The following is a 144,179-nucleotide window of genomic DNA, read 5'->3' on the forward strand; positions in this document are numbered from 1 at the left end:
AAATTCATTCTTGCGGCAGTTGTATTTTTATTGTTTAAAAACATAACCAAGTGAACTTTGTCTTAGATCTGATAATCTAGTATTCCGTTTATTAAAATTAAATGTTAGGCGATAACCCAATTATTAGTAGATCGCTGTCTATTGTACCAAAAACTCGTTCTAACAGTAGATTGGAAGAACTACGAAAACGAAAGATGTTCCATACACATGAACGACTTCTGCTCGAATATATATTTTTCTACATTGTGGACAAGGTTCAAAAAACAGACGCCAACCTGATAGGTCCTGAACTGTCATCTAGGCTTCAGCCTCTGTCCCATCGTCCAGATGTTGCATACCTCAGCCTGTTCTACAAATACTTTTATGGTGAATGCTCTGACGAACTGCAAACACTTGTACCTCTTCGACGTAACCATTCCCGACAAACCCGACAAGCTTCTAAGTATCATCCCTTTACAGTAGAGATCCCTAGGTGTAAGACAGCCTTTTACTCCAATAGTTTCTTCCCCAGAACTGCAAGTCTTTGGAACTCCCTTTCCGGGATTCTGCTTTCCCAACTGTACTGATATGCAGAAGTTCAAGTGTACTGTGAACAAATATCTTTCTACTCATCTCCCTTCATAATGCGCATGCAACTTTAGTCCCTGATAGTAGCCCCTTGCTTCAGAGTGGCACTTGGCCTTGTTTTGGGTGAAAATTGTAAAAAAGATTGTGACCCTCATTTTAATGCACTTTGCCAGAGATGGGGTTGTGCCTGAGTAATGGTGTCTGGAGCGCAATTTTCACTCACATCTCCGCCGATACTCTGAAATAGACGAAAGGTTGCATCCCTCTGTTGCCGCTACTCTGTCCCATCGACGAAATGTTGCATCCCTCAACCTGTTCTAAAGTAATTTAATAATGAATTCTCTAACGAACTGCAGCCAATTATACCCCCACGACGTGAACCCCCTCGGGAAACCCGACAGGCAGGTAAATCGCACTCCCCACACAGTAGAGATCCCTAGATGTAAAAGATTTGTCTACTCAAGTAGTTTCTTTCCCAGAACCGCTAGACTTTGGAATTCCATTCCAGGTCCCTGATTCCCCAACTGCATGGACATGCAAACGTTCAAGTGTAACGTGAATCAACATCTTCTGCCCAAATCCCTACATAGTACCCCAGTAGTTGTTGCCCCTGATAGTAGCCCCCTACACCAACGTGGGAATGTTTGGGGTGAAAAAGTAATAAGAAAAAAATCGACGAAGTTATCTCTTAACTGAGTGGCCACCTGCCCACCTACTGCATCTGCTTCGTAAACGTTTGACGGGGGTTGGTACATTTTGATTTGTTTGTTTTTCCTGAAAAGTGTTTTAAGTTCCAGAAGTGTAACGTTGTCAATATCTGCCACAAAGAAATCCATCTTTGAAGTTATTAATGTATATATTCAGACATTAGAAAACTGCAATTTCTTAATGCATCTTTTTTATAGCTGGCTTAAGACAAATTAATTCCGTAAATACTTATTTACATAATTGTAAGCCACCACACACACACACACACACACACACACATACACACATACACACATATATGTGTGTGTATGTGTGCATGTATATATAATCAATAATTGTGTTGAATTGATTTTTAGAGACATATATGTTACATCTTCAAAGAATCATCAGTACCTATTAACTCTCTCACCGATAGCACGATTCGTAACGCGAACATTAGCATCGTTTAACCTCAATCTGGTAATTCAACAGAAGCGATATTTAAACAAGGGTGAAATAAAGAATTTAATTTTATGTCAACCACAGTAAAGTTTTCGACAAATTCAGAAGAACAGAACTGGTATATAAGCATTTACACAGATCGCTATTTTCAAACAATTATTAAATAAGAAATATTTTTCGCATCAACAACAACCGCTTATATTTTATCCTAAGAGCCTCATCAGTGTAGGTATAATTATATCACCTTCGTATACGTGCAATATTCTAAGTGAAATCAGCTCCCTAACAACTCTGTAAATAGAACAATAACAACTCTCTCTCAAAGAAAATATATGTCAAAACTTTTTATGAATTTTCCAAAGAAATAAATAAATGCAACCCGTGTTTAAGCATATAACAGATATTTATTACTTCCATTACTATTAAAGAAACAAGATATACAACCAGTATTATGCAATAAAAGTATGTATTAAAATTCACCGGCACACGGGGTAAACTCATAAAAATGTTTCCCTAGAGAAGATGACATGATTTTATTTCAGTTTGATGAAAACCTATTTTTTGTTGCAAACCATCTATTAGTTGACTAGTTCTGTGCAAATGCCAAGAGCGATAGAAGCCTTCTGAAAGTGACACAATGTTAAAATAGCGAGATTGAAAATGCACTGCTGTACAACTCATGTTCTCTATTGATCCATGTTATGATTTCTAGAATCCTCAAAATAATTCTCTCGATTGCCACGAATAACTAGGACGCTCCCGGCGCAATGACAACAATGTTTGTTTCGACCGCGGTTATGGCTTTTAGTGTGGTAACAATTCAAGGGCACACTATTCCACCTCAAATCTTCGAAGTCTTCTTGAAAGACAACATAAAATCGTACTTGGATGTGCTGAAGAATGTGGTGGTACCTTAGTGCAATCAGATGGGTGTTGGCAGACCCACGGTGGAGCAGCAGACACAGGCTCGTCTTCAGAAGAAGTGTTATGAATGTGTAACCTTTTCTCACTAGTCACCTCCTCTACGACCTAACGCCCCTGGATGATTTGTTTGGTCATATGACGAGAATATTACCGACATGACACCCATACACACCAACTCCAGTCTGATCGCCGTCATCCGTCGAGTGCAGGGTTTAACGATATATGTTCCGCCCTAGAAAAGACGCCATTATTACATTTCCAGTTGATGGATATCAGTGTCCTTTTTTGTTACCGACCATCTACTAGTTTGCGAGTTATGTAAAAAATATAATTATACACTACGATAAACAAGCGAGATGCGAGATGTGCCGCTGTACAACTCATGACCTCTAATTGTGAACAAAAGAACCAGTTCCAGCACAACCAAAATGCATTGCTGGACTGCAACGAATAATAGGGACGTGCTTAAAGCTAAAAGAAAAAAACGGGTTCCGGACAAGAAACCCTGGCTTTGCATCAGAAGAAATACTACGGCTTTATACCATTCTCTTTCTGATCAACTCCTCCCTCAACCTACACCCGCTGGAATACGTCGTTTGGTCATACATCGAGAACATCACGAACATGATTGTTCACAATACCAAATTTATCATCCGAGTATTCGCCGAGCTCCAAAGAGTAGGAATTAGCAAAATGAGGGATTATTATGCCTCGGCAGTCGTGTGAAAGGCATATCTTATTTTTCTTTTATTAATATTATTGGAATGTCCCGCTTTTCTTTTCTTTGTACATATTTGCGAATTATTCCATTGATTTCAGCCTTTTGGATTATTTTTACCATCTTCCAATTACGTGATTTACTTGTGCAAATGGAAACTCAATTAACTTTATTGGAGTTATATTTTTGGATTATACCGTCATTGGATTATTTACCTTTCAGCAGACTATCCATTTACGTGTAATCACCTTTTTCTTCACCATATACCCTCTGCTCAACTTTTTGTGTAAGATCTTTGACAAACTTGGTGTTTCATCAAATACTTTTGTATGCAAAATCCGATCCCGTATGTTTGCTAATTCCTACCCTCTGATGAGAAGAAAAGTATTTCTTCAAAACTCCACGGATTAAGGACTATCCACTTATCAAGTGTTTCCTTTTCAGATTACATATGTTTTAACTCTTTTTCAAAGTGTTTTTAACATGTTTTATTAACTGTTTGCTCCTATACAAATATATATATATGTGTGTGTGTGTGTGTATATATATATTCACATACACGCACATATATATATATATATATATATATATATATATATATATATATATATATATGGGGGAGGTATCTCCTGTGTTACAATCCTTGTAATCAAATCTCACATGCGTTGGCCAGACCACTTGGTTCAAACGAAAGATTGTAGGCTGCCAACACAATTTTGTTTTACAGGGGGCTGGAAAAAAACAAGCGCCCTCAACACAAGCCTAAGAAGAGCTTCAGAGATTCTACAAACAATAATTTGAAAGTATTACAAATCGACATCGAGTCATGGGAAGAACTTACTCTGCAATCGCCGAAGTGGCAAAAGTTTGTACGTGGATTTTGTGATGCTCTTAAGAAAAGAAAACATACTCACAGCAATCTGAAGCGAGAGCTTCGCAAAGGTTTAATTGACGGTCTTAACCATGATACATAGAGCTAGAAATGCGACATTAGTGACCGAGTGGTTTTGTCAAATGCTGGCTACATCAACCACTTTAAGTCGCAAAAAACACCTGTTCACGTAAACTTTGCACCTATTAGTCCAAACCAAACGATCTCTTTAACATGCAGCAAAGTTTGCAAGTCTACTGCTTGTATGATAAAAGGTGATTATTCATAGGTATACGCTTCGACCTGCAGTAGAATTTAGCTCGATTGAAATTGCTCAATTTATATGTCACATCTGATTCAATATGTGCAAATCTCTAGCGGGAGTGCAGAGTCATCTGAAATTGCATGGACGACGAGATTAGGAAACGTCATTGTGGCTGCGATCATTTGGAATGATGCAGCAATCATCACACACACACACACATAGACACTCGCATATATATATACATATACATATATATATATATATATATATATATATATATATATATATACTTACAAACATAAAATTTAGTATTACCACTGGAAAATTATTTATGGTTTTCTCATTTTTATTCTTCCTCTTTTTCTTTATTCTCGTTGATTATTTCTTTCCTTTTATTTTTTTTTACATGGTTGTCACCACTTAACAAGGCCCGGGAGCCACTCAGTGATAAGGGTTATTGCAAGTACAGTACGATAGTGTGGAGATTTGATGAAGTGTTTACTGAAGGGGGCGGTTCATTAGGTATTTGTTAACGTTGGACTTGAAGACATCCAAGTTGTAGCCAGGTAGGAAGCAGGCGGACGGAACAGAGTTCAACAGGCGTGCAGTTCTGAGAAAGAAGCTTTGTTCATGGAATGCACGTTTTGATTTAGGCACAGATATAGAGTGGGGGAGATTTTTCAAAGTGGATTCAGCTATACGGGTGTTTTTCGTGAACGATTGGCGAGGGGAGACCAGAGATGGAGTTCAGACTAGCACCTGCCATGGAAATAACGATAAAACAAGGAAAGGCTCGCAACGTCTCTTCTTTGGGAGAGGGATTGCAAGGAAGAGAAAAGGGCATCCCCCACTAAGCCACGAAGTCTATTTTGTACACTGTCAAGGCAGGACGGGCTGTTTTTAGCAGCTCCTACCCAGATATGGCAGCAGTATTCCATCCTTGGGCGTAGTTGGTATTTATAGAGATAGAGAATTGCATCAGTAGTGAGATATCTTATGGAGCGGTAAAAGGATCCCACCATCTTTCCAGCGACCTTGGCAACAAACTTGATGCACGTGTTCCATTTCAGATCAGGAGTAAAGGTCAAACCCAGAAGCTTGTCAAAACACGGAGCCTGTCCCAGACGGAGCCATCAATCCCAATTGATGTAAGATGGGGATCACAACGCTGATTATATAAGAATAGCAGTTTGGTTTTAGATGCATTAAAGGTAACCAGACACCTTTTCCCCGACTGAACCACGCGCTCGATATCAGAGGAGAGAGAATCACAGAGAACTTTGTCATTTACAGCCTTTGATGTGTTGCCGTAGATGGTCGTGCCATCAGCATAGATGTCAACGAATGATTTAAGTATGTGTTTAGGGAGATCATTGATGCAGATCAGGAAGAGAGTTGGGCCCAGGATTGACCCTTGAGGGACTCCAGCATTAATACCGCATACCTCTCATTTTTGTCCATCGACCACTACTCTTATGAGCCTATCGGAGCCAAATGATCTAATGATTGAGAAAACATTTCCAGTCATACCGTAGCTTGAAATCTTGTGAAGTAGACCCTTATGCCATACCTTGTCGAGGGCCTTTTATATATTAAGAGCAATTGCCCTAGAAAGGAAAACTTTTTAAAGAGAGTCACTAATCCTGTGTGATATAACCGTTAGCACATCTGCGGTAGATCTTGCAGAACAGAAACCATATTGTGTGTCACAAAGAAGTTTGTTTCTGCTGAAGTGGTTGACTATTTATCTATTTAATATGGATTCCAGCTACTTACTCACAAGACACAGGAAACTTATTGGTCTGTACTGAGAGGAAGATGACTTATCACCTGAATTCTTAAATACAGGGCAAACTGATGAGGTCTTCCAGGGAGTCGGAAAGTATTTCTTTCCTTCTAGTCTTACATGAGTTTGTTTATTTGTGTATTCTTCCTTCTTTACTAACGTATATACGATTATATATGAAGGATACTGGATGGACGATGGGGGACCGTACGTTATAAACTCTTTAACTACGTAAAAGAATGTTAGGCAAATTAAAAGCATTTTCATAACTTAATTAATCTGGTCCAATCTGAAACCCTTTTTAGCAGAGATATGTTTACATTCACAATCCGCTGCTGATTAAACATATACACACTATTATATTGAAATCTAGGTTGGCATTCATAAAAACATACGGATATTACTTTTTAGTCTTCCATTATCTCTATCAAATATCTAACGCCCCATCCTTTCTCAGTAATTCTTATATCTCAACACAGACCCACACCTGCACGATTTGATATTATTTACATACAGACACACCTTATTTTTCACAACATTCGCCGAAACTTACTGATTTTTACATTAAAAATGAGCCATAATATTTTCCTTGAAAATTTTTTTTCGTATAAGCTATATCTCCTATACTACTATAATTGTAACTAGCTTTACTAAACATGCTCATAACTGTGTAGCAAACTATTACGACTTATGTAAAACAAAATAAGAGTATATATATATATATATATATATATATATATATATATATATATATATATATATATATATTAAATGTAATCATCCGTCTACGACTTTACAGAGTGGCTATATCAAGCAAAATTCGAAATCGGGGCCCATGGACAGAAGAGTAAACTATGCAATTAAGCTACCTCGCAAAACTGCAAGCCTAACGGTAGAGGTAAACGCTACTGATAAGCGGGTCTCGATTTCGAATCTCGCTAGATTCAGACACTCTTATGAGTGGTAGCCGACGAAACGCGTGTCAATATATAATTATATTTAAAAAGAATAATACATTTTCCGGAAACCAATATTGGTCAAAGGAAAAATTATTCCCAACTTGCATTTTGGTAAAAATGTTCTTTCGTATAATTAATTTGAAGACAAGTATCGAAAAATATTTAAATGTATATATATATATTGAGTTCTGCATGTTTGGATTTTACCGTCATTGGATACATTACGCGTCACTAGATAATCCATTCACATGAAATAACTCTTTTTCGCCCTATTCCATCTGCTTCATTTTCGGTTATCAAGTAAGATCGAGGACTTGTAGTTTCACCAAATACTTTGGCATTTTGCTAAATCTAACCCTCTGATGAAAAGGAAAGTATTTATTCGAAACTCCGCAGATTAAGGACTATCCACTTATTTAGTGTTTCCTTTTCAAATTCAAGAAGTAACTCTTTTTTCTAAAGAGTGTTTTAACATGTTCTATTAACTACATTTATTAAATATATATATATATATATATATATATATATATATATATATTAAAGAATCTTATGTTGTTTACTTTCTGCTAGTATATTATTACACTAAACATATATAATGTAATAATTTGCTAGAAGCCAGTAATGAACATAAAGACGCTTTTGAAAACATTCTGATTACACTTGCATGATGAATGTTATCATGGATGAAAAAAACATTCAAAGAAGGTAATATACTATCATAAAATTTCTGATACCTACTCACCACATGCTGAGACCTATTAAAGAAAATATCAAAAAAATCTTATAAGTATATATTACACTATAGACTTAAGCCTATATACACTGCTTATAATCATATACAAACAACCACACGCGTGTATATATATATAAATATATATATATATATATATGTGTGTGTATCTCTGTGTATTTATATGTGTATATGTATATATGTGCATGTGAGTATTCCAGTGTATTGATATATCACTATTTCCATTCACTATTGTTAAGAACATGTTTTTACTATAGGCTTTTAAAGTAAAGGTACAAGGTTCAATTTGAAATTTATTTATCTTTATAAATTTTACAATATACTAGGATGAAAAAATTAATGTATATTAAATCAGAAAATTACCTTGGATTTATTTTATGTAATGTACATTCCATTGCACTTTTTAAAAATCATTGAAAATTTTATATCTATATGATTAATTGCTAGATGAAAGATAATGTTTATAAATTACAACAAAATGTATATTACATGAAATAAATCCAAGGTAATTTTTGGATTCAATTTAAATTACATTTTTATACCTTACTTTGTAAAATTTACAAAACTGCACTTTAAAGATAAAGAAATTACAAATTGAATCTTGCGCCTTTATTTTAAAGCCTATAGTAAAAACATTTTGTTTAACAATTTTCATGCCTTGGATGAAATGCTTTTCTAACATGAATCTATATTTTTAAGATTATATTTTAAAACTCTCCTTCTCTCTATTTCAGTAAGTATTTCTCCTCACACCATAACTCATTTTTGTAATCCCCTCTTGGTATTATTACAAGTCTGAATATTCTCTTTGTTTCTGTGTGTATTTCTCCTTACACAACAACTCATGTTTGCAAACGCCTCTTTGTAATTCTGGTCTGAATAATGAGAAAATCTGAGGGTTTTTTTTTTTTTAACAAAAACTTTTTACAAAATTTTAAGATAAAATATTTTAAAACTTCTTTCAGAATAGAAAATATTTAAAATATAATAGGGAACATATTTCATATAGGTTTCATCAACAAATTCTCAGTACATAACGAGAAAAAAGTAGAAATGAAAATTTCAAGTTGAATATATCACTGGTTACGGTCACTAGTAGGCCTTGTCAGCGAAAGTATTTGTTAGTGTTATTCTATTATTATTACTATTTAAAGCATTTTGTGCCCTGCTCTTTCGCGCGAGGACTGATTTATATATATATATATATATATATATATATATATATATATATATATATATATATATATATATATAATTTAGTAATTTAAATTTTATGATGTGAAGTGGTTAAATTTAAAATCTAGACATTTTATTATATGTATGACAAAGAATATATTTCAATATTAAATTATTCTGAAGTAAATATATATATATATACATATATATGTATATATAAGAATACATTTAACTATTATATTATTCTGAAGTATATATAGATATATACATGTATATATATATAAAGATATATAATATATATTATTACATTGCATTATTCTGAAGTGTATGCATATGCATATACATATCTATATATAAATACATCCCTATAAATATATAAAATGTACTAATTTCCCCCTGTTATTTGGGCCTTAATATAATAGAAATAAAGATATTTCATGCAAATGTAATAGTAACAAACTGCAGCAGAATATCTGTGGTGTGTTATAGGAATATTACCTCTCCACTTCCTTTATAACCGTAGATTCCTATATTTTTTTCTGTTGAGAGTTTACTGTCACAACTAGTTAAAGTCAATGGAAGTAGTAAAATATTTGCTCTCTACTTAATTCCTCCTTCCCCGCCACCATTTACAACGTTCCCGGATCGTTCACAAGGGACACTTTCGAAGGAACACCGGTGTAGGTTTTCTTTACTTCGTAGTTGTTTACAAAACCTGGAATTATATTTTAACATTCCTTTTCGTTCTATGGTTTTTAAGGGATGATGCTATTCTTTTCGCTTTATTTCGTTGTGTAGTTGCTTTAGAAAAAACAGGAATGGAATTCTAACGTTCAATTTCGTGCTATGCTTTCTACTGGGCGAGACGAATCAAAGGGTAATTTATGTCATTTTTATCGCTTTTCGCTGTGTTTTCTGTTATTCCGAACACATTTATAATTTTTCCATTTATTTCCCCTTTTTGTTTTTCTGATTTCTTTTTTTTAAAGATGGTTTACGTTGTTCGCTGTTTTTTTTTCTTTTTGTTTTGGTTTGGTTTTTCCGATTTTTTAAAGAAGTTTAACGTCGTTTTTTTTTTTAATATTTAAACAGGATTATTACTTCGCTTATTTTTTACTTTACCCGCTCCCCCTTACACACACTTCAAAACACCTGGGCAAAAGTGGATACCCCTGCTAGTATATATATATATGTATGTATATATATATATATATAAATATATAGATTGATAGATAGATAGATAGATAGATTGATGGATACCAGTTTGTCGACACCCATTCCTTTATCTATCATGACATGTTCTTTTCTATATGTCTACTTATGTTATCTGCCAATTCATAACTGCTCCAACATAAGTACACATATTTTAAGGTCGCATATCTAACGTCTTTTTATGTTTGTTTATTTGTTTTGTTTTTTTTGTGAATATGTTTAGGTTTATCTTTTTGCTTGGCTTCATCTTTCTGACTGGAACTCTTCCGAGCTACTTCTGACGCCCTGTTTTGGAATGTCTCCAGCCAATGTCCATTACGACTCACCAAAATACATTGCGACCTTTTTTGTTGGTCATGTGCACATTTCTGCCAAAACACTTGGACGACACACTTGGCGATTTCTACCTTCAAGGCAACGCAAAATAACATATAAGAGTATGCAAATTGTATAAATAAATAACCACGAATACATCTTTCGCATGATGTGTCCATTTCAATATGCATCACTTAATAAAATAGTTTGATGTATTCCACTTCAAACTTAACTGAAAAAAACAACATAGACGCCATTTTAGCTGTTGCTTGATCTATGACTGACTGATAGATCTTTTAAATTGTAAAAGTTTTGATACAGACGTAGGAAAACAGATCATACGTTGTATCTATAAAATCTAGCATTTATCGATAATCAAGCAAATTTTAGTAGTTTTACAGATTGATTAATTAATATTTAAGTCTTTTCCACTATCTGCTGAAGAAAATATTATTCCAAATTTCAGCTACATTGCCGCCAAAAAGGAAAGTCCAAACTTGTCATTCTTGACAAAACCCGCAAATTTTAGCTAAATTGAATTTAACTGTTTAAACTACCTATAGCTGATTTCAGTAGCCTTTTATTCCTCTATAATTTTATCAGTTTATGTGTGATATTTAATTCAAGCATCCTGTGTAAACATCAATTTAAAATATTAACTTACAATGGGGAAGGGAAGAATAAAGTCCGCACACTGAAACATTGTTTTTTAAAACATAAATTTAGAACATTAATGCAACACAAATACAACAGGAACATAATGAACAAGTTCTGCATTTCCATAGCCTGCAAAGTTTTATGCTGTTTTTTTAATTATTCTGCGGCAATACTCCGGTGAAAGGGCCTGCAATTCCTCTTTACCTTTTGCCCAAAGTTCTTCCAGATTTGAAATTTTATCATTGCGTAATGATTTAATTCCATACGTTTTCGATAGGATTTAGTCTGGATATTGTACAGGCCAATCCAAATACAGAATATCATGATCTTCAAAGAACTTCTTTACATTGCCAGATGTGTCAATGGGGGTGGGACTGCATGAACACGGGATTATCATTCAAATTCCGGCATAATTATGATGGAAACTTCTCAGTGAACATATTAATGACCTTATTCGAATTAACTGTAGAAAGAGAGCACGTTATTGCATTTTGGAAACCGTTTCATGCCTGTTTCTGAAGCTGCAGATCTTGATAGAATTTTTGTCCCTATGAGAATAACTCAGGGGTGACCGAATTTAGGGGAATCACGAACGCTGCCTGTGTCTTGGAGATATTTCAAAGTAATCAGTACGGTTTTCCCATCACATTTCGATATGCGGTCGATTTCCCGATTGGATAAGCCAGAAAGCTTGAGAATTATAAGCTCCTGGTGATCACTAAGAGAACCTCGATGAATATGGACTAAATATTACGTTGTATAACCTTGGGACCGCAACAGGGAGGATCAGAGATGTTATTCGGTATGTATTTTACGATTAAAGTCTTGATGTTTTCACCTGATATTAAGTGCATATGTTGGTGCCGAGTATTATATATATATATATATATATATATATATATATATATATATATATATTCCAAAGAGTTCTAGTATGTTATAACTCCGCTCTTTTGGACATAGGGTTCGATTCTGAATATCTCTGGCATCAAATGAACTTCATACACTCTGACATTTACTTTATGTATGAAAACCAAAGAGGGGAGATATAATATATCAGAAATATATGAAAGAAAATTATAGCTCGCTTTTCTTTCAGATCATTTGAATATATAGCCTAAAGTATTAGTTTTAGTGAAAAGGTTTGTGGGAGGTATCAAATAAATTGTCATTACTATTTAAAACTGGTAAGACAAATGACTATGACTGAAACACCAACATATTTTTTTTAATTGTAGGTTTTCGAATGGTGCTAAAAGCAAAAATAACGTTGAAGATTCTAGGAAAAAAAATTCCCTAATAGAATGAAAAGTGCTTCCAAAAGTAGGGAATCACTTATCTATATTTACGATGTAAATTTCATATAAAACAGCCACGTAATAGCATGTTTTTTAGGGAAATCTACATTTTTCAACCAATAAAACAAGCCCTAATTTGCCTATATTTTAATATGTAGTGCTCTGGATAACAACTTCCCTACATTTGTCGGCTTTGCTGCTTCGCAGCTTCGCTTGTTACCCAGTGTCCATACCAGTAAACTAATATACACACACACACATATATATATATATATATATATATATATATATATATATATATATATATATATATATATATATATATATAAATGTGACTGTTGATTCGTGCCCAATTAATAGTCTAAAAACCACTGGGCCGATGGCTTCCACGTTTTTGTATAATATGTTTACTATATCAATGTGTGTTTTTATATATTTCTTTTTAATTATAACATTATACTTTTTTTTCTATGATAAAAAGGCGTTTTTCTTTGTACTGATATGCCATTTTTTTATTTAGCGGCAATTATTTATTACCGCTTCCTGTCACGTGGCCAGTGTTTCCAAATAATGATCGCAGAATATAATGAACTAATTATTTTTACTTAACTCTTAGTGTAAATGTTTTATTTTGTTTAAACAAAAATACCTTTACTAAAGTTATGGTTTTCAGTAATAAATAAAAAAAAACTCAAGAATTTATTTTTGCTTTTTTTTATATAAATAAAGCATCGTAATTTGTAACAATTAAAAATAATTTTTACAGTAACATTATCAAAAAAAAGCCCCTAAAGTCCGTATTAATGAATTCGATATAACTCGAAGAAAAATGAATTCTCGCGTACTATTTAGGAAATTAAAGATTCACTTAGATTCCTATTTCAGTCACCTAAATTATTTAGGGTGAAAGGAGTGTAGGAATTTATAGCCAAACCTAAATATTGTTTTGCTTTAAAAAATAGCATTAATACAGTAAGTTAGGTAAAATTTGCATAGAATGCATTGTTTTACGGTTGTAAAAATGGAACGGAAATTTGAATTTCGTTCCCTTTAAAATTCGGTACATTTTTACCTTTCGTCCAACTCATCGTTCACATTCGACACGTAAACTTTTATAGCTTTTCGGGTATTCTGGCAAGGTTAGGGGTGTCTATTCCGAAAGCCGTTCTTAACATGGGTAAATTTGTAGGTGTGTCAGAAATTTCGTGAAAAATAGTGTATAAGTCCACCCTGTCTTTCCAAGCTCATAACTCCTCGAAAAATGTAACTGAAGCCCTATTTTTTCCAATTAAAGGAGCAAGGAGCAAGGTTTCATTAAAAAAAAGCAACATGTTTAAAAAAAAAGGGTTTAACTTCGGACTTTACAGGTAAATTTCTAAAAAAACACTATTTTTTTGTTTTAAATTTGAATATATGATTAATTGTCCTTTTCTCTTCAATGTGGGATATATAACACTTGTGTGAATAAATTATTTACTTTTTAATAGACATTTCAAAATGGGAGGCTTGAATTATTCTACCCCCTGTATTTAGAAGCTTATAACTACTCGGAAAATGTAACTGAGGCACTAAATTTTTTCAATTAAAGGAGAAAGGACCAAGGTTTCATAAAAAATACAAAAGAAGAAACAAACAACGTGGTTTAAAAAAAAAAGTTTTAAACTTCGAAGTTTACAGGTAAATTTCTAAAAACACACTACTTTTTTATTTTAAATTTGAATATATTACTTATTGACCTTTTCTCTTCAATTTGTGATATATACACATTTGGTGAGTAAATTAATTATTTACTTTTTACTAGACACTTGAAAATGGGGGGGCGTGAATTAAAAAAACGTTTTTCTAAAATATTACATTACGTTTATTTTAAAGATCATAAAATTCCACCTTCACCCTGAAAATATCATAAAAATAGAATCAATACAAAAATTTTTATAGATTTTTAAAATTTAAAAATTGCAAAATATTGAGTTCGTAAAATTCATTACTGGTTTAACACAAAAAATATTTGTTTTACTTTGAGAACAACTTTAATAGTTTATTTTGGAAGTATAATTCATAAAGAAAATAAACAACTCACTTTTAAAAGATAAATTACGAGATTTTTATATTTTATTCGCAGTTTCGTAATAGGGGTGTAAAAATTCCTACAAAAATTCTGATACATCTACTAGATTGGAGTGGTTATTCGTTGTAAACGTACCATACAACCTATAAATTTCGACATTTCCAATGTGAATGGTAAGCTGGACTTATGTAAAAAATAACAAAAATATATACCAAACTGACATTTTCGTTTAAAAATGGAATTTTTCCTTTCGTTATTAACTTTGTTTTTTTTTTTATTTTTTACAAAATAAATATTGTGAGTTTATATACATAAAGTACGATTGATGAATGCTACTGTTTTGATTATATTCGTTTGGAGGGGCACAATTAAAAAAATAGAAAGATTAAAACGAAGCGAAATTTAAGTGTCCGTTCCATTTTACAACAACCGTACAACAGCACATACTCAGCAAGTTTTATCGTAATTTATAAGCATAATATTGAAACACTAAATCAACATTTTATTTATTTTTTTTGCATAATTAACGATGGAAATATGTTTCTGTTTATTTTCTTAACATCTGCTAAAAAATAATTTGTACATTCTCTTGAAAACAAAGAATCAAACATTTCTCTACTTTCACATGCGGTCAATTTTAATAAACTGAACCACAACAACGCGTGGCCGGGTACAACTAGTGTATATATATATATATATATATATATATATATATGTGTGTGTGTGTGTGTGTGTATGTGTGTCTGTGTGTATGTGTGTGTGTGTATGTTGGATATATATATATATATACATGTATATATATATATGTATGTGTGTTTATATACGTGCGTCCGTGCATATTTTCGTGTGTGTGTGTGTGTGTGTGTGTGTGTGTGTGTGTGTAAAATTTGTCTTAACTGTGTGTTGCACGATTTTTTCCATTTTACTTTGTTAAAGTTTAGTCGATACAAAAATATAGCGGATTCAGAATTGCAAGATTAATTTGATTTAATTTTTCCTCAGAAAGTATAGTTCTGACGTAGTTTGAATGAAAGAAAATCGAAATTTTAAAAGTATAAGTCGATTTAACACGTAGTTCTACACATGAGCAACACTATATTAACAATTTTAACCATTATCATGTAAGTATTAATATGCACTTGTCGTGTGTTTATATAGGAAGTATACCGGGAAAAGGCGGGTTAGACTTTGGAATTACCTTTAGGGCCCCTACTCACTTAACTGTCCTGACATGCAGAAGTTCAAGTGTAAAAAAACTGACATTTTCATGCCCAACTGCTTACATTGTACCCCTGTAGCTTTTGCCCCTGATTATAACTTTTTACATCACCACTTTACTGCTTTGTTTGGGATGAAAATGTAATAATATATATATATATATATATATATACATATATATATATATATATATATATATATATATATATATATATTACGAGATTTCCTTTGTTTTTACTTGTACAAATGGAAATTCTTTAAACATTTTTGAAGTTTTACATTTGGATTTTACCGTCACTGGATTCTTCCACCAGACTAGCTATTCATGTGTAATCACCTTTTTTCTTTATCATATTCCCTCTGCTTAACTTATTTTGTTTTCAAGTAAGATCTTTGACTTATTTGTTATTTCATCAAATACTTCTGCGTGCAAAATCCGATCCCGCATTTTGCTAATTCCTACCCTCTGATGAAAAGGAGAGTATGGCTTCGAAACTTCGCGGATTAAGGACTATCCATTTATCTAGTGTTTCCTTTTTAGATTAAATATGTTTTTAACTCATTTCAAAGTGTTTTTTTAACATATTTCATTAACTGTTTGCTCATATTATAAGCTGTATTTCCTATTTGGTATTATCGAGTTTTAGATCTGGCTGAGATAATTTTATAAATATTAATTCTTTAATATTTATAATTTACTTTAATTTTACCATCTTGAATCATTTTGGTAAATTCAATTGTAATTTTCAATGGAAATAGTATTCCGACAAAATAGAGAAAATAAAAAGGAACAGACCGTATTATGTGTTCATCAACGTTTCGTCTTTATTTCGAGACTTCCTCTGGATGAATGAGATTAAGACACAAAAAAATATACCAGTACAAAATATTTGAAAATGTTTCACGTGCACAGTGTGACGCAGTTCTATTTCAGAGAAACAGAAAAATGATGTTGGAAATTCAAAAAAGGAGGGGGAGAGCTGGCGCTATTAAAGAGAAGGAAATTTTACTGACGTCATATAGTCGTTAATGTAATTTTAAAACTATGAACGCAAGTTTATATTCTTATTGGGAAAAAATATATATCTGTTGACATTCAAATATAAGTTTGTAACAAAAATGAAATGAGTGTTTTTTATGTAATTTATTGATTGAGATTATGTGTTAATTATTACAGGGGGTGATGAATGGTGTGAGAAAGTTTATCTGTGTCCACAGTTAAATAATATTCTTTTAATAAAAGTTTACTTATTAGTGGCGCTATGTTATAGAAATTTCCACGTTGTTTAATAGTGCTTGAAATTACGATGAGCATCGGAAACTGATTTGTTATAGAGATGTTTCGTAGTTTTTAATATATGTCTTATGGTTAGTGATGTGGTTTGTACGATAGGAATTTTTAGTTTGTTTAGTGTGTTATAGATTTTTGTATTATTGGTGTGTGTAGTTAGATGGAGGTATATACACTACTCCGTGCCATAATTGCCATCATAAATACGTTGATGAAACTCAGCGTAAATTGGAAAAAAAGGCTCAATAAACACAAAAGAGATATAAAAAATAGCAATTCTCTAAGTACATTATTCTCTCATTCATTGAAACATAACCACACCTTTGACTTTAAAACAAGTAAAAGTAGTTAAATTTATTTCAAATAAACCGCGCCGCAAACTTCTTGAATCTGCGCTTATCGCAATTTCAAGCAGTATTCAAAAACGTGGAGGTTTCTATACCATAGCGCCACTAATAAGTAAACTTTTATTAAAAGAATCTTATTTAACTGTGGACAAAGATTAACTTTCTCACACCATTAAACTGTAATAATTAACACATAATCTCAATCAATAAATTACATAAAAAACACTCATTTCATTTCTGTTACTAACTTATATTTGAATGTCAACAGATATATATTTTTCCCAATAAGAATATAAACTTGCGTTCATAGTTTTAAAATTACATTAACGACTATATGACGTCAGTAAAATTTCCTTCTCTTTAACAGCGCCAGCTCTCCCCCTCCTTTTTTGAATTTCCAACATCATTTTTCCGTTTCTCTGAAATAGAACTGCGTCACACTGTGCACGTGAAACATTTTCAAATATTTTTTACTGGTATACTTCATCCAGAGGAAGTCTGGAAATAAAGACGAAACGTTGATGAACACATAATACGATGTGTTCCTTTTTATTCTCTCTCTCTCTCTCTCTCTCTCTCTATATATATATATATATATATATATATATATATATACATATATATATATATACATATATATATATATATATATATATATATATATATATGCGGGGTGTTGTTTGTGCGTGTGCGTATTAATCACAGTTTCTTCATAGCTTAATATCTACTAATGTCTGATATCTTATTCTGTGATCATATATTAATCTATCACGTCTCTGTTATATTTCAATAGAAATAAAAACGTTCGCGTTTTCATATTCAATCTCATTTCATTTCCAATCCTTTTTTAACACAAAACTTTGTTTATGTAAACACTGTCACTTGTTATTTTAGTTTCGTGTTCACAGTAAACACAATCAGCCATTTTGTTTTCCATAATAGCTGTAGAGTTTTTTTCATAACTGCACCGTCTTCTCCGTCGTCTTTACTACCGTGTATTATTTTCGTTTCATTCACTTTTTCCATTTTTCAAAATTAAGGAAAACACACATAAAAACAAAATAGAAATTTTACATTTTATCACAGTGTGATTTGCGTCCAAAATAAAAGTATGTTTTTTTTTTTAACTCACAAGATTGTTTCAATATGTTTTGTGGGTTTTTATAAAAAATTCCGATTTTAAGCTTTTTTTTTTATATTATTTTCTCCAATATTTGAAATCTTGTTTGTCCAATGGTGTTTTTTTAATAGTTTAGTAAAATATTATGGAAAACTTTAAATTCCTCATTTTTTCTTATATTTATTCATTATCTTCTTCGTCTTTTTCATCATCCTCTTCTTCTTCTTTTTTTTATTTTTCATCTCATAATGAGATAATAATAATACTATTGTTATTATGATTATTATTATTATTAGTAGTAGTAGTAGTATTCTGATTTTAATAATAAAAATAATAGTATTACTACTATCACTGTTATTATTATTATTATTGTTGTTGTTATTATTATTATTATTATTATTATTATTGTTGTTGTTATTATTATTATTATTATTATTATTATTACGTCATCCTTTTAAAGCAAAATAAGGCATATTACCACTTGATTGTAAGGGGTCACTAGTTGCACCTATTGGGACAGGGTTCATATTAAGCTGAAAGGTAAATGTCAGGTTATATTACAATTTGTGCTTGTTAGTTGAGTCAGAGAATCATGGCGTAGAAAGAATTTCAATCCGGCAATATGAGAGAAAAAAAGTTATAAGAGCAGAAGGCTTTCTGGCATCCAGACGACACTACATTGGACAGTAAGGATTTCAGAGGGTTGCGATTGTATGTATGTCGGGAAGTCTTAGTGATCTGAGTTAATCAGAAACCATTACACACATATACTTGTAATACAGACACAAATATTCAGCATTGCGGCGAGAGAAGAAGGGTTAAAACTTATGTATTAGTGCGGGAAATATTAGAAGGAATGCTTGGATGGAGAGACTTTTTAAATACTCCATAAATGAACGAAGTATATATTTATACATATACATGATACTCTAAGGTGTGTGTAATTTTCTAGCACGGAAGAGAGAACCCGCTTTCTTTACAGCAGCTTTGAATGCCCGCAATATATGTGTGTCAGTTTATATTAAGTATGAATGCTACGACAGTTCGTTCTATAGATAAGTTCGCAGTGCGAGTCATTTAAGTCATGAATATCGTGGTTGAAAACTATTCTTGTAATTGTAAAAGGAAGAATGTTCAGTGTAATAATATTTACTATTAAAATCAATTTACCCCTCTATTCTACCTCCGTTTTTAAGGATTCCGATTTGCCTTTAATAGGTGTGCCTTCATTTTTTCTCATGCATATTTCAGAGCCTTGTTTTTTTTGTAAATACATAAAACAATTACTCGGGGACGTCCTTCATAAATATCAGAACCTCTGTATGGTCGATTTTTGATTTTTTCCACATCAAGATTATGCTGTTTGAATGTACATCATTCGATACAAATTTGATTTCTCTATTTGTCTGAGAAGAATCTACTTATATTTATCATTCCTCTAGATTAAATTTTCATTACGATCCCTTTATGCCAGATTATTTCAAACAATTCGCATATAAAAATAACGACATATAGTTTTATATGTCTTATAAGGCAGTGTATATGCAGTAAGAGATCACTGTGAAAATGGCTAAAGTGGAATTGGATTGCCTAAATTGATGTAGTCGGGCACAGAGAACATTAGCTTCTCCGAAGTGATAGACAAGTGCTTGATTTATCAATGACTCACAGATTTTAGAGAATTACTGGAGGAAATTGACGAAGCGATAAAGTGGTAAGTGTTTTACACTAGAATTAATGTACACTCGTACAACAAACGCAGTTTTTCAAGCTATCACGGAAGAATGGTTTAGCAAGGGATTTGTTGTTTTAACATTTTAGTATGTTTGGAAGGTATGATAGAAGATTCATACGTCCTGAATCTGTTCAAGTTTTTAACATATCCCGTACATGTGGAAGGATATCTTCGAGTTCATAACGCGTCGAGTCTCCCGTACATGGGTTCATACTCAATTCAATAACGTGTCGATTATCAGTGTATTATTATTTATTTACATGCCATTATGAAAAATGTCCCTTTGAAGACAACTAGTGGTGACCCAGCAGTTTGAGTGACAACAAGTCTCCCGTTATTTCCTGTACTCTCCGTTACTGTCGATAATGTTTGGCGATGGATTTACATAATTGCAACAACCATATAGCAGGAACCATTGGTCCTCACTAGAATGTGGGTGCCAGTAAACTTACTTAAATTATGTAGATTGAGTTGTTAATTATTTTCTGTGCTGATTCTTTGTGTTTTACAGCTGAAGCAGTTGTATATGTACTGTTAGTGTCCGTAGCTTATGTGTTAATGTCAGCATTCTAAGGTTTATTTTATATTTTAGCCATTTCTATTATTGTTATCCGTTGTATCCTCTCAGCCATTCCACTGATTTACATCTCTCCCACACTTTTTCACAGTTTTTTCGGGAAAATTCCTAGCGCTTCTACAATTATTAGTATTATCTTGACTCCCTTCATCTTCTATATTCCTTTGAGCTTTCTGATCAGTTTCGTTTTCTGTTCCCATGATATTCACTCTGTGCTCAGCTGCAATTGAAAAATCTACAATCTGGCACGGGTTTTCATTTTTGTTTATTGCTATGACATCTGATCTTCTTGCTTGGATGGGTGTATTTTATTCTTTTTTTATTATTATATAATAATAATAATAATAATAATTATTATTATTATTATTATTATTATTATTATTATTATTATTATTATTATTATTATCATTATTATTGCTGTCATATTTTGTATCTGGCTGTTGTTATATCCGATTTTAAAGTCAATGAGCGGATCATAATAGGTGATTGTAGGCTATCAAAATCTTTTCACAGCATTCCACAAAATTCTGACACTTCTATTAAGGCAGTCTTCGAAAGTAGGCCAAAATTGTGATTAACCAATGTATTAAATCCATATGTCAAACAGTGTTGTTATACTCCCCAGTGCCCCTCTTACAAGTACAACTTTTACTTTCTTTAACTTCCAAAATCTTTTATTTTTATCTAATTTTCAAGTCGTGTTTTCTTTTGTTAGGGGGGGGGCTAGCATTATCTCTTTCTTTTTCGTCTACGTTTACACCTGCTAACACTACTATACCAATGCTTCTTTCTTTGTGTATTATTACTAAAATAGTAGTAATATTAGTTATTTTAGTAGTAGTATCAGTATTGTTATAATTAGTAGTAGTAGTAGTAGTAGTAGTAGTAGTGCGTCAATCCGGGGTTTTAAAGTGTACGCGTATGACTTATTATACTCTTAATTCTGCCGTCGATTTAATTTTAATTCTTTCTTTATGAAACGGATTTACATTAATTTTCTGGCCGCATCAAATTCGATTATTTTTACTGTCATATTCTTGCAACTGCTGTTCATAATGTTCGTCTTCGATAAGCAAATTCTCTTATTGTTTTTGATTTCTATTCTCGACATTCGCAATTCTTTTCATTATCTTTTATACTTATTTCTTTGCTTTCGCGATGCGTCTTATCAATATTCTTATAATTCCAGTCGCCAACTTTACTTTTGTTTTTGGTTCATGCAAAATCGATTCTTATTTAATTTACGCATTCGAATCTTCTGATATCTTATCCTATGTATTGTAATTTATTGTCATTTTGTTATTTCGTTTACTTGTTCAATTCTTATTGTTGTTGATAATTATTCCTGCAGGATTCGTGATCATACTCGAATATTAATTCGCTTCCTGCCTCCATTTCATATTCGTACTTTAAAACTTATTGTCCATATAATTTTATTTCCTAGGACTTTCGTTGGAATCTGTCCAAGCCAATATGTAAGATCGTCTGTCCGTTGGTGCCCCAGGTTTAAGTTTAATGTAATATTTTATTTGCTATAGATTATCGTCCGTCGGTCACATTTGAGTTTAAAATGGCATTTCATTCGGAAACATCTTTATAAGAAGCAAGCTTGTCAATATGTAAGTCTCTCACACTTAATTACCTCTACTACGCTAAGTTTCTTAATAGGAGTTTTATGCCTGGTCACGATAATCTGTTAGAGGCGAGGTGAATCGGCCCGTCAAAATGATATGAGTATGGCTCCCCCCAAAATTTTTATCGAAAGTTAAGTAGACGTTTCTGATGTTAATACGTCCTTGCATATTAATATAATTTTATGTTGGTTGGCGCAGCCTTGTTTTAAAATAATACTATAAAACTAGTATGTATACTATTTGGATATATGCATCGTTTTAATAATTCTGTCTAGGTGTCATTTTGCTGTGTGTCAATGACGCGGTTAACGCGGTACTAGCCTGAACCAATTTGCGCGGAAGGGTAAATGGATAAGTCTGACAGACTTCAGCCTCGTTGACTTTGGTTTAAACACGCGTTACACGTGCGTGCTGCCAGGGGTCACAAGGCAGGTCAATGCATGTTGAATGCAAGTTTTGTTGACGGGATTTTCCACCGCAACACACACGTTTTTAATCAGTACGGGAGTCATTTGCTCTATTCCAGGTCCCAATCAGTCGAGTTAAGACGTGTTTCGTAAATATAAATAGGAAAAGTGAAATTATCGCTTTTTTACTGCGTTCTCATAATTTTATTCTCACAAGATTTCTCTGTTCCAGCCAAGTTGTGATTTTTATAGCTGATATAGTTTAGTATTTGTTTTGATACTAAACTTAACCTTTTCTGTTCTTGGTCAGTCGAGAAGAAATTCTTTATAACTAATACAAGTTTTAATTTTGTTCCTATCCAGAGTGCCAATATTTAAGAGTGCTGAATTTTCGCCACATGAATAACCGACTTTGTATGTAACTCATCCGTCGTGGCAAGGCAACTAAATAAGGACTATTTATTGCTGCATCATGGTTTCCATTCACATAACTTTTTGTCGCTATGTCTTTGTTCTCTCATGATTTTCTTTCAAATAGTTTTTTGTTGTTCTGTCAATGCTTCCTTTAAAGCAGGCTGTTATTGGTGGCATATTTCATTTCAAAATACCCTATCTCCAGGTTTCATTTGGAATAGAATTTATCTATCGACCATATGGTTTCCTTTCAATTAGGTTGTTGTTGCTCTGTCAAAGATCCTTTAATCATCCATGTCTTACTCGTTCGTGGGTTTCATTTGAAATAGCATATATACTGCTCGTTTCATGTTTCCTACAAAATAACATATTCTTCATTGTCACGCTTATGTTCATTTCAGCAATTAGTTCGTGCGTTATATGTATGCTTAAAATTGCGTGATTTTCATCTGTAACTATTGAGCATACCGTAATTGAACATACGGTAATGCAATTTTAACATGAAATGATGAAAATTGTTGTTAGAGATTTGTTGTAGATATTCGTTTTATCGATAAACACACGATAAAAAATGTTGAATGAATTTAATATTGTAGTTTATTATATTTTCACCATAATACATCGCTGTTTTCAATTTCAGTGTTTAATTTGAAATAGTGTTTTTTTTTGCTCTGTAAATTATTGAAATAGTTTGTTCTCATACTAAAATTTTGAGTAAACTTAGCATTCTTGTAGGTGTTTACAGTGTCTGCTTCATATATCGTTTTGATATTTTGCCAAGATGTTTAAATTACGATGGTGTGGACCTTATGTCACAAACATAATTCTCGTTATAATTATCACTTTTGTTTTATATCACTGTTATAAACCGCTTTTGCACAGTTAATTAACCCAACGAAATAGAGATATGTCAATAATATTGTTGTTTATAATATTTTTTGCGATTTGATTCCAGTTCAACTTATATGGAGCATTGATTTTCGTCAAGGATGAACTGTGTTTTTTTTTATTTTCGTTCGTTTATTAGATATTTTCTATAATATAAGAAAGAGAAAACAGAAAAATCTAATTCTTACAACATGCATATAATTTACAATATATGTTCCCCATTATTTTATCCTAATTTAAGCATAATACCTGTTATTATTTTTAATTCTAATTAATCTTACGTTTTACATATATGGATTCATTTTAATTATATACCTCCGTTACTAAGGAAGATGACATATCTCTGATTATGAACCAGGGAACATAACGCCGGCCGAGTTTAAAGCTGGTTGAATTACTTTAAAAAAATAACATATGTTAAGGGAGATCTCATAATTTTATTTAGCAGAATAATGTACTAGCACAACTACAAAATACCACGACAACACGAGAAAAAGCAGAAGTAATAGCTGTGGTAGTAAACCAAAATTGCATTGCAACGAAAGCTTTCACTTAACGATTATTATTCCTGTTTTTTTTAAATAGTTTTTAGGATCTAAAGCCATTTCTGGCTAATCATAGAACCTCCATAAATCAAGATGACTACAAAACTTAAGTTGAAAAAAAAAACGCTTGACAGTCTTTATTTGGCCAGAGAATCACACTGCAGGTTTATATTTTCAATGTGTTTTTTTTTTAACTTGTAATCTTATTTCGTCAGAAAAAAAAATATGACTAGGCTGAGTTGTCCCCTCGTACCATTCTACAAGAAGAACAAAGATTCCGACATGGTGATCATAGACAAACGTTGACTAAATAATGAAAAACACACACGCACATATGAAAATATATACAGTATTAGTTCTTACCTTATTCACATGAAACATTTTCATATGTTATTTCTACTCTGTTTGTATAAACAGGATATTGGTCTTATATAGCATGTGTTTTGCACCACGTGAGTCTCTTTTGATTTTCGTCTTTGTTTATTCTCACAAGCGTACTTATTAGTTTATGTCATTCGCCTTCATTTTCTTTTATGTACATGTTAACGAATACGATTCAATGAAGTTTCAAATCGTGAAATGAGGCGTTTTTGTTCTACTCTATATCTTAGTGACAAGAGAGGCCTAATATTCTTTACGACTTTGTGGGACAATTCATTCTACTTATTTTTGTTAAGTACAAACACATTTTCAAGGTTATTAAACGCAATTCTTCAGATATATATATATATATATATATTTAGTTTATAAACATGAATACAAATAAAAGTGTGTGATTGAAAAAAGCAACACACTTTTCTCATCGGATATATTTTCACTAAGGCTCAAATAACGCACTTGAAACCAGACGTTTTATGGAAAAAGAAAGAGAAGCTAACCGCCATGTCAGTTCTAAAAGAAAAACTAAAAGAAAACAAATTACACTTTTCTTTCTTTAAAAAATATTTCGCGAAAGCTTTAACATTTTCTACTGTCGATTATTAAATAGAAACGGAAAAACAATTCTGATCATTGCGTAAGCGAATACTTTGTTTTTCTATTACGCCGGAGCATTGTAACGAAAATTAATACGTATCTACTCTTGCATTACGAAACGCCTATTTTGAATCACATGCAAAAACTGTCGAGGGTTTTATATTACGCCCGAGCATTATTTCCTGCTGAATGTACTTTTAAAATGGATAGGAGTTATACCCGTCTGTATTCCTCCCTCGTAAAACATTTTTTTAAACGTAGGACATAGTCCTTTACTGTAGTCTTGTTGGCTGGTATTATTATACACGACAATAAGCAAGTAAGCGTGCCGTAAATTAATGTTAACAGTAAAATATTATACTATGTTTTCTGTACTATAATACAGGGTGGAACGATAAATTTGTAACGATAAGGAAAACAGCATTACTTTAGAACATTTTATTGAAATATCAATTCAGCAAACTTTATTATATAGCAGTAATAGCATGTATTCGATATAACCGCTTTCAGCCTCTAATACCGCCTCGTCACGAGTGCTGAACTAGGAGCATGCCTTTCTACGAGTGCCGCCGGGAGCACAGCGATTACTCGACTGATGGCTGAGATCAGACTGTCTTGGTCTTCTGTGAGATCATATTGATAGTCTTTTTGACGTATGACAAAACGAAGTAGTCCCACCGGTTCAGATCGAGGAAGGAGGGCGCAAGTGATAAAAGGATACAAATCGTAGCTTTCCTTATGATGCCATGCCTGGATCTCGTTGGACTACTGGACTGGCGGCAATGCGTACTACCACGCTCTGGGTCTGCCACCGGCCATCTGACTGTACCAGGGTATCACCACACTTTTTAGCAAATCCAGGCATATCTGGGTGTAAACTTCCAACCCGATCTGCGAAGATGTGAGGTGAAAAGATATGGTTTTCACTTGAAATCCCACAAAAGACCATGACTTAGGCCGGAAGCTTCATTGAGTTTTGCATTTTAAGAATGCGTGAAATGATTTGTTGCCATAACTTGGATTGTTAGAGAGCATGGATTTCACAGTGGCGCATCTTTTATCTCGCTCGTTGAACATTGTATTAATTTTAAACAAGATAGAAAGTTCTTATCGATCTTGATGATCTGCAACAAGAACAAACAATCGGGTTTCCTTAAGCGGAAATGGAATTATGCCGTCTTGTTTAGGAAGATAATTTTATTGTTACATTCTGTATTGTTACAATTCCATGTAGCTGAGGTATTTATTCTCTGTAAATTAGACGTATATTCGTAACAAACTATCTACTAAAATCGACAACTTCCCCTGTAAATGCTTTAATAGAATTTTACAACATAGCGTTAGCAACATTTATTTTTACGTCATTATCCTTCCACCCAAGATTAAACACTCATACACAGTGACTTTGACAGCAAAAATGCATCATTAATTATTTATACTAGCGCTCAAGTAAATGTGTTTTATGACATTACTGCCCTCCCCAGTAATTAACTGTTTTTCCTAAGTTTAGCTGGCGCACTTGCTAGCATCACAAATAGCGTATTATATCCCATCTCTTGACACAGCCAGTTACGTTCACGATCAGTTTCTCAAATCGTAAAAATCAGCAAACATTACTTTTAACTCTATTTCCTACTATAGTTCTCGCAATCCTGATTACGTTTTGATTTTGGAAGACATTACACCAAACAACCGACCTCAATTTGAAGTTCCATTGCTTTGAACGATGGAAGTCATCGCGGATCACTTTAGCCATGCCCTATGATCAGTGTGCCAATAAGACCACTAATTATTACAAATCACTAATTGAAACATGTTTCTATTTGGAAGTGGTATTGCAAATTCAATTCTGCCCAGGGGTCCGATTATTGCGCATTTATCCGTGATAATTCCATTGCAAATAAATAAAACTATGTAGAAGCTAGAAATAATCGTAATAGTTAAATAACCGCATCCAGGAGAACCCACAACGGAATCATCCGAAAACGCACTGAGTCGCATAAATTAAGAATTCTCGAATTCTGCTAAATTTATTACTGTGTAGTAAATAAAGTAAAAACTAACAATATATGTACTACCCAACAACCATGATGTTTGATTCGCTAGGAGGCAAACATGCTCTGTGAATTCCGTTAGCAGTAGCGGCTGCCAGGTGCATTGCTTAATAAGCGAGAACATGACAACGCTTTACCAAATATCTACATGAATACTGTTTGCCTTCTTTGGAAGTAATCTTTACGTTTTCTGATTAAATATTTGGTCCACTTTATTTACTTTTTATCGTTAAAATTTGTTAATACAACATAAAATAAACACTAGTGAACAACTACATTTATATATATATATATATATATATATATATATATATATATATATATATATAAATGTAAATGTTGGTTCGTTCTAAACGAATAAAACCATATTTCTTCGTTACCAATTTATTTGAAATTTTCAGACTACCCATTTTTAGAGTTGAGGTATGTTTTTATGTTATTAAAATAAATTTACCTCGCGAATTATTAAAATTAAAATATTAAATAAAATAAATATGTTTTTTTAACCGTTACTGCGAATCTGTTCTGTTGATAAAATTGAACTTCCGGTTCGATTCATTTCGCAGCCACGAATTGACGAAAGATTTCATTTTCTGTTTAGTAAGTAAAAAAAACAATAAAAAACATAATTCATTTGTTTATCTTCCAAATTTTTTAATTTACACATTTTTTCTTTATTATATGAGGCCAATAAAAAAATGTTGTCGCTTGCTGTTTGAGTTTTTTTTTTTGTTTTTCGATATAAGATTTGTTGGAATAAAAAAAACACGATTTTAAAAATAGCGCGGATAACTCTCTACATTAGCACCGAAAAATGTTACTAAACATTTATTAATATTTCCCATGTTTACAACATTTCATTTTAAATTCCTTTTTAAATGACGTGTTTTATCGACCTTTTTTTTAAATATCACCCCAATGGTTTTTATTAGCCCCCCCTTTCCAAAAGTGATGTTCATTCCGGAAACTGTTCTTAAGATTTGGAGGTTAGGGGGGGGGGGTGATTCCAAGGTGGACCTAATCTAAAAAAAAAAAGAAGTTTTTTTTTATGCGCACATAAGCAACTATTTTTTTGTTAACTTTTTTTTTGTACTTTTTTATTTAAACAAGCGTCTACCCCGGAACTAATTTTGACAGTGACATTGAACATTCACCGTTTCCGGAGAGCTAAAAAAAGACAACAAAAAGCCGTGGCGCCAAATTCGAAGAGTCTCTCGCCCTCTTTTTGCTCGCGCACCTAAGAGGAGTAAGACGCGTTACTGTCACGCTCTGTCGCTCGTGCGCGACACACCCTGTCCCGTTTCCAATGATGAAACCACACAAAAAAGAAAATACATTCTTCTGATCTATTCACGCCGCTCCTTACCCGAACGAATTTTCTAAAGAAAATTAATTTATCGTTTCATCCCAACTTATCGCCAAAAACATTTGACCAGTCGGGAAGGATTTCTTTTTCTTTATTTTCGGACTAAAAATAACACGAGTGTGATACACCAGGACAAATAAATTCACACCTATTATAACAAGCTAAGTCTGATTATTTGTTTTTAATACATTTTTCTAAATATTTATTTTCGTATTAATGTTTTTTGAAAAATTAATTTTAAGTAGGCTGTTTGTTGTTTTGCCCAGCGAGCACCTCGCTTCACAGTAAATACAATAATAAATCATTTATCAGTTAAATTTTGCAAATAGCCCACCCTCCACAAGTGGTGTTTATCCGGAAGCTGTTCTTAAGATGAGGAGGTTGGGGGGGGTAATTCCAAGGTGGACCTAATCTAAAAAAAAACAATTTTTTTTATGCGCACATAAGCAACTATTTTTTATTAACTTTTTTTTAACTTTTTTATTTAAAAATTAGTAAATTTCAATGAATAGAATAATAAATCATTTATCATAATATGTGTTTTTGGTTTTGTGTTGAATGAAATTTTTTTTTCATTACAACAATAATGAACCAATTTAAATCGTCCGGCATGCGTTTAAGGGTTACGAAATTATCAATAAATCGTTTAGTTACTAAGCCAACGTCAGTAAATGAAAAATGTTACATGCGCATGCATTAGCCTTGACTAGGGGGGGCCTAAGGGAGCGACCATTAAATAATTATTCTGGTCGCCATGGAAATCAACGCCCAAGGAGTACCTAAAGTGGCACTTATGCACTTATGTTATCGTGCTATTTTTTAAAATAGTATTTTCATATTAAATTCAAATTTTACAATATGTTTTTCTTTTATTACTTTGTTTATTGAAAGTACAGATAACCCGGTCGGTTTCTAATGTGATGAAAATCTACCCCCCCAAAAAAAAGGGGTACTCTGGATAATAACAAAATATTCAAATTGCCTCCGTCTCGAAAGATTTCTTCTCTACTGAACGTGGAAAACAAACGTGAAGTGCAGTCCACCTTCTGTTTCTCTCCCCCTCTTTCTTCCTCTCTTACTATCTCTCTATCCATCTCTCCCTTTCCCTCTCTCAATCTATCTTTCTCTCTATATCACCCTCTCCATCTCTCTTTGAGCCCCTTTCTTTCTCTAACTCCCTCTTTCTCTCTCCTTTCCCCTGTCTCGTCCCTCTCTGTTTCTAACTCTCCTCCTCTCGCTGTTTATCTATCATTCCCTTTATCTCTCTCCTCTTACTCTCTCTTTTCTATCTATATATCTTCCTCTCTATCCGTCCATCTCTAATCCCTCATCCTATTTTAGTCTCCTAAATTTATTACAGTGAATAAGGCATTGTCAAAACATGGATAAATCCTTTTTTAGTCAAGTAATTTACTGACTGTGAGAATAGAAGTTATTTGGAAATTACTGCTACCTTGAACAGCACCAGAAGTAACTGGTAAAACCTTTCTAATTAAATTGATTTTGGCAGCCATTTGGTAACAAAATGACATAGGCTTAGCCCTTGGTGCATGAGGAAATCTCATGTTCGACATCTCCAAAACATCCAATATGGGGAAAATATTGCAGAAATGCAAACTTATTGTTTAGGATGAATGCACAGGGGTACGCAAAAAAATCACTTGAGGCTCTTGTTCGATCCTTGCAAGATTTGCGTGGCAATGTAAGACTATTTGGGAAGCAGTAATATTGCTTGCAGGAGATTTCAGACAAATGTTACCTGTTATTCTTCAATCAACACGAGCAGATGAAATAAATGCTTGCCTCAAATACTCTACTTTTTTGTTCAATGTGAAGCTATTAAACTTAACTCAAAATATGCATGCCCAGTTGCCGACTGTTCGATCCACACAAAAACTATTGCATCACTTGTGGGAAATTGGGTACGAAAAAGTGCCAGCTGATCAGAGTGAAGGGCAAAATTCTTTGACTTTTACCTTCTGTTATTTCTGTAATTTTATTTCATCAAAAGAATAGTTTAAAATGTTTTTGCAGATATTCAAATTATAAGAATTCCATTTGACTGAGTGAATAAGCTATTCATGCAGGTTAATACAAAGGTGCCCATGAACTTAACGCTATTATTCAATGTAAGATTCCAAGTGAGGTAGTCAAATACAAATCCATCGACACTGTTGTGAAAGCAGATAAAGTGGTTATTATCCTGGTCACGGCACCAAAGTGGATATGTTATATATTCGTTATCATCGAGGTTATCCTTGAGGGGTACAAAATTGAGCTTTGATTGTCTCTAATATAAATGGTTGTGTGTTTGATTATGATAAAGGGAATCGTGTGTGTGACATGTAATTTCTGAACCTACCTCTGTTTCTTCTCGCTGTTGAACCATCTGGAAATTTCTCATCCTGTAGGGAGACTTGATACCTGTTGGACGAAGATTTATCACTCCAAGACGATGAATGTTTTTACACTTTAGGAAATTGCACTTTCCAATTTTATTGTCATTTGCAATAACCATCAACAAAGCACAGGGAACAATCTTTACAATTGTGGGCCTTACAGTTACACACTGACTGTGTTTTTCACATAGACAATGTATATTACGTATTCAAGAGTCATCTAACCGGAAAATCTCTATATCAGCTAAGAAAATCGAACAACAAAAACTGTACCGATGCCAAATGGAAAATTAAACCTATTGTTAACGAGCATCTCTCCCCCCTCTCTGGCTTTCTTACTCTTTCTGTTTTCTCTCTCTGTGTCTCTATAAGAGAATAGAGAAATAGAGAGGGAGAGAGAGAGCTGAGTAAACGTGGAGGTAGACAGGTTTACCAGAACCAAAGGTCAGCTGACCAAATTACGTATGTGTGACGTGGTTGGCTAGATCTGGGAGATTTGATTTGAGCTTTGAAGAAGACGGACGTTTTTTCGTGGTCTCCCCCTCTTAACTGGGGAGGATGGAGACGAACGCTGACGTGTGTGAAGAAGAACCACACAAGCAGATTTCACTTTACACCTGTTGCAGGACCTCTGGAGAAAGTGAAATAAAATCTATAAAAAACATTCATCGTCTTGGAGTGATAAATCTTCGTCAAACAGGTATCAAGTCTCCCTACAGGATGAGAAATTTCCAGATGGTTCAACAGCGAGAAGGAACAGAGGTAGGTTCAGAAATTACATGTCACACACACGATTCCCTTTATTATAATCAAACACACAACCATTTATATTAGAGACAATCAAAGCTCAATTTGGTACCCCTTAAGGATAACCTCGATGATAACGAATATATAACACTATAAGAAACATGCTTTTTTCTCATTTTGGAACTTTTTCCATTGCGCCAATTTGAGCCACAGCAACGCGTGGCAGGGTACAGCTAGTATATATATATATATATATATATATATATATATATATATATATATATATATAACTACTTTCTCAATATTCAATCTATTCACCCTATATTTGAAATAAGGCTTATTGAGATTTTGGAAAAATTTTAATCGAATTTCGGCCTGAGAGTTGCGTGTAAAAATTCAACGATTTGACCTTGAAAAAAAATTATCGAATTTCTTCGCTTATTTAGGATCTAAACACTGGAAATTTTTTGAATACTTTTTTTTGGACATAGATCAAACTTTGTAATTTGATTTGAGCACAAAACTATAAATGTACAGGGGTTAAAAGTAGAATCAAATGGAAAAAAATTGACTTCTCAACCGAATTACTCAACTAATTTCTGGTTTAAACATAAAATGTTTACATAAGATATATTCAAGCAGGGTACAAGCTTTTTAATCGTTTCTTGGCTCAGAATCTGGCTGCCAATGGGTCAAAGTTTTGAAGATTTGATCTTTGCGGTTTCTAACAAATTATTCAGTCAATTTTCAGTCTAAAAATTTGAAATTTTATATAAAGGTTATTCAGACATGCAGCAAGATTTTTAATTAGTTTTAGGCAAAAATTGGGCTGCCAAGAAGTCAAAGCTGAAAGTTGACATTTGAAGACTCTACCAAATTCCTTCGCAAATGTTGTATCTAAACACTTGAACTTTTAAATGTAGGTCACCTGGACACGAGTCAAACGTTTTAATATATCTATACCCACATAAACATAAAGTGAGGAATAACATAGGGCCATAGCAAAGCCTTCTGAGCTGCTTGTATATTATATTTTAAAATGGTCTTGCGGAATAAATTATCTTCGATATTGGTATATTTTTTAATGCTACCGGTCTATAAGTAATCTTCGTCGAAAACGAATAAACACATATCTAAAGGAATATTCTTCTAGTTTTCAGCTACTGTAAGTATTTGGGGGATGCAAAGTGTTATGAGTAAAAGTGTTATTGTGTTACGAACAGATTAATAATTTTTTAAAATCATAACGCGGAACTTAATTCGTGTCTAAACAATATCAGGTAGTCCTAACGGCATGATAAATGCTATTAACCGCCAACCCTTTCATTTTTCAATTTTATTAGGAATCAACATTAATCAACATATTACTCAGAACACTTACCGTAATAAAAATAAAATATCTTTTCACCCTATATTTTTTAGATTCTATGGAATATTACTGCAAGACTACACTTTGTAAAACGTATTACGTATTCCTCTGGAAGTGTTGAAACTAAAGTTTGTAATTGCGGAATACCGTTTTATGGAAAAAAAATAGTTCGTTCTTTTCTCTCACTAACACACGAATTAATCGCAACAGAAAAAGAAATGAACCCGTTCTTCTATTGTTCCACTTACTTAGAAATTGACCGTAAGAAAAAAATTGTCGTTCTTTTTTCGCACGGACACGCAAATTAACCGTATAAAATGATTCCGAGTGAGCAAAACATATCCTGTTTTAGAAATTGGAAGTTGGGCACACATGCGTGCCGTTGATACGGCCTGACATTTTACAAAGTACATTTGTATTCGATCTACGAACTACTGTCACGCGTCTTTCTATCGAGAGAATGTATAGTTTCTGTCTCCTATCGGTCGGGGTTCGAGTGTGAGTGTCGCACTAGTAACCCTTGGACACTTGTTTTTATGAACGTATTCACCTTTCTACAATGGGGGTGTATTACCTATCCCAATCATAAAATTTACAATACATGTTCTATATTTCACTATCAACATGGATTGTTCTCCTCGTTGACGGGATTCACTAGTCGAGTGTACACGCTCGTTTGATATTCACGGTTTTCATCTTACCTCATCACAGGCCTAATATTCTTTTTTTATATCAAGTTATTCGAAAAGTGTTTGCGCGTGTTGAAAAAGAAACATATGATTGGAAATGTAAAACGTCTATGAGGTTTATTCATTCTAAACAGTCTAATTTGTAATGGTAAAAACAAGTCCGACCACATTCGCTAAAATAAGACTATGACAGGAATATTGATGGAAAATTTGCTTAAAAACATTCACTGTGCCATGTAGCTTTCTTTTAATCGTAAAATTAAAATTCTACTAAACGTAATTGTTTGACTCGATGTTAACATTTAATATAGTCTACACAACTGTTTCTAATATTACTACATAGAAATAATAAGTTTGCACAAAATTCTATGAATTGATTCGTTTCTGAAAATAATGTACGTTGTCGTCGTATGATAATCTATATATCTATAAAAGTGAACGTGTCTGTCTGTCTGTGGGTCTGTGCGTATGTCTGTCTGTGTACATTTCCCTACGCAATAACTCTGTCAATTTTTAGTCTCTAGACTCGAAATTTGAAATACCGGGTACTGAGATTTGGGAAAATCGATGTGACGGGTGTCAGCCAGAAATTTGGCTGTTAAGGGGTCAAATTTCAACGAGTTGACCTCTACCAAACTCCTCCGACAATTTTGGGTCTAGACACTTGAAATTTTAGATATAGGTTTCTTGAGCCTGGATCTAACTTAATAAAGTGATTTGATCCCGAAACTATAAATTTTAAGGGGTCATAATAGGGGTCAAATTAAAAAAAAATGTACTCTGTTTTTTTTTTTTTTGCTCAGCATACACCTCCAAACACCCGGGCAACGCCGGGCTGAAATGCTAGTGGATAATAAACGAGAAAGTATTCTTAAACGGCCTTGTGCCTAATTTGCTCAGTGGGGAAGCAAATAAATCCAAAAAAAAAATTAAACGGGCAACGTTTAGGAAATTATTTTAAACTAAATTTCCTTATTTTTTTGTTTTTTAGACGTAATTTATTCAATAAACTAGCAGGGCGACCTTTTATTGCCCGGCCGTAAAATACGCTTAAATATGATATTTCGTTTTATGCAGCTTTCGTATTTATTATTATTCAAGCAGTATTCGACGGTGTTGCTCGGGATTTGCTTCGATGCCTTTTATGCTGATTTTGATCTGTAGATTTGGTTATTCCGATATTATCTTCATTTTTTTAATTTTTTTTGTAATCGAACTTTTTTTTAGTAATTTTCGGTTTCCTTGACACCTTACTGATCAACTATGCCCCCACACAGTGGATTAAACGTGCCAGCAAAAATCCAACTTCTCTTATTTATTCCCTTAGCAGTTATTTTTCCAGTTCTAAACCAACTACTTTGGCGTGGTTCGGGGGACCATGATGTCTTGAACCGTATGCGGAAGACACCACAGGATTTACGTCCACTAATTATTCGTTGGGGGTTGTCACTCTATAGCTTTACATTTATTAAACACTGTCGAAAAAGTCATCATGTTTGTTCACATACTGCTTGTGCTTAGTTGTTGGGGGCAGATGTCTTATTAAACCAACATATAAGAAACTTTCGAATCACATTTTCACTAAATCTGTGTGCAGATTTCTTTGCAATTTCTTTAGGATCCGTTGCTTGTCAACTATAAAGTTTAATTAAACTACCGTCATATTGCAGCTTGCTATTGTAAAAATAGTAGATATTTTAAAAATATACAGGCACAACCTTATAAATCTTCTTTCTAGTTAACGAAAAAAAGAAATTTAGAGATTTACGTGCGGCTTTAAACCTACAGCAACGTCATGCAAAAAAAAAAAACACGTAGATTTTCAAGTCTTTTAAAATTCTTTGCGGTTAATGAAAAAAATAAGACGTTTACGTGCGGATTTTGAACCTATAGACCACGTCAGGCAACAAAAAAAAAAAAAAACACGCTATCAAATTACCCACAGTAGAATTTTCACGACCCGTTGTTCTATCTTTTTTACTAAGCGACGACATGGAAAAATAGCTTTACCGAAGATAGATAAATTAAAATAATGTTTTCGATTATCAAAAACTTTACGAATATCACTCCCAGTTCATAGACTAAGTTCTGCAAATTTTAATTTAAAAAAATTGTTCAGCTAATTCTGGGTCAATAGGAAACGAACTTATATAAACACACGGACAAATCTGCATTTATATAATTTTAGGGATTATATTGGATCGAATATATAGTAATGGTTCAGTAAGTTATAAAAAGTGACTCGTGCGCAACAACCGATAATCGAAACCAAATCGTATACCTTCTGGTTTCTATTTGCCTCTGCCGTTTATGACTGAGCAATGAAGATAGTTTTGGTCCATGAATCAATTGTATAACTAATTTCCAGGCTACAGCTCAGATATAAAGTTTAGCATTCGTTCAAATACTCTATGTCTGGAGATTCTGTAGACTTAAACGCTAGGAGGAATTTGATAGGGAAAATATTTTTAACAAACTATATACGTATACATAAATGCATATGGAAAGATATTTGTGTTTACTATAAACAGTTTACACATATAGTACACAAGTATAAATCATGTCGAATATCTGCATTATTATAATTATACGTTATAGTTAACTAACGATGATCCTCTCATAAGAACATCGAAAAAAAAACTAATAATATTAAAATGAATGGGCAATTGTACAGTTAAATCAAGACCTTAATAATGAAAATATAAAAAAAAATGTTATATGGTACGTACTTGTTTAGGACTGAAGATTTCCGAAAAATATTTCACTTAATTTGACCGAATAGTTATTTTTTTCACATAACAGAACGTTGGCGGTAGGCATTTGGGAATTTTTTGAACACGCCATGGAGAGGTAACTCAAGTTAAAGCGCCGACACCCCCTTCCCATATTTAATACTAGCTTTTCCTCCCAAAATCCGTACCATAAGAATTGTTTTTTCGCTGTACCATAAAAAATGTTATTTCGCAGTATCATAAAAAATGTTTTTCGCTGTATCATAAAAATGTTTTTTCGCTGTATCATAAAAATTTTTTCGCTGTAAAAAAAACCAAAAAAACTAATGATGAAAGTAAGTTTTTTTTAGAGAACTTCATTCCATACCAGATAGAATTTTTTAACATTTTTTTTATTTTTTCATGTCTTCACTAAACGGTACAAGTTCCAATGGGTGTTAAAGACTATGCAAATTACCTAGATCTTTAACTAGTGAATGTAATATCGTGACCCATATATATAGAAGTTATAGTTTTCTTTTAAACAGGAATAGCTTTTCACTCCATTGTCTTCTGTTGCCGGCCGTCTTTTTACTCACCAGAAATATCGGTTGCTTTAACGTAATATTTCCCGTATCCATCTGCGTCCAATAGTTATGCTATGACAGTCGCAGACATATTTTAATTTATTTGTACTATCTTTGTTAATAAATCGAAACTACTGAAAAAAATAAGAGAAGCAATTTCAAAGAACAATAAGTGAATCTTATTTTCTCTGGCGTTTGGTTTAGTTTTTCTGGAAATCTTTACGATAATTTACATGTTGATATGCTATATCTTAACCTTCTAACTAACAGCGGTATACGTTCCTTCGATAGCTTTATAGTTTATACTCCGTAAGAAATTACATCCTGTTGTTACGGTAAGAAACGTATTATGGTTGCCAACACCCCTAATTAAAGTGTTTCTGACGAACGAACTTAATTCCCTTTTGGCGCAGGTGCGTTCACTTTCCTAACGCATTTCTTTTGAAAAACTTATTTATAAAAAGCGAACTAAAACAGAAATATTCGAAACATGACTAAAGGCCTCCTAACATTCATCCAGTCAGCAACATACCCATTCTGTTCGAAAAGTTTCGGTAATCCATGGTAAAGGGATACGAAAAATAATCATAATTTCAAACGGTTAATCATATACATAGGACTTCATTCAGATTTTTTTCGAACAATCGAAAAAAACCATGAAATATATCAACATTACTTGTTATTAGAATTGAAAAAAATAATCGGAATTGAAATCCGGAATCAGAAACAATTGAAAAATGTAGGATATTGGAATTAAGTAAAATGTGTATATTTTTCGATTCCAAATACGACTCCTTTAATTATTGTTTTCATTTTATTTAAGAATTCAGGTGATAAGTCATCTCCCTCTCAGTACTGAGCAACACGTCTCCTGTGTGTTATGCGTAAGTTGCTGGAATCCATATTAAATAGAGAAATAGTCAACCACCTCAGCAGAAACAACCTTCTTAGTGACAAACAATATGGTTTCCGCTCTGCTAGATCTACCGCAGATGTGCTGACGGTTATATCCCACAGGATTAGTGAATCTGTTGACAAAGGCTTTCTTTCTAGGGCAATTGCTCTTGACATATCAAAGGCCTTCGACAAGGTATGGCATCAGGGTCTACTTTACAAGATTTCCAGCTACGGTATAACTGAAAATGTTTTCTCAATCATTAAATCATTTCTCTCCGATAGGCTCATAAGATTAGTGGTAGATGGAAAAAATCGGAGGGCTGCAGTATTAATGCTGGAGTCCCTCAGGGGTCAATCCTAGGCCCAACTCTCTTCCTGATCTACATCAATGCCCTCCCTAAACACATACTTAAATCATTCGTTGACATCTATGCTGATGACACGACCATCTACGGCAACACATCAAAGGCTGTAAATGGTTCTCTCTGATTCTCTCTCCTCTGATCTCGAGCGCGTGGTTCAGTGGGGGAAGACGTAGCTAGTTACCTTTAATGCATCCAAAACCAAACTCCTATCCTTACATCATCAAGGCTCTGATCCCCATCTGGCATTAATTGTGATGGATGGCTCTCGTCTGGGTGAGACCCCGTGTTTTGACAAGCTTCTGGGGTTGACCTTTACTCCTGATCTGAAATGGAACACGTACATCAAGTCTGTTGCCAAGGTCGCTGGAAAGATGGTGGGATGCTTCTACCGCTTCAGAAGATATCTCACTACTGATGCAATTATCTATCTATATAAAAGCCAAGTACGTCCAAGGATGGAATACTGTTGCCATATCTGGGAAGGAACTGCTAAAAACAGCCAATCCTGCCTTGACAGAGTACAAAATAGACTTCGTGGCTTAGTGGGGGATGCCATTTTCTCCACCCTGCAACCTCTCTCCCACAGAAGAGACGTTGCGAGCCTGTCCTTGTTTTATCGTTATTTCCATGGCAGGTGCTAGTCTGAACTCCAATCTCTGGTCCCCCCTCGCCAATCTATCACGAAAAACACCCGTCTAGCTGAATCCACTGTGAAAAATTTTCCCCACTCTATATCTGTGCCTAAATCAAAACGCGGATTCCATGAACAAAGCTTCTTTCTTAGAACTGCACCCATGTGGAACTCTGTTCCGTCTGCCTGCTTCCCACCGGACTACAACTTGGATGGCTTGAAGTCCAATGTTAACAGATTCCTAATGAACCGCCCCCTTCAGTAAACACTTCATCAAATCTCCACACTAACGTAATGTACTTACAATAACCCTTATCCGTGAGTGGCTTCCGGGCCTTGATAAGTGGTGATCCCTGTGTAAAAAAAAAATTAATTCGGTTAAAGCAAAAAGTCCCACTGCCGCTAGTAATAATAAAATATTTCATCTATACTGATTTTTAAACAACTAGTAAAACTAACATCTATAGATACTCCTCTTTCACAAGTGTGATTTTACGTTTGAGAAAATACCTGCACATTATTACGGAAATCGGGAAAACAGCGGTTTGATTGTTTAATATTTAGAAGTTTAGAAAAGATCGGCCATTGTATTAGAATCGAGAACTTAGTACGGAATCGGGAAAAATATTGAAAATCTTGCACTTCTTTGGTCGAGTTTATAAAAAATGTAGGAAAGTCATATCTTATACATTAATATGAGTGGGTTTTTCGAATAGGCATTTAAAATTAATGTCTGTTACAGTGTCGGTCTTAATATATATCCGCATGGCGTATATATATATAGTACTGCCCTAGTAACGAACATCTGCTTCGAAACCAAATCAGTAACATGAAAGCAAAATAAAAACTACATAGTGAAAATAGGAAAAGAAACGGCATCCGCTGAGTTTCCTGTTGCTAGACAAGAAATATACATGTTTACCGTTTGTTTAAAAAGTTGTCGTCATTTCATCTTGCGATAATAAAAAGGCAGCAATGAAAAGCTACATTTTGCATGCGAAAAATGACACGTTTCGAAACAGTTGTGTTTGAAATAATTATTGAGACGAACCGAACACGTTAGATTCGCAAAAGGAGGTGGTGGAGTATTAAGGGGTGTGGAAGAAATTGAAAGGAAGAATCGCACATACAATAGATTGGTTAATTACAGAAAAAAAAACGAACAACGAAAAAAAAAATCAAAAGCAAAGACTTACTAATATCTTTTTCCAATCAGAGGAAATGTTCTTCGCGAAAAAAAACAAACAAAAAAATATGATAAAATGTTGGAAACTGAAAATACAGGAACTCCAATCAAACATAAATGTGATTCACTGAACCAAACTATCATCTTTGCGTTCAGCGGCTGTCTACATAATGTTATAGTTGTTTAATGTTCTCATTGGTATTAACAGTTTTACTATAAACCAAACATTTTCCCCGTAAACTAGTCAAGTAGAAGTAAAATAATCACTTGTTTATAGGTAAAAAAAATACTATAAGTGTAAACTAGTACATTTTAATCAGAACGTTAGATATAATATGAGGATTCTTCGGATTAATTATATCATTATGAATGTTTCGGTCGATGTAACCTCCGAACTTCTTTAGACTCGGGATTATTTCTGTCAAGCTCAGAAATCTTTCTGTCGAACTCGGGAATCGGCACAGTCATTTTCAAGAAGCATTCATTTAATCCAGAGTGTAGCATGCTCCCGTTCCTCAGTCCTGTTTGAGCAGATGACATCCGTAAAAGCAATTGTATTTGAAGCGTTACCCACCAAAACATGTGACTTAGGCACATTTCTACAGGGAGGGGTCGCTTTTGTCGCCGATATTTTCCAAAGAAATACCCTCTTTTCGAATGATCAGCCATAATTTAAACCTGCGCCACTTCTGGTTTGGCGATGGACGCAATTGCAAAGACGCCAGATGTTTTTCCCGTGCGCACTACGGTTTTAGCCTGTTTTTTACTACAACGTTTTTTTTAATTTTTATTATTGTTCAATACACCACACGTCCGAACACTCGGTCAACGCCGGCCACCAGGATAGTTTTCTATAATATAAATCTCAACTGTCTGTTTGAATGCATGCGTATATGTATGTATGCATGTATGTATGTGTGTATGCATGTATGTATGTGTGTATGCATGTATGTATGTATGTATGTATGCATGTATGTATGTGTGTATGCATGTTTCCATGTCTGCCTAAAACATTCGACCGAAGCGATCGATTTTCACCAGATAAGGATCGTTTTGAAGCCGACCCTTCAGACGACAAATATCCAAAAACTAGCCGAAAACATTATTTTCGTCACCCTTATCTAGGCACCTTTTAGAAGGGGGGTCGCATTTTGACAGATATTTTCGAATGTAATCCCCTCTTTTCGATTGACTAGTCACATCCGGTTTTGCGCTGGACGCAACAGCAAAGACGTCACGTTTTCTTTTTCTCCTTAACAGGATTTGTTCGAGTCTGCCTGCCTCTACCACTTTTTTCTTTTTTTTTTGGGGGGGGGGGGGTCAACACACACCTCCAAACACCCGGGCATTCTTTTTGCATCGGGTTTCGTGCATCAATTATACACTGGGAAAAGTGTTCGCATACTTTCCTGATCGTAATATATCACATTCACAAACGGACATACTTTCTTTCCTTTTTTGATAAAATTAAAAAAAATCCCTACCGTGATAGTTTTTTTTTTTTAAATCCCTGCCGTGCCGTCGTCTCCAAGATTTGGCTACCTTGTTTGTATAAATAAATCGAACATATTCGAACGCTATTACCTGATCTCCGGGCAGGTTTAAACTCTTCTCTAATTTTTCTTTAGCCAATGTAGGGGGAACCCTTCATACTGAGAAAATAAGTATTTATTTTGACACTGACAGAGTGATTCCGTGTTTGATGGCTGGTTTTCCTCGACATTGTGTCACACTTTGCTGCGTTGAACACTAAATTAATATCTAGCCTCATCAGTAATGTAGTAGGGGTGATTCTCCTTGCTGCTTAGGCGGATTTAGGACTGGGTAGAGTGCTCATAATGGATCCGTTCTTGAAATAGCCCGACGGGTGCCGGGCCTGGAACTGACCCAGTACCTTTCTGACTAAGGTACACAGTCTGGGTATCAGTCAAGAGCTCGACCCTTCCAGGCCTCGCCACGCGGCTTTCTGGTGTAGCATTTCTTTTTATTGTTGTTTGAGTGGCCTCGTCTCGTGGGTACGGACAAGGATTCCCAGCCAATTTTTTTTAATAGCAAGAGTTTCTCCCCTCCAGGGAAGCTTACCTCATGCCACTGTCGGACCTTATGGGTCACTCTGCTGCGGTGGACAGATAAAAAATTGTACCCTCATCAGTAAGCAAAAACTGACCATACAGAAAATGTATGTTTTTCCTCTCCTTTAAAAACTTACGTAGGGGTAATAAGTTAGGAGTTATTTATGTCTACTTGCAACAATTTACAAAGTTCTGAAAATATAGTGAATATATACAATAAATATTGTACATTTGGTGCTGAAATATTTTTTGCGGAAGTGGCATGTATGTAGTAGTAGTATTTTTGTGAATAACATTCGTTCCATAACATGTAATCCCAATGGCTAGAATACATGTGACATGAATAAGCATTTAAATGGCTGTCTTCTCGCTGACCGCTGTACGAAAAGATGTAGTAAACTCCTGAACACACTACATTACACAAACTAGACTGGTAGGACAACCTTTGCAAGAAGGTGGTGCTATCATTTCACTCTGGTGACAAATTTCTAACATTGCTCTTGGTCAGGACGGCGGATGAGGGCTGAGGCTTGGTCATATCCTCTAATCATTTAAGACCCCCATGCTATTTAAAAAGAGCATACGGATTTTTTAAGGTAGGTGTGCCATCTGCAGTGCAACGTTGCGTACAATTGCAATAAATCCATGCACAGAGGTATGCTTTCTTACTACAGAATAATAACCTTACAACAACCCTACAAGACTTTCGGCGATCAGCGAGTGGCGACGCGGATAGGAAACTTTATGGCAAGGAGGGTTTACTCAGGAACCGGCACGGTGAATTTGAGTTTCAGTCGTTGAATTTCTGGAACAAAGCGAGGAATGTATTTTTGAGTTCCATTCAAGACTGAACTAATCTGCTAAGGCTAAATAGGAAGGAAGCTAGGAAATATGCTGTAAACATTTTTCCAATCTGGAAAACTGTATCGAAATATGAAGACAATGGAAATGATAGTTAATGTTTGAAACATTGGAATCGCTCGGAACTGCCATAACTAAACTATGCGAGGAAATTTTTGGCATTCAAATCGGAAATATCAGGACTGGTTTATTCATACAATCTTAACGACCCGCCGTTAACTGCAAAGAGACAACGGTATCATGAATGCAATATCGCCACCCTAGTGGTAACACGCACCCTTAAGAACCATTGGTGAAGGAACAATGCAAGGGTGGGCTAACAACTCACAGAACAACAAAACATTCGTTGTTTCTTAAACGCCAAAAAAGCAATGTTCGGATTCTTAGCGCAGATTCTATCCCCCTCAAAAGCAAAAACATATCAACACTGCTCAAGGATTATTTCACCATTAACTCCAGATGGAGAGAACACTTTAAATTACAGCTGAACCCAACGAATCTTTTGGCAGTGTTCTGAAATTACAAGATGAATCTTTTAAGAGTAAGAGGCTTTTGGACAATTACCTTCCACTCGCCGCTGTTGGTGCGTTAATAATTGTATTGCGTTACTTGGGCGTCCTCACGTTGTCATGAATGTCACAATCCTCTGTGTTGACAGCAGAAGCGAATCTTTCAAAATAAAACGGATGTTTAACATGGTTGCGTCATGACCTCCAGTCTTTTCCTCAATCTTGTAACAGCCATTACACACACGATCAAGAAAGACCTTCTTAAAGTACTCGAAATTACCTACCAGGCTAACGGGCGAGATTTAACTTCTTTCATTTCAGATCAAAGAAATATCCATAACATCTTTGATGGAATTTTAGAACGCAACATTCATCTTAGAAAGACACTTTCCTACGAGCCCGCCAACACAAGGTCGATATCGATCATGTACCAACCTAGTTATTGGGACATAGCGCGCCGCAGATCATTACGTAATCATTGACTACAAACACCTGAAGAACGTGAGTCATCTACCATACCATGGAAGTCACCTGTCATCTAAGGTTGACAGACAAGACAGAGTTCATTGCTGCCGTCAATGCTCCGAGGCCGCTAATTTTGGACAAAGACATCTGCAGAGACACCAAACTTGTGATGACGACGCTTCTGCACTTTGACTACGTATCCTATGATACACCAAATAACCCGAAAGGCCTCTCTAATGCTGCCGCGGAGAATTCTGTACATTTCCTGGGATGAAAAGCATAGCAAACTTTAGCGTCCTCCAGAGGAGCAACCTAATCACCGTTGAAACTATATTCATTTGAAACCAGCATAGGTTGTCGGGCCACCTCACTAGGATGGCAGTTACGCGTTTGCTGAAACAGTTCCATTATGAGCAGAAACCAGAAGGAAAACGCAGTCGGGAAGGTTAGAAATAGCGATATTAGACTCTTTTAACAAACTTAAAGATGTATCGAATAAACATCGACACAAGAGAGAGGGCCAGGCCAAGGACAGGCTAACCTGGACTTAGAGCATGATCCAAGCCGAAGATATCTTTGAGACCAACAGACGTGCAGACCAAGATGGGAAAGAAAGAGCTATAGAGAGAAAGAATACTCTTTGATTCCATCTTTTCAAATCATGTTGATAAAAGGAAAGGCACTCTCAGGCCAAGATCGACCATCTACGCACTCACCAAAACCCAGAACAGGCTTATCATCCACACGGCTTACGAGTCGGCGAGAAAAGTGGCGTGTTGTGTTTATCCGCGTGTGTTTATTTTAATATGACGTCTCGATGTAAAATAAAAACTGCTACACATGGCGTCTTTAGGGCACTACCTTCCAAGAATTAATGAAGCCGACAGCGGAAGAAACTCACATTCAGAAAGCTATTTGCCTGTTTGTATTATTATTATTAGTAGTAGTAGTAGTAGTAGTATTAGTATTATTATTATTATTATTAGTAGTAGTAGTAGTAGTATTAGTAGTAGTATTATTATTAGTAGTAGTAGTATTATTATTATTAGTAGTATTAGTATTAGTATTATAATAATAATAATAATAATAATAATAGCAGCAGCTCTTCTTCGTCAGAAAATTATGAGGTCGCATAAAATAAAGTTCACAAAGTGATAAACGTTAGTGCATAAAAACCACGTGTGTGTAACATTTTACTCTCCCTTATAAGAATAGTTTTTTTTTATTTATTTCAAAAGGAAACTGTAAAAAAACACCATTTCATTTTTCCACTATAAAGTTTGAACGGCTTCTTTATACTAACATGAATGTAACGATTTTGCAAAAAATTAAGACACACTGCTCTTTTGGTATTAACGTGTTTTAAACATTTGTGTATTTATTCAGATGATGAATTGTCTACGGAGCTTTTTGCGGTAATCAAAAAGAAATATTTAAGGAAAGTATTGCCTAATGGATGAGCCACATTTTCAAAAATACGCCTAAAACACAAGAGATCATAAGAAACGTGTCAATACATATCATTAAGTCAAACAACTATGAGCTAGGTTGGTACCAAACGTCGGAAAGGGAGTTGCTAACTATATAGCTTCCACACTATCAACCAGTCTTCTACCGCTGTCCCATCTACGATATCTTACATCTTGCTGCTTGTTTTACAAGTACTTTAATGGATGTTACTCAGACAAATTACCAGCCTTTGTATACCCCAACATATATACCACTACAAACAAGCAACAAAATTCCACCCCTACAAAGCAGAAATCCTAAGATGTAAGAAAACTTTCCATTCTACTAGTTTCCTGACTAGGATTTATAGAGGGCATGCATAAGTTCAAGTGTAATGTAAACAGATGTCTTACTGCTAAATTTCGTACATAGTATGTCCCAGATAGTAGTTCCCTACACAAAAGTCGCACTGTGCTTTGGTTGGAGTACAAATGCAATAAACATGTGAACACATTTTAAAATGATAGGCACTGTATTTGCTCTTCGCTTTCTTCGGCATTGATTCCAGTTTTTCTAAACTTGAATAAACACAACTGGGATTAACACAGTGCCGACTCAGTGCCGACTCAGAAGAAGGGTTTCTAGATATTGCCTAAGTTTTGGCAGAAGACAATGACGCCCAGGCATCTTTCAATGGGCATCTATCGCTTGTCAAAACCGAACAAACTTTTTATATGACGCATTCTAATACTCACCTTTCAAACTAGCCACATCGACTGGTCAAGTGAAGTTAGTCAGATAGCTAGGAAAAAAAAATCTGATCTACAGAAATAAGTCCCCCGGGTACGATATTTATTTCACACTTAGGTCAACAGCTTATAATGCATACTTTCAATCTGAATATTAAATTATCTCCGTACAATAGTAAGAAATGGACCACACTCGCGATGTGGATGAGTTAATCTTATTAAGTAAATCAACGAAAATAATAGGTAGTTTTTATTAAACAGAACATGTAAATATTGGTTTCTCACTAATTTTTTATATGAAAAGCATGTAGTCGTGAAGTTTGTCAATAATATCGTGAGTATCGTTTATCTTCCTATCTTTATTAATCGTATTTTCCGCCCTGCTTATATTTATTCATTTTCTTCCTTGCTTTTTTTTTAATGCTGTATCTTTTTTCTACTATTTTAATTATTTCACGTCTTCTTTCGTTCTTCCTCCAACGTTTTTCTTTTTTATTGTGATATACTTTAAAATATAGAGGGTAGGATGAGAAAAGGTAAAGGCAGGAAAAAAACACAAAAGGAATAAAGTAAAAACTGGCAATATAAAATACAGTAAAAGGTAAATAGAATATACTACGTATTTGCCTAATTTAGTCAAAAATATAGTTAATGTGTACATAAAAGTACACTTATTATTAATATGTGAACAAGTATGAAATAAGATTTAAATAGAATTTAGTTCGTCTATTATGATGTTGACTCGCCGATATAAAGAGACTTTACGTTTGGGATTATGATATGGATGAAAATAATGTTTTATGACGTAAAAGGTAATATACATAATGTTAACATTTTAAGATGAGATATGTCTCCTACATCATCAGCTTCAAGTGTTTTTTTTATTTATCTGTTTGAAAGAATTTGATTTACTGGTAATTTCTGTATTATGACATTTCAAATTATCAAATGATGCGATTAATTGATATACGAGAAAGAGACGGATTTGTTGAACTAATAGAAGTAATTTACATGGCTTCAGCTGACTGTTTTTGTTTGTATTTTGTAACCGTAAAATGTCCTACATGTTTTGCGTCTATATTTATTTCTACTGAAATAAATAAGAACACTGAAACCAATTTACGTTATAATCATAAAATCTTTAGATGAATCAAATGGCACGCGTGTTTGAAGGCTTGTCAATGCAGAAATTAATCAGTTGTTATAAATATATATCAATAAATAAATATATACAATTCAATAGTTTAAATAAATGTTCATTTATTTATCTGATTGAAGGTACTAAAATACTCAGATATTATCGGATGCAATACCCATTTGTTAGGAGATGGACAATATATGTCCACTCTATTTGCTGTAATTTCTGGTTTAATTTAAAAAAAATGGCTGTTTTTATTAATTTCGTTTTGGATCGCTTGTTAAAGTTTAAAATTACGTAAGTTTTTTAGGAAGGATTATTCTGCTATCTTTTTCTTACTTTTTTATAATATAGATAAAGTAATTTTATAATTCTATCTAAATTTTAAAATCTAAGGGAAATAATTATACATTTCCGTTCAGGGGGGATAATTTATCTGCTTGTATTTTATAGTTTTTGTTTGTTTTTGTTTTTGAAGTTTATGGATTAAATCGTTTCAATTTTTTTGGAAACCAATAGTTTAATCCGCTAAGAAAATAATTAATGTGTTGTGTTTTATGAGGAGGATTTTGGATATATCCGATGTATTATACAGTTTTGGTTTTTAATTTTTATATCAATATCGATTTATTCACTCTGAGAATTGGTGGTTACGCTCAGTTGCAAGTAGTTTAACAATTATGTATTTATTAGGGTTGGTCGTGTGAGATACGATACATGTTTTTGTGACGATGTGTTCTTTAATTCGGATATGCAACGGCCTGATTGTACTTCCAACATGAAAACTATTTTCATATAGTGCATAAGATTTAATACACTACCTGTGTGCGTTAGCATAGCTCTTTTTTGTGGGGCAGTTTGTTTATTGGTACCTATTTTTTAGATATGTGTTGTTATAATGTTAAACCGGTGTGTGTGAGTTGTATGCCATTTTATATAGCCTAGCGTATGGGTGTTTTTATCCTATCCTTAAAATATGGTATTAAAGGAAGCAGTTGTTGGATAGTGTGGGTTCTTGTTTTATGCTAGATGTCCTAATGTTCTGTAGGAATTGTGTAGATATCTACGTCGTTCTATATAATAACCCCTCCTTTATATTAGATTCAATATAATGCCTCCAAAAACATCAATACTTTTATTGATTTATTTCGTTCTTGATTAATTTCTCGCTATACGTGAAATTAACATTTTACTTAATCTTTTGTATGTGAAGCACTAGGCTTGAAAATTCCTTGATATAAAGAATCCCCATTATATCACAACTAAATGTGTGTATATCCTTACTAAATAAATGAACCATTCTATATTTACCAATATATAGTTTAGTGCCTTCATTTTCCACTCCTATTGTCTCCTATATAAGCTCTATTGAAATTTGTTGAAGCTTGTATTATATTGATAATATTATGATATAATAAAATAATGATATTATCCTGACCTTATAGAATTGAATTTAATCTCTTCTGCTAGCTTACCTATTATATATATATATATGTATATATATACTATATATACATATATATATATATATATATATATATATATATATATATATATATATATATATGTGTGTGTGTGTGTGTGAGTGTGTTGGTGTTTGTGTATTTCCTGATAATTTAAGTACGGAAAGAGAATATTAGCATCACCCCATTACCAGGCAATAAACTAAAAAAATACAAGCATATTCTATGTTTTATGAAGAAATTCATGCATTAGCATTGTTGTGGTGGCACACATTTATTTGCATACGTGGATAGTAATTACACATAAATAGGAAGACTCAGTTAGTGTGAGCGTGTGTTCACCAGAAGCCACAAATATGTTTCTCCAGCAAAGACTCTCTTATTTGACACAATTATGTAAATATCCTATAAATATACCTTGTCCTAATACACTTCTTATTTGACCTACCTTTTTTTGTTGAGTCGTCATTTGTATTGCTTTCTACGTTACTTGTTTCAACCTGCAAACTTAACAAGCATAACACTAGAATGAATGGGTTAGGCTGCTATAAGAAATGTGGTGTATGTGAGAAAGCGTAAGAGAGAAAGACGGATGTACAGATGGAGAGAGGTATACATATAGTAAATGGCACACACGCACACACATGTGTATTTATTCTGTATTAGGCACTCAGACTTCAGAAACTATCTAAATCTATTTATGTTATATTATTCTATTTAACATGTATATAAGTTTAGACAATCTTGTTATTTATTTTGTTTTTTATCAGTAAATTTCTTCTTACAGAATCAATATTGCATTTTTGCGTAAAAAATAAAGAAATGTAAGTCGCGGGAATAAGAAAACAGAGGAAGCAAAATAAAAAAAATTAAGAAAAGTAAAGGAACAGTAAGAGAAATAATAGAATAAAAAAGGAAAATTAAGAGAAAATTCAAAGTGAAAAAAAGTAAAATGAAGAAAAAAAAATAAAAGGATAATGTTGTTAATAATTCCAACTTTAGTTTTACCTGGGTTTCATTTTTTAGTTAAATACAAGCGGAATAATTCGTTAAACAACTCGATCTCAATCAGTTGTATTATATTGATCCGTGAGAACATGAATACAATTTTACTTCTTTACCAATATTTGTTATATCATATGCATATGTAAGGACATGCGTGCGAAACATCGAGTTATTACCGCTTACGTTTACACCCGACATCTCCACATAGCGCAGCCAAACACGGTTCTCCCTCGAGGTGAAAAAAATTTCTCAGCTAGCCTGTGCCGTACAAATTCAATCCATCTTGTGATTTTACTAATAATAAAACCGGCAGTATTTTAGAGTAAATCAAGTCATTTATAAAATTACAAAAAAAGTAACGAAACGAGCGGAGTTTATTCGTTAGAATAATGTTCTCAAGGTATATATTCTATTCACCGTCTTTAATGGATGATAATTTTGGTGTATAGATTTATAATTTGTGTATGGATGTATTTAGATTTTTTAGCTTATTTATATCATTATTGTTGGCATTTGTTTCCGAGAAGTATTTTAGCTACAATACCTCCCAGAAAGACATCAGTAAATTACAGAAGAACCAACTTGAAGTTTGACATAATAATAGAAAGTGTTTCTGTTGGACGTACTGGATATACCACCTGCGATACCACTTGGCAACCCTCGCTCATCTGTTGATTTTTTGTGCGCAGTTTGTAACATGAGACCTGGAGACGCGTCGAAAGCAAGAGTGCAAGGATATAAAATTCTTCGTACTGGAGTAGCACGTGGGGGTCAAATGACCAACTCACTGAGTAGAATTGGGTAAACAAAATTCTGGTACATTTGCCAATGAGGAGCCAGTGTGATTTCCTGCCTTGATCATAATTATTCAGCCTAATTAATTGATCAGCCGCAAAATCATGATTCGTTTCATTTCATTTTTCTTTAGTTGCTTCAACAACTTTATGTCCAGGTATTGTACTTTTAGCATAAACAATCATATATTTTTATACATAACGAATGAAAAAAATGCAACACATACAAACAGCATTCTTCATAATAATATTCTCATTAATAATATTCACCAGCCGATACACACGCCATCCATCCCTGGGTGTGTTTTTTTTTTTTACATGGAGTTCACCAATTATCAAGGCCCAATGACCACTCGGGGATAAATGTTATTGTGTGTACAGTACTCAATGGGATAGTGTATCTATAGTATTGGAGAATTGATAAGGTGTCATTAATTAGGGGGGCGGTTCATCAGGACTTTCTTTGTGTTGGACTTGAAGACATCCAGGTTGAAGTCGTGAGGAAAACAGGCAAGCGGAACAGAGTTCCACAGGCATGCAGTTCTAACAAAGAAGCTATATTCGTTGAATCTACGTTTTGATTAAGGCACAGATAAGGAGTGGGGTAAATTATTGACGGTGGTTTCAGCTAGTCGGGTGGTTTTTGAAAAAGATTGGCGAGGGGGACCAGAGAATGGAGCTCAGACGAGCATTTGCCATGGAAATAACGATAGAACAGGGACAGGCTCGCTACGTCTCTTCTGTTGGAAAGAGGTTGCAGGGAAGAGAGAATGGCATCCCCCACCAAACCACGAAGTCTATTTTGTACTCTGTCAAGGCAGGATAGGCTGTTTTTGGCAGCTCCTGCCCAGATGTGGCAGCAGTAATCCATCTTTGGACGTAATTGGCTCTTATATAGATAGAGAATTGCATCATTAGTGAGATATCTTCTGGAGCGGTAGAAGGATCCCACCATTTTCTCAGCGACCTTGGTCACAGCCTTGTATGTGTTCCATTTAAAATTAGGAGCAAACCCAGAAGCTTTTAAAAACATGGGGCCTCCCCTAGACGAAACCCATTTATTTCAATCGATGCCAGAAGGGGATCAGAGCGTTGATGATGTAGAGATAGGAGCTTGGTCTTTGATGCATTAAAGGTAAACAACCACCTCTTTCCCCACTGTACCACGCGCTCAAGATCAGAGGAGAGAGAATCAGAGAGAACATCATCATTTACGGCCTTTGATGAGTTGCCATAGATGGTTGTGTCATCAGCATAGATGTCAACGAAGGATTTTAGTATGTGTTTTGGGAGATCATTGATGTAGATCAGGAAGAGTATGGGCCCCTGAGGGACTCCAGCATTAATACTGTGGGCCTCTGATTTCTGCCAATCAACCACTACTCTTATGAGCCTATCAGAGAGAAATGATTTAATGATCGATAAAACATTTCCAGTAAAACCATAGCTGGAAATCTTGTGTAGTATGCCTTTATGCCAAACCTTATCGAAGGCCTTTGATATGTCGAGAGCAATTGCCCTAGAAATAAAGCCTTTGTCGGGAGATTCGCTAATCCTATGAGATATAGCCGTTAGCACATCTGCTGTAGATCTAGCAGACCGGAAACCATATTGCGTGTCGCTAAGAAGGTTATTTCTGCTGAGGTGGTTGACTACTTCTCTATTTATTGTGGACTCCAGCATCTTACTCATGACACACAGGAGACTTATTGGTCTGTACTGCGAGGGGGTGACTTATCACCTGAATTCTTTAATACAGGGCATACTGATGAGGTTTTCCATGGTGTTGGGAAGCACTTTTCCTTAAGGCAAAGCTTAAACAGTTTGGTTAGTATGGGGGTTGTATTTTTTTACACTATAATTGGGATACCGTCAGGACCAGTTGCTTTACTGGAGTCAAGGTTCTTGATTAGCTTGGCGACCTCATGCACAGATATTTGTATGTTGCATAACCTGTTGTCTCTTATAGGAGGGAATACGGGGAGTCGATGACCTTCCTCGCACAGGGTAGAATTTGCTGCAAAGAATTTGGAAAATAGTTTGGCCTTGTCGGATGCTGTCGAGATGTCCATTGATAATCGTTGGGATAGAACGCACGTTTCTCTTCAGGATCCTATTTGTTATTTGCCAGAACTGGTGGGAACCAAGCCGCTGTCAACTACTTTGGATTTAACAGATTGAGCATATTGTTCTCTTGCATTTTATTACTCTTTTACAGTGGTTCCTGGCGTTCCTGAAAGCAGCTTTATTTTCAGTGCATCTATTACGTTGGTAGCAACGGAAAAAGTGATTTCTGTGTGCGATGGCAGTAGCACATTTAGGGGAGAACCATGGCTGGCTGTTAGGTTTTTGTTGGAATTTTTTGGATGGTATGAATCGATCTATGCCTGCAAGTTTTTCTATGCATTTATTGTGTGTTTTCAAAAAATTATTACTTCGCTATTTTTAAAAACTGTATCAAACTAAATCAACGTTTTATATTTGTCCCTGATTCTAAGTAAACATGTGCTTACATTGTGTCAATTATATAAGGCGCTTAACTGAAAATTCTATCTTTGCGATTGTTAATAACATTTATCATACAGTACATAATGAAAATGTATTTCGTGCACACAAACTTCAGTTTACCTCTGACTAAGACTTGATTCCGAACGCTCAATACATGTTTATTGCTGTGCACCAAAAATATCTGTTCAGTCGTCGAAAAAAGAAGAAAATTTGAATCTGAATGGTCCTCACCGACAAGTGTCCCAAACCTTCACAATCAGAATTCTTAAAAGAAAATGTCATTCGATACAGTTTCTAAATCATTCCACATATCATAGTCTAAATAAAACATGGTGAAGGGTGCGAATCACGTATAATAATTCATTTAGATTATATTCTTGAACAGAGATAAAGCAAATATTGTTCGTGAGAAATTATTTAGAAGGTTATGCTTAACTTGGACATTAAAGGCAAACATTTTTTTTCTTTAAAAGCATTTATCTTTTTTCGGTAAATGTAGTGACAAACCAAACAAAGGCAATTACTGCGTTCAGTCGAATATATATTTAAATTCATTCTAAATACAACAATATTTGGTTACTTGTGTGATTTCTGAAATACGATTGCTCTGGAAGGTGGTTTCATTGTTTAGGAAAGTCAGTTTAGCAGAGGTGAAGTGTTATTTCGATTTTTTTTGTTAATCGATAATATTTTCCTCCAAAATTTGAGAGTTCATCCTAGTGAAAGTTCTTATATATAAAGGGTTCGAAAAACAACATAAATTATAATAAACTCACTTATGCAGATTGTTTAACATCTCATAAAGAACACTTCTAAAATTGTGTACAGTCATTATAAAACTGGTTCAGATCAGAGGCATATTAAATATGTTTCGGTTTCAAAATGGATTGTGATTTATTTTTAACTACTCATTGGCGAGCCGCATGTATTATTCCGAGTAAAGGTGAGATCACTCCGTCCGTAAGTTATATTCGTCAATATATTATGTTAATAAAATGTATATTTTTGTAATTTATTTGTGCAGATTAGTAAAATGAATATAAATAAAAATCATTCGAATAAAAAGGAAATCCATAGAAGATAAAATTTGTTGTCGCTTTTCTTAAAAATAAAAATACGACATCCTAATCACGTGTGCAATACACACGACAAAAGAGAATTATGCACTGAATTGTATTCTGCACTTCCATGCGCATGCACGTATTGATTCAGGTTTTATTTCAAGATCCGCCCAGAAACGTGGTTTCCTGTATTTGCATTCAGAGGATATTTTTAATTCCTTTTTTTTTTGTATAAACATTTCCTTATTTTCAAATTGGCTTCTGACAAATAGAATTTTCAAATGAGAGAAATCGAATTTTTCTTTAGAACTTTTCGCTTCAAATTACTGTCAGCATTTAACATTTATTTCGAAAATCAACGAGAGTGTGTTATTTGTTGTACTATATGCGAAGACGAATTGAACATAGTGGCAGTCGGTCTGTTTTTATGGCATGTTGTGAAATGCACAGATTGAGGGGACGCATCTTAATTATGATACATACAAAGATCTCGATAAAATACAGATCGTCAGTCGATCTAGCCCACGTCTGCAATGTCATCATTATAGTCTGGTTAAAATGTGACTCATATTTTATCGGTAAACACGCATATTTATAATAATAACCGATTCTTAGATAACGAATAAATAAAGAAATAAAGAATACCTGTTTATCTACTAGTCTATCCAAATATGAGCTGGAAGTAAATTGTTTTATAACCTCTATTATTATACAACAAATCACCGAAGTTAAGCAACGTAGAGACTGGTCAGTGCCAGAGGGGTGAACAATTTGGGAATCCAAGTCTCTGTATGTAAGAGGACGTCGACACCTTCTTGCAAGAATTGTAAAAACCAAACGTTGTCATCTCCTCTAATGAGGATATACATTCGACTGGGGACCGCTTGTTAATTTCACACTGATGTCACTCTCTTCTTTGGGTATAGCCGATTAAACACGCATACGGTAGTTCTGTTTCCATTTTTCTATAATCTCTATTATACTCATCAATAGTTTCCCACTAATGCTAAAGCATTAATTTTAATGATTACTATATTCACCAATTTCTACTGTACACTCTTTAACCCTTATCCTTGAGTGGCCTCTGGGCCTTGATAATGTGGTGATGCCTTTGTAAAAAAAAAAAGAAAAAAAAAAGCATATTGATGATAAAGATTATTAGGATTGTCAGTCGTCAGATTGACATAATTATAGGGATAAACACTATGAACAACTTGAGAAACTTTGATTATATCATATGCCGCTCGATATCTACTTCTTGGTATTGGACTTTAAGTCGAACATAATTTAACTTGAAGGCAGGCAGACTCGTGTAAATGTGTTTCACGGAGAGGATTCTCTTTGAAAGAAACACAGCTGATTAAAATTTAGTTTTACTGTAAGGACGATGTGTGCACTAGAAGTAACGTTCTTGCGTTGAATGACATGTCAAGGCTCAGTTTAATAAAGTCTTTTAGTCGGCATATTACGATGTTATTTTAGATATGAACTGTCTGTCAATTTAGTTTTTAATGTATTCAAATCTGTATATTAACCTAAGTGGAAATATTATATTAGTTGGCCTGAAACTGTAAAGATGTAAATACATAATTATATAAACTGTTTGTCACGCTAAAACATTGAAAAATAATTATATTACATGTTAGTTTCTCTTACCCTGTGTCTTTAAATAAATAATTATATAGCCTGTGAATGTGTCACGTACAATAGTTTTAATAAATAAAATAATATATATATGTTGTTATGTAACAATAAAAGCTCAAATGAATAATTATATAGGATCTTGAATCCGTCACACTAAGTCTTTAATAAGTAGGGCTTTGACAAGAGAATATTTTTGTCATTGTTTTGACTCTTGAATATAGTTCGACACAATTAATCAATCGAGAACCACCTCCCTCTAGCTAAAAACCTATAAGGTAATTACTGATATATACTCGAGAGTAAAAATAATGAAAAGAATACTCTCTACTCATAACTCTATTAATGATACTGATTAGTTTTCATGCTGTTTTCGATTAGTATAATTATGTTTGGGTTGTAAAGGAAATGAATGACATTAGTGGTGGTAATGAGCTCATAATCACACAGGTTACCAACATATATAATTTTTGGGTGGACGTAATATTCGTTCTATTGTCATGAAACCATGCTCCCGGACATTTTAACTGTAGTGATAATGCCGTAAGTATTTTTCTAATAATGATATTCTTATATAATTATATAGTCTATTGTTTGGTATAATAAACTAAGGGGTAAATTAAATAATCGTATAGGTGTTTATATGCTATGCTAAATGTTTAAATAAATAATTAATAAGACCTGCTTTATTTCTCACGTTTTTAAACGTGTAAATACCTCGTGATACAACCTGTTGTTATGCCAGTCACATTAAATTAAAAAAAAATAGCACTTTTATCGGTTAACATATAGACCGACTGTACGTATTTTAATAATATTCGTGTTCATTTTAACGATGCATCTACATCCTGGCGCATCTATGTGTAAAATAGCATTGCGATTCGTGGTGGAAATTAGTGTGCGTATTTGAATAATTTTATTTATTGTTTATTACGTAAGTCTATGCATCTCTATTAGAAACCAGTCTGCCAATCTGTCGCGTTTGATAGTAAAATAATATTTTTTCGGATATGCACATGTTTAATGGACGTACCTTATCTAGAGATTTGTTTATGTATTTTAAATGTGTTTTTGTAGCACTCCAGCGACTCACCTCTAAGTGCTCGTGCTGTTATTGAACATTTATGTTCACAACTTTTGCTTGTTTTTTTTTTCTTATGTGGAAAAGAAAAACTAAGCACACGTAATAAAGAAATGCGGGGAAGCGTTCATTGTAGTCGTTTGAAGCGTGCACTCATCAACATCACCGCGAAACTTTTGGATTTTGTATTTTCCGATCTTGATTGAAGCCTAGCGAATGAGTGTGTGTTCTGTTAGCGTTTGCCTATGGTAGAACAACCCAATCCCATCTCCTGCCGGTCCGCTCGATTGTTCTAATGAAGAACACGCACACCTTCTTCATCTATCTCTTTTCACCATCTCTCGATTCCATAAGCTCAGAATTACTCGATGTCATCCGTATTTTACAGAAATACAAAGAATATGACAAACTATTAACTAAAAAATACATCAGATATAAATCTTTTGTAAAACGAAACTGAAAAATTGTATTTAGTTGCGTCCACTTTATCTACACGGTTAAAGTTCCCATTTAAAACATGAATTGGGTAAAATTGTATTTTAACTATGACCGTGACAGATCAACGAAAGAAAAGTGCATATATTTTAAGCTTAACAAACTCAATTTACTCGCAGAGGATCCAGCATTGCCCGGTCGTAAAATATAGGTAAATAGGTTATATTAATTAATGTAAATTCCATATGTAATATTATAGATCCGGTTATTTATTGATAATTATATTGTACCCAATATATAGCAGTACCTCTATCGGCGTAGCAAGGTCGTGAATATATTCTAAAATATTGAGCAATATTTACTTATTATTGTGGTGTACCCAGTCTATTATAAAAAAGCTTTAAAAATATGACTTGCGTGCAATCAGCTAGAACTGACACAAAACATACAGCTTCCTAGCCTTATTTGTTACTCTTGATCTAAATACATACACATACAAACTTTGTTAATGACTTAAGAGTATATTTAATATTAATAATATATACATTATACATGATCATAACATGTAAAATCGATTTGCGCCTGCTAATTGTTATATCGTTTTCTCAAATGTTACCATTAAGTAGATGGCAGAATTTGTCCTTCATATCCAAAACCTCTATTCAATAAGCTTCAAGGGATTAGCCTAATAATTGACAGAAAAGTTTGGAACAACCGTGTATCACACAGACATACAATCTTACTTTTATATATGGATATAGATATATGTCTGGCAGCACAGCACAAATACAATTCAAACATGTAAATAGACAAAAATGCAATTCCATATCTAATTACGACATACGGATCAGAATTGTAGTAAATGACAAACGTGAAATATGAGTGAAAATTAAGCATGATAGACTTACAAAGAAATACTAATTTATATATGAAATACAAATATATTAGCATGTTATTCTATAAATATGACATACATATCCATAAAAAATGTTTAATCTTAAGCCACACAATTCGCTCCGATCTTCATGTTAAATATAAGTACGAAAAACGAAAAAGAAATAAATACATGTGGATGAGATATCGACGAAAATGCTATTTCGTACGCAAGTAATAGACTGATAGAAATTTTATTGAAAACTAAAGTCTAACAAATGAACAAAAGTATGATTTAAAATATAAGCGTGACAAACCATCGAAAAGTGTATTAAAATTATTAAGCGATGGAAGCATATATATTTTATGGAGCTTGTTCAGAGACTCAAACCGTAGAAGTACTTTATTCAATACTCATTAACCACGATGATCGAATTTCAAACAAACAAGTGCGACAGACAACACTTCACGCAGGCAGCCGATGAAGCATCTTAAAATCGAAATTCATTTATTAGTATTATAAATTCTAATTGATTAATCACATTGACTCCGATAATATCGAAAATCACGTTATATTGCCTTTCTTTTAATTGACAATTCACGCAGTTTATGTCACGAAATACTGTTTAATAGCATGGAAGCCAAAGATCATCACGTACAATGTTATTTTCTATGTACACGGATTTAATAAGATAGATTCTACTTTATGCTTCTTACAAGTATAAGTTGAGTTTTTAATTAAGTATATAGAAAATTAACCCTGGCGTTTTGTGTGCGAAACCTTCTCTAATAAACAACTATACATTTTTGATCTTCAAATTTAAAAATTGATATATAAATGACTAGATTAGGTGCCCGGCGGTTCCCGGATGTTTGGAGGTATTCCTTGTACACCCATCCTCCCCTTAAAAATCATGGTAGTAGGCATCCCTAAACCCTTAGAGCGAAGGAGGAAGAGAACTTAAAAAAGTACCGTCTTTGACATTGAGTCTATCACCAACGCAGATGTGGATAATGTTGAATTTAATGATGGTCAATCGAAAAGAGAAGATGAATTTCGAAAATATTGGCGAAACACGCGACCCCTCCTTGTAGAAAAATGCGCCCAGCAGCGGGCGATGGAATAAATGTTTTTTACCTATTTTTCGATATCTGTTGCTCGAATGATCGAGCATCAACACCGTCTCAATCTCGTGACAATAGGTCGCCTCTGTCGAAAGTATAAGGTGGACATACAAACACACATGCATACATGCATACAGGTAAACAGACAGGTCAGGCTTATATTATAGACAAGCCTGGGTGCCCAGCGTTGCTCGGACGTATAAGGTATGTGGTGACCCCCCCTAAAAAAAGGGAATATTTCAGGCGTTTGTCAACAGTTATTTCCATATATAATGCAAAAAACACATGTTAAGCAAATACAGACATACAACAATATTCACACAATAAAAGCTTATGATAAATATTCTTTAATATTTACAAAGTTTAATATATGTGAAGCATGAATTAAATTTGATGTCACGCTTCAATCACTGCAAACGCGTGTCAGAAGATATATGAGTCGGAAGCAATTTACCTAAAATGCAGCTAAACTAATGGAGCATAGTTTTGTTGAAAATTGTATATATATTATTGATAAATAACCGCCAAATAACAGAAAAAGGTTTATTCTACCAGCTTTTTAATCTAATTACAGAGATGAAATAAAAATATACATTTACAAAAGATTTTGCTAAGAATATCTTTCCATTTGTGATAAAATTCTATTTAATAATAACAATTCTTGTAATATGTAAAAAGTATCTGAAATGACTCTCATATATATATATATATATATATATATATATATATATATATATATATATATATATTATTAATATATATGTTTGTTTGTGTGTCTGTGTTTGTCTGTGTCTGTGTCTGTATCTGTGTGTGTAGTTCTAATTAAGAGATTAATTATTCATGATTGAAAGAAAAAAATCAGACTGCTAGCTGACCGGTTTTGCCTTCAATCTTTAGAACTGGATTGAGAGATTCCTGTTATTTTTAAAAGTAAAATGAGCGAAAGAGAAAAAATTAAAATTGAAAATAAATGTCCCTTAATTTGGGATATTAAACGTTTCACATTGTTTTCTATTAACATTATTTTAAAAAGTATTTTAAATACATATTTCCTCCTGTTTTTATCTCGATTTTAAAATAGAATACATATCTTACATTTGCTTTAAAAGTGTATAGGTCAAAAGCGATTAGCAAGCCGTCCATTTATTTCTTTTAGTCATTAATATAAAAATATGTCATCCCTCATAATTGCAATATATACTTTTGTACCCTCTCAAAAAGTATGATATATATATATATATATATGTATATATATATATATATATATGATCACAGCGTCTTTTCAGACGGTTGCCGCTCCCTCAGACACCTAAAGTCCATAAGCCGAAACATGACTTCCATCGCAGCAGGACCATTTTAATAGATAAATGCCTGATGGAGTATGATGTTACAGAGTCTTAGCTTTGTACGGAAGTTAATCTCTCTCTTAGTTCAATATGGTGAGACTCATCAACAAGCAAGATGAATATAGCCAGCAACAAGTTGAACTGCAGACCAGCTTAATGCGGGTACTGGTCTCCCGCTTTATGGCTTTTTAAAATCAGATTTGCTTCTCTTAGGAAGGTCGCCTTCACCACGCCTTACGAGATCCCTCTCAACCACAACACACACATACATACACACAAACACACACGGTGCTAGTTGACCGCTAACCCCGAAAAAGGGTTAATTCGCCTTTTGGAAGGTCGTATATATGTATGTATATATATATATATATATATATATATATATATATATATATATATATATAAATCTATATATTTATACATATATACAAATATATATATACACACATATATATACATATATATACATATATATAAATATATATATACATATATACATATATGCATATATATATACATAAATATAGATATATATAAATACATGCATATATATACATATATATATATGCATACATATATTTGTATACAAAATTAAACGGTATTTAGAAGATAAAACTCATTCATTCGCAGTTATTACGAGAGATCAATCAAAAAAGCGCAAAATGTTTTTTTTATTTATACAGACAAATATTAGTCGCTACACTGAAATAGATAACAAATTGTCAGAAACAGTATCATGTTCAGTGTAGCAACCTATGTAATATAAGTAATATATATATATACATGTATATATATATACATATATATAACGTGTATATGTAATCACACACATCATATATATATATATACATATGCATATATATATATATATATATATATATATATATATATATAATTTGAGGTTGCTATTTTCCAAAGATAGGTTAACCAGTGAAATATAACGAGGTTCATGCGAGAGTGCTCAATACAGAAGTAGAGCAAGTTACATTTGTCTTTACATAAGCAGTAATTTGTTTTGTTCCACCAGTATTTTGTTCTACCAGTATTTACCAACTAGAGACCTCATCGGGCAACAGCCCTTATTTCTGAAAACAGAATTCAAAATGAAGAGCGAAAATTAATTCTCAGCAAAAGAAGGCTTTTTTTTCCTTTTCTTTTTTTTTGTTCTGAGTGTGAAGATTCACGAAGAACAGGGTTGAATTGGGTTTGAATTTTTTAGTTTATTAATTTTAATATTTGTTTATTTACTTATTTATCGGTGACTTTATTCATTTTCATGCTGGTGTTAGGGGTTAGGGTTATATAACCTAGAGCTATACGAATGTTATCTTTTACAGGTGAGAGGCTCCAGTTTCTGTCTGAGACCATCCAGGGTCAATGTGTCATGAAATTTCCTTTTATTTCCTTCCCTCCTCCCTTCTCCCCTCTTTCCCTTTTTTTATTAAATTTTATTTTAATATAACATGCTTATATCTGAGAAGAGATTAGGTATGTTGAATGTTCGGTGAACGGTTGAAGGAAGGTTAGGGGGTTAAAAGCGTGGAGAGGAGATAGAAAGGAAGGAAGGTGGTAGGGGAGATTGAATGTGAAAGAAGGAAGAGGGAATAAGAAAAAGAAAGGAAGGAAAAGAGAAGGTAGTATCATTCAATAGATTTGTTTTATCTTACTTAAACAAAATCGGTAGCTTATTTGACCTCCCAAATCTTAATTCCTATTTCTTTTGTTCATTTAATGTTGATTCTTTAATTTGTGTATTAGTAAATTCATTAAATACTTTTCATAATTTTGGTAATGCAAAAACTCAGAATATATGTTATTTCTAAAATTATGATTTTTAAATGTGGTCCTTTTTTCTCTTTTTTGTTTTTGCATGGTAACACTCAGGAAAAGTGTAGTTTTCACGAAATCCAAAACTACACCCAAAGCGACTTAATGTTGCCGTCTAAGGGGCAATATTGTGAGGGAAAAACTAGTTAAGGAGTTGGAAGAGATTGATTCTGAAAACACTTGGCATGCTTTTAAGGAGTCTGTCTGGGAGAAAGTATAATGTTATTGTGAGCGTAAACATCAGGATTTGTTCAATGAGCATGATACTGAAATACTGGCTCTGCTTGATTCAAAGGCCAGGGCATTGCAAGCTTATCTCGGGGGTGGTTTGACAGATGCTGATGTTACATAGCGTTATCATTGAAGTTCTCACTAGGGTTATCATAGAGGGGCACCAAATTGACGTTTGGTGTATAACATAAAAGGGGAGGACCATAATTGTATTTGTTGTCATGGAATTATTATTATTAGAATGAAAGGAGATTACGCGTGTCATAAAAGAATTCCGTGTGCGTATGATCGTCTAGTTTCATATGCGGTGGTGTGTGTTCATCTCTAATTATTCATATGCTTTTGTGTGTGTGTGCTACATGCATTTTCTACGACATACCTTACTTCATGTGTCGTCGATGTTGATCCATCTGGAATTCATCTTCTCTTGGAGGGAGACTGGTACCTGTTAGACGAAGATTTATCACTCCAAGACGATGAATTGGTTTTATAGTTTTTATTTTCCTTCCAGATGTCGACACAGAATATTGAAGTGAATCTTGCTTGCTTTGAACACGTCAGCGTCCCCCACCCCCAGTGAAGAGGAGGGAACAGCTAATAAGCCGTCCGTCTTCTTCAAAGTCCAAATCCAGTCTCTCAGATCTAGCCAACCTGACCACGTCACTCATACGTAATCTGGTCAGCTGACCCTCGGTTCTGATAATCGTGTCTACACTCCACGTTTACTCACCTCTCTCTCTCTCTCAATCCATCCTGTAACATTCCTTCCCCCCCTTTTTATAAAAATGTATGGCGAAGGCATACATTTTCTACTTCCCAATTTTACTAAGAATGGGATATATATGCTCACCCCACTGGCAACAAAAACTGTCATACCTTTATTCAATAATTAATAACATATACTAAGTAAATAATATCAACAAATACTACCAGGTGGTGCTAATCCTTGCGCCCTCGAAGGTCAACATCTCCCTGTGACCCCATGGTCTCTTCATAATTTAAATCAGAATTTCATGAGCATCCTTTACTCCCGTCGACACTACGCGTGATCGATAAATTCTCAGCAATTAACCGAATAATAAAATCGAGGTCCATCTGCCTCTTCAAAACGGACTATCATCGTCCTTGGCTTTACAGATCAGCTTTTCTTCCCATAGGTATCACACAAAAAAAATTCCCATCCCAAGCCTTATCCTATTCATCATAAGCCTACTCTTTTTACTAGTATTTTGTGGGAAACAAAAAACCTCTTAACATTCCTTATGGTGGGTAGCCTTCTATTTTCATAAGTACTTGCATACATATTTCATTCATTTTCTCTTGAGCGATTCGTAACATAATGGCCACGTCAGCCATTGCACCCCCTCTGCCCCTTACGCCATGTCAGAGGGCATTTCATTTGCTCCCTTAAGTTGAGTACAACTAGATCCGCTCACGCTGGACAGAATACATTCCGTTTACTGCTATGTCAGAAAAAAACTTTTTTTTTCCAAAGTCGGTAAGCGCAACCTGACTTGAAGACACATAGCTTCACGGAAAACATCGGATTTCCACACATGAAGTACTCAAAGTTGCTCCATGTCGACTCTACTCGAAATCAATAGAAATCACGATAAAAAAAATAAAATTCGAATCACTTCTCGAGAATAATGAAATTAATAACTTCCCATGTAATTCAACACCTCTCCAAAATTCTAACATGCTTGCCACAGAAATTAAATTCCATTCACGCCCCACTTTTTTCTTTCATTTCTTCATCTAGTTTATTTAACCCTATATTTATCCTTTTTTTTCTACCTTACTTATGTGGTCAAAACGTCACTCATGTCGAATAGAACATTTATTCTACATTTCGAAAATTAAAATTAATACCGACTAAATCATTGACTCTTCCGAAACTTAAGAACTAGTTGATCCCTTATACATACCCCAGTAGTGGTTTCTTTTATTATTATTATTTATTACACTGTTTAAATCTTATTTCTTTCTCTTTTCCCCAATTTTATTATTACTATTATGATTATTAATTAATTAATTAACAACACGTTCTTTCTTTTATTAATCATTCTTTCAATAGACCCCCGCAAGCAAAGATTCCACCTCCCCATTCTTCGAAAAAAAATACGTGTCAAAGAACAAGAAAATTCTGCACAATACCGTTTGACAACACATCAATTACATAAAAATAATAAATTAAAAAAAAATATATCCTATAAGCAATCGCAAAGTCCCATCTCACTAATAACAACATTCCAAATAACAAAACACAGATTCGCGGAAACCCAAAATTGACCACGTCATCAACTCCTGGGGTCGGCTGCATAGTGCATCACTTTAACCATTCCACAGAATTCGAAATTAAAGAAAAATCATAGTCGTTTACAAAAAATACTTAGACATTTACAATTAAAATACATAGTCGTTTCTAAAATAAAATAAAACGACTCACTTATAAAGTCTCAGACAATCCTAACACATCAATGGAACTAAAATTGTCCACGTCAGAAAAAAAAATCCTAAGAAAAAAAAATCGTACAATTAGTGACAAAGGGAAAACATCACCTTGGCATAACCTATCCATTGTTTTTCATCAAAAGTGCATATTGTTTTTCATTAAAAGTTGCACTTGCTTTCACAGTTTCAAAATGCAACACAAATATTCATAACACATATTTGTGATTGACGTGTTTATCTTTTGGTAAGCTTAAAGGCTCATTCCTGACCTACACAGTTACTAAAGTCATATGTTCTATTTCTTTTTTTTTCTTTCTGGTTTACTCACTGGCTGTTCATTCAAAATTTACAATTTATTATCTGTATGTCTATCGTCATAGCTGTTTTTTTTCAATTTCTTCTATTGTTTTTTCTACACAGAAACGTTCTTTTTTCTTTTCTTTTCTTTTTAACGTACCGTTTTACCCTTAATTTTTCTTATTAATTTATCATATAAGCCTATCTGTATATAATTTTAATGTGTCTGTTTTTTCTTCAGAAACATTTCTTTCTTTCTTTATAAGAGGTTCTTCATGTGTAAATGTGTATTTCTTTTCTTTTCCTTTTTTTCTTAATTATTTTTCTAATTCGCCTAGTGTTTTAATGGACCCTACGTTGTGTGTGTGTTGATTTGTATTTTTTTTTCTACTGTTCTTTCATTTTTAAAATTTTTTTCCAGACATTTTATTGTGTTGTATTGGGGTTTTTTTTCAGTCTACTTTTTTTTCTTGACACTAAATCTCCATGCTTCCACGTTGTATTTTCTTAAACACAGGTTCGATTATCGCATCGTTGATGCGAACTGGTCCACGAGCACCAAATTGAACGTTTGTTACATAGTGTTATCATTGAAGTTCTCACTAGGGGTATCATAGAGGGGCACCAAATTGACGTTTGGTGTATAACATAAAAGGGGAGGACCATAATTGTATTTGTTGTCATGGAATGATTATTATTAGAATGAAAGGAGATTACGCTTGTCATAAAAGAATTCCGTGTGCGTATGATCGTCTAGTTTCATATGCGGTTGTGTGTGTTCATCTCTAATTGTTCATATGCTTTTGTGTGTGTGTTACATGCATTTTCTCCGACATACCTTACTTCATGTGTCGTCGATGTTGATCCATCTGGAATTCATCTTCTCTTGGAGGGAGACTGGTACCTGTTAGACGAAGATTTATCACTCCAAGACGATCAATTGGTTTTATAGTTTTTTTATTTTCCTTCCAGATGTCGACACAGAATATGGAAGTGAATCTTGCTTGCTTTGAATACATCAGCATCCACCACCCCCAGTGAAGGGAGGGGACAGATATTAAGCCGCCCGTCTTCTTCAAAGTCCAAATCCTGTCTCTCAGATCTAGCCAACCTGACCACGTCACTCATACGTAATCTGGTCAGCTGACCCTCGGTTCTGGTAAACGTGTCTACACTCCACGTTTACTCACCCCTCTCTCTCTCTCTCTCTATATATATATATATATATTCATTCTGTAACACTGAGCAAGATCGATTGAGGGACAAGTTTAGGCAATCAAGCATGAGGTGCAGAGGAGGTTGCGTAGCATGCAGGATGAATGGTGCAGGCAGAAAGCTAAGGAAATACAGCTCGCCTCGGATTCGAACAACACCAAGGTCTTATACAGCCTACTGCGTGAGGTTTACGAACCATCCAGATCACTTATCACTCCTCTGCGCTCGATGTATTGTGGGGATCTTCTTCGAGACCCTACAGACATTCTTCATAAATGGAGGGAGCATTTCGATGACCTATTGAACAGACATTCTTAAGTCGATCAGGATTTTGTTAGGTAGATTCCTAACAATCCGGTCAAGGATATCTTGGCAGAGGTTCCTTCTCTCCAGAAGGTTGAAGCAGCTGTCCATAAGCTGAACAGTAGAAAGTCTCCTGACCCGAATCGTTTGCATGCAGAGATTTTTAAATGTTCTGGAGCAGAGATTATGCAACGCTTAGCGGACTTGTTGCAGACTGCTTGGCGGGCCGAGTGTATTCCGCAGGATTGGCGGGATACATTGATGGGAGTGTTATACAGGGGGAAGGGTAGCAGAGATGAATGTGGAAATTATCGGTGCATCTCTTTGCTGTCAGTACTCAGTAAGGTGCTCTGTAGGATCTTGCTACACAGAATGCTGAAACACATTGCTGACGATTGTTTGCCTGAGTCGCAGCGTGTTTCAGATGTCGAGGCACAGTGGATATGATTTTTACAGCCAGGCAACTACAGGAGAAATGTATAGAACAGCAAAAGTGACTGTATACGGGGTTCATCGATATAACTAAGACATTTGATACAGTCAATAGGGATGCTTTGTGGGAGATTTTGAAAAGGCTTGGCTGTCCTGACAAGTTTGTAACCATCTTAAAGCTCTTCCACGCTTAAATGAAGGCTGTGATCTACGTTGGGGGAAAGCTGGCTGATCCTATCTCAGTAGAAAATGGTGTTAAGCACGGAGACATTCCAGCACCCATACTCTTTTGGTTGTATTTCATCATGGTCTTTCGGATGGCATTTACGGGTTGCTCTGATGGTGTCTATACCCATTATCGAACTACTGGGGTGTTGTTCAACGTTACTTCAATGCAAGTGCAAAGGTGCTCAGCAACACGATTTGTAACTTGCTCTAAGCGGATTACTGTGATCTGGTGGCTCATACGCTGACTGATATGCAGCATCTTGTGGACGTATTTGCGGTTGCCTGCAGCGCACTGGGCCTGACGATCAATCTGAACAAAAAAAAATCTTAATCTATCAGTCTGCTCCGGGCATGGCGTACTATGAGCCATCAGTTTATATCTTTGGGTCAAGATAGCGGTTGTTCCTAAGTTTGTATACTTGGGTAGCACACTGAGTATATCTGGTGTCCTGGATGATGAGGTACCGTTACGGATCAGCAGGGCAAGTGATGCCTTCGGAAAGTTGGACGGGCGTTTGTGGAGATGGCATGGGATCTTGCTGGTAAATAAGATTAAGGTTTATGCCGCATGCGTTCTCTCTACTCTTCTCTATGGTTGTGAAACTTGGACAACATACAGGGGGCATTTGAGACGTCTCGAGCAGTTTCACCAGATGTGCATACGGCGAATCTTAGGTGTGGGTTGGCAGATGTATGTCAGCGATATAGAGGTGCTTGAATGGATCCAATACCTTAACATTGAGGCTCACATTATCAAGCGTAGACTGAGATGGAGTGGGCATGTGGTGAGCATGTTAAGCAGTCGACTTCCCAAACAACTCCTTTATGGCGAGCCCGCCGAGGGAAGACGTCTGGCTCCAAAGTCTGAATTGAGATTCAAGGAATGTTTAAAATCCACCTTAATGAAATGTGAGATTGATGAAACAACCTAGGAGAGTCTTATTTTGGATCGCGGAGGGTGGAGAAGGACCTTTCGGGGAGGTGTGGGCAAGTTTGAGGCGGATTGAACCCAGTATGAGCGGTTGAAGCGCGATATCCGGAAAGGGAGGGTGAAAGGAGCCGTGGATTGGAGGGGGCAACAAATTGTTGTGAGGTGGGCGCAATAATATGTCTGAAAAGAGCTGGGCTTATGAGCCACAAGACTACTCATCGGCGAAGTGGGTCACATAGCAGTCTTGAGTTGCCAGAGTTAACCTGTGCCAACTGCGAGCGGACGTACAAAACGGCATGCGATTTGAAACGGCATTTGATCCTACATAAAAATGAACATCAAGAACGTGCTGCTTGTGGTGCATATGTCTGTGCAATATGTGCCAAGGAATCATGAGTTTGGCAGGGTTTAAAAGTCACCTTCGTATGCGCAATCTCTGAATGTTTTCTTGTTTCTACATAACACTTTTTGTGATATATCGACTGATAGCAATGTTCGAAAGCGAATTTGCTGCCATCATTATGTTGAGAAAAATATTTTCGGAATTTTCACTTTTAATTTTAAAATGGTGTTTTTCTACATATAGTTTTCGTTACAATAGGGTTGTGTCCTATGCTACCTACCAATAGACTATTACAATCTCAATGCATATCAGAACACTAAGCCGTAAAGTATCAGTTTTTTTCCGGTTGATCAACCTAGTTGGTAACTATAAATGGTATTCTTTTAAATATATGTTGTTACTCTTTTTTGGCATTCTATTTTGTACACTTTCAACAATGCTATAACATTAGCAAAATAACTGAGGTGACCCGAATTTAAAATTACCAAGCAAATGTTCAGAAAACACTAAAAAGAAAAAAAAGACAACTCGTGAAATCAAAATAAGTGCATGAATATAAAAATTGATTTGCAAATTTGTGGGAAGTTTGAATATTGTAATATTTTTTCTCGCGTCATTAAATAGGTGTCAGCAAAAATACGGTTTTCGGCCTTTTTCCTCACTGTTAAGCATCTTTCTATTCTATGGAAAAGTACATTTGCTGTAAAAAATATTGAAGATGCCTGTCGCCGTATAGATCATCTCGTCTATGGAAAAACATACTTTTTAGAAAACATTTTCTTTCCTAGGTATATAAAAGTGCATATTTAAAGTTTGCGAAGTTATTGAGGAGAGCGAAATAATGTTCCCTTTTAAGCTAGTTGCTCTAAAAATACCAACCCGTAGTTTACCCGAGCAAGGTTTTGTAAATTTCCATATTTTTTTATTCTGCGTATAGTACAAGGATGGCAGCTTCATAAAGTACAATGGCACAATTATTAAAACAATTATTAATCAACCAACAATTATTTTAACACCAAAACATGTTCAGATGAGAGATGAAAACAACAACAACAACAACAACAATAAAAATGACAATTTAAGAGAGAGACCTAGCAATATTAAACTCCAAAGTGCATGTTCAAGCTGCTTACTCAAGTCTTAAAAAATAATACGTCCACCAATAATAGTAATGCATTTTTCACAAAACTCACTATAGAGTGTGATTTAGCATCTCTTCTACGGACTTGAAGGGCCACATTATTTTAAGCTTATTGTCGTCGGTGTGAAGATTTTTAGTATCGACTGCAAGCAGTCTAACCAGAAAAATGGTGGTTTACAATTACGAAAACTAAAAACAGACAAGCACAACATGTTTTTGGATTTCACCACGTAACACGTCGGAATTAACTTTTGACGAAACGATGGATATTCTATTTCGCCTGATAGTAGGTTATTCAATAGGCGTTGTTTACGACTGAATATTTAGAAGATAGCCGAAGGTCATTTCGCAACGTTAAGCTATGGTAAATTAATATTTCGACGAATTAAACATTGAATATCTTAGTGCAGGCAAGTGTTAATGTCTAATACTTGCGCACGAATATACTTGTTGTTGAGATGCGAAAATTAGCAGACGTGCCCTATCAAAATTAGAATACGAACCAAACCTAACCCTACAAAACTTAACGAAATACACCCAGAAAATAAGAAGTTTTCAAAATATTCGATAGATATCAAAGCTGGGCACTCGCAAATAAAAACGAAAACAAACAATTTAAAAGACAGGTAAAAATAAAACACAAGTTAGGGGAAAATAACACACATATCGACAAATAGCTATGAAAAGATTGGAAACAATCCTGTCTCCATGTAATCGATGTGGCAAGTTGCATTAGTGTTGTAAGTGTTCATATTTATCAAGAAAATGTTTAATCTGAAAAAAAAAACAGGACACAAAGGTACTCATCGCGGATGTAAAATTAAATACAGCACCCGAGTGTTTGACAGAGACAGGAAATAACGAAGAAGGGTTGGGAAAATATGTGACTATAAAAATTCAAGATAAAGAAATTACACAGTAACCGTATTATTCAATTTCAGACCTATCGGTAGTTGATTTAAATACTGGGAAGAAATTGAATAATTCCACAATGCTGGGAATACGCGGCACAGCAACGTTAACCTTACCTAAAATTACATCGAAGGTGAATTTTTTCGAACGTCATATTATTGGGGAAAAACGAGAATAATTAAAAGTTTATATATTTACGAATACCACTAACCTACTACACTCGGACTAGATTCATGAATTAAAACTATAGAGCCACCTAATCCATCAGTTTTGCAAAACAAAAATGAAAAAATGCAAAACGCATATATTTAGAAAACATATGAAATTAAAAGTTTTATATTCCGGCCAGGAAACACAACACAACGGCGGGTAGGATACGATACTGTTATAGACCGAACAAAGGCAGGTTTCTCCCAACGACACCAGTGCCTGCAAAAAAAAAAAAAAAAAGAAAAAAAAACAGGGACCAAAAATCAGGCAGTGTGCTCTATCGCTAGTCCTAAGGTGATGACATCCTCGCCAATCGACCCAGTCAGAAATGTTGGGAGATCAGAAACGGTTGTCACTGATCACCAGCAGAAACCAGAACAACAAATCGTATTTGAACGACAAATACCTTGAAGGAATCATTGCAATTACCTCCAGTTGGGGTACTTACAGTGTAATGATCTGAATTAATTGAAACAATCGATTATAAAATTTCCTACAATGAATGAAAATAATGAAGGACTCTGCAATGAATACTTATTATTATTATTATTATTATTATTATTATTATTATTATTATTATTATTATTATTAGTAGTAGTAGTAGTAGTAGTAGTAGTAACAAAATATAATTTTGAAAAAATACATTTATATATTTTCTATAGATCAATGTCAAAAATAACAAATGAATGGATATTTGATTTTTTTATGGACATATACAAAACTAAACTATATAATCACTCATTGGAATTATATGTTTTCTGTATGTTACTGTTAAACCTGTTTTACCAACATTTAACCCTTTTAGTTAAGTGTCAAAGATTTACTGTCAAAGTAAATTAAATGATAATTAATTAAATTATGATAATAATTGGTTCATTGAACAGTATAAAATTCTTCGGGTAGCCAATAATTTTTAAGAACCAAGTGTAACCAACTGTCATTGAGTGCAAAAAAGGTAAACCGATCAAGACATTGATTGACAAATAAAACTATCAATAAAACAAAACCATGCGCAAGTGTATGGACCTTTCAAAATTATAAACAAATTATATAAGTAAAAATAATTCGTTTTGGGAATACACCATTTTAAATGCAAAGAACTAAAACATAACTGAATGCAGATGTTTGCACCTGCTTAAAATCATAATTTTCAAAATTATAAGCAATAAATATATTTTGAACCACAAATACCCTGAAGGAATCATTGCAATTACCTCCGGTTGGAGTACTTACAGTGTAATGATCTGAATTACTTGAAACAATCGATTATAAAATTTCCTACAATGAATGAAAATAATGAAGGAATCTGCAATGAATATTTATTATTATTAGTAGTAGTAGTAGTAGTAGTAGTAGTAGCAGTAGTAGTAGAAGTAGTAGTAACAAAATATAATTTTGAAAAAGCAATAAATATATTTCTAATGGGCAAACATTTTGGGTCGGCCTAACTTCGAATGGAGTACAAGTTTTGCACAAGGATCTGGCGGCTGTATACCATGCATCAAGCATCACAAAATTGTTCCGTATAGCTCTTCCCAACGACTCCAACAAATTGGCGGATTACCTAAAACATATCAGAGTTTAACCAGGGTGAGTGTTACGACGATATCCATTAGTCGGCAACGTCCATAAGCTGACCAATCAGACACTGATTTTAAGGATTCGGGCTAATAAATACAGGATACTCAAAGCAAAAAAATCGAATTCTTACTCATTAACGCTGCCTTATTGCAGTTAAGATTTTCTAAGAAAACTTTATTCCGCCCGTCAACCACAGTCACTCCCATTCCATGGTGTTTTTTGAAAAGTGTGTTAATAAACGTTGTTATTGCTTTTAATAAGCGCTTTTTGGCATTTTCTTTTGATTGTTGGGCAACTTTTCTTCACTCCAGCAAGAAATTTAACCTTCGTCGACTGGACAATACTCATCTCTTCTTTCTACGGATCTCAAAGCAACGTTGACGGTGAAGGAAACAGAAAGACTAGTTGAAACATGTGATAATCACGAAATCATCGACCAACTCTGTTTCGCGAACTTATTGTACCACATATGCAAGCACAGGCGAATTTTCACCGGATACGAAACTTCAGCTACAACACAACAGGTACCAATCGATACTGTACTTTTATCAAATATTGAACATTTTTGTTATCGAGAGCCAACCTTACTCAAGAATATTACATGGAGCAAAATAATAGCATGCAAACTGCTTTCCACTATATTAATTAACTGCTAGGCCTTTCTATTAGGCATATTTTCACAATAAACAGTTTTTCAGGTTAACAACTCTAGTGTAACCCTTTAGACAATGTCACCATTTGTTTAATAAATTATTACAAGTGGTGTCCTATGTGCGGTGTATTGACTGTAAATTACTTGTGTCTGAGTCAAATCACGCAAGTAATCAATTGTTTTATTATATTCCCGCTATTAATACATGAGAAGATGGAAATAAAACGTATTTTTTTTTTGCAGGTCAAAAGAAACATATTTCCCCATGAAGAAGAGGATATTGAAACCGTTCAGGACACGTTTGATATTGAAACCCTCTAATCACACCAGTATAACGATGCTTTGACAGGAAAAGGAAAACTTACCGATCCGTTCATTTTCCACCCAAAATAGACACAATACTTATACACTGTCCGGAATTGTGACATTTGAGGAAGGGTTTTTAGCAGAACTAACAAATGTTATCTAATAATCGACTGTTCCATTTAAATAAATACCGAACGACTAAACTGTAACGTGTCCGTCCATATCCAGTGGACCTACCCAGTCAATTTGTCGCTTATGACGAACAAGCGTTCCTATTCTATGATTTTCAATACATTTTTTCACTTTATTTTAGCGTTGTGTATTTCTTAACTTTTCACCTATGAGAAAATCATATAGCTATAACACATTTTTCACTTTTTAAATATTTTAAAGAGCGTTTTCATCTTATCTTATTGTAAAATTACAATCGTTTTAAAATAATTAGGTTTTCTTTTCAGAACATCGAACACAAGATAAGAAAAAAGCAAATTCGCCCAATGTTTATTTACATTCAAGATCGCCCGATAAGCTGCTAAAACCACTCGCGATATCAATGAAGCGGTAAGCCCAAGGGCCGCTACTCAACGCAAGTTCACTGGTGGTAAATGACATTTTGTGGCGAAGTCGAGAAGCTAGAACGTACTGGTTGACTATCGGATATTGACAATAACCAATTAAGAACGTTAGTCGAAGCAATACTCGCGAAACTGTTCGAATTAGACCTAACGTATACGAAAATTTTCAACCACTGACAGATTGGAAAGACAAAAAACACAGTAAACTTGTGCCTAATGAATTCAACTACCACTAAAAGAAACGCCGTTATGAGTGTCTTCTTTAATTTATAGTGACTTTTGATAAAAAGTGGGTGCTTTATGACAACCTGTAACAATCACCTCAGTGCTAGATGTCGACGAAGCTCAGCGACACTTCTCGAAGCAAGATTTTCACCAAAATAAAGTCCTGTTCAGTGTTTTGTGGCCTGTGACCGGTCTCATTAATTATAGTTTTTGAATGCATGCAAACCATTACGGTGGACAAGTACTGTCAACAAATGGATGAAATACGTAAGAAACTTCGACAAAACCAAGCATTACTTACCGGAAAGGCCCAATTCCCCTCCAGGGCAATTCGAAACCGAGCCTTGCTAAACCAACCATGTATTTTTATAATTCGGCTACGAAACTTTCCTCATCCGCCATATGCTTCAGACGTATCACTACCATTTTTTTCATGTATCTCAAAAATATTCTGCGTGAAAAATGCTTCAAACACCGAAGCGTTACCAAAAGACACTCTATCGATAACAGAACACGCGATGTTTTACGTAACTCGCATAAAAAATACTTGTTCTAAGTTAAAGTGTGCTTATTCTGATGGTGCTTATTTGGATCAATAACTTTCTGATTGGGTCGGAATATATTTATCTGGATTGAAAAGTTAAAATCCGCAATAACCTCTTTGCAACCTTATATATATATATATATATATATATATATATATATATATATATAATATATGTATATGTATATATATGTGTGTGTATGTGTGTGTGCGTGTATGTGTGTGTGCGGTGAGGTAGAAAGAGAATGGAGACAATATATTAAATTCAATGCAAATTCCTAATTGTCAAATAAAATGCTGCCTCCATTTTATGCGCGCTAAACTTGACATGCGGGAAAATAAACTACATGTAATGTTGATATATAATTTTAACTTTATAAAAAGTCTGAAAAAAATGGAGCAATTTGAATGTTTATAATGTAACTTCCTATTCTATTATCTGTTTTCATAAAAGTAAAATAAATATATCTCGTATGATCTGCACTTACGCCAAACAACACAGTTAGACAATACATAATAAACTGTTAATTGCAGGATAAAATACATTACATAAAAATATCCAATTTGTACACATTAAACTGAATATATCGTTTTCTCTTTCTCTGTCTTTCTCAATCTCTTTCTTTTTTCTCTCTCTTTCTTTCTCTCTCTTTATATATGTAAGGGAGGATGTTCCTACTATGTATACAGCAATGTAAAACATGTTTAAACCGCCATTTTGAATCTTAAATAGCATGTGTCAGTCAAAACGTCACCATTAATTAAAGGGTGATTCATGCTCCAACGCTTTCGAAAGTGCAAACTTGTGTACATTGACAAAATGTGTAAATATAATACATTGAATTGAACTATGATTTGAAAGTACGAAAGCCTTGCTATTCGAATGGAAAATTGTGTTTTGTTTGATGAACAAAAATCTAAAACAACATATGTGAGTATGTTGGCAGAGAGAAACGTAGAAGACCAATAACTGCAGAACGATGATGAAAATAAAATCAATTTAGGTAACTTGAGTATGTAGTAGAGCTGACATAAAAGTAACCTAGCCGTCTTCAACCATAGTCACAACCTCGATAAGGGGCTGGAACTGACATTAGCTTTCCTACAAGCGCCTGAGGGAGCTCAGCGAATAATCGGTTGATGGCGGCGCTCAGGTTGGTGTTGTGTGAAATACTATTGGGTATGCCCTCAACGTATGACCAAACGAAGTAGTTCAGCGGCCGTGAGAGATAGGTAGAAAGTCGTAGAATTCCTTCAGAAGTCAAGTCTAGATCACTTTACACTTTTGGGCGGCGATGAGTCATGCTGACACACCCAGGGTTTTCCAGCGGTCACATAATTACACCAGACGATCACCACATTTTCGGCACATGCAGGTACACTTAGGTGTAAAGTTTCAAGCTCAATTTGAAGATGTGAGGAGGTATGATGTGGCCCCCATTTAAATGTGGTTAAATACAATGACCCCACAACTCAATCTTCACTCTTCAATCCTGCAGTCCAATGCACTTCTGACAGCAATTGCTTCTGCCAAACAAAAAAGACGCCCTCTCTCCCAAATACAGGCTTTTTATAGGACAAAACCGTCCAAAGTTATTTGCATACTCTTCCCATGATCTCTAGTCTATAAATAGACGCAGTGGTCATTCTCTTCTTCTTCTTCTTTCTTCTTTCACTCTCTGAAGCGGACGTTGCCAGTGGTAAAAGGTTTGTACGATATTTTTTTTTATTTTTTACTACAAACCACAGCAACGATAATAATTGTAGGTCGCCCGAGGCGTTGAGTTGTCTCCATAAGTGTTAAAATGTAATCGGGGGCGAGCATATAACGGCATGAACATGGGAGAAAGATTCTATCGTTCTTGGAATTGTAAACCGGCTAACTAGTAGATATTCTGTAATAAAAAACGAATGCCGTTTCGTCAAACGGAAATGGACTCATGTTATCTTTTCCAGACGGCAATTCTATTAATCCAGCTCTGAAATAAAAAAAAAAAATAAATAAACGAGTAGAGAGATTAGAAAGTTTGACCGTCTGTAAAAAGAAATAACAAAACTATGTTTACTTATTAATATCATTTATGTATTACTTAATTGTGTTGTTCAGTTCTCGCATAGAAAATAAGGAAATAACAGAAGGAATACGAAAGAAAGAATTACGAAATTAGAAAACTGAAAATTAAGTACATTAATTTAGTATATTACTAAAGAAAAAAAATGATAGAAAAATATAACGGAAGAATCCATCACCTTACAGATGCTAAACTTCTTACCGACCAACAACATGGATTTAGGCAAGCCCGTTCCACAGCAGACATGCTAACTGTAATCTCCGAGCGTATATACCATTCACTTGACAAATCAGGGGAGGGTAGAGCGGTAGTTCTAGATATATCTAAGGCTTTTGACAGGGTATGACACGAAGGTCTTCCCAGGAAAATCAGATGATACGTTATCACTGGAAGAATACTTAACATAATTAAATCCTTCTTAGATTAGAGAAAAATCGAGGTTGTCCTCGATGGCCGTACATCTAAACAATATGATATAAATGCGCGAGTGCCTCAGGCGTATATGGTTGGACCTCTATTATTCCTAATATTCATAAATTACCTCCCTGATAAAATTGGCTGTGAGATGGGTATATATGCTGATGACACCACGCTCTATAACATACATGACAGGAAAACAAATGAACACATATCTAAAGAAATGGAAGAAACAATAGAGGATGCCCTCCAATCTGTAGTGGAATGAGGACAAAAATGGATGGCCACATTCAATGCTGCCAAGACTAAACTTGTTTCCTTCAATAACTACAAGAAAGCTTCTCTACCACCAATAGCAATGGCGAAAGAACTTTTATCTGAAAGCACATATTTTAAACTCCTCGGCCTAACGTTCACAGGAAACATGAGTTGGAACAATTACATTGAGAGCATTGTCAGGACCGCTGCGAAAAAGCTAGGTTCTCCCTAGCGTGCTAAAAACCACTGACGCCTGAAAGTATCCTGTACCTCTATAAGGCCACAATTCGCCCATGTATGGAGTATTGTTGTCATATTTGGACTGGTGCATTTGCTACTAAACTCAATGTATTTTAACGGTGAATGTTCCGACGAACTGCAAGCACTTGTACCCCCTCGACGTAAATACCCCCGACAACCCCGACAAGCAGCAACATCCCATCCCTTCACAGTAGAGATGTCTAGATGTAAGATAGCCTTCTACTCCAGTAGTTTCTTCCCCAGAACCGCTAGACTTTGGAATTCCCTGCCAGGTTCCTGCTTCCCCAACTGTACTGGCATGCAGAAGTTCAAGTGTAACATGAACCGACATCTTGCTGTCCAACTCCCCACCTAGTACCCGTGTAGTCTTTGTCCCTGATAGTAGCCCCCTACATCAAAGGGGCAATGCGTCTTGTTAGGGGTGAAAATGTTATAATAAAAAAAAAATCAACAGAAAAAAAACGAAAAATATACAAAAATAATTGTTAGATAAAGGAAAGAGACGAATATAAATTGAATAAAATATATCAAATAACTTTTTTGCGTTAGACAACATAGAAAAACATAGAAAAATAGAAATGAAATATATAAGTGAACAAAGAAAGAAAATACAAAGTATAAAAGTTAAAATAATGAAGGGGGCAACATGAGGACAAGTGAAGCGTTCATGTTCCCTTGTAGGTGCACATTGAACGAGGCATAAAAATAACTAAGTCTAGCATTTTCCCCGTCTCATTTAGCCTCAAAAGTCCCTAGGGGACGTCAAATCCTGATGAAAAATAACAACCGCTGCAGTTTTAGACCTTAATATATGTAAATTTGAGTTCTGCCTCATGCAAAAAAATAAATTACTAATTCCATCAGCTGCCCCCACATAGTCCCAAAAATCCCCAAGGCCTAAACATATTTCAATTGAGTTCAGCCCCATGCAAAACGACTAAATAGATATACACAGAAAATTTGTGACAAGTATGGTAAAGTAGTCCCCAAAAAGAATGTTTTTATTATCCCTAAACCCCCCCTGGGGCACATTCAAGTGTTATCGTGAAGTAGAGACAAACATAATCCTATAAAAATCAGTTAGTTATAACTTTTGAGAAAGTTTTATTAAAATTCAAGGCGTCATTTTTTTTACAAGCACAAAAGTGCCAATTAAGACATTTTAACCCGAAATGCCCTTTAGGAGCGCAACCTGATTTTTTTTTCTCGGAAAATCCGTTTGGTTAGTATTTTGCTCCCAATATGTTTAATGCGTGTGCAAAATTTCAAAAAATTCCAAGGTGTAATTATTGAGAAAACGGTGGACAGAACAACGGACGAAAGGACGAACAGAGGAACGGACAACGGTGAATTTACAGGGCAATCATTATTTTGTCGGGGACCAATTAAAGTCAGAAGCACATAAATTATGATACCGAACAAAAAAGTTGATAACGCACTAAAAATGAAAAAAATGAAGATAAAAGGAAAAAATCTAAATCCATGATTACTTTAAAATCGTATACGCAAAAAAAAACAAAATTGTTCTCAACTGTACTCCATAACTTCCTAAATTATTCTATGCTTGTCTCATAACATCACCTGTAAGTTATTCTCCTCACACTTTAAAATATGCTATTTTAATTATCTTTAAATTTTTTTATTTAAGTTATTCCAAATCCGCAGAAATAATAACTAAACTTAAGAAAAAAGTTACAGCAAGTATAGCACATATCTAGAAATGACTGGCATATAATCAAGGGGCATTGATAAGCCGCTAAGTAAGATGGATTCGCAGATATTGCCAGATAAAAAATCTTGGCACAAAATTATACATAGACAGCGAACTGATTTAAAGCTGGATACTCGCAAATGTATCTGGTTTACAAACTTAAAATTGCTTAAAAATCAGGGAAATATATTATTATCTGGTATTTATATCTTAGCTGATTTTATTAGCAAGCGCTGATACCAGCACAAAAAATACATATGCCTCGAGTAGGGCTATGTACCTCTCCGGTGACTTTCATAATAGTTTTCTCTTGTGATCAACCTGGAATAATAAAAAAAAACACATCTATTTACACAACACACACTGCATAGCTTTTGTTTATTTCATCTTGGATTTCTTCATTATAACCGTTTCGTTAACATGATGTGAATTTTATGTTCTATGTGTTCATAAAAATTTATTTTTCTTCACCAACTCTTCAGATGTTATTTCTATACGATGTTACTAACAAAAAGTTTAGTTTGTACATGATGGACATGTTGTTTTCGTTTTGGGAAAAGAAATTCCATCCCCACGTTGTTACAAGTCGGCCATCATGTAACAATGTAGTAATGCTATTGACATCCCATTAACGAAACAGCTGCCATGAGGAAATCCAAGATAAAAATGAAGAGTTATAAAGAAGTAAAAAAATGTAAGTTTTTGAATTTCAACTAAGTTACGAACCGGATAAGACAAATAGTTGGGGCTGGTCCCTTTAGATATTCTACGAATCAACTAATCGGCAGTTCTCGGACCACGTTGTTCGAAACACACAACTGAAAAGAAACAACAACAACAAAAATAATATGTAAGCTGTGAGGTGCACGTCTCTTCTAACACACTATTTTGTTTATAACGCGTAATCCTCGGAATATATCACAATGATGAACATGGATGACAAAAAATTTTTGAACAAGTACACACACACGCACACACACACACACACACACACACACACACACACACACACACACATATATATATATATATTCACTTTTATTGTCGGGGTTCAACTTATTAAAATGTAAATATAACACTCAATGAGCCGAGTAAGGGGACAAAGACAAAAAATAAAAATAAAATATTATGAACATAATTCTATTCTGATCTTATGTAAAGTGATTTAACGGTTCCCAATAAATAAGAAAATCTAGTGCGAATGTTATTAGTCGTCTTTCTTAATGTTAAGGGGGGTAATTTTCGGGGTTGGATAAAAGAAGAAAAAGGAATTCGCCTGGTGTACATAATCAGCAACACACACATATATTTATATGTATATATACATATATGTTTCTGTAGAAATAGATTTTCTTACAATATACATCAATCCTTATTTAAGGAGGCCAATGTAATTACAGAGCAATATAGAGAATAAATGACAAAAGTTATATTCCAAAATTCATGATGTTGACCGTCTTATAATTTATTCCTTTAATTCAGTTGACTATACAATTCTTGAAAATATATGTTTCGTAGCGTAAACTCAATCACGTAATTATTATATCAATCAGTGAATCTATTATGCCCTTGACTCATTAGAAGAAATAGCAACAATCAATCCGTCAAAGGAAAATGAAGTGTGATTTGACATGATTCAAATCCGAAAATTTGGAGAGAAGCTAAAAATTTCTGTATATTTTTCCATTACGCCATATCTAATTTTTATTAACCAAAGTAATTAGCCCCAACTATTCGTACTAACAATATGCATTAATTTAAGGATCTACTACCAACATTTTCTATTTGATAATTAGTAAATTTATTACATCTAATTTGTATATACATATTATGAAAATAATATCAATGAATTATAAACTCTTATACATGTTTGTATATACGAAACTAAACTAAGCTAAAAGAAAAAAACGTTGATCATTTCGATTATCATAACCAATCAATTGATATAATTGGAAACCATACATAATTCAATTCTGTTGGCTTTATAATCAAGCTTATAAATCATTACAATTATAATTTTAAAACTCATGCAATCCAAAAACTGTACATACATTTTGTAAAGTTTAAAAATAAACTGAAAAAGGCTTTTTATCGTAATTGTAAATAATTCTCTTGGAACAAATCTAACAAAATATTAACTTTACTTTGTGAAGTGAATATATATATATATATATATATATATATTGTGAAGTGAATATATATTAAACTACTAAGTAAGTTTAATAAAGTGTTTTCACTTACTATTATTACAAAAATGAAATCGATGTATATTATAAATTGATTCACTAATCTTTTCAATGTAAAATGTTAGTATTAAAAATTATTTCAATCGATAGTAAAAGTTGTAAAGTTATGCTAAGGTCGAATTGTAAACTTATTGGTTACTCACATTTACTTTATTTTTATTTATTTATATATTTATTTATAGTGTTATCAACATCAGCAGCATCAATATAATTTATATTACAGTAATATTTTAAATGTTTAGATTTCACTACTTTTAATCAGTTCTGCATACGACGACAGCTTTCGAACTTGTTACTTATTTATGTATATTTTTGGTTTATCATTTTATATATCATAATTCTCTAATAAGTATGTTTCAGATTTGTTACTACGGTAACATGTTATTTTAATTATAATTAAATAAATGTATATTTTAGTGAACTCTCATCCTTATTTTTATTCAAGTTAATAGGATTCATAAATATGGTTTTGATCTAAAATTATAAACCATATCCAACCCATATTTTTCTTATATTTTAACCCCCTATTCTATGTAATTTAATTACATCTTTATTTATTATTTATTTTTTTATTTATTTTTATTTAAAAAAATAAAAATAATAATTCCGAAATAAATTTATAGACATTAAGTTAATGAATATATATATATATATACATATATATATATTAAAATATAAATTGATATTGATGTTCAATAAATGTATATTATCATAACTATAACATTGATTTTAGATTCATTATAACAATTTAAACGTTTAACTCATACATTCGAAACCACTTATTAATCAATTAATAATCACTTTGTGCACCATATACATTTTATTTTTAGATGGATATTTGTAGTCACAGTATTATAAATACATTTTTAATATTATGATAGTTAGCATTAAGTTTTAACTAAGTTAGTCGTCGTCGAAAAATATAATTTAACATGGTTCCGGTTTATAATTTTACTTAGATCATTTCCAGTAAGGACATTTTCATCGATAATTTTAAAAATACTTTTGATAAATTATTTTTTCATATGGGCGCTGTAAAGAGGGTTAAACCAAATACAATTGGTACGTCTATTTTTTTAATGGTATTACTGTTGTTAATTTGGGACTTCCTCATATTGTTTATTACATTATTTTTATTACCATTACTATTTTTCCTATCTTTATAAATGGATTTACCCATTGCAATATTGTATGAAATAACATGTAACGGTTTCGACTTTGAAAAGTTCCCTTCGTCTGATGCTTTATTTAGATTGCTAATATATTTTATTTCGCCTTTCTATCCAGATATGTGATTTGTTGTTATATTATTTCTTGTTATTAAAAATACCCCCATTTGCCGATTATTTGGAAATTCTTTTTGATATACTAGGTACAATTGCTTTTTCTCATGGATATTCGGTGGTGTGATTCATAATCAATTAGAATTACGTTTGATTCGATTCATGGCAAGCTTCATACATGTTTTAACTAGATTTAGAGTGATATCTAGGAAATGAATTACTTTATGATCTCTATCTCTAGTTATCGTTAAGTCAATATCGTTCAAGAAATTATATATGCTTTGACTGATCCTTTCTAAATTTCTAATTCCAGAGTTAATGAATAATATTTATATTTGGTTCCTTTTTTCACAAAACTTTTCACAATATAGAGACCAACCAGATAAGTTATCACGCATAATCTGCTGAACCCATCCTAACATCAAAGTTAGATTCTCTATTTTTTATTATTATATTAAATTAAAGTTCGTCTGGCTTATTTACCTTATGTTAATTTCCAATTTAGTAATGTTAGTTTCAGATTTCGCAGATTCTAATTCAATATCTAACAATTTATGAGAAATAGATGTGTAATATTAGTCAATGTCAAACATTATAAACTTACGGGTATAACATTTAGGCAATGTATCAAACCAATACAAAACTTTTTCTGATGCAGACTATATATTATGAGATACTCTAGATTTAATCATTGGCTATATTCTATCTCGTATCCTTTTACTAGTGTTGCCTATACGTGAAGTACAAGGGAAGAATACTCTTTTCAGTTTATTGATTATTAAATTGTTGTAAGTTTTAAAACACATACTATAAACACACTACGAAACGCACACTGTCAGGAATTATATAAGTCAACTTAAATAAATGAATAAATTATAACATGGTCAACATCATGAAATTTGGAATATAAGTTTTTGTCATTTATCCTCTCTCTCGCTCTCTATATCTATCTATCTATCTATATATTTATATATATATATATATATATATATATATATATATATATATATCCTTCGAATGTTTGTATCAGTTTTTTCTACAGCGGTTTGGCGGCACGCCGACTGATCGTTATAGCTTTGGTTTCGACGAATTATTTAGTCGTTCTGCGTGTTTCGAATTCATTGTTACTTCAACTATTTATGTAGCCATATGCATCAAATTGTAGGTGAGCGATTTCGTAATCGTCCAGTTAATATACTCGATTAAAACAAAGTGTGTTCTACAAACTATTTTTTTTAATTTTTGTCGTCCGAACAATACAAGCATGTGGACCCGACCTCATCCAAGCTGTGCTATTAAAAAAGTGCTCAGGCGAAGTAGCTCCAGTTCTCTCCAAACTCTACAACAATTGCCTTAATGAATCTTGCTTTCCGAGCTGTTGGAAAACTGCTTCTGTATTACCAGTATTCAAGAATTCTGGCGAAAGAACTGACCCATTAAATTATCGCCCTATTAGCCTCCTCCCACTTTTTGCCAAAATATTTGAGACCTTAATTAACCATGCTCTAGTCCAGCACCTTACAGATGCTAAACTTCTGACCGACCATCAATATGGATTTAGACAAGCCCGTTCCACAGCAGACATCCTCACTGTAATCTCTGAACGCATATACCATTCACTGGACAAAGCGGGAGAGGGCAGAGCGGTAGCTCTAGATATATCTAAGGCTTTTGACAGGGTATTGCATGAGGGTCTTTTCAGGAAGATTAGATCTTACGGTATCACTGGTAGAATACTTAACATAATTAAATCCTTCTTAGATAAGATAAAAAATCCAGGTTGTCCTCGACGGTCGTACATCTAAACAATATGATATAAATGCGGGAGTGCCCCAGGGATCTATCCTTGGACCTCTGCTGTTCCTGATATTCATAAATGACCTCCCCGACAAAATTGCCTCTGAGATGGGTATATATGACACCACACTCTATAGCAGGCACGACAGGAAAGCGAATGAACATATATCTAAAGTAATGGCAGAAACACTAGAGGATGACCTCCAATCAGTAGTGGAATGGGGACAAAAATGGATTATACGTTCAATGCCACCAAGACAAAACTGGTTTCATTCAATAATTACAAGAAACCTTCTCTACCACCTATAGCAATGGCCAACGACTTTTTTATCTGAGAGTACGTCTCTCAAGCTCCTTGGCCTAACGTTCACTGCAAGCACTTGTGCCCCCACGACGTGAACACCCTCGACAGACGCGACAAGCTGCAAAATCCCACCCCCACACTGTAGAGATCCCTAGATGTAAAAGATCTTTCTACTCCAGTAGTTTCTACCCCAGAACTGCTAGACTTTGGAATTCCATTCCAGGTCACTGCTTCCCCAACTGTACTGACATGCATAAGTTCAAGTGCAACGTGAACCAACATCTCGCTGCCCTAATCCCTACATAGTACCCCAGTAGATGTTTCCCCTGATAGTAGCCCCCTACACCAAAGTGGCAATGTGCCTTGTTTGGGGTGAAAATGTAATAAAAAAATACATAAACTTTATATTAGGTATACCATAACAGTTGCCTGGATTTAAATAACTTATGTTCCGCAATGTCCACAATGTTCCTATAATTCGAACATGCCCCTCAACTTAAGTGTTTCGGATTCAATTATTTTTGTTCAGTCAAAGACTTAAAAAAAAACATGTTTCACAATGTAATTTGTTTTATTCACAATACTTGAAAACAGGAATTATCGTTGGTCATTTGCGGTCACTTAAACGTAAGTTGACATATTTAATGAAGAATTCAGAACACTGATCATTAATCGACGTAAATGCCCACAACTTACATGACTAAAACAAAAAAAAACACCCGATATTTCTGTGACGCTTCTCTAACAGTTTCTTTAAATCGACTTGATATACTGTTAACTGTATCTATTTTCACTGCTTTCCTCGAAAATCACATGCATAAATATGTAACATATATTATAGAGTATCTGAAGAAGCGTTGCTGTAATTCACAGTCATATCTTAAACTTAAGTGGAAAGAGGATTTGCTTGGTCTGCAAATAATTAAAAAAAAAAAAACAAAGGAGATGAGAAATTAACAAATGAAAATAATTAAAGGAGCAATAAAACCAAAATGAAATACAGAGTAATTTTTTTAAATAAAGAAATAAAAAGGTTAAAAATACAGAAATCAAAACAAATCTAAAATTTTATTACAAGTATCAACATTTCTCAATCCATTTTTTTATGCGTATATTTGATCCTCTTCGCCATCACTCAATTTTAATTCCCTCTTTAATAGCATCTATGATGAAGGGATCCAACAATCGAAATAAAAAAATGGACGTCGATTCATCATTCGTTTTCCGACTATTTCAAAGCATAACCGCTACGCACGCGTGTGCTAATAGCGATCATTTTTTGTTAGCTTTCCTCTTTATTTTAATTGCCTATCAAGTATTTTTTATTCCCAACTTGGTCGACTATCGCATGCTGTGCAAACTGCGGAAAGTTACAGTGGGTGGGGGCATGATTTAGATCTTTTATCTCCTTTTCTCATCCACATTTGCCGACATGAAGATTAATGTCTCCTTTAAAGTTTTCCTTCATTTTGGCAGTGGTAATCACTCTCATGTGTATGTGTTTTCTGGTGTTCGTTACTATCAAGTAAAGCTTGTATGCGTGCGTTTAAGGCTATGCACGCGTAATGCGTTAGATACTGCGGTAAAGAGATGAGAAACTCAGAGATTATTTAAAAGTGTGTATGCATGCCAATAAATCAAATATTATTTCTTTGGAGTCATGTTTTAGACATTTTTAAATCAACGTATAGTTTGTAGAGATGTCTACGTTTCATAAATTTGAGGCTACGTCGGTTGGTAGTTTATGCACATGTTTGATATTTGGTTTAAACACTAACACATTGACGTTCGTATAAAATTCCTAATATATTTTGTCTTAATTTGGGACATACGATACAGTTTAATTGCCGAAATTTTAGAATTTGCAAAACCATAAACAGTTTACTTATATTATTTACCCTGTTACATAGAATATATATTTACTAATCCATAATCATATCTTCATTAGTTTACAATTCTTTTACGCAGATACATATTGTTTATTAGCACTAACAAATTATTAATACATCTTTAAGTTTATAACGAATAATATATTTATTTAGTATTTTTTACGTCCACATTATATCATTTTATATAAACGAGGTGTCCGTTAGTGCACGCTTTATTCGGTAACTTTTACAACTGAATAAGGTGCCTGTAGAGAATAGGAACGACCATTAAGACGGGACACACAAAAGAGTGACACCGTCGTCTGATTAGCAGTATATATAGAGCACGCACGCACGCACCGGGGGAAGAACGACGACTACGACGACTACGACGATAGTCGACTCGGAAACCTTACATGGCGCTACGAACAGGATTTATTTTTCAACATAATTTCTTTTGCACGATTTTTGGAGTATAATGGCGTCAGGACAACACGAGGACGGCCAATACATGCAGTTGATTCAACAACTAATAAATCTGCAAAGAGAAAACAATGAGCTTCGCGAAGGGAGCGCCTCGAGTCTGTCTAACACCAAGAAACCAGACCGGCCACGTATCGAAAATGGATTCACCGACGCGGACTGGGCGCTTTTCATCGACTCGTGGGCCCGATACAAACAAATGTGCGGCCTTACCGACCCCGTGGAAATCCGCATGAACTAAGGACAGCCTGCTCAAATGAGGTAAATAGACTTTTATTTGACTTAGTTGGGCCTGGAACCCTCAATTCTGTCACAGAGGAACAACTCTTAAGGCATATACAGTCCATTGCGGTGAAAGGTCTACACCCGGAGGTGCATAGACATAAATTTCATAACATCAGACAACAGACGGGGGAGGGACCCGCACAGTTCTTGGCAAAGCTTCGGTCCCAGGCACGGTTTTGCAATTTCACGGCTCTGTGCCCCAACGAGAACTGCCGGCAAGCTGTAAACTATTCGGAGGACATGGTAGCTGGCCAACTCGTAGCTGGTCTGGCAAATGCGGAGTACCAGTGTAAATTGCTGGCCGAAGCAAATATTCTAACCACTGTGGAGCAGAAGCTTCACAGGCTGGTTAGTTTAGAAACTACAGAGACGTCTGCTCCTCAGTTGCAACGAGGTTCAGAGGGACACTCGACTTTTGGCCTACTAACAACCGAGAAAAAACCATCTCGGAAGGAGCAGCCGCTTAAAACCCCTCAGAATAGTCCTTGTGAATGGTGTGGGAGGACCTCAAACCCCAGTGGGTTAAAAGGGCGGAAGAACTGCCCGGCGAGGGGGCTAAAATGTTTTAATTGTGGCGTCACAGGCCACTTACAAAGAGTGTGCCGGAAACAGGAGAGGTCGACGGCGGAGTCAACAAACGATGCCACACGTCAATCGAATATTTTCGGCAGCAGAATGGAGGGGGCACCGGCATGTTACAATCAAAAAGGTAGAATATCAGCAGTGCCACACCTTGCATGGAGCAGTAGTGGGTTCAGGAGAAGTCCCCCTGAGCCACCACCCTCATTAATGGTCGATGTGTCCCTGATACCAGAGTCCCAGGCTAAATTCGGGTGCGCTTTGGATAAGGGAGTAAGCCGTCGAAAACACCGCATCCAGGCCATTGCAGATACCGGTGCCCAGACGTGTTCGAGTGGCCCAGAAATATTGAAAATATTAGGGTGCACCAGCAGGATCCTGATACCTACCACCCACAGGACACGGGGAATCACAGACGAACCCCTAGGTATCAAGGGGGTGGTCCTGACTCAGATTAAGCTCGGTCAGAAGGAAACGCGACAAGTGGTCGACGTTTTAGAAAACACGTCGGGATTCTACTTGTCAGAATTGGCCCTCAAAGACCTAGGAATAATCAATCGCGACTTTCCGCATCGAGTATCAAAGGCCGATTTATCGGCTTCAGAAAGTGGAACAGCACCGTGTGGATGTCCGAAAAGAGAATCCGTCCCGGACAAGCCAGCGAGGATCCCGTTTACCCCCACTGAAGATAATAGGGAACGGTTAGAGAAGTGGTTACGTGAACACTTTAAGTCCAGCGCATTCAACACCTGCCCCCATCAACCGTTACAAGTCATGGTAGGGAGGCCGCTGGATATAACTTTTACCCCGGGGGCGAAACCATCAGCCATACACACACCCATTCCAGTCCCTCATCACTGGAAGAAAAGGGTAAAGGATGATTTGGATCGAGATGTTGCGTTGGGTATTATCGAACCGGTACCAGCAGGCACACCTACGATCTGGTGTTCGAGGATGGTAGTCGCTCCAAAGAAAGACGGGTCACCAAGAAGGACGGTAGACCTACAAAAATTGAATGCAGCAACGATGAGAGAGACTCATCACACACCGTCCCCTTTTAATCAGGTGTCCGTGGTGCCTGCCCAAACCAAAAAGACTGTCTTGGACGCATGGAATGGGTACCATAGTCTGCCACTCTCCCCAAAAGCCCGGGACGCGACCACGTTCATAACGGAATGGGGTCGTTATCGGTATCTCAGGGCTCCCCAGGGTGTTCACGCATCCGGGGACGGGTACACGCGCCGGTTCGATGACATCACAGTTGGCATGCCTCGAAAAACCCGGTGCATAGACGACACACTCCTATGGGACAGGTCCTTAGAATTGGCTTTCTGGCATACTGTGGACTATATTACCCATTGTGGTAAAAGTGGGATAGTCTTTAACCCTGACAAATTTCAATTTGCTGACGATGAAGTTGAATTTGCCGGCTTTGTGATAACCTTTGACGGCGTGAAGCCAACTAAAAAATTGACGGAGGCTATTCTCAATTTCCCGACCCCAACGAGCATTACTGGTATCAGGTCCTGGTTTGGTTTAGTTAACAAGGTGTCATATACATTTGCAGCGGCCGATATAATGGCCCCTTTTCGAGAGTTGCTGCGGACAAAGAACCGTAAATTTTACCGGGACGACACATTGAATAGACTTTTCGAAGAGTCGAAGAGAAATATCGTTCAGAAAATCGAAGAAGGGGTGAAAACCTTCGATATGAACAGAGTTACCTGCCTTTCAACCGACTTCAGTAAGGTTGGCATTGGGTATTTTCTGTTCCAGAAGCATTGCCAATGCCCAACGGAATTAGGTCCAAACTGTGGTAAGGACCACTGGAAGATGATTTTGGCCTGGTCTCGCTTCACGAAAGATGCAGAATCTCGTTATTCCCCTATAGAGGGGGAGGCTCTAGCGCTGATTTATGGCTTGGGGTCTCTTAGGATGTTCATCCTGGGATCCCCAGACATATTGGTCACCGTGGACCACCAGCCCCTAGTGAAAATTTTCTCGGATCAGATCCTGGAGAATATAAAAAATCCCCGCTTGTTCTCATTCAAGGAGCGGTCGTTGATGTACAGCTTCCAGATTAAGCATGTTCCCGGGAAACTCAACGCAGCACCGGACTGCACATCCCGATACCCGGCGCCGTCAAGACACAGCAGACTAAAGGGCACTGACACTTCCCAGCAAATCGAGGGGAGTATACAAGCATCCATCATAGCTGCATACGCACATGACCCCAAGTTCCGAGCGATCACCTGGGATAGGATAGTCGCAGCTGCAGCCACCGATGAGGAGTGCCGAACGTTGGCGTCATACATTCAAGACGGGTTCCCAAGGTCACGCCACGAACTACCACCAGAAATCCGGCAATTCTGGCCGATGACAGACCAACTATATTGTCTGGAAGGGGTACCCATAAAAGGGGACAAAATTTTGATACCAAAACGGCTTAGAGCCGAGGTGTTAGAGGCATTACACTCCGCCCATCAAGGGGCGAATGGTATGTTGGCTATAGCCAGACAACGGTTATTTTGGCCTGGTTTAGACGCCAGCATCCGACAAACTAGGGCGCAATGTCAGAGTTGCAATTCGATCGCCCCATCCCAGCCTAGGGAACCATTAATGCCACCCATAAACCCGGAATTCCCATTTCAAAAGACAGTCACTGACTTGCTAGATATGCACGGGAAAAGTTACATGGTATACGCAGACCGATATACCGGTTGGATTGAGGTCGCACCACTACCATCAGGAAGGGCTGCAGCGGTGTGTAACGCCCTGAGGGTTTGGTTTTGCACGTATGGTGCGCCGGAGGAAATATCATCCGATGGAGGGCCACCATTCGATTCACTAGAATACAAATCGTTCCTAGAAGACTGGGGCGTAAAAAAGTCGCATATCATCTGCACATTTCCCCCAGAGTAATGGCCGAGCTGAACTGGCCGTAAAAACGGCCAAAAGAATGCTGATGGACTGCGTTGATGGCTACGGACACCTACATCATGATCGGGCAGCACGGGCGATGATGACTCATAGGAATACGCCCAGTCAGGACTTTGGATTGTCGCCGGCGGAAATGCTATATGGTCGAACAGTAAGGGGCCATCTCCCCGCACTTCGCCAAAAATACTGCATCCAGAAGCGTTGGACGGAGGCCAGAGATTTGAGAGAGAGGGCGATTGCGAAAAGGCACGTACTTAACAAAGAACAGTACGACATACACAGCTGCCCCCTCCAACAGCTCCGAGTCGGCGAGTCTGTGCAGGTGCAGAATCAGGAGGGATCAAATCCACGACGATGGGCGAAAACTGGGAGAGTCGTCGAGACAATGAGTAACAGACATTACAGGATACGGTTGGATGGTAGCGGCAGGATCACATTACGCAATCGCCGTTTCCTCAGGAAAATCAAACCGGTCATGGATACGCCGGAGTATCCACCCACTCAACAACCCCATCAACCACCTCCCCAAACACCAAGAAGGGAGGACAGCAAACCACCGTGCAACATGCATGAGATGATGGAGGTGGAAGAAGCTGATTGTGACACATCAGAAACAGATATGGAGGTGGACCAAGATCCGATCAACCACAAGCCAATGCAGACGAGTCCGGTCCCACGACGCAGCATGAGGGTAACACGAGCACCAAGGCCACTTTCCCCTCAAATCCAAGGACCAACTCACTACTACACGGAATTCTCCAGTCACATGACCACAAAATGACGGTAGTGTGGTCACATGGTGGGGGGGAGGGCATGTAGAGTATAGGAACGACCATTAAGACGGGACACACAAAAGAGTGACACCGTCGTCTGATTAGCAGTATATATAGAGCACGCACGCACGCACCGGGGGAAGAACGACGACTACGACGATAGTCGACTCGGAAACCTTACAGTGCCTATGTTACTAAACGGGTTCCTAAGAAAATATATTCCAAATTAATCATGACCAGTCACGAAAAACTACTAAATCATGAGTACAATAAAAATATAATATGCACGTGTACTTAAGGTGTTTCTTACAATATTTATGCCAACAGTAATACTGATCCGTTCATTACATTAGCAAAGTGCCCGGTATCTCGGCATATATATTGTCATTAAAATACTTACAGAAATAAAGCATTACTTTTTATAGAGATTAAGCTTTTTAAGATCATCACAAACGCGTTAGGTAGACTTTATATTTTACGAACATCTCATGTAAAACCCAGTAATTGAGGAAAAAATAAGTCTGTTTTACGTACTTTATATTCTCTCATTTATGTATCATGTTTATTTATTATCTAGAGAGAAACCCTTCTTTATTTTTTTAACTTTCAAGAACATGCTGTAGTTTGTAATTGGAAATCGAAAAAAACAACGAAACAATGTTCGGTGCATTTCGGCTATGAATGTCGGTATATCCAACAACCTGATCTAGAAGCAGTAGTTGAGACAATATTAAAAATAAAACAACATTTACAGACTAAACTATAGTACAATTACAGCAAAATATTGTTTCCTACAGGAAGATTTTCCTTTACGTCTTAGATTTACAAAACATGGTAGAATATTTGCAAACTGAAATTTAAAAAAATACCAATATGACATTTTGGTACATTTTAGGTCAGTAAGCCAGTATCTCCCGACATACATAATCTAGTAGCACTAGTTGAGATAAAATGAAAAAATAATATGCCTATTATATGTTTTTGATTGGAATCAACATTTATTAAGGCCCGAAGACTATTTGAGGATAAGAGTTAATGAATGTAAGGCGGCGGGGTACTAATCAATAATAGTGCACATTTTGTGAACAAGAAAATCAGAGCACTTAATTTGTTTTTCTACGCTAGGTATTGTAACACTCAACTCTTTGAATTTTAAGCTTTTAAGGAATAGCACTCCGTTTCTCAATCGCAAATTTAGAATATTTTTTAATCCTGAGTTTTTGATGTATTTAGAGTTTATACTTTTTTTTTCAGAAGTTGTGTTATTTACTGTCTATATTGTGTTGAATTATACACATGAAAGTACGAAATATAAAGAAGAAAAAAGTATGGTAGAATGAGTAGCGCGCAGTAAATATAGCAACGACTTTATTGTTCACACTCAAATGAAAACAATGTATAAAAACTTTCGATCTGCATACAGGTGAGAATGAAGCCATCTAATTGGCGAACGAATAGATCTTGAACAGGTGAGAAGTATACCTTGGAAACTTTTTTTGACAGCACTCGTCGTGGGAAATTAGTTATACAATAGAACATTGAACATCTGTCAATATTAAAATGTGAAATTAAAACGGTGATCTATGAGGGAAAATGGGGAAATTCCCCTGGACCTGAGACGATCCATATAGAAATGTTAAAAATTATTGATGTGGTACAAGGTTTCAGAAATTCCGGCTAAAAAACTGGCCCATTAAATTATAGCCCCATTAGTCTTCTACCGTTTTTTACCAAAATATTTGAGTCCGTAATTAATCAAGCTCAATTCCATCACAATGTTACTGCTAAACTCATGACCGACAATCACTATTGATTAGGAAAGCCCGTTCTAGTGTATGAGTGATTTTACTGTCTTATATATATATATATATATATATATATATATATATATATATATCAACTACTACACGCCCAAAATGGGCCAGTGTGTTTTCATCGTGTTTACCTTTTCATTACATATATTTAACATTTAGCAATTACGACTACCAACGTAGATGCAGAACACCCCCTTACAATAGCATTATTAGACCTGTTAATTTGATAAGATACCTCATGGCATTTAACATTTTTATGCCTCGTTTCAGAAACACATTTTCATTTAAAAAAAATCAGATAATAAATTCCAGAAGTAGTTAACATTTTTTCATGCGCTTACCTGATGACAATATGAATTATTGTAATTTTTGTATACATTGAATAATATAAGAAAATGAAATGATTTAAAAATGATACGGATGTCATAAGTAGGAAAGTGTTTACTTATTAATTTATCAAAAAATATTAGGATTTATTATTTTCCAAAGTTATTTTATTGATTAAGGACATGTCTTTAAAATATGCTTGTGTATTTTACTTGACAATTTAATGAAAAGAAACCATCACCAGGTGACCACTAAGTTTTGATTTTTAAAACGTTAATAACCAACCTGGGGAATATATTGAATAGATTTATATGATTTATATAAAATTATATATACAGGAAAGAGAATGTAATTATTCTGCAACGATGATTTAAGACACTTAAATGTACAAAACTCGAAAGATAGTAACATAATAGTAGAATACAATATTAGCATCAAAGTTCGAACATATATATTTATTTTTTTTAACTAAAAAGAATATTTTTATTTATTTCAAATAATAATATTGTATATTACGGACCAACTTTTAACAAATTATTTTTACTTTCACTTGCAACATATATATATATATATATATATATATATATATATATATATATATATATATATATATATATAAGCGAAAATGTGTGCGTTTGTGTGTATGTCCGCAAAAGACTTTTTCAGGGGAGGGCTGCATCAGCTGACTCCCTCTTAAGACTGTGTATATGCTGTCAAAATCGTAATATCCCCGACTTCAAAACGGGAGTCGAGCCTATCCTTAATTTGCCCAACTGTTAAACGGTATTTTTCCAGATTTTTAGATAGCCATGTGTCCTTCATTACAAGATGGCTTCTACGCATGAGTCAACATGAGCAAAAGAAATGTTTCCTCGAATTCGTTAAAATATTAAAAAAATCAACCAACTGTCACTATAGCACGATGGATTAAGTGACACTGTCGTTGCGGGTTCAATCCGAGTTGTCAGTTTTTTTGTTTTCGGCTTTTAAACTTTTTATATTGAAACAAGGTTTTTTATACCATTGTTTTTCGCTGTTCACTATGTTTTTTTATATTTTTTCCGAACATGTTCATTTTTTTCTTCTTTTTGGTTTTTGTTTTTCGATTTCTTAAAGAAGTTTTACGTTCGTTTGCTTTTTATTATTTTTTTCGAGTTTTTAAGAAGTTATAACAGGGTTATTACGTCGTTTATTCTTTAAACCCTCCACACAGACACCTCTAAACACCCCGGCAACGCTAAATACCCCCGCTAGTCTATGTATATAAAAGTGAAAATGTGTGTGTATTTGTGTGGGTGTGTGTGTGTTTGTATGTCTCGCAGAAACTTTCGAGATTTGTATGATTCTCAAGCTCGACATCTTGGATGACAAAAATCGAAAAATTGGCCTAAAACATTAATTTATTCACCCTAAACTGGCCATGTTCGTACAGGGAGGAATAGACAAAAAACAAACGACAAAAAAAAAAACGTTCATTCATGGCAAGAAAGCTTCTACGCATGTGAAAATGACGTTGGAACTTGAATTAATTTAAATATTAAAAAAAAGACCCAATTTTATCGACGTCCTCTTACCCCCAATTAATTAAAGCGCGCGTCATTATCTGAAGGATGTAACTTCAAATCCTTATGTGAGATGTCTTTCATTTTCGATTTTTAAAGTTTTAATATTGAAATAGGGTTATCTATGTCATTTTTCACGTTCGCTATTTTTTTTTTATATTCAGATATTTTAAAGAAATGTTAACATCGTTCGTTTTGCATCACGTTTGGATTTTTTTTCATCACATTCGCGGTTTCTTTTTTGTTTTTGTTTGGCCGATTAATAAAAAAATTAACATCCGTTGTTTGCATTACGTTCGTGTTTTTTTTTCTTGTTTTTTTTTCTATATTTTAAGTAGGTTTAATATTGTCTTTTATTATATTTAAACCGGGTCATAACGTCGCTTATTCTTTTCTTTTGATGTTAGCCCCCCCACCCGAACACACACACACACGTCATAACACCCGGGCAACGCCGGGTACCCCCGCTAGTATATATATATATATATATATATATATATATATATATATATATATATATATATATATATATAAGCGAAAATGTGTATGTTTGTGTCCCGCCAGATAGGTATAATTTTCAAGCGCGAACTTTCCGCCGACAAATATCGAAAAATTGGCCAAAAACATTCACCACATCACCCGTAAATAGACCCTTTACTGCCAGGAGTGTTGGAAAAATATTATATTTCTGACAAGATGTTTTCCACGCATGGGTCAACATGCTGTTGTACCTTGAATTCGTTTAAATATTATAAAAACTAACATTCACCTATGCGTCCCTAGCACAATGGATTAAGATCACAGGTTCAATCCGAATTATCAGATATATTTTTTCGATTGTTAACATCTTAATATTGCAACAAGGTTATTTATACTATTTTTTCGCTTTTTGTTTCGTTTTTTTTTTGTTTTGTTTGTCCGAGCACGTTAATTTTTCCCTTTTCTTTGGTTTTTGCTCATCCGAGTTTTTAAAAGAAGTTTTACGTCCGTTCGCTGTTTTTTTTTGTTTTTCCGATTTTTTAAAAAGATGAAACAGGTTTATTACGTCGCTTATTCTTTACACCCCCCTAACCCACCTCCAAACACGCGGGCAACGCTGGATTCCCTCCGCAAAAACAATTTCGACAAATGCGAGGCATTTTCACACGATTTGAAGCACGACATCTCGGACGACAAATATCGAAAATTGACCAAAAAAATATTTCCCTCGCCCTGAAAGAACCAGTTTTGTACAGGAAGGGGGTAGCAAAAATCGTTTCTTCTTTTTCCCTTTCTACGACTACAAATGCGATGATGACGTCATGGTTTAGTTAGAAAACGTTGATGTTAGCTAAACTTGCGGGTTTTCCTATTTATAAGATAGCTTCTACGCATGCGCAAATGACGTCGGAACTTGAATTAATTTAAATATAAAAAAACGACCTAGTTTTGTCAACGTTCTCTTAGCTTAATTGATTAAAGCGTGGCGTCATTATCTAATGGTTGTAAGTGCAAATCCTGATGTGAGATGTCTTTTTGATTGATTTTTTTATTGTTTTTTTTATTTCTAAAGTTAAAATGTTGAAAAAGGGTTATTTATGCCACCACGTTCGCTGTTTTTTTTTCAGATATTTTAACGTAGTTTTAACATCGTTTGTTTTGCGTCACGTTCGTTTTTTTTTTAATTTTATTTTTCCGTCACATTCGCGTTTTTTGTTTTTTTTGCTTTTGTTTTTCGGATTTTAATAAATTTTCACGTCGTTTGTTTTCATTACGTTCGTTTTTTTCGTTTTTTTTTTAAGAAGTTTTAACATTGTTTTATATACTATTTAAACTTCGCTTATACTTTTGTTTTCATTTAGCCCCCTCGACCCACCGAGCACACACCTTTTAACACCCGGGCAACGCCTGGTACCCCTACTAGTTTAATAATAAATCGTAGGCATTGATATTTTTGTGTCTCAAGACAACCACTATTTTTTTTATACAAACATTGGTAATTATTTTTTTATTTATACATGAGTTATGCTGCGTCCAATTTAAATAATTTTTAAGAATACGAGCTGACATTTTTCAGAGTTTTTGCTACCCCTTCCTCTATCAATGTTATACAAATATAAATGTAAATAGTTCGCACTCGATTATGTTAAGAACTGCTTTCTAAATAATAATATTTCAGCATGGATAGTTAATCAATACCAATTCAACAAACAAACCAGCTTTTAATAAATTATTTTTTAGTTTACTTAGCAATTAAATAATGAATCGTGGACATTGAATTTTTGTCTTACGACAACGACTATTTTTTTTAATATTTCATGTAAAATACAAAAATCCATACTTATTATTTATGTATAAAGAAGCTGCAACCTCTCTGCCACAGAAGAGACGTTGCGAGCCTGTCTTTGTTTTATCGTAATTTCCATGGCAGGTGCTCGTCCCCCCCTCGCCAATCTTTCTCAAGAAACAACTGTCTGGCTGAGACTACTGTCAATAATTTTCCCCACTCTTTATCTGTGCCTAAATCCAAACGTAGATTCCATGAGCAAAACTTCTTTCTTAGAACTGCATGCCAATGGAAATCCCTGCCGCTTGCCTGTTTCCCACCTGACTACAACATGGACGTCTTCAAGTCCAACATAAACAAACTCCTGAGTCTTAAGTAAGACACTCTATCAAAACCCCCCAACACTAATGATTACTACAATACTATCTCCTTGATTACTGTACACGCAATAATCCTTATCCCTGGGGGGCATTTGGGTCTTGATAAGTGGTGAGCGCCATGTAAAAAAAGCTATGCTGTATTCAATTCAAATATATTTGTAGAATACGAGAGGATCTGTGTGAGAGTTTTTACTTAATCTTCATCTATCAATTTAATACCAATATATTGTAAACAGTTAACACAGATTATGTTAAGAACGGTTTTCTGAAGAATAAGATTTCGCCAAGCATATTTAATGGTTAAGTTATTGTAGACGTGGTCGGTTTCACTCAACAATTCCACACAATAGTTAAGCGACACATATGTTATACACCACCCATATATATATATATATATATATATATATATATATATATATATATATATATATATATATATATATATGTACATATATATATATATATATATATATATATATATATATATAGCTACACTGAATATTCCGCGGTTAATCCACTCTAGCATTCTTCAGGCCTATGCGCGAATTCTGTGGTTTTTTGTCGTTTTTATATGCGCATCATCTATTGATATTTTAGTTAACCAATCAGATTTCTAGTATCCACCGCGCCCTCCCTATCAGCCAATGAGCATGCATTTATCGGACACAGGTCTATTTGACCTCTGGTAAACCCGTTCCTTTGTGTGTGCTCTATTTAGCCTGTATATCTAGTTTCTTGATCTGTTTTAAATCTACTAATCTTAAATACTAATAACGAACAAGATAAATGCAACTGTAGACACCGCACATTTGCCCACTTCAAAATACATGTCTAACCAAAAGCGTAGTTTACCAGGCCACAATATTTCCGAAAGAAAACCCGAATAACAAGAAATATTACGTAGGTATGACTTCTTTAAGTTTCAAAACTCGATACTATGACCACAAAAGTACATTCAACAATAAAAATAACACCGTATGAAAACAACACTAGAGAATAAATAATGGGAACTCAAGGAAAGCGGGCATTCGCCGGTAGTCGAATGGAAAATAATAAGACAGCTACCACGTGTAGGGACCTAGACGACCCATGTAGATTATTCCTTCATGAAAAATTTGCTATCCTGTACTTTAAATGACTCCAACATCTATTGAACTGTAGAAGAAAAACAGCAAACAACTGTGTTCACAAGATAAAATTTACTCTAGGATAGCGATACAAAATAGTTTTAAAACTAACAAAAACAATAGAAAATAAACAAATAAATAAATTAAATAAACATGAATATACATAAACGACCACATATATGTATATATATATATATATATATATATATATATGTATATATACGTGCATATATGTGTGTACACATATTCATATTTATATATAAAATAACATTAATAAAATAAACTAACCTAGATTTAAAACCGATCAAGAAACTAAATATCCAGACTAAATAGAGCACGCACAAAGGATCAGGCCAACCAGAGGTCAAATAGGCCTTTGACCGATAAATGCAGGCCCATTGGCTGATAGGAAGGGTGAGGTGGATACTAGAAAGCTGATTGGCTAACTAAAATCTCAATAGGAGATGCGCATATAAAAACGACAAACAACCACAGAATTCGCGCATAGGCCTGAAGAATAATAGAGTGGATGAAACGTGGAATATTCAGTGTAGCTTAATCGCCATATATATTTTATAACTAACTAACTAGCTCTACCTACGTATTGAGCACTTTTGAAGTAAATACTTAATGTTTACGCATAAATCTATACTTTCGTATATTAATTTTATGTCAGTAAATTAAGTAGTTATATATATATATATATATATGTATATATATATATATATATATGTATATATATTTTTTTTGATGGGGGGGGGATAAAACTGGTAATTAGTAAAAACCTAAAGAGACTGCTCAATACTATTGCAGAGCAAATATTTGATTTATTTTTTTCTGTAAGGTCTGACGAGGCTGTTAGATGGTAAACCCAGTCCAGCATCTGAAACATATGTAACCAAACAGATAAACGGTAATAATATATATATATATATATATATATATATATATATATATATATCCCGAACTTACGTTCCCTTAGCAGCATTTCTAGAATAACTCCTTGTCTATTACATATCATTATCCTCAACAGCACCATCATCAGTATTGGTAGTAGTATTTATACTCGTATGATGCTGTTTTTCTTTGTTATTATTGTTAAAGTTGCTAATCATTTTATTTACTATTAATGCTACTGCTGCTTTACTATTATTACAATTTATTTTTTTTACCATTCTTAAAACTTTTATATTATTCTTTCATTTATTTTTATTATTACTAGTAGAAGTGTTATTTTGTTCGTTTTATTATGTTATAAGTATTTTACATATTGTAATTTTATTTACTATGACGTTTTTATTACTGATATGACTCACAGTTGTATTATTATGCGTATTACATTTTTCTCGGTATTTCTATTATCATTAACATTTAAAACTGCTTTATTTATACTATTATTAATAATCCTATTAATATTAGTAATTATAGCCATAATATACTTTCGCATAGTTGATTTTCGCAGTATTATCGGTAACGATATTTTCATGTAAATTTATTCACTATTAATTTTATCCTGACATCCACAGTTTATTTTTCTCTTTGTCTTATTTCCATGGCAACATGTGTACACGGGTAAACTTATATATATATATATATATATATATATATATATATATATATATATATATATATATATATATATATATATATGTGTGTGTGTGTGTGTGTGTGTGTGGGTGTATTTGTGTGTGTATTTGTGTGTGTGTGTGTCAAATGTCGGTACTTCTTATATGTTTTAATAAACATGTGTGTATATATTCGCGTTTTTACAATCATGTAAATTATTTGTGTATATAATTTCATGTCAAGAGATAATGGGTAACAATAATGATCAAATTAAAAGCATAATAAAGAATACATCTATTTGGTAATTTACCAACTCTTTTGACAGAAGTCTCTAATATTCCGCCCCGAGTTTAAACTATGGTTTAGAATGAGTATAGACCATATTCCCGTCAATTCACTCAACTCATTGATCAAAATATTGCAACGTTTAGTCCCGGATTAGATGAAGATGATCTTTACGACTTTACTTTTTTAGCAGCAACATACAGTCTAATTCCAATATAAAACATGTTCCTTAATGGTAAGCAATTTAGTACCGATCAGCTTTATTGTCGCTTAACTGTGGTCATCATCTTAGATCGTGTGCTTTTGTGATCATTCAACATTTTTAAATTTGTACATATTTATCTTAAATGAACGCATAATATTTCCCCTACAAAAAAGTACCCAATTGTACACTTCAATTTGTCCCGTAGCTATTACACGAAGACATCAAACATTCAGGCGGATCTTTTAGTCACACCCCAAATACAAATGAGCAAAGTGTACAAGGAACGTATTAAACTACAGCGAAAAAAAATCGTGGTTTATGGAGCGTTTATAATACTTTAGTAAATAATCGACAATCAACCATTCAACCACTATGCAGCGAACATGTGGTTGCCTAAATCGCAATGGATAAATAGATGTACTTGCGCATCAGTTCGCATTAAACTCCAATTTTGCGCCATAAATCACTTCCTCCATAATTTCCCTTGTCGAAAAGAAGCACCCCTCGTAAATCTGAAAATCGCTCTTTTTTTCTGTCCCTGATTCCAGAAAAAATCTAGAGTTAAATGCTGATCTCATTCCCACAATATTAATTACGAAACGCTCGGCAGAACCACCACCACCGAGAGAGAGTAGGCCAGTGAACATAAAAAATATGGCTACCGATTGTGTTACCGATTACCCATGTCTACAATATGTGTTACCTATTGTCCATGTATATTCAAACGAGAAAGAACAATTCTCTATTTGGATAATAAGTATTATAATTGCACAGTGGGATAATTTTAATCTAACAAAATATTGTAAGTGAACTCGTTTTTTAACTTTGTTTTCTATCGGTGAAAGTCGAATATTTCATTTTATTTTGTTTTGCTGCAAAACAGAAAATGTTTATACAATATTTTTTAGTCCGTTCTATTAATAATAAATAAAACTTTTCACTGAGCATTTCCAAATATTTTAAAGTTGGCATTTTCACGGCAGTTTTTTTTTTTTTTTTTTTTTTTTTTTTTTTTACGATCGATGATGATTTTCGCACTGGGGGTAATTTTTTTCTTTGAAGTATATTTAAAACTTCAAGTATTTGTTTTTGTAACATTTTAACTGTATAAAAATTACATGACGGGTTTGTTTTACTATACACATAGATTCGAAAAAGTTGTCAAAAATATATAACAAATAAACGTTATCATAGGCAGAATAAGTTACTTTCTACCAAACTGGATACATTTTTAGTGTTTTTATTTTATGTAAGTGTTTCGTCGCTCAAAAAACATACAGTGTTTACCGATGCATTTGAAAAATCAAATGGGCGCATTCTTGCTGTTGCACACGTTAAGTTTGGTAAAATGAGTTGAAACAAAATAATTATGCAAAATACTGTTAGAAATTTGCTCAATATATGTTACCATGACATCGGCGGTCATACTCGGTGGTTGTTTAACAGTGTTTTGTATAATTTGTCTGTTTGAACTCACTTTCCCAAACTTACCGAGTTCAACAGCGAGAATTCCGACATTTTTAAAAAAAATATATCCTTGAACATTTTATGATTTTCGAAGCGATTACACGTTTTAAAGTGAGTAAAACCACTAAATACCTTTCCGGATAGGTAGAAGAGTAACTTATCTTGACTTTGATAACATTCATTTGATGTATATTTGTTTTTGACAACTTTTCGAATCTATGTGTACAGTAATAAAACCCCCACATTTAATTTTACTAGGAAATAATATTTAAAATACACGCGCGTACACTGCACAAGCATCCTTACTATTATCATATTAATAATACAATATGGTGTAGATGACTTCGACTGTCGCCACACGAACTAGTTGAAGGGCCCGGGAGGATGGAAAGACCGAGGTAGGAGAGTACTAACCAAATCTCCATTAGAAGTGTGCAGTTCAGATCTGGCACCTTGGGGAGGTATTTTGTCTCCCATACCCCAGGGAACACCAATGTCCGATTCCAACGAGAATCAGTAACAACGCCTGCTGCGATGACATTAAATCATCTACATAAGTGGTCAAAAGGTGGAGAACACTGGACATCTGGGGAGACTTGTTGTCACTTGGTATCAAGGGAACATCAAAGGTTACTTCCAGTGAGTGATCACTGATCATGGCCTGTGAAACAAATAATACGTTAACGATTTTGATAAAAAAAGATGGGAAAAATGTACACAGAAGAGAAAACCAAAACTTTAACTATAATTTCTGTATTTAAAGTAATAGTTATTTTAATATTTCAAAATAGAATCTTGTGGCCAAAATTCCCAATAATGGGCACCTTGGATAGGAACAAAAATAATCTCATGCATGTATATTTTTCTCCACCGACTGAGGGCAGAAAAGATAAAGTGTTGCATCAAAAAAGGATACTACACTATTATCTAGTTCCGAAGGCCAAAAAATATGTTTAATGTTGCTTTAATTGTTTGTTCCCTGAATTCATAATTCAGTTTTCTCAGTATTAAATTGTATATTGCTTTAAACTTACTTAATTTTCTATAGATAACATTTATATTTTATATTGAATAAAGTTCAATTTCAGAATTAATTGAACTCTGTTTCTTTTCTTTAAAAAAATGTTTTATTGCTCTTTTCAAATGACCCTCATATCGTACTGACAGTCTGACAAATCTTACCTACATTGCCTGCAGACATTTTTCAATTAACTCGCCTTGTTCTTACTCTCGGTGGCCGTGACTGATCCAAAGCTTTCTCCTAAGATTTTAACAAATTCCTAGTTAATCATTGATTTTCTATCTAGCTAGAAAATGTCTACGTTTACGAAACAAGTGACTCGTTCTATTGTCGCTTATATTCTCCCAACTGCCTTTCGATAATTATTTAAAACGTTTTAATTAATCTAGCCATTGTCCTCGATCTTGTAAATTCTAAGCTTATTTCAGTATAGATTAAGCAATCCCGTTCTATTACACATTTTTTCATGGAAAAATCTGAACGCATATACACTGCACCATAAATGATCTTGATAAAATTGTATCTGAGACGTTTGCATTGAAGAGAACACCGATTATATACATGAGTGAGAAACAAATGTATGCATATCTAAAGCAATAGCAGAAAAGCTACAACTGATCTTAAGTCCGTAGTCGAACGAGAGGTAAATGGATGAGAGGTAAATGGACGTAAACTTTAATGTTACGTAAGGTTCATTCTTTTAACAATTCCTAACATTCTCAAAAACGGTTGCTATGAAAAATAACACACTTCATCATTACACTTTCATAAAACACAAACCGAAACAAATATATTGAGGACATTGCCAAGGCTAATGAAAAGCAGGTGTTCCCTTACAGTGACAGAATAATCTTCACAGGTAAGAGCATTCCATATATTTACAAATTCATCATTTGTCTATGCATGGAGTATTCTTACCAGAGTTGGGCTTGTACATATACTAGTATTCTCTTACTTTTATGGAAGTTCTTTAAATAGTCTTTAATAGACAGTTACTGGATATTCGGCTACACTCCCACCTTTGTTTCTACATCGCAATGTCGAATTATTGTGCCTATTTTACAAGTATTACATTACACGTCATGTTTCATTTTCAAATAAGATTAATATATATAATTATGTATATACATATAGTTAGTATACCTTTATTTTATTTTCTTGTTTACTTTTAAATAAGATCCAATAAAATAATATTGGTTTAGTATTATCCCGATAAGTGTCTTCTAAAAGAATTGAATTTATTAAGTGTCTTCAAAAAGAATTGAATTTATTTTTGTCTTTTACCTTCACCACACACACAGACACACACACACATATATATATATATATATATATATATATATATATATACATATATATATATAGACAACAGTGAGTCTCCACTGTATATATATATATGTGTGTGCGTGTGTGTGTGCGGATGCGTGCGTGTGTGTGTGTGTAAGTGTGCCTCTGTGCTTACTGTGTTTTTGTGAAAGATATTCATTTATCTAAATCTTATCCGCGTATAATCTCTACTAATTGAATTACAATTAAAATTAAGATATATATATATATATATATATATATATATATGTATAAATTAATGTATAAGTTTAATTAAACAGCATTTACTATAAGCACAAAGGATACAATATAAATATTTACTTAGTTTATATAGGTTCTAAAAATGGCATTTTCCTCCAGAAAATTGTTGCCAAAATTAGCAGGAATATGGCGATTATAAATTATAATTTGCTTTGCAGCACATAAAGTTAAAAAATTATAGAGCTTTATTTCAGGCTCTAGTTTTTAAAATAATAAATCAAAAATAACCATTATTAATTGGCTGGGAAAGATATAGTTATACGAAAGCGTAATCACATACTATACTTATACATATAACTAAAACTTAATGTCACCATATTTGTTGTATCGGGAGATGGTTAAATATATTAAACAGTCATATTACATAGAGCAGTGGGACGATAATATATATTGTTCTTATAACGCCACCCGTTATAAACGTATAAATTTTATGTATTATTGTTTTGTCATGGTATTTGATATCGATGTAGAAACTGAGTCATGTTGTATCATAGACTTATCACACGGTATATTTTATGTTAATCTTTACATAAGGTATCATTTTTTCATAAGAATAGTAATATATGCTTCAGAGTTTTTTTTCTTTCTTCAAGAGTTTTTCAAGAGCTCCTCTATCTTCACTTGCTGAGCTCCGTGATGAAACATGAAATGACCAATAACAACCAATCTATTTTTCTTCGTTTTTGAAACCACAGGCCAACGCTTTATATATTAAAATATGAATTTATTTCAGTTGTTCCAAGTGGGATTCACGTGGGTCTGCATTTCTCACCTACATGTTTGTTCTCTACGGCCGTGCTTCCTGGCTTAAAGTAACTCCTATCCTTACATCATCAACGCTCTGATCCCCAGCTGGCATCAATTGTGATGGATGGCTCTCGTCGGGGTGAGGCCCCGTGTTTTGACAAGCTTCTGGGTTTGACCTTTACTCCTGATCTGAAATGGAACACGTGCATCAAGTCTGTTGCCAAGGTCGCTGGAAAGATGGTGGGATCCTTCTAACGCGCCAGAAGATATCTCACTAATTATGCAATTCTCTATCTATATAAAAGCCAAGTACGTCCAAGGATGGAATACTGTTGCCACATCTGGGCAGGAGCTGCTAAAAGCAGCCTATCTTGTCTTGACAGAGTACAAAATAACTTCGTGGCTTAGTGGGGGATGCCCTTTTCTCTACCCTGCAACCTCTCTCCCACAGAAGAGACGTTGCTAGCCTATCCTTGTTTTATCGTTATTTCCATGGGAGGTGCTCGTCTGAACTCAAATCTCTGGTCCCCCCTCGCCAATCTTTCACGAAAAACACCCGTCTAGCTGAATCCACTGTAAAAATTTCCCCCACTCTATATCTATGCCTAAATCAAAATGCGGATTCCATGAACAAAGCTTCTTTCTTAGAACTGCACGCCTGTGGAACTCTGTTCCGTCTGCCTGCTTCCCACCGGACTACAACTTGGATGTGTTCAAGTCCAACGTTAACAAATTCCTGATGAACCGCCCCCTTAAGTAAACACTTCATCAAATCTCCACACTAACGTAATGTACTTGCAGTAACCCTTATCCCTGAGTGGCTTCCGGGCCTTGATAAGTGGTGATCACCGTGTAAAAAAAAATACTTGCATGATTAAACTCCAACTCACGTTTTTTTCACTCTCGTGAGCAAACTGCAACTCAAACTTACCAACCTCTTCACCGCAGTTCCAGAGATGTAATCAATTAAAAGACACGTCTCCTTAACGTGAGCGTTCCACGTCTGCAACCCAATGCTATTTTGTTTATATTTAATTCAACTAATGTATGTAAAACTCTTCAGCTAAAACCCATTCCTACACGTTATTCTATGAGCAATATATACTTCCAAATATGTACTATTTTAGAATGTCCTTGACTAGATTGATACATAGAAATCTAGACACTGTTAATAACTAATTAAATTTTACAATGTATAGTATCCAAGACATATATATATATATATAAATACACATATATATATATATATATATATATATATATATAATAGAAAAAGAAACTGATTATAAAATAATTATTACAATAATGTTATAGATTTATTAATCAATTTGCAATTAGGAAATAAAATACATGATTTGCAGGTTATGAAATATTCTTATGCCAGGCATTTCGGAGCTTCCGCATTCTCATCAGAAGTAGAGGGAATTTGGTATGTTACAGATATATATATATATATATATATATATATATATATATATATGTATGTATATAAATAAATATATATATATATATATATATGTGTATATATATATATATATATATATAAAGCTGGACGTATGTGTGTGTGTCTGGTCATGAACAGGGTCCTAGATGTATTGAGGTACAGGAATGGGTATGTTTGATCTGGCATAATGATGATTCATTAACATTGTGGGGTCTGCGTATGCGCCTGGTCCGCAAATTATTGAAGTAAAAACTGTAAAAATGTTAAAAAAAAAACGTTTACAAGGTTTTTTGATATAGATGTACATAGTAATACTTTGATAATTATGTTTTAACTTAAATCGGGATGCTATAATAACATTGTGGGGTCTTCGTTCGCGCTAGGTCTCAATAGACTGAAAATAGGCACACACTTTAATAAATACTTTTCATATCTATCCGTGTAAGTACACTTCGATAATTATGTTTCAATTTGAAGAAATATGGTATAATAAAATTATGGGGTGGTCGTTCGTGCCTGACCCCCAAAGAATGGAAATATGTCACAAAGTTTAACAAGGTTTATTAATATAGGTCCACAGAATATTGTGACAAGTGTTTCAGTGTTAACAGGCATGATATTATAAATTATGGGATTTATCTATTTATTTTTACTTTCGTCATATTTTGCTTTTGATTTGATACCACCAAATTCGAAGCTATCTATTTACAACTCTTCCTTTTCATAACCTATCATACTTTCATAAATCCGAGTCCATTTTCTGTATGCTGTTTTTGAACCCAATCAACGACGGGCACGCTTGCCAGTATATATATATATATATATATATATATATATATATATATATATATATATATATATAAACCACATACATGAAAAAACAATAGAGTTATAGGCAGGTAAATGGAAAAGAAGCATTAAAATTTAAGACCTATATAGAAATGATCTTTTTTTCATACTGCAAACACATGATAAATTTCAAAAATAGCAAGTTAAAAATAACATAAGGGTGCATATCCCCTTTAACCTTCACTACACATTATTTATTATTTATTAAGTTTTAGCATGGCTACCCGATGTGCCTGTGACCATATAAATAATGAGAAAATTGAAGTTGATTTTTAACATATTTACTTGTGGGATAGGAATTTTTGATGTCCACGTTTCATTTGCTCTATTAAGGAAATTAATATTTTACCTACCCTAGGACGTGTATTATACAGGTATGGAACTATTGTAGCTTCCAGCACGTATATGAAATTACTTTACCTTTTCGAGGATGGGTATAGTACAACATATATTTAAAATAATTTTCCTACCCTCGGACAGGTAATTTAAATACGTAAATGAAACACTTTAACGTGCTCTCGAGAGGTGTTGTGCAACATATAAGAAATAATTGCTCTTCCCATCAAGGATATCATAATTGTAAGAAAATTGTAATCATTTTTAGAAAATGGATCATTAGTATTTCCAAATTAATGCAAAAATATATTATCTTGGTTAATTATTAGTCACCCCTTGCTTCACCATAAGTTTCAACGTTGCTGGGTGTCTTTCCTTCCTCATTATCAGCACTATAATTGTAAGAAAAAGGGTGTCATTTTTGGAAGATCTCTCAGCAGGATTTTCAAATTAATGAATAACACATCGACAGAGTTAAGTAATTAACCCTCGTCTCATTATCAAATTTCACATTACGGTGTTTATTTTGTATTGCCACTACCGACACCAAATTAATTTTGTGGGGGAAAAGACGTCATTGCAAATTCCGAAAAATATGAATGACTCCCAACAGAAACTTGCCCATTTCACCTTCATATAAAACATTTCCAGTGGCTTAATGTCTTGTCTAAAGCGATTTCCATAAAAAAGTATCGTGTGTTCCTGCCTTATCTTGAGTGATTTCCATCCGATACTTCAAGTGGCATAATGCATTGTATGAGCTATTTATATAATACATTGAACGTGGCTTCTTGCCCTCTCTGGAGTAATGGCTTTATCACATTCAATCTTGGCGACGCCTGGAATTCCGCCATTATATATATATATATATATATATATATATATATATATATATATATATATATATATATATATATATATATATATACCTATCTCACTCAGTCTTCCGCTCGTGTATATTTCTACATATCTCATTAAATCCTGAGCGACGCCAGGGATTTTTACTTGTATATATTTCAACCTGTCTCATTCAATTCCGGGCGACGCACTGCCTTCTGCTAGCATATATTTCCACCACCTCACAGTCAAAAATGTATATGTCAGTGTATAATATATATTTTAAAAACTATATATATATATATATATATATATATATATATATATATATATATATATACACTACGTGTAAAATTATTAACGAGGTAACATTTTTCTCTCATTTTCAGAAACTTACCTTTAGTATTGTATCAAACGCTTCTGAAACCTTGGCAATGCTAAGCCGCGCCTATTGTAAAATTTGTTGCGTAAGGTCAACAACTTGCCATCGTAATTACTGAATCAAGGTATTTGAGGTGTGTCAAATTATTCACAAGGCAAGTTTTTTCGTCAATAAAATGGGTCCTAATTTTGGTTTGGGTTGTGCTGAAAAGAGGACCATTACAGAACAGCTAGCAAAAATTTCAACTATTCTTAAAATATTGAAAATGATAGGAAGGTCCCATCAAACTGTGAAGAACTTTGTAAAGGACCCTACAAAGATACGGAAGAGAGCTGATAAAAGCAAATCTAGAGTTGTTTCACTTCCGTTCTGTACTCCAAATTAAACGTGAAGTTGTTCAGAAACCTGGACAAACAAGTCAAGAAGTATTTGACCAACCCAGATTGAAGAATGTCTCCAAAACTACTCGATGTAGCCTTCTGAAAACAGTGGCAAAGTCTGTTAAGCTTGTGATAAAATCTCCATTAAAGAAACATCACATACAAAACCGATTGAAATTGGCAGAGGACAACATGAAAACGCATTTTTCCAAAGTTTTGTTTACAGATGAGTACGTGTCACTCTTGATGGCCCAGATGGCTTAAGCAAGGGATGGGTCCTAAATGGACGACATCTTCATCAGCGTTTACGGCGCACACAAGGTGGTGGTGGAATAATAATTTGGGCTTGGAATATCGGAGGTATTTTGGTAGGCACATGGAAAGTCCTAGAAGGCGTAAAAATTACGTCAAATTCTTACAAAGCTTTTTTGAATTAGCACTTAAATCTATGGCTGAATGAACCAAGCTTGGACGTTCAGAAGAACTATTATCTTTATGCAGGAGTATGCTTCTTTTGCATGCAGCAAACAAAAGCAAAAGTATTTACAACAAACAAATGGGGTCCTCTGGCCTATGGAAGATGGAGTGGCCTGCTGATTCGCCAGATTTGAACTCTATTGAGAACCTTTTGAATATCATGGAGCGACGCCTCTATGCAAGGGGATGCCAATTTATGAGCAAAGATGAGTTGTAGAAATATATATCGCGAGGAAATACTGTTGACGTAATCACAAATTTGACTAATTCTGTGGACCAACGACTTTCTTAAATGTCACAGTGTCTTTCACAAGTCATTCATAAAACATGATTGCATATCCCCTACTAATTATGTCAACGAAGAAATTGCTATGTAGTTAGTGTGTTCTAAGCATTTTTTTCTAGTTCATTTAATGTTTGAAAATTATTTCAATAAAAAAATATTCGTATATTGTGTTTTTCTCAATTATATTTAAAAACTTGACAGACGGAGAGCGACAGAAATTCCTATCGTCTGCCATAGTTTCACTAATACTGCGTTTAATATTTCTTACCGAAGTAGTTGAATTGTATTGTAAGCACTTTTTCAAAGTTTCATGGATTTTTATTCACCCGTTCGTTAAATATTAAAAAAAAATGTAAACTCTTTAATAATTTCATACGCAGTATATATATATATATATATATATATATATATATATATATATATATGTGTGTGTATATATATATATGTGTGTGTGTGTATGTATATTATACGCGTGCGTGTGTAAATATGTGATAGTGCTTAAAAGCTAGTGTTGCCAAATAAAATTATAAATATTTGAAATAACTAAGTAAAATAAAATAACTGCATATATTCGTGAAGTTAAAATTCATTTACTAATAGGTGTGAATTGTTCTTAACAGCTGGTTTGGGTATTTGATATAAACGCTTTAGACTGTATAACTATGTAATAAATTTGTATAAAGTTTTTCCTATGATGATGGGGCACATACCATGTTCAGATGATAATAATGATTAGATTGAATCATTTGTCTAAATTACTGTAATTGAATTATTTTCTCATTCCATGTACATTACATAATATTTCTATAATAAGATAGTTTTATAAGAGCTCGGTCTATTACGTTAATGTGTGAAATGGTATGTGCACTGTGGAAACATCCTATTGTTGATACATATTAAAATTCAATCTTATATTCTCAGGATGCGTTAAATACACTGTTTGTCAATTAGAATACTTATCAAAAGGTGTGACAGATCAACAAATATATTTCATACCTGATTGGTCATTCGATCGGCCGTTCAGCATCTATTGATTTTTCGTTATTTATTGATCTGTGCGACTTGAACAGCTTTTGCGTTTCCTATTTCAACATGCATGCTGCTGCCTCAATTCTCAAGAAGGAAAGGTCCCTTCCGTCTCTTTGATTACGTGCCGCCAGAGCCTAAAGTTCAGGTGGAGTAAGCCACGCTTGATGACGTGCTTATAACGTTCGACCTAACGATTGCGACCTCCTGCGCGATTTGCAGGCTTAAATGTCGGAAGTGACGTTCGGGATATAATTTCTCATTGTGGGCTCATAGAAAGTCTTATCAGTTCGTTTGTATAATCGATAGCAATATGAGATCAAAGACAAGAATGTGTAATGGATTCCTAAGATACATTTGACGAGCGTGTCTAACGACTAATATTGGGAGCGTCTAATAAAGATTAGAATTTCTTTACAAACTTTAATGTTATATGCCAACAAAATGCTATTTCATATTTAAGATAGATCTAAAGACGGTTAAACTATATAATAGACACACTTTAACGAATTAAAACACGCATTATCAATTAAAATTACCAAATATTTTGATATTATTTACTATACTCTGTTTCTCTTGACTGGTTAATAAACATAGACGGAGATAAAGAAACAAATATTATAGATGAAGTCAAGAAAAAAGAGGACTTTTGCAGAAGCATAGGATGAGAAAGTATAAGAGTTAGCACCAATATAGTATGAGCCTCGTATCTTGACGTCGTATTTGCAATGTAAACCTAATAAAAGCAATAAAGATAAAAGTCGTTTCAAATATAATTCCATCGTAAAATATCTTTTGTAATATTAATCTGAAAAGAAAGGTCCCTTAAACAAACTTAGATTTAAAGAAGAGTAGTTGAACACGTGCAAGGCATTATTATCCAAATACTTCGTAAGAAGGATTATTTGAAAATATCGCGTACTTGTCAATAAAATCTCACAGATAATATAATTCAAAATGTTTTCCACAATTAAGCTGTATTTAATAAAAATAAACTTCAATTTCTGCCCAACTTGTCAATAAAGTTCCACTTACTAATATTCAACAATATTTGTTTTTCACTATTTAATGATATCTTAGCCTATTTTGGTATACAATTATATATGTTATCTCAGGGAAGCCGAATGCCACTGCTTTGCACAGTTTCAGGTACCCCTTCGTCAAACTGCACACCTCAGTAAACCATCTTTTGATTTTTAGTCGATTGAGCTGTGCAGTCATGTTTAACGGTATCAATCTGGGAGCAAACTAAAGAATAATAAAAAAAAATCGGATATACATAATAATTTAGCATTATGAAATAATTATACTTTGGTAATTTTGTAAACAACAAAAATTTCAGCTGCCATAAAGCAGCAAAAAGGTTTATAAGACGATCAGTTTGGCAAATATACTCGGTGGAAAAAGTGCATAACGGATTCAAACAATTGCACTACACGACGGTTAACATTTTACAAAAGATAACTCGCTCCGATTATATGAGATAAGATGAGATGCTCTTGCTGTTTTTGTGAACAACTAAATGCACCAGTATTTAAATGATTCGTGAAAATTACTGCATTGACACTTTGCTGGTCGTCAGATGAAAAGAATATGTCACCATGAATGGACACCACATTCTCGATACCATATTCTTATTGTGTTATTTTAAAATAATTTCTATTTACCCTGCGTTAGTACCATGGGGTGTTTTGTCACTCGATGTTGCTTAGGTGCTCACACCTTTTTTTTTCTTAGTACCAGTACGTTCCTGAATCAGTGGAGGTATATGTCACGTGGTATGGCAAACTTGTAGCTGAGCTTCTTTAATGTGAATCAGATTGAAAATGGGATGGTTGTGGAATGAAGTCATATTCATTTTTCTTGCTATAACAATTTAGGAAAACATGCTGTGTTTATATTTGAAAGCACACATTCATTTTTCTGGCTATTTTTCTTTATTTTCCATGGTAGCCACCACTTATCCAGGCACGGGAGCCACTAGGGAATAAGGGGTCTTGCGTGTACAGTAATCAATGGGATAATATCGCGGTAATCGTTAGTAATAGAGATTTTATAAAGTGTCTTACTAAAGGGAGCGGTTTATCAGGAATTTGTTTATGTTAGACTTGAAGACATACAAGTTGTAGTCAGGTGGGAAACCGGCAAACGGAATTATGAAAACATTTTGCATTGATCACAGATATTAGGTAATAACATAAACTGGTGAATGCCGTGGATTTTTATAAATACAAGTGATCTAAATATAAGATTTTGTAAATCGTTCCTTAGTTTCATAGTGCTTTTTTGTATTAGTTGTGTTGTATTATGGGGTGGCTCCCAGGTTGGGAAATCGTAATAGTGCGTAGGACTCCCTGGCTGTGGTACATAGCAGTTTTAGTTACGTCGGTCGTCCGTAGGTTCACTTGTTTACTAAGCGGTTGTGATGACAACGAGTTAAGACTAGTGAGTTATCTCACCTTAGACTGGCACTTTTTCCTTATCTTGCCTCTCGTCAATTGTCAAAAATGTCATAACAACGTTGAACCTGAAAACAAAGCGGTTGACGACTTAGAACGATCAGCTGTAACTTAAAAATATGCATTAAAAGACGTAAGTCACAATTGTGTTTGTGTTTGTATAAAATTATATTTTACAATATAGTTACAATTTAAAACAGATCGTCTTTTTTTTTTGGTGGTTCTGAAGTTCACAGCGATAGTAAGTTTTCTCACAGTGCTCTGAGGAGGGAAAATGACGCTTCAACGATCCGGTCTTCAGCAACACATGCTGTTCCGTGTTTCTTCTCTCTCTGCTCTGCTCTCTGCTGATTCACCGTTTTTATTGGCATTTTGTCGCTTTGTTTTTTCTATCCACGCGTCCTGTCAATCGGTTGATAGATAATAGAACATGCGTTCTTAAGTCACGTTTTGACCTCAGAAGATCATTCGATTTCATCTTCAACCGAGCGACACGTGAATTACCCACTCATGCCAATAGCTGTACTTCCAGAGCTTACGAGGAATGTCACGTTTCTTTGTTTTGTAAACAAAAAAATCGTCGTCCGATTTCTCTGTTTATGACGTAAGCCCTTTCTCTTTCAACTGGTAGACAATCGATTATTCGATGCCCACTCTTTTAAATCGTTTATTAAAGTTTTTTTTTTCTTTTCAGTTATGTATGATGGTTCCAGCCATTCATTACATAACAGTTGATATAAATATCAACAAGCTACATGTTATTCAAAATGTTTACCAGGGAATGTAGATATATCCTGAATCAGAAGGATAAGGATATTTTACAAAATAATTATCATTAAGATTTTTGAATTGTGCTGTATAATACCCCATCTGACAACCCATGTTTGGAAACCTCCGGTTCCTGTCGCAGGGTTAAATTAAAGATTAGTTATTATCTGAACAGAGGCATAACAGCCAAAAGCAACAGACTTCCTAAAGAGAAAGTTTCAGATTATATTTCTTTGCTGACACGAGAAATTTATTTTTTACACCACTGGTACGCTTCATATATGAAATGTGAACTATCTGATGATATGTTAAAAGTAGAGACAAAAAGTGAAGGTGATTTTAGAAGAACATTTTCTTACGCCTAATGAGACAACACACTGCATTTAAAGGACCTTTTACATGTCTCTACTTATACACCCAGCTCTTTCTAGCTATTCTTATATACTTGTAACGGTAAATACATTTTTAAGTAATGCATACATTGCAAGAACTGTTGTAAAGTAATTAATCGTAATCTAAATCGAAATATTTAAATATGTTTGACGTCATAACGTTGCTATCCGGAATAAAACATTGTTTTTCATAAACATCTCTCAAGACACGGCATGAAACCACTATATGTATGCAAATAAAAAATAATAAGGTTCCACAACACACCGAGCGTTATTTGCTCGTCCAGGTTTCCCACGGCTTTTAAAGGCCTTTTTCGGGCCAAATCTAATTTGGACGCCATCATTATTACGGTTTTTTGTTTTGTTTTCTTTAATCGCGATTTGTTTCGTTTATGCTTTATTCCTATGGTAGGATTCCTGTCACTTGTTAGAATCTCTATTTCTGTCGGTTGGTTTCCGCATTCTATGGTGTTTCATAAGGATTTCTCACTAACCTTCACCAGAAATAAGGCACATTGCTATTTGAACGTTAGGGAATACAACTTGGGACCATGCCTAAGAAGGGTTAAGATGTCAGTATACGTTGAATTTGAATTTATGCATATGTGTACAGTTTGTGAAGCAGATAGCAGGAAATGAATTCCACGCTCGATCTGCTATACGAAAAAAGCTATAAAGTAGAACGTTCTCGGATATTTAGGAACTTCAACAATGAAGGGGTGTGATTTTGTGACTAAGCTACTTTGTAACGAGTTGTCAAATTGGTACCTATTAGATTGGCAACTCTTTTATTAGACCCAATCCAAAAGGGGGAGGTTAGTGATGGATGGACCAGCCCTGATCTGATAACCACATTCAATGCATGAGCGAATGGTTGCCTTGTGGAGGTAGAAGATACTCTCACGTGTGAGTAGTTTTTAGCACGATAGGAGAAGTCCACGTTTCTTTGCCGCATCCTTCCCAATGTACACATTTTTTGTTTATCTAAAGCCAACCAGTTTCAGGAAAGAATTTACAGGAAGATAGTAATTAATCATGTATATAGCTGGTTTGAAAAGATTATTGTAATTGTTAAAGGAAAGCTGCTTTATCTTATTATAATTAAATGTGTCGTTCCATTTACGTCTCAATTTAACTAGGCTCTAGACGTCATTTTCTAAAAGATTTAGTTATTGTCTTGGATTTGTGCACATCCGTTTCCTTACCTCATGGATGTTTACGAGCGTTGTATCATCAGAAAATCTACCCATCTCGTACACAATATTATCGGAGAGGTCATTAATAAATATCAGGAATTATAGTCGTCCAAGGAAAAACCCCTCTCATTCCCGCATTAATGTTATGCGGTATGGATTATCAATGACAACCTTTGTGTGAGCAAGGTTTTATTATATTTTGTAATAGTTTAGTTATACTGTATGATTTTATTTGGAATAGCAGCTCTTCATGCTGTATGATTTTATTTTGAATAATAGATCTTCATGCCAGACTTTGTCAAAAGTCTTGGATATAATAAGAGGTACAGTGCTGGCTTCACCCGTCTTATCTAGTGCATGGAGTATGCGTTCATATATGACTGTTAAACTGTTTGCAGTAGAACGACATTGCCTTACTCCGTAGTGTTTGTCAAAAAGACGATTCGCTTTTGCAAGGTGGTGGACTAGTGCTTCATTGATTAGCTCCTTAGAGGTTTTTGCGAATGGGAGGGGTAGACAGATGAGACAATAATTGATAGGTTAGGTTTTTCTGTCAAAAATCTTGTACACTGTATGCACAGAAGCCATCTTCCAGCTATTAGGGAAACAGGATTAAGAAAGGCATTTGTTGTTGAGATTTGAAAATACGGGGCTACCTCTGTTGAACATTTCTTAATTATTATAGTAGGAATGAATTCAGGCCACGGCGCTTTACAGGTATCTAAGTTATTTATGATGTCATGAACATGAGAAGGGTTGATTTTTAGATCATCGATTGTGGCTTTTAAGGGAAATTTGGGAGGGAGTTGTTTTTTTTTACATGGTATTCACCACTTAACAAGGCCCGAAAGCCAATAATCAGGATTATTGCGTGTACAGTATTCATTGAGATAATATAGTAGTAATCGTTAGTAATGGAGATCTGATAAAGTGTCTTACCCAAGGGGGACGCCCATCAAAAATTTGTTTAGGTTGGACTTGAAGACATCCAAGTTGTAGTCAAGTGGGAAGCAGATGAACGAAAGAGAGTTCCGCAGGCGTGCACTTCTAAGAAAGAAGTTTTGTTCATGGAATCAACGTTTTTATTTAAGGACAGATAACGAGTGGGGAAAACCATCGACAGTGGCCTCAGCCAGACGAAAGCCTCTCATGAAGCACTGTTGTATCTAGAAAGGAGTACGCGACGAATCGCCAAGCAAACAGTTCCACCTTTTCAGTTTCGTGCATTCGACTTCTGCTTGTTGGATAGTGAGGGAATTACCGCTTGCCTTTTATTAACTACACTATTATAAATTTTCAAGAAATATCGAGTTCATATCTTCTGTGATTCTGTGCGTTTAATGATTTTTTTCAGCATGCTTTCCGTTGGCTATCGTAGTCGCTTATGATAATTTCTCGCATCTATATTTTTTCTTATTTGCAGTTTGACTTATGACGTACGAACCGCGGAATGCATACTCTTTTGTCTAATGGCAGTTGCCCAATCTGTAGTGAACAATGGGGGGTGAGTGGGCTTGCCGTATTACTTCCGTGCATGGAGATATGCTTCAATATTCGCTTTGCCCAATTTACTTGAATTAATGGCACACTGTTCAGCAGGGAGAGAGAAGATATTGGTCCATGGGGCATCTGTGATATGTTCTCAGCTGGCTTCCCAGTAAGCCCTTTTTTAGTACCTTGTTTAAAGCAATAGCTCTTAACCTTGGATTTTGGATTTGGGCGCGATGTTTACTGATACCACTAGGTGGCATGCGTTTTCGAATAGATTGTGGGCATTAATTACACGATTCTCAAGTACTGTGATAAAGAATTTGTGTACAAGTAGAACTTGCTGGTAGTCTCTATCTGGGAGGCGGTTGGGAACATGACTCAGTGTGTTGGAATGAGCTATAGAGAAGCTATAAGTTGAGCGTCCAGCTGTATCTGTGTAACCTGATAAACCAAACCAGTTTTTGTGATGGACAGTAAAGTCACCAAAAACATGTATTTAGGCGTTACTATCTGAGGAGAGTGATGCATCTATATGAGAGACATAATCGTTGGTCAGTTTTGACGCCAAATATACATATACAATAGATCCAGTAGCCGGATCGTGGCCAGGAACGTGTTGCTTCATTAAATCTCACCATAGATAGCAGAAATTCTCTATTCAGGCGGGACATGGCACTAAAATATTCTGATATTATACAATTGATGATAGAGCAGCCTCTCTAAGCTCTACCAAACATTTATTATTATTATTATTATTATTATTATTATTATTATTATTATTATTATTATTATTATTATCAGGTATATTAGTAGTTGTAGTATTTTTATTAATCTAAATACTACAATGTTAGAATTAAGTTTTCCCAACTGAGAACATGAGGTAGAATTCCTTTTACATTCATTAGTATTATACATTGAACGTGCATGTTAACAATTTAGGTAAACATTTTTTTACCTAAACAGGTAAACATTTTCAAAATATAAAACAACTTTAAATATTTTTTGATCTATTAAAGATGAATAAGACCTACACTATCTATTTATGTTAACATATATACAAAATAACCTTTTTTTTCTTTTTTTTACTAAAATCTTGTTATAATGAAGATGCAACTGTCTACGTTTTGCAATGAAAATTTGAAGAAAATGCGATAGTTGTTCCAAAATATTACAAGACTTACGAGCACATAATTGATATTATGAGAATAGGCCACATTTTTTCGATAATACATTTTTGTGCATTTTTCCTACCGTTGTTAATGCTCTTTTGTCAGGAATTCGCTGCTGTATCGTTTTCTAAAGTATGCACTTTTCTGTGGTTGACTACTTGGGGTCTCATAGAGTCAATATTCACAACAGAATGATGAAACTTTGCGCCATCAATGCATCGTTTCAATCACCATAACCATGTATTTTTAAGACTGTATTTATTCTTCCGGTAGAATAAAAAATAAAGGGCATTTGTTTCGAAACGATTATCATTTGTTGTCAAATTTTGTATAAATAGTCTTAAATTTCCCCTCTGTACAGTCATTATACAAATGTATAATTTTATTCTAATGTTATTAGTACCTCAAATCTTTTCCATCAAATTAAATAATGATATCGATTGAAAATCCGCTTGCTTTAATTCGTCTGCAATCTGCAGAGTTGCATAAACATTATTCGACAAGTATACAAATGTTTTCTTAGTAAACACATAAAAATCGATATTGTCCTAGAAAGGAAATTACTGTCAATATTCTATGAATTAAACGGCTTACTTTCCAAACAAATACTATTGGCATACTAAACAAAATTTCTAATAACCACGTTGTTTAACGACATATTTATCCAGAGAGGTATTAATGGTGGGTTGGGGTTAATTGTACATTTACAGAAATTTTTTAAAACGCTTTGGGCAGAAGTGCACTTCAATTTCTTGTGAGAAAGAATCTTATTCAAACCGAACTGTGGGGAGAAGAGTTTGACTGCGGAGCATTCAAGTTCGATCGTCTTCCTCGGTAGTAGTAGAGTTATATTTCTTATTTTTTACAACCACTGAAAAGTTCAACTGCAGAAGTGGGTTTAGTTATTCAGAATATAACTTCCGAATGAAGCTTTTATTCTTACTTGTTTCAGTCTTCCTTTCCGTACTCATGCGTACGTCTCTTTTCATGTCTTATTTGTGTGACCTTCGAGAAAATGTTTTTTTTCTTTTTCTTACAAACTGCCAACAAACGGATTTTGCTTGTGAATTTCTACCGTTAAATTCTTTTCAAGTTACGCTCAACTAGTATTTCGAATTCTTCTGTAGGCAGTTTGTTGTTGGACCATCCGAGCATTTTAAAATTCGGTTTTCCCTATATGTTCCCAAAAGTTCGTCGCCAGTTTGTTGCGCGTTAAATGTTGAAGAAGACCGTGAAGCCTTGAAGACAATGAAATGGCGCATATATATATATATATATATATATATATATATATATATATATATATATATATATATATATATATATGTACTAAGAAGAAATACAGATACTACACTAAGAGGGCAAAGTAAGGTTACGACACATTCTCGCTGAGGGTCCGCACTAGACTACTCGATAGCAGAAACAGGTTTCCGCAAATGACTTAAGGCGTAGACAATTGTAAGAATCTGTAGGTTTGCTATGCTTACACATGCATATCTGTATTCCTTATCTATTTTTTCAATTTTCATGTTTAGTCTCTTTACAATTTCCTCTCCAGTCGCGAACATTCTTTTATTTGTTTTTCTCAAATTTTTAATGATCCCCTTCGTCTGAAGTAATCCCTATTGAATTTTGATATTATTATCGCCGTATATTCCTTATGTATATGTATGTGTTCTTTTGTATGGGTGTGTTTGTGTTTGTGTGTGTGTGTGTGTGGCCTTAATATGCATGTATGCTGAATCCCTATTTCTAATTACATTTTAATACGTTTTTTCACGAATTTTATGTTTTCCAATCCAAATCTTTTCAAGCTACCTTTAATCTATGCTTTATATTTTGTATAATACTGATATTCCCTTTTTCTGCTGAAGATTTTCCCCACTATCTCTTCCTTTTTTATCTGATTGTTTAATGAATTTATTTTACTTCTATTATTCGTTTTTTACTTAATATATTTTAATTATTCCCTTAAATAATTGAAAAAATTCTATTTCGTTATAAGTTTGCTTAGATTAAAATATTCCACTTGCAAGTATTGTTATATATATATATATATATATATATATATATATATGTATATATATATACATACAGCTGGTCTGCAGTTTAACTTGTTGCTGGCTATCTTGCTCTTGCTTTTTGCTGGATCTCAACATTTTCAACCGAGAAAGAGAGAGAGACTTAGCTGTCGTACAAAACTAAGACTGTAACATCATCTGTGTATAGATACTCCCTCAAGGATTTGTCTATAAAAATGGTCCTGTGGCGAGAGAAGTCATTTTGGGGCTCATGGACATTGAGTATCTTAGGGAATTGCACTCGTCTTACAAGACGTTGCAATCATCATATGTATATATATATATATATATATATATATATATATATATATATATATATATATATATATATATATATACTTATGGGTCATGTATACACACCCACACACACACACACACATATATATATATATATGTATATATATACATATATACATTGATTTCTCAGAAAACAACTAGGTAAATCTGGCTGATATTTTCTATGAGATTTTGTTATCATAATGAGCAGCGAACTAAGAGTATTGCAACCGTTTTAGCCTGAGTGTAGGAATATATATATATATATATATATATATATATCTAATATATATAAATCTAATATGTACATTAATTTGTTGCTCCTTTTCCTTTGTAAGCCGCTGTCATTTTAGCCTGCCATACTTTATACATATTAGTTACATGCAGGTCAATGTCATGTGTGGTCCCGAACTGTTACAATGCTTTTGCATGCCGAACGTACAAATTACTTTGTTTACGTAAAATAACCTGGGCACTAAGCAATTATTGATACACACATCGTAGCGATTATGCGTTTTAATATAAAGATGTAGGTCCGTGTTGGTTTTAAATGTTTGGAGTAAAGATGACAAGCGCCATATTAAGCTCGATTCAATTTAGCAGAAACATGAGAAAAATTATGCGGTTGATGTTATTAGCATCAGGGCTTTCGTATGACGCTATTTCAACGGCGTGTACATGATGGGGGGGGGCAATTGTGAATTACTGGTTGAGGCGGCACATTTATTATTACTTTTTTCCGTTGGTTTATTAGTTGGAGTGAAAGCCTATGTTGAATTTGGCGGCGAGAGAAAAATCAAAGGCGACCGACGATGAGATGAATCGATTTTTGTTGAGTGTTGAATGTGCGATCGAGTGTTGCAGCTGTATCAAACAGAGTGGCGGTAATTGCTTGTTTTGAAAAAAAAAAAGAGTTTCTGTTTGAAAATGCGGGAGGTTAAACAAGACGGAAAGAAGAAGAAGAAGAAGAAGAAGAAGAAGAATAAGAAGAAGAATAAGAAGAAGAATAAGAAGAAGAAGAAGAAGAAGAAGAATAAGAATGGGGATAAGAAAGAGAAAAAAGAAGTAGATAATGATGATTAAATATGGATAAATACAAATCTGTACAAGACGGATATAAGAACGGAATTATAAATAAGAGGAGAAAATAAGGAAACGGGACTAGAAAATGCAGAAATGGAAGCAAGATGGAAGGACCGAAAACATCGCCATGTAAATAAATGAAGACAAAAAAAAAGATAACAGAATTAAAAAAATGAAGAAGAAAGATGGTGAATCTACAGGAAGTGGGAAATGTGGAAGATAAGAAAATGAAGACGAAGTAGGATAAGATGGTGATGTTGGGAGATGGTGAAAAACGAATATAAACAAATTGAAAATGAAAGCGAAGAAGAAAAAGGAAGAAAAAGTATCCAAAATAAATAAGAAGGAAGGAGAATAATAAAATGCAAGTAAGAAAAAAAGAAGAAAAAAGACAGGACAAAAAAGAAAAAAAGAAATAAGAGAAGAAAAAGAGGAATAAGAATTAGAATAGAACATAAAACAAAACATAGAGAAGCCAAATGTACGGCTGGAGATGACACTCGAGAGGATATATTCAGAATCATATTTAATAATTTCATTAATAATTTAATAAGTTCAAGAGTATATATTCAGAATCATTCAAGAAGAAATAGAAGATGACGTGAAAGTGAAGAAATAAACGAATAAAAAAGGAAACAGGGGCGCGTTCAGCGTGAAAATGAAGAAGTGGACTTTGGATTTCTAACTAACGACTATTCTTCTTTGAATGCTCTGACATGTAGCGATTAAGGGTAATGTGACCCCACGTCTCGTTACTTAACTTTCTATATAATATTCCCGTATATTTGGTCCGAAATCGCCACTGATTACGTTCACCTTGCACTGCGCATTGATTAGTGTGAATTAGGGGAAAATAGCAGGAGTAGTTGAGTGCGAAAAGGAAAACAAGAATGAAGAAATTAAAACGAATGATTAGAAGAAAGAAACCCAGAATAAAGAAAATCAAACGAATTATGATGAGAATAAAACCAAGCATGAATCAAATATAATAAAAGATAATCAAACGGAGCAGATGAAAAGAAACGCGTATAATATAAGAAGAAAAATCTAAAATAAAAAGAATGGGTATGTAGAATAAACATGGACGATTTGAACAAGCAAGAGAGGTTGTCTCTACGAAAATAGCATTTGACAAACGTAAGCAAAATTTTAATAAAAGGATCAGCAAGCAGGGAATAAAGAAGCAAAGAAATCTGTATGTAGAAGACAATAATAATTTGAAGAAAAAAGAAATCAGAGAAAAGAAAAAAATGTAAAAGGGAAATAAGAACACATTCAAACAAGAATGAGATGCTATCCTGAAGGTGGTGATAAGAAAAAATTGAATGAATAAAGGAGGAAAAGCAGGCAGATGAAAAAGGGTTGTCATTTGTTAGACTTCATTTGGCTCGTAAACGGCTGAATTGCGATTTTCAAGACATTTTTCTTATCAGTTAATCTACGTTCAAAGTCGTCCACTTCGCATTATTATTATCTGTTGTATCACGTGACATAGGATTAATCCAATTAAATAGAATACTTCTTCCGAGTTGTAGAAAATTAAATAGAATTATTTCAGAAGACTCTTCATTTTTCCTTTATACACACTTAATTAGTTTAGGTCTTAGAATGGAACATGTTCTCAAGCATAGAATATATTAGCTAACATATTATCGATATTGTCTCATTATTTACTAGCTATTATACGCTGTATTAGGTGTGTCAGAAACTGCGTGACCATATTGAATAATTCGACCCCCTGTCTTTTCAAGCTTATAACTACTCGAAAAATGTAAGTCAATCCCTATTTTCTTTCAATTAAAGGAGCAAGGGACAAGGTTTCATTTAAAAGAAACAAAAAACAACAACAAACAACGTGGTTTTAAAAAAAGGTTTAAAACTTCGGACTTTATAGGTAAATTTCTAAAAAAAAATTGAATATATTATGTATTGATCTTTTGTATTCAATTTGTGATATATAAAACTTTGGTGAGTAAATTAATTACTTACTTTTCAATAGACATTTAAAAATGGGGGGGGGTGAATTTAAAGAAAAAACGTTTGTCCAAAATATTATATTCGGTTTATTCTAAAGAGCATAAAATTTTACTTTGACCCTGAAAATATCGTAAAAATAGTCTCAATAGAAAAAATCTTGATAGATTTTAAAATTTTAAAAAATTGAAAAATACTGAACTCGTAAAATTCAATTAATTTCATTACTGTTTTTTTTTTAAATAAAAAGTAATATTTTTATTACGGTTTATTACAACTTTAATAGTTTATTTTGAAAGTTATAATCCATAAAGAAAATAAACAACCAACTTTTAAAAGAGAAATTACGAGTTTTTTTTTTATATATTTTATTTGCAGTTTCGTGTTAGGGTGTCAAAAATTCCTACAAAATGCTGATACACCTAACCCTATATTACCCATGTATTATATAGATCGTTACACTTTTTTTTAGTTGTAGCACAACAGCTCTGAGATCCACCCGTAAGAAAATTAAAATAAGAATATAGAATAAATACAGTAAATACAAACCATCCCACTTTTATATATATACATATATATATATATATATATATATATATATATATATATATTTATATTTATATATATATATATATATATATATATATATATATATATATATATATATATATATATATATGTATGTATGTATATATATATATATCTGGTCCAGCTCCATTCCCGGGTAAATGTGACTATCTCTTCAGAATCTCGTTTTTCATCAGCTGCCTCAAATCTACGGCCTCACATTTGGCGTCATATGCAATTTGATGGATGTATGTCAATCTAACTCGTTCTATGTTCGTGCAGTTGTGCCGTGGAGGACACAGCAATATATTTCTCATCGGGTCTTACTTGCAACACTGGCAGTGATTGGCAAATCGTAACGTTGCTCTATAATGGTAGTAGATGTTTCGGGTTAGTTGCCATAAAGTTGCCGCTTCGTCTGATGATCTGGTCAAGATATATTTATTATTTCGCGTCCAGGTTATTCAAGTAAGTTACCACATATGCCTAGGCAAATATTTTTATGAATCATCATTAGATTACCACGTAAAATTTAAAATTAAAACTAATAATTCATTATAAAATATTAGTATCATAAAGCTGGTTTTAAAGGCATTTTTTATGCTAAATCCAAATATAATTTCGTTAATAAGTTTATCATAAAAAGCGTAACGTGACATTCTTATCATAAACAGTCTTCCAGATATGACGTTATTGCAATACATATCTCCGCTAGTTCTGTATTTCAACACACATATAATACTTGTTATATATTTCAAATGATCAGCATATTTTTATTTTAAGAAATTGTAGCGCGAAATATGATTAATATCATGGATTAATAAATTACCTATCCAAATAGTTTCGATATATACAATGTTTATGTTCCTATGTATTTTAATAGAGATATTAAAAACATTTTGAATGAATTTACTCCTGTGTGACACGCTATATAGCAGACAAACATTGCCGGGATATAACAAACAAACACTGGAAATATCAGGCAGTAAAGTGATTAATGAGACAAAAAATGTTTGGATCAATGAAATAAGATAATAAATACTAAATGCACATTATTGTAAATTACCGATCAATGTACGAGATGTATTATTTTGTTGTGTATCGTAATATTCTGTTCCAGTATCGTCATTACTGCCGGAGAAATTGTATGCTTACTTTTCGTTAATGTAAAAAAACTTTTTCTTAATGTATATATTTGATGTTAGATATCTTTCCTTTTAATATTATTTTGACGTGTTTTTTGTTCGAACTGCACCAAATATTTAATATATCAGAATTGACTGCTCTTTTTCAATGATAAATTCATTACAAGAATATTCACCAAAAATATAACACATATTCCGCAGCAGAATTCGCCAATGAACATACGTAAAGAGCCTTTTTTTTCCACTAGGCTTCGAAGCCACTAACGAAATATATTAAAAGCGTGCCATATTGCATGGAGAGATATCGCTTTCCTACATTGCTAAATTCCCGTTGATAAAATAGCCGTGTAAATCGTTTACCTTGTAATATACACGACAGATAATGGTGCCTCTATTTTAATAACAGTAGTAGTGATGCAATATGTTATTACTGTGTAACTCTTTGTGTGTTTCGAATTATACTTGAAATTACAAAAAATAAACCAAGAATTAACTTCACCGTTCGCTAATATGTTTCAATTTTTGAACAAGTGGTAATGTGCACTGCGATTAGCTGTATTAACTTGGATAAACTCTCTGTCGTGTAAGAACGTCTCGAAAACAGAGATTCTTAACCTTAATCTCTTACACTGATCAGAGACGGAAGTGTATGGACAAATTGCTCACAGCACTAATTTACCCAGCAATAAAAAAAAATCCGTAGAATTAGGGGTGTTTTACATGATTCGAATTGATATTGGTAACATTTTCTAAGGATTTATTTAGCTGCTTTCTAGTATAGTTATTTATTGCTCAATATATTTTTGTTAAGGAATAGAGAGATGGAGAGAGAGAGAGAGAGAGAGAGATAGAGGAAGAGGTGAGTTATAGTGTAGACACATGGACCGGAAATTAAGATCAGCTGATTGGATTGCGTGATTTTAAAATAAAATTGTGTTCATCTAAAGAAATACAAGGTGACTTTAGCTTTTCATACTTGCTGATGCTTTGCAGCCTTTATACATTATTAAAAGCACAATTTGCAGAGGTTCCTATGTCCTGGAGGAAATCCGATTGTACGCTTAGCAAAAAAAAAAACAACAAAATTGTATTATTTGGATCCTTCCGGTTACTATTCATGAGTATTATTTTCAGAACATTTCTGTCAATGTAAACTACAACTTTTTTTTAAACTAGTTTTTTTTCGAATGAAGAAATCTGCACAGAATTCTGAACGGCGCCGTTTATTTAATCGACGGATGTGGAGTGCTCTCTCCCGTCAGTCATTAATGGATTAAACGTTTTAACTAATTTGTAATTCTATTTCCAGAGTTGCCTGCATTCAGACAAAGACAAGTTCAAAGCCAGGAAAAAACGCCTTAAACATATAAATCGTGTTAAATATTTTCATGGTTTAGCGCGTAATAGATGTTCAGAAACTAAGCCTGTCTTCAGAAATGCTCGAAACCACTGCAAAATGTTTGTTGAAAACAAGATAGCTTTTCCCCCAAGTATAAGTCTAGGCTTGCTTCATACAGAAGTTGGCGCATAGCAAACCAGTTTCTGAACAGATGCTTATCTTTCATCTCAAACAAAATAAACGGCGTTGAACGTATTCCGTGAGTATCCGACAAAACAAAAGTCTTCGGAAAAAAATAAAACATATTAAACATTAACTTTGTTATCAGAGTCGCCTACCCCTGAATTTTTACTTATTACTGAAGAGATATCTGTTAGATGATATTGGCAGACATATAACGTAACATGCTTTGACAAAGTTCCAAGAAAAACTGCACCGATCATTGATCATCAATTGATTTGTCTGACCACTTACATCTCACTTAAAACTCTTATCCTAAAGTGGCTTCCGGTCTTGGTATGTGGTTGCTTTAAAATAAAAAAAAAGAATATCGTTAGATATTTTAATAGTAGAATAAGTATTTTCAGTAAAAAAGTATACCAATTGGTTTACCAGATGCTAAAATTGAAACTTAATTAAAAAGACGCATAACATATGTTCCGTGTATACTCGGATTACTGAGAATGTCCATAAAATATTTGCAGATACCTTGACTTTTGCCTGTTTGTTTGACGTTATACAGCAATCACATGTTTATTTCTTGTAAATTAAGGGTAATCGTATTTTATCGACAAATTTAAACAAGTGTTCGGCCGAACATTTTGTCCGACCGTTTGTTTATGGACAACCTAACAATTTTATTACATTAATCTAATATTTTCTATCTTTTAATTTGATTAATCAGTAACAGAATTAGCACACATAGTTTTCTCTATTAGTGAAAAGTTTCGAATTAATTTTAAGAGGTTTAACCCATTATGTAATGTATTTCAATTTTCAGTTAAGGCTGTGATCACTCCGCTTAGAAGATCGACTGCTGCGATCATGAGAATTACTAGAAAAAAACTTATAATAAAGCAGAGAAATCCGTTTGTGCATTAACGATTTAAATGTAACCCATTGGGTATATATTGGTCGAATGCCATTATGGCAGTTTGCCATTGATAATACAAGGCTTATTCATAAGTTCTTATAACATTTTGTATTACTTGACGGTTTCGGGGGTTTTGGCGATGGAATGAATAAGGCGAAAAACACTTATGATTACTTGATAGTCTCTTTTTGCTTGGAGCAAAGCATTGGAATACACGATAATATGTTTACCCAGAGCTGCTTGCTGTCCGAAAAGAAAAGAATGTGCTGGAAACTTACACATTAATAATGTGCATTGATTAACCGCATATTCAAATGGTCTTGTTTTTTTCTAAAGTTACCTTGCAGCTATATGCTTAAGGATTCTATATCACAAATATCAAATAACTGTTTAGCTTCACAACCAAAAAGAACTTCCTCTGAACTAGGAACTTGTTCACATATATACTGACTATAGCATTATTCCAGTCGAGGTTCAACTTATCGTCGCGTTTTATTTTTGAGTGGGAATTGTATTGAACCTTCGTTTTTTACAAGGGAACCACTAATAATCCAAACTAGAATATCACTCTCCGAAAAGGATTGATTAGACAATAGTGGTCAGCAAGACAAAAGCGTTATTATTGTTAGTGGTGGGAATTTTGTAGAATGTAATTATCCAAGGGGAAAGCTATACAAACACTAGTGTACATTACACCTTAAGACAACTATAATGTAGTCAGCCGGGAAACAGACAGTGGAACAGTGGTACAAAGTACTCAGTAGTACTCAATAGAAGTATTGCTCAAGTAATTATCTTCTAGATTTCAGTGTATATAGAGAATAAGGCGCATTGTCGACCGCGGTTGAATCTAAACGAACAATTTTATAGGTTCGCAAAGGCTACAATAGAGTGACGCTCGGCGCGCATTATACATAAAAAATACAATAAATAGAAACAGGCTCGCAACTTTCCTTTTGTGTGAAATAGGTCGGAGAGAGTGGAGAAAAGGGCACCATTTAGTGTCGAAGCCGATTTTGAGCTCTGCACAAATTCTTTTTAATTGTTACAGAGTCCTTTATTTTTAGCTGTATCTTGGTCTTATCAAGGTATAAGATCGCCTCAGCAGTGTGACACGTTCTCAGACGTAAGAATGACGAAACCATTTTTTCGAATAAGTGTTTTGGCAAGGGAATATATCTTGAATTTCTCGTCAGGACTGAAGGTAAGGAGTTTAGATAAGGAACAGAAGCTGGTTAAAGCAGACGATTGTTTAGAGACAATAAACATTCAATCGCGCTCAAGTAAACATTAAATTTTTATAATTAAAATATAGATGCTGCGTTTTCGATGCGTTAAAATCAATCAGCCAACTTTGCATCATTTCACACGTGCTCAAGATAGTAGAAAAGAGGACGATCTTTGTTTGTCTTTAGGGTGTTTCTAAAAATAGTAGTGCCGTTTGAGTCTCTATCGACGAATAAAGTGAAACAAAGGTTTGGGAGATAAATGATAAACCCAGGAAAGGGATATTGGTCCGAGATGGTTCTTAGAGGCACACCATCATAGACACGAGGAGCTTCGGATTTTGATCTGAATATATTGAGGAAAATTAATCGAGGAGTAGGAGGATATTTTATCATATTTTATAGCTAGAAATCGTGTAGGCAGCACTTTATTCGAAACCTTTATAAAATGTCCTTGACATTTTATCCCAGTAGATAAACAACTCCATGTACATTCATGCACCAACTGTAGATTTCGTAACACTGAAAACACATTGCGTGTCATTGAGTAGGTTGTTTTTCTGAGAGGGTTGAAAATTTCAATGTTTAACATTGATTCAAGCAAGGTTACCATGACACACAGCAGAGTAATTGATCTGTACTGAAATGCAGTGGACCTATATCCAGTCTTTTACATATTCAAAAAACTAACGGTGGCTTACAAATGTTGGAGAAGAGATTATTTTAGGCACCGATTGAATTGTTTTGTTAGAAAGGCTGCTAGTTTCAGTTTCAGCATTTTAAGTACTATAATATTACGAACAGTTGTGTAAATATTGCTCATATTATGTTCAGTATTGATGGGAATTTCGGAAGATAGGTGGAATGTAGCATAGAGTTGAGTTTCTTTGTGAAAAGATTTAGTTTGTTAGATGCTGAAGTAATCACCTCAGGCCAATTAATCACTTTCTTCAACATTACCAATCGCCTGAGGGTTTACATTAAAGAAAGTCGTTGCATTCAGCAAGTGTGGTAATTCACAAATTAGCCCCCTTTCATTTCTGGCTTTATTCCAATTTTATCCGCAATAGTAAGCGATTAAATAAATAGCTTCCACGGTTGGAATATATATATATATATATATATATATATATATATATATATATATATATATATATATATATATATATATATATATATATATACTGGTTGAATATATATATATATATATATATATATATATATATATATATATATATATGTATATATATACTGGTTGTATTGATTGGATTCCTAGATGTAAATCCAAGGAAACTCGTGTGGTATTTAACGAGTGAATAATACAGGGCAGAGCTAGGATATGTCTATTTTTATAAAACATTATTTATTACGTATGTGCATAGTTTGTAGGTTCTATTAATCTGACTATACTTATCTTGCTTTAATCTAAAGTACTTCTATATTTTTCGTCTGTACAACTTATGTGCTATGTTGTTTAATGGTTGTCCTTATTTTACTTATGGTGACTCCCTATTTATAAGTGTTTTTACTTTTTTATTTTATTATATTATATTAATTTCGTTTTTATTTCGCTAGTTTAATTATATAATTTGTTTTTAGTTTTTCGGATTGCTTATTTATTTACCTATTTATGCATATCCTCATGTTCGGATTGGTGTTTCTTTGAAATAGATATGTGGACTTATTAATAAAATTTAAAAAAAAAGTTGTCCCTATGAGTGATTATTGAGAAAATTATTGTGGCGCAAGTTTTTATATGCATATATTATAACTTATTTTCGATGGTTGACTTTATTATTCTAATTCTGGTAGTTTATTTTTTCCTAATGCTATAATATATGTATACTTGATAGGTTAATATGTTTAGTTCAAACGGTTTGAATTTTGGAGTATTTACATGTAAATGGGTGCATAAATAGCTTATAATTATTTTATTTAGTTGCCTTTAAGTGTTACTTTTACTTTTTGAAGGTTAATTACGGGAATGATATACTAATGTGTCGTTGATTAAGGATCTTCTATTTCTCCGCTAGACAAAGGTGACAAAGTGAAGTTAGTCAGCTACATGTTTTAGTTTTCCTAAGAATTTTCGATTCGATTAAATGTGTTTTGTTCGCTTCGATAAGCTTCCAGTAGTGTTCCGAGAGTTAGGTGTCGCTAGCCTATGCTCTATTATTTATTTATAGTGTATATCAGAAAATCTATTTTTAAAGGTAATTGAACACTACCTTTGTAGGACTTTTCTTCTTACAGATTTTCAACGATATATATTCTAGCCGGCAATATCACTGAGGGTGTAAGGCCATTATTGCTTAGTGGACATTTGGTATCTGTTTAACAGTTGCAGTTTTTTGTTAATTTTATCATTATACTTTAGGGTTTTGAGTTTTCCATAAATTGTATTATTGTCCTTTTTTATTATTCTCTCTAGGTTTTTAGTATTGCTGTATCTAAGTTTAAGAGTATTTTTATTATATATTTTTATTATATATTTTATCTACTGCACTGCTAGGTGAGAACAGTTTTTTCTATAGGATGCAGGAATGTATTCTCAAGTTTTGTTTTGCCTTTAGGTTGATAAGGGGATTAAACCGTTATTAGATCCAGTGGTGTTAATAGTATTTCTATTGTATTTAATCTAGGCATTTTATATCCACTATTTTAGTGTTTTGTTAAACATATTTTTGTATCTAGTGAATATTCCCTTATTGGAGGATTCATTGTTTATTATACGTTCGATTGATCGTAATATGTACTCATTGATAGAGATAGAATCCTTTGAGGATGGTCGATATATGCGAAGATTTAGTTTTTCTTACTGTATGGCTTATATGTATTGCTAACTAAATCAAAGGGAACGTCCAGAATATTTACTTGTTTAATATTGCTAGTAATTTCTATTTTAAGACCCAACTTCTTCATAATCATTAGTATTGTTCTTCACAATGTTCGTCACATGTTATACTTTAAGCATGTTTTTAACAATCATCATGCTGGCATCCTTACATATGCCTATATCCTCGATGATTATGTTGCATATAATTGTGTTTTACGACAGGACAACACAGGGCCACGTGCTAGTATATATATATATATATATATATATATATATATATATATATATATATATATAAATTGGGCAACAAAGTAATAATTAGTAATGGAAATTCGGTAATTTTTTTAACTTATATGGAACGGCTCATCAAGATCTTGTTTACGTTAGACTTGAAGGCAACCATATCGTAGTCAGCTGGAAAGAAGAAAAACGGAAGACAATTTGACAGGCGTGCAGTACTGAGAAAGAAGTTTTGTTCATGGAATCTACGTTTAGGTTTAGGCACAGAATAAGAGTGGGGGAATTATGTATCGTGTTTTCAGCTAGGCCAGAGTTTCTTGTGAAAGTTTGGCTAGGGGGGACCATAGATTGAAGCCCAGTCGAACACATTCCCTGAAAATAACGATACAGCAGAGACAAACTCGCAACATCTCTTCTGTGAGATAAATGTTGCAGAGAAGAGAAAAGGACATCTCCCATGAGGCTACGAAGTCAATGTTGAATTCTATCAAGGCAGGACAAGTCCTTTCTAACAGCTTTTGCCCAGATGTGGCAGCAGTATTCAATCCTTGGACGTACCTGGCTCTTATATAGATAGAGAATTTCATCTCTGCTTAGGATAAGCATATTGTTAAAAACCGAGTTCTCTACTGCTACTAATATTTCCCTATGTCTTATTGATTTGAAAGAAAAATGTTATGTAACGATTGTCTTTATCATTCTAAATGATAACAATTCTTGCCCTTCTAAACCGTGCAACTATTCTTTACCAAGGTAAAATATCAGCAAACCCTTACGTATTGCAAACTTTCTGCCTGTTTTAAAAATATTTTAATGGCTGATGCTCTGACGAACTACAAGCCCTTGTAACCCCTCGGCACATATACTCCCAATAAACCCAACAAACAGCAAAATAAAACACCTACACAGTAGCGATATCTAGCGTCCAGAAAACTTTCTACTGTAATAGTTTCTTCCCTCGGACTGCTAGACATTAGATTTCCCTTACGAACTACGGCTTCCTTGACTGCACTTACATGCATAATTGCAGACTAAATAGTCGACTCCAACATCAAAGTAGAACTGTGCAATAAAAAAATATGTACAAGTAAAAAAGAGTAACTGGACTGAAAGAGTAAATTAAAGCTTTTTTGTTCAATATGATGCAATTGCTAATATTATTACTAGTATTATTTAAACAAAAAAACATATAAATAATTAGTTTTATTGAGTTAAACCTGAAACTCTACCATTCGTTAATTTATTGATGGTTTTTCCTTCACGGCGGTTAAACTTATTTAAACAAATCCTTACGGTGAATATGACTTAAGTTCTTTTCCAAAGCTGTACTCCAAACTGCACATTTCCTTTTCAGTTTTTCCGCTTTTCACCTTGTACGTTATATATGCTATTATTTTACGTTATATATGCTATTATTTTATTTCCATCATATTTGTTTTTTTGAAACGCGTATTCAATTGTTAACATTAATATCTCTGAAAACGATACACAAGCAAACAAATATTGTCGCGCCGCCAAATGGAAAACTTTTCACCAAGTGACCCCCTCCCCCTAAATTAGCCCACCCACTCCCTAATGAATAGATAGCATATTGGTACCACAAATGCCATTTGACCGTGCGGGGCCAATGTGAAACGACCACCCTGATTTTAGTTTAGAGTGTTCAAGAAAAAAAACCAAAGCTAAGTAAAATCCTTAACTGTTTCGCATGAAATTAAAACAAATATTATTTACATTTCCAGGCATATTGTAACTGATATTTTTCCCCACTTAAATAGACCATTTCGCAGTTTACAATCCCATCTCACTTAAATAAGTCAATGCTATAGTAAAGGCAAATTCGGTAAAAAAAAAAGAAAAGAAATTATGCTAATTTATTTAGAGGATATGAAAACTTTATTTAAGTACGATACTTTATATAATTAGCCATCGAAAGGCAATTTTTTTTTGTAAGAAAGAAAAAATTAAAATAACGTTAATAAGATATCAGTGGCCCCTCTTCCATTTCCTTTCCGGACACCTGTTCCGAACCTATGCTCTTGATCCATCATTTCATCAAAATACGAAGACGATGGGCTCCTATGTCTTACACAACAATTTATCAGTCTGTACAATTGTCTATAAACTGATATCATCAACAATTAGATAAGCTGTTTTAAATTTCCTCTTTTGACAAAATTGCCAATCGAAATGCAAACGGATTTTCCTTTACAATAGAGGATAGAACTGAAGCAGTATACTTAATATGTACAATACGTGCGTACTAAACTAAACCACCTTTGCTAACTCTATATAATCGCCTATACTGAATCCTCATCAGCTCACAACTTTCTGTATCCCCAGACTCTTAATTTCTCAAATCTTATATCACCAAGACATCCTTCTGAATAGATACAAGAATTCTCCTGAGCAGCTCAACATCCAGTGATCATATATCTAATCCTCATGAAATTGCTTATATCACTCTGAATATTACCTTAAATTTTCTTTCTATCCCTAAGCTAAGTAGAACACCTCATAATACTCTATTCAACTACTTTTAAAATTAGATACACCCAGTTGCAATATTAGAAGTGCTTCGTCCCTGAACTAGACTACGGACTTGTACAACAAACCATGGAACTATTGTACCTAAAATTCCTCTCAAAACTGCAAAATACTGCTGGTTGTATACTAAGTACCTCCTATAGATACTTTACCTCCAAGATGACTGCCTTGTCTGTTTTTTTTTTTTTTTTTTTACTTAAATTTTCTTTCTCCTGATCACTAACAAATCAAACTGCTCTATTTCTCAAGTTGCCACTAAACCTAGTCCGTTTCACGTAACTTACAGGGGTCCTTGCTCTCCGCCCTTGACCCTAACAGACTCGTAAATCGATACCCATTAACAACCGAAATTCCCTAGGCATGTTCCTGATTATAACTCCTAACCCATAACCAAGGTTCTTAGTAAATACTTACTAGCCATAGTCCTATACACAGACTTAAAGTAATCTATAATGAACAGCAACCATTAATATCTCTTTGATAAGAGATAGTATTGCAATGATCATTACACAAACAAAACCGGTACTCATTGAAATAACAAACTTCAGGATATTAAGAGAAAGGCGAAGTCATTCTCCTTCGTTGTAGTCGAAAGATAACTTACTCAAATTGTCTAAAATTCCATGCATTCGTATACAATACTACTTATCCATCCATCTATACTTTAACTATATTTACAGAATATGCAATAACATATATCTATCAGGTATAACTGTACTCCATATCAAATGTTCTCTTGTATCTATACTGAGCATATCTTATCTTTCAGTCTTACTAAATATTCGGTTTGGGCATCAAATCAGAATTTCTAATAGCAAGTAAATCATACCCTAACACTTTATCCTAATCCTAAACCTACTAAACCATATATAATCATCCATTCCTAAACTTACAAAACTTCACCTAACCATACATTAACTCGTCTCTCTCAATCCAATACTGTAGCAAATTTAGGTGCTTCCACTGCACGAATTTTTACCTATACCCTCTCCCAGTAAAAATGAAAATGGAAGCATAGTAATGCCCTTTTTTAACCAGGTTTGAGGAGTGAAAATTTTCTGTAGAAGTTAACCTACATGCCCGATTTTTTCAGGAGATATTAACCTAAATAACCAATAAATATTAACTACACATGCGGGGTCGCAGAAATACCTGGATTAGAACCCAGGCGCGGGGCGAACCCCCTCGGAGCTGATGGACCCCTAGGTCTTCCCAGGTCATCCGTCTAGGAGAAGGAAAACTCTGAAACTAAACCTAGGGGAGAGAGGCCTCTTCAGTCCTGGACGACAACCTTCCTAGAGCTGGTGACTCAAACAAATCACCGGTTGGCAAACCTAAACTGCTTAAGGAGGAGATAGGCTCTGTCTATCGCCCGGCTTTCATACTCCTTCTTTGCCTATTGGCCAGGCGTATTGGTACTATCACAGGGACTCGGCTGAATCACCCAGTGGTAGACCTTGTTTCCTGACTAGGGCAATGAATGCCGCTTCTCCCCACTCCCGCCACATCCCATCCCCCTAAACTGGACACAGTGGGGTGCTTCAGTACCATATATGTCGGTGCAGTTGGACTGGGCTGGCTTTGCCTAACGGATTGAGGGTACCGGATTGACAGTTCCTGCCTGCTGTTTCCGACTGATAGTATAGGAGCCCTAACTCTTTGGTAGCGCTTAGAGCGGTAGCTCCATCAGCAGTTGTAAAATATCGGGATTTTTGTAGTGCCATGTCGCGAATGGAAAGGGACCCTGCACTCATTCCCGGTGGGCTTTCCTGAGGCGACAATCCTGTGGGTGAGGACAGCTGATGGTCTACTTGTATTGCATGTCTGGTATTCTGCACAACTACTTGTCCACCACCCCCTCACTCACTCACCCTAACTGAAACTTTTAAATAAAATAAAATGAAATGACAATTCAAGCAAAAGTTACGTTTAAACCAGGACCAAACTCAAAGAAAACCAATCTGCCTCCTCCCTTGAGGCTTGCATTTACTAATATCCGCGGGCTTAGAACTAACAGATGCTGTCGAGTCATTTCTCCTTGTAAACACTCCAGATATCTTAGCATTAAGTGAAACTAACCTTTACTCCTTCATTCCCTCTAACCACTTTAACATGCCTGGTTATCTTCCACTCTACCGTAAGGACTCGGACAGACATATGCATGGACTTGGAGTCTATATTCGTAACACCCTCCCCCTGACTAGAGAAATAAAACTAGAATCAGAAGACCAGGCCTTTACGTGCTTCAGACTAAATATGCAACACAATAATAGCTACTTGTATTTTCTCTACCGCTCTCCCTCAAACCAAGACAGTACCCTAATAAACAAAGTCTCAGACAGCATAGATATAGCACTCTCCCTCGATACTAGCGCACAAATACATGTATTTGGTGACTTCAATGTCCACCACAGTAACTGGCTAGGATTCTCTAATCACACATACGTAGCTGGTAGCGCAACACATAGCTTCTGTATATCCCATTCCCTATCTCAGTTGGTTAAATTTCCGACACGTTTCCCAGACCAGCAAGATCAACATGCCTCACTTCTAGATCTCTTTCTGACAACGGTTCCCAATGACTGTACAACAAATGCCCACAGCCTACTCGGGAATGCTGATCACGCTGTGATAATGGTAGAAATCAGCCTAAATTCTTGCCCTAAAACTGAAGACCCACTACTCAAAAAAACGAGGTATTACAAAAAGGCTGACTGGGAAGCCACCAGGGAGCTAATCAGAGAAGCCCCATGGCAAAATATCTTTACTCTTTCAGCGGAACAGTGTGCAAATGAGACCACTGAATGGTTCAAAACTGCTATTGAAGCACATGTTCCCGCACGGAAATTCTATAACAAGCCCCACTCCTCCCAATGGTTTACTTCTGCTTGTGCAGCTGCCATTTGTCAAAGGCAGCATGCGTTCCGCAGATTCAACCGACATAAGTCCAGCTCAAATAAACAGAACTTTATAGAAGCTAGAAATAATTGTAAGAGAGTGGTAGAGACAGCTAAGACAGATTACTCTGAAACCACCAGAAAACGCATCGAAGCACAGAAATTAGGAACCCGGGATTTTTGGAAAATCTAAAACAGCGTAGTAAATAATGGACAGTCAACTATTCCCCCACTATCAAACGATCATGAGATTGCTTGCACGGTAACTGACAAGGCTAATCTGCTTGCCAGTCGGTTTGCCTCAAACTCCACACTGAACTCGGTACACCACTCACTCCCTGATTTTCCTCTGCGAACAGACGCCTCACTAGACGATTTGAAAATTATCCCTTCTCAGGTACATGCTATTATAAAAAAAACCTAGACACCTCAAAAAGCATGTGGACCAGATCTCATCCCGGCTGTGCTATTAAAAAAATGCTCTGCCGAGGTTGCTCCTGTCCAAACTTTACAATAAATGCCTTAACGAATCTTGTTTTCCTGACTTCTGGAATACCGCCTCTGTGGTACCAGTCTTCAAGAATTCTGGTGAAAGAACTGACCCACTAAATTATCGCCCCATTAGCCTCCTCCCGCTTTTCGCCAAAATATTTGAGTCCTTAGTTAATCAAGCCCTAGTCCAGCACCTAACAGCTGCTAAACTCCTGACTGACAAACAATATGGATTCAGGCAAGCCCGTTCAACAGCAGATAGCTTAACTGTAGTTTCTGAACGTATATACCGTTCATTGGATAAAACAAGGGAGGGTAGAGCGGTGGCCCTCGATATATCTAAGGCTTTTGACAGGGTATGGCACGATGGTCTTCTAAGGAAAATTAGATCATATGGAATCACTGGAAGAATTCATAATGTAATTAAATCCTTCTTAAGTAATAGAAACATCAAAGTTGTCCTCGACGGTCGTACATCCAAACAATATGACATAAATGCGGGAGTACGTCAGGGGGCTATCCTTGGACCTCTATTATTCCTGATATTCATAAACGACCTCCCTGATAAAATTGTTTCGGAGATGGGTATATTTGCCGATGACACAACTCTCTATAACAGATATGAGGGGAAGACAAATGAACACATATCCAAGGAAATGGCAGAAACACTAGAGGATAACCTCCAATCCGTACTGGACTGGGGAAAAAATGGTTGGTCACATTCAATACTGCTAAGGCTAAGCTTGTTTCCTTCAATAACTACAAGAAACCTTCTCTACCACCAATAGCAATGGCCAAGAACACATTGCCTGAAAGTACTTCTTTTAAACTCTTCAGCCTAACGTTTACAGGGAATATGAACTGGAATAGATACATTGAGAGCATTGCCAAGGCTGCTGAAAGGAAGGTTGGTTCCCTCTACCGTGCTAGAAAATACTTACGCCTGACAGTATCCTATACCTCTATAAGGCAACCATTCGCCCATGTATGGAGTACTGTTGTCACATCTTGGCTGGTGCATCTGCTTCTTGTCTCTCGCTCCTGGACAGGGTTCAAAAGAGAGTCGCCAACCTTATAGGTCCTGAACTGTCATCTAGGCTTCAGCTTCTGTCCCATCGACGACATGTTGCATCCCTCTGCCTGTTCTACAAATACTTCAATGGTGAATGCTCTGACGAACTGCAAACACTTGTACCTCCCCGACGTAACTACCCCCGACAAGCCCGACAAGCTACTAAGTCACATCCCTTTACAGTAGAGATCCCTTGGTGCAAGAAAGCCTCCAATAGTTTCTTCCCCAGAACTGCGGGTCTTTGGAACTCCCTTCCGGGATTCTGCTTTCCCAACTGCAATGATATGCAGAAGTTCAACTGCAATGTTAACAAACATCTTTCTACTCAACTCCCTTCATAATGACCCCGCTAATTAAGTATCTGATAGTAGCCCCCTGCTTCAAAGTGGCACTGTGCCTTGTTTGGGGTGAAAATTGAATAAAAAAATGTACCACAATATTTATTGCTTAGTATTTATTAGTGTTTTATAATTTAACTTATTTAAAAAATAAAAATAAGTCATATTTGAAGCGTTCTTTTATTTTTTTTCATTTTGGTCGAAACTAATTGGTTGCGCTATACAGAAATATATCAATTGTATACAAACGTGTTTGTTGATTCAATATATTTTTCATTCCATTGAATTTCCACATGCCTTACAAGTTGACAATATAAGAATATGAGATAACGCAGAACATATTTAAGTCGTCTCAAACACTTTAAACAAATGAAAATGTTTATTGCTAATGCGAAAACGGAAACAGAGATGTTTCTGTTGTGCTTATTGTTTTATTTCTCCATAATCCTCATGTAAATCAATGAGGAAATCTTTTTTATACACACAAACACACCCATATACATATATATATATATATATATATGTATATATATGTGTGTGTGTATGTATATCTATGTATATATATATATATATATATATATATATTTATATATATATATGTATGTATAATTGTGTAATAATTAACGTTGCAATTTTTGCCCATCTTTATTAAATAGATTACACAATACAGATAACCCTAAACGTAAATATATACAATAGTATCACTAGATTCAATAGATCAAAGCTTCATTTAATGTAACTGCTTCCTGCAGAAATAACCGATATATATGCTCGGTTAATGAACTACACGTGTTATTAATAAATTTCTGTGCGATTTAGGCCCATTCTTTATTTAATTACTGCTTCAGTGCAGCCGCACAAATTGTATGGTGCGAAGTTCAGATTAACCCTGACTCCTCAAAGTAGACCAACTATCTTGATCTCACGTTGATTTAAAACGTTTAAGAGCTTTCCCCAGTATCATTCTGTTCGCGTTTAAAATGCATGAACATCCACTAGAAATAGATATTAATAGAAAGTTGTAATAGTGAATGTTTGATTTTTGTAAACTACGGGTTCTAGTCCTGGAAAATATGGGCATTGCCGTCGAAACGCAAATGAAATTATTTTGTTTCCAGCGCCAGGCATAGTCTGGCACCGCCAACCATAAGAAGTCAATTTCTGCCATTGCCAACAATGGGAGTCATAAGCGAAGTATGTTGGTTTGGGGAGATTGTTTGCGGATATTGGTGTCGTGTGGCATATACTGTTAGACACTGGCTTTTTTAAATTAGCACTAGCTCTCGTAAACTTTGGGGTATTGCCTGGCAACGAGAATCCACTGACATTCACTGGCATTCACTGCCTTCCTTTGGCGGGCAGTGAATGCCAGTGAATGTCAGTGGATGCTAGTGGTACACAATAGCAAACAGTGACAGGCAGTACCAATCAGTAGAGGGCACTGCAATTCCGGGATAATTACTATTACTGCTGTTGAGAGTTTGTTATTGCAATTTTGGCGCGGATATAGATTTGTGTGCACTAGCGGGCACTCAGGAAAAACCAAGTTGTTAATTTTATTCATTGATTCTTTATATGAGAAACTATTCTATGTAATTAAAAATGAAAGACGTTAACTTGTAATGAATGGCATTTTTTCTTGGGTGGGTTATTTATAAACACAATTGTTTAGTTAATAGACGCAGAGATAGGTTCTATTTAGTAAGAAGCCGTTATATAATTAGTTTTTCTATGTATTTTTTTCTTTATGACATTTAAAACAATAGTTAATCTTTTATTTTTAATGTACGTTGCGGTTATTTTCTTTTACAAAACATATAGATAAATTAACACATATCTTGTGTGTCTGTCTTCTTTAACAACTGTTGATGCATGATTTTATTGTTTACGATTATGTGATTTATATCTTATGTAATTTTATAAAATGTCGAATGCATTTGCTTGTGTGAGATTTTAAAACAAGACATTTTAATAAATATGGCAGAAAGTATGGCTTATTA

Source organism: Euprymna scolopes, chromosome 6 (assembly GCF_053919585.1).
Source record: "Euprymna scolopes isolate OS-2025 chromosome 6, ASM5391958v1, whole genome shotgun sequence".
NCBI classification, from domain to species: domain Eukaryota; kingdom Metazoa; phylum Mollusca; class Cephalopoda; order Sepiida; family Sepiolidae; genus Euprymna; species Euprymna scolopes.